The sequence below is a fragment of the Dipteris shenzhenensis genome, chromosome 15 (genome assembly GCF_047967505.1).
Source record: "Dipteris shenzhenensis isolate YYH24624 ecotype China chromosome 15, Dip_SZ_1.0, whole genome shotgun sequence".
Taxonomy (NCBI): Eukaryota; Viridiplantae; Streptophyta; class Polypodiopsida; order Gleicheniales; family Dipteridaceae; genus Dipteris; species Dipteris shenzhenensis.
Window position 1 is genome coordinate 38,633,461 of NC_141610.1, and position 144,179 is coordinate 38,777,639.

The window sequence follows — 144,179 nt, forward strand, 5'->3', positions numbered from 1 at the left end:
TTTCTTGCAAGCGTTGACTGTGCAGTTCAACTCACTCACAGGCAGCATCCCGCCCCAGCTCGGCTCATTGCAACGTTTGTCCACCTTCTCTCTGGCTTATAATCACTTCTCCGGCACCATCCCACCCACGCTTGCCAACTGTTCCGCCCTCAGTATACTGGCATTATATGACAATGAGCTCGCAGGAAGCATCCCGCCCGAGCTCGGTGGGCTCACCAACTTAACCTTTTTGGGTTTAAGAAGCAATCCGTTGCTGTCCGGACCCATTCCGTCGTCTCTGGCAAACTGCAGCGCCTTGCTCCAATTCGGCATCGATGGAAGCATCAACGTCTCCGGCGTCATCCCGCCGGAGCTCGGCAAGTTGCACAATCTGCAGCTCCTGCACATCGCCGGGACTAGCTTGAAAGGAACGCTACCGGATTCGCTCAGCAACTGCACGCAGCTGTCCATGTTCGCTCTATACGAAAATCGTCTCAGCGGCGAGATACCTCCACAGTATGGTAGGCTGCAGCTTCTTACCGTCTTCAACGTGGCTTCCAACAGCCTCACCGGAAACCTTCCTCCGAGTCTCTTCAATTGCTCCGCCCTTCAAAGGATCTCTCTCTATGGGAATCAGCTTTCCGGCCAGCTCCCTCCTGATATCGGATCCACCCTTCCCCTTCTGCAGGACTTCAGGACCTTCAACAACTGGATTTCTGGCACCATACCTGCTTCCATCGCCAACTGCTCCTTCCTAAGCGTGCTTCATTTGGGTGAGAACAACCTGACCGGCAATATACCTCCACAATTCGGGTCCTTATCTGGTCTCGCTGTGTTATCTCTGTCCACTAACGATCTTTCCGGTCCGATCCCTTCCACACTAGGAAATTGCACAAGTCTGTACTTTCTCGAACTTTCCGCGAATAACTTCAGCGGTGCCATCCCCAGGAGCCTAGGCCAACTTTATCAGTTGACGTATCTGAGCCTGGGCGAGAATTCTCTGGCTGGCAATATGCCGAACGAGATGTATGCTCTTAGCCTCCTGACAGAGCTGAACCTTGAATACAATGCATTATCTGGACCCATCGAGCCCATGGTCGGGAATTTAAGCAGCATCCAGCTCGTTGACCTCGGTAATAATGCTTTTTCAGGGAGCCTTCCTTCGGAGCTTTTCCTGCTTCCTAGCCTTGTGTATTGCTACCTTAGTTTTAATCGCTTGTCTTCAACCATTCCGGATGCGGTCGGGATGTCTAAGAGGTTAGTCGTCCTAGCTCTATACCAAAATAATCTGATAGGCAGCATTCCAGAAAGCCTGGGTAACTGCTCTGCGCTTGCCAACGTCTGGCTGAGTTCTAACAATCTCAGTGGAGAGATCCCTGCATCCTTAGGCAAGCTAAAGAACCTGAATCTGGACCTAAACCTGGCTCAAAATCTTCTGAGTGGACGCATTCCAGACGAGCTAGGAGCACTTGACCTCTTGTCAGCCTTAAGGCTTAATGACAATCAGCTATCCGGAACGATTCCTTCTAGTCTTGCAGGATGCGTCTCACTCTTTCACCTTGACCTTTCCAATAATCAACTCAACGGAACGATCCCTCGAGCGGTGATCTCCAGTTTGAAAAACTTGCAGAACCTGAGTTTTTCTCACAATTTTTTAACGGGTTCTATCCCAAAGGAATTGGGTTCGCTGGCGTTGCTTGTTGACCTTGACCTTTCGTTCAACAGACTTTCCGGGATGATACCTGTCTCGCTTACGAATTTATCCAGCCTGCAGCTTCTCAACCTTTCTTATAACATCTTGGAGGGACCAATTCCGGACTTCAAAAACCTCTCGAAAGCTTCCTTTCTAGGTAATCCTGGTCTCTGTGGTGCAGTAGTGGACAGAGTTTGCCCACAGATTAATGAGTCGGCAGTCGCGTCGGACCGAACGCACACGAGGAAGGTACGAATGATCGCTCTTGGCATTATTGGAGCTTTACTTGTGGCCATCGTCGCCTCGACATTCGCAGTGTTCCGTTGGCATCGTCGGTCCGAAAAAAAGGGCGAAGATTTTAATGACATCGAGCAGGAATACCTGCGCTTAACACAACAGGAGCTTCTTGCCCTCACTAGAAATTTCAGTGACGATAACATCATTGGAGCAGGGGGTCTGAGTACAGTTTACAGGGCTGTGTTTGTGGCCGATGGACGAGAGGTTGCTGTTAAAAGGTTGAAGTTGGATGACGGCCCTACCGCAAGGAGGGCGTTTGTGACGGAGCTCAAAGTGCTTTCCCGAGTGAGACACAGGAATTTGGTGAAGATTGTAGGCTACACGTGGGCATCAGATGTCAAGGCTCTCATATTGGATCTCATGCCCAACGGAAGCCTCGACAAGCATCTGCATGAGATTCAGCCTAGCCGTCTAAATTGGAAAATGCGCATGAGGATAGCTGTAGGGGTTGCAGAGGCGCTGGCTTATCTACACAACGACCTGTTAGATTTTGCAATTGTTCATTGCGATGTGAAACCCAGCAACATATTACTGGACTCGGACATGGAGGCCAAGCTCAGTGATTTGGGCATTGCAAGGATGATCATGAATAACGAGAACATTGCCTGCATGACCGAGATCTCTGTGACCACAGCTGCGCTCCGAGGTTCGGTGGGTTATATTGCACCAGGTATATTACATAATTGCAACGACTTTGTCTGCCAGGAGTCTTTGCTTCTCAATCCATTCATAGCTTTTTCTTCCACCATCATAACAGAGCTATCTTGGTTTCTTCGTGCAAATCAGAGCAGTGAGAACGCAGTTTCATGAATGCTGACTCAGATATAATCGTTGGTTGACAGAATACGCATTTGCGACGAAGCCGGCACCGCAAGCAGATGTATTCAGTTTTGGGGTGGTGCTTCTGGAGCTGATAACAGGGCGCAGGCCAACAGACGAACATTTTGCATCAATGCCAACGTCGGGCACCATTCGCAGTTGGGTGGAATCCGACATGACGTTGGAGAGGGTAGTGGATCCAGCTCTGGCGAGTTCCATGGAGGAAGACTCAGCAGAGATGATGAGGTTATTGGGTGTGGCTCTGCGGTGCACCAAGGAGAACCCAGCAGATCGCCCAGTCATGAAAGAGGTGAGCAAAATGTTGACAACGTGGGTGCAAGACCAATTTCTTCCAAGGTCAGATATCACAACACTTGCGGCGGCAATTTCAAGGTCAGATATTACAACATATGACTGATTGAAGGGGCAAAATTATTGCACCAGCCCTCAAATTTGAAGGGGAGTTATTCTTCTGGTAAGTTTGAAGGGTGAGGTGGCATTTCCTTTGTAATTTTTTCCAAAGCGGTCCTTCTTTTGAAGGTTCATCTCTCTATTTGCCCCTCTCGGAAGGGGAAAACCCCTTTGAAGGATGTTGCAGCCTTCAAATTTAAGGGCTGTTAAATAATAATAATAACAAATAATTGCACCAAGGTAAAAACCTACAACGATATCAAGGCCACATATTACAACATTTTGAGACAATCACATGTATTTAAGGGTCTATCCACCATGCATGGTAAAAAATGTGCATGTCCCATCGTACAAGTGCGTAATACTCGTGAAAGGCCTTTTCAAAGTTTCATCAATGTTGGATACATAGATAGAGAGTATAAGCATACCATTCAAGCAATGTCTCATTAAATACATGAACACGGACATGGGTATCCATGAATTGGTAACTTGACCTTTCTACGACGAGCTAGCGACCCGCTCCGTCGAGTCTAAAGGTTGGGATCCTAGGCTCCCTTTCATTTCAACAAGTGCAATTCAAGATTTTATCTATAAATCTCAATATCTAAATGCTTCTTATGAATTTTAAACATTTTTGGAGACTATCCTTTGGACTCTAGGACTCGCGCAGTTGCCTCTAGCCTGCTTGTTAGTTCTGCGATCATTGATTAGCTGCACAGATCTCTGAGTGTGCCAACTTTCTTAGAGTAGTAGTAGTAAGATATATATATATATATATATATGCTCGTTTATTTTATATATTATATAATTTTATAATTTTATTTATTATTTGAGAAATTATTTATAAATTAATAATAAGATATATATACTTTGTGTGTGTGTGTACAATAATGAATACATAATATGTATTATATATATGATGATATGATATTATAATATATAATACTCTCTCTCTCTCTCTCTCTCTCTCTCTCTCTAACTCTGTGTGTGTGTGTGTGTGTGTTGGGTTTTCACCTCTTCTGAGGTTTCCCACAAAGAAATATAAGATTTCACTATTAAAAAAAAAAGTATGTGTGTGTAAAAAGTCGAGATGGAGCTCGATGCTCCATCTCCTTCGTTGCCCACGTCCTTTCCGCTGTCTTCTGTTTTGCTCCAGTCCACCTCCGTTACTTTGCAGCTTTCTGCTCAGCCTTCAGATGTTTCGTTGTTGTCTTCCACCTGTCCTTTGCAAGCTTCTAATGTTTTGGTGAACAAATCATCAATCGCCTCGGACTCCATAGCTATTCCGTTAGGTCTCCACGCTCCTTTTGTTTTCCAGTCGCATCACGCTACCTCTGTTTTACGAAAGAAACGGGTCTCCTTCTCCTTATCTCCTCCACCTGACAAAGCTATTAAGCTTGATAACGTCGGTTTTGCTCCATCCTTCCAATGTGATTTGCTTCAACGGCTGTGTGAAGAATCCGTTGCAAAGACAAATAATTCAAGTCTAATGCTAAGTCGGGCTCTCTCTCCAGATTTGCTTTATGAGAGTCTCTCTCAAGTGCAGCAATATACAATTTGTCTCTACTTCCATTACAAAAATTTTGGCGGGCCCTTTGGAGAATTACTAAAATATTAGAGGCTTGATAAGGGAATATGGTATCCATGAAGGAGATTATGCCATGTGGACTTCTCTATAACAGAGAATCCCCAAATCCAAGGGAAATTTCAGATTTTTTTCAAAATACCCCAAAAAACGTCATTGGTGGTTCACAATAAAAAAGTATCTTTGTCAAGCCTCCTTGTTTTCCTCCCAGGGCAAACTATCCCCTAGCTAAAACTATGCTCATGTTTTCCATTTGGTTCAACCATTTGGCCAAACTTTGACTTCCTAACTAGCTCTCCACCTATTCTCTCTCTTCCAAAATGTTTCAAACATTCATTCCCACCACTTTCTAGCAGCTGGTTCCAAAATATCTTCTTTCCACTCTTGCTTAGTCATTCTCTCTCCTCTTTGCTCACGTTTTTCTTCCACATTCGAAAATCTCTTAGAGGAACTTTTGTCAAAGCTCTGTTCATCCCTCTTCTCTAGAAATTCATTCTCCACTTATTTCACTCTCTCTTAGAAACCAAAGTTACGACCTAAATCTGCTTGGAAGGAGTGAGAAAAATGGGTGTTCTCTCATTTTTTGTTCTTTCCTCACCTTTTTGGAGTATAGAGAGTCACCTCCTAAAGTTGCGACCTAAATCTGCTTGGAAGGAGTGAGAAAAGCGGGTAATCTATCATTTTCAGCTCTTTCTCTACCTTTTTGGAGTATATAGAGTTAACTCCAGAAGAAGAAACACATACTTTCCAGGTAATGAAGTGATTTCATCTTGAAAGTTTTGATTGTATTAAGTAGATATGTTTTTGTATCACACTTTGTCTATATGTTTGTTACAAGAGACAGGGAAGAGGGAGAGATTGAGGTAGATGATATATAAAACTACAAGACAATTTTCGACATTTTTTTCTTCACTAGTATAGGAGGGATAGATAGAGGAAGGAAGAGAGAGAGAGAGAGAGAGAGAGATTATTTCGAATTGCTATGTTGTTTTCTAGTTGAGGGGATGAATGAGGGAGAGAGAAACATAAAATAGTCGTTTTTTTCTTCAGTAGTATCTAGGAGCGATAGATATAGGAAGGGAAAGAGAGAAAGAGAGAGAGAGAGAGAGAGAGAGAGAGAGAGAGAGAGATTGAGATTAAATTGTGTTTTTTTATCTGTTTGAGGGGATGAGTGAGGGAGAAAGATAGAAAATAGTCATTTTCTTCTTTGCTAGTATAAGAGGGGTAGATAGAGGAAGGGAAAAGAGAGACAGAGATTATATCTCAAACTGCTATGTTTTCTTTTGTTGAGGGGATGATTGAGGGAGAGAGATAGAGATTCTATTTCAAACTGCTAGGTTTTAGAAGTATTTGAGAAAGAAGGAAGGAAAAGAGATCCTAATCAAAGAGTTTTGGGAGGGAGAGAGAGAATGATATGATATTGATAATGTTTTCTTTGTTTGTGGAGAAACAGAGCAGGAAGAGAGCATATCGTAACTAAGTATTTCAAAAAAAGTTGATGTTTGTTTGTGTGAGGGGTACCTTGGAATACAGATTGAGAAAAATAAGTATTCTATGTTTTTTGTAATTATATTTTGCTTGTTTTTGTGAGAGGTTTAGTTAAAGGAGAGAGGGAAGGAGGGGGAGAGAGAGAGAGAGAGAGAGAGAGAGAGAGAGAGACTTACAAAGAAAGAGAAAGAGAGGGGATGAGATCTTCTCTTTAGTTGTGAATATGACCACACTTAGATGCATACTTGGACTTGTAGCAGTAGCAGATATGGAGCTTATGCAAATGCATGTCAAGACTTAGGGACGTTGACACTACTATCTTATGCCTTGTATTTGTTTTACAGACTTATATCCATCTACTTACAAAGAGTGGGAGCCTGCAGCATGCGTAACTGGGGTGTTGCATGTCCTCCATGTTGAGATCGGGAGTCTTCATTATGAAGGTCGCACATCATCAAAATTAAAAAAGGACAGGATCTTCTTCTATGACTCAATTTTCATTATTCCAGATGAAGAAGGACAGTATGGTAGATTAGAATCTCTTCCCTTGCCTCTTTTGATAGTCCAGAATGGCCGCTTCCAAGCATGGAAATAAGTGAATCATATAGAAATAGAATGTTTAATGATGTGAGAAATGCTATGAGCCAACTACTGGTGGAAGAAATGCTAGGTTGAGCTGGTTTCTTCCATTTCCATGCTTTTTTGATCTCTTTGCAAGTTGTAGGCAATTAAGGAAAACAAAGATTACTTACACTTGCAAGAGCTTAGAAATGGACTGGCTATCTGAGCTATTTGACAATGGATGGACAACAAGAACATGTCATGCCGAAGATTTAGTACAATGTCAATTGAACACTTCAGATGTGACATTTCGGTGAGCAAATCTTACAATTCTTGTTTGTGTAAAAAATGATCAGGATACTATGTATTAGTAGATCCCAAATTTTGTAGGTATTTCATTGGAAGGCAAAATATATGCATGACTTTCACATATAGAAGGTTTAGATGGAAGAACCTTCAATGGGAAGCAATGGATGATGATCTACGTGATAGGACTCGTAGTCCTATTGTCAAGATATCAATTTATTGGCAAGGACATCCTGATCTAATGTTGAAATTGGAAGAGGAGTGGACCATGCGATTTATGAGAGGGAAGAATTACAGTTGGCAATAGCAAGCCCTCCCCAAGACTATTATTTTAGACTTGATGATCGCAAAGTTAAATATAGGGATGAGACAAGTATCCTTTGTAAGAATTGTTGCCCCCCCCATACTCTACAGATAGTAGAGACATGATGGTAGGTATTTCGTGCTCATCAAACATCTTGCATCCCGTCTGCTTTCTATAGATGTCCTTGTTATTTGGAGAAACTCTCGAGAGATGCACGAAGAGTGGAAGCAATGCCTGATCATCCTGATCCGAGTAGTCTATGGGCTTCAACAAAATGCAAAAAGGAGAGACAACCTAAGTGCAAAAATCATTGCAATAGTGGTGACGTTTTGGCACGAAAATACAAGGTGTTGCTAGGGTTGTCACTCTATGAACTTGAGGGCGTAGGCTAAAGCTTGTGAAGACTCGAGAATGGTATTAACCTGAATGGCCCAATGTTGCTTCCTTGAATGCTACCACCAATCGTCATGACATCATAGCTCTTTTTCTTTGCTCTGATGGCAATGATCGAATGCGTGCATCTGCAATAACGACTTCCTGTTGCTGCTCTACAAGGAGTCTTTTGTTCCTTGTGCCCTAACCAAGATTTTTAGCTTTCTATCTTGCAGCCTCTGTTTGCTTCTCTTGTAAGCCATGGCGAGCTGCATGTTGCCATGGTGACAATCAATGAAAGACACAATGCCAAACCAAAATGGAGACAAGCTAGCTTGTGAGGAAAGAAAAGAATAGAAGACAACTTACTTAAATAAGACAATGGCAAACCAAAGTCTACACAAGGTCACGTTGAGGTGCGTGCAGGTTGCAAGGCATTTGCAGGGCGAGGGCAAGTTGCAGGTACTTAATCTTCCAAGATTTGATGGGCGGAAGGTGTGAAAATTCAAAATTTGTGGGAGTTGCAAAATTTCATTCATCGATTTTTCCCCCTCCGATTATACACGTTAGCAGAATTGGATATCCCAAACAAGTGCAATGTGGCCTAAAATGCTTCAAAACACAAATAGGCCAAAGGACACGCTATCGTGTTTGATGCTGTGTATTATTAAATGCAATGACCTTTGGCATGCTTATGAGCCATATAGAAAGCAAGTGCATGGAAAAAGAAACAATTCAAAATTGTAAATAGTGTTGGATTTATTAAAATATCTTTTCACATGCACAAATTGCACTTTTCCCACTTCTTTCATTTTAGGGTGAATCTAGATACCAATAGCAACAACTATCAATGTTTTAAGACCACCATGCACTAGTCCCAATAGTTTGGATTCCAAATTTTCCGTTTTGGTTTTCAACAAATCAAAAAAAAGTTATGGAGTGTGCCCTCAAATGGGTATGCATCACTTTAGCACAATATTGGAGGCCCATTAACCCATGCATAATGATCTTATTTAGGTGTGTCCTTGGGTTGACAAGAAGCTCATGTAGTATAGTTTTGAATGATTACTTGGTTGCATGTATGTATAGAATAAAATTTTGATGTTTTTGAATAAATTGCTATATCCTATAGTCTTTAGGATGCATGCTTCGCATGCAACATAGCACTTGTAATGCTTTAACAGTCTCATTCCAAATCATTATTCCATAATTTTTTGCTCTCATGTTGAATTTTGTAATGTATACTACAACTTGAAGACAAAGTTTGCCAAATTCTGTTGAGCAATGCATAAGTTATGGATCATGCAAGATACCTATATACAAAAAAGTCCCTGAACCTCACCAAACATGGCTACACCCAAGCAAACAATGACCCCCACAACCTAGGAGTCTAGCAAGACGCAAAACTTTTATGGTTCATAATTTTGGATGCTTATATGCACAATAAATCATTCCTAAGTAGGCCTCAAATTTCATCACATAAGTAATACAATAGCAAAAACCTTAGTTCAATATACATGCTAGACTATGACTTGTTAAGAATTTTCAAGATGTAGAGCAGAGGTCTCGAGCACTACAAGTGTGCAAGAGAGAGCTTATTGTGTTTCATTTGTATTCATTGGCTGATGGTTTGTTTGAACTCCTCTTCGATGCATCTCTTGATCAAGTGCTTGTAACACCAATTATGGGTGCTTCTAAGGTCCCTCTAATGACTACATGTCTACATTGAATCAATCCATTTCACATATCAGTAAAGACCAAGGTTTAATGTCAAGTGAATGGCAACTTTTGACAATTGACTTTGAAAAATAAACAAGAAGGTCTTAAAATTTAAGATATGCAATTTTCTCGAGGAGCGCGGGGGGGGGGGGCAGTATGTAAAAACCACATATAGGACGTGTGATTAAGGGGTATTAAAAAAACCCCCTATTTTTAGATTTCTATAACCTATATACAACCCTTCTATAAGTTTTGAGATGATTACAGTATCCCTTATGTATGAAAACTTTCACTTTTTGAATTGAAAAACCCCTTATGTATGTATATTTTTGTAACTCCATAAAAATATAAAACCACTTCCATTGACTACACGTGCTATCTTACATATTTCTTAGTGACCCACAATGTCAAGATTTAAAAGCGAAAAACAATATGTTAAAGAAAAAAAACAATGTTTATCCTTCTTAACATCCCATCATCTAAACATTCTTTCTTTTTGGGGGGGAGCAAAAAAGAGAGTTTTCATATTAACTTTGAAGAACCTTTGTACATCATCAGAGTTTATCCATGAAAGATTAGTTGTCCTTCGAGAGGCCTACAACCTTACAAAAAGCTAAGAGCAATAGATAGACAAGATACGTATCATCTTTAGTTATTCCTGTATAAATATAAACAAGAGGGGATAATATGAAAGGAAAAAATGGTAGCCTCTTCATTGAATCTTGCATTTTGAGCAGGAGTTGCAATAGTAGTAGTAGGGACACCCTATATATGATCGAAAGACATCTCCTCAAAAATATGAGACCAAGGTTGAGTTGAAGGGCCAGTAGCTCCTTTGCTTTGGGCAGATGGGTGCTTTGTGGAGGAGCCAGCAGCCACTATGCTAGGGTCAGTAGTTGAGAAAGACCTCTTGTGGAGAAAATGGGGCAACTTGTCATGTTCATCAGAGATAAAACATTTGTTCTTGTGCTTTGATATAGTTGCATTCAACCTTGTGAGTTCCAGGTTGTAAGCTCTATCTAAAATTCAAGTCTTTTTTTCCTAGTCCCACCATGCAGCAAACAAGGCATCAATACACATTTCTTTATCATTAAACTAAAACTTCTCTAAAGATCTAGATAAACCATAGAGCTTGTGCCTTATTTGGAACCAAGTCACATGCTTGGTTTTGCTTGCATCCCCCAAAAATATAGCTTTCCACTTAACTAGCTCTCCACACTCAATCTGGATGAATTTCCAAACTCTTCTGGCATGAGGACAAGCTACAAACAAATGAAAAAAATCTGTACCAAGGTATCTTTTACACTTCCCATCTCCCTTTCCTACTTTAAGCCCTCTGACATTTGTCCACATTGCATTATGAAGAATGAGCTAGAAAAGGCAAGACAACTTCTTAGGGACCTATTTAATCCATTGTTTGTCAAATATTTCATAGCATTTATCCCTAGTGTCCTATAGATTCCATCTAGAATTAAGAGTTCTAAAGAGATCATCCATATAAGCAGTTGAAGTGGGAATAGGAAGGACTGAAGAGCTTCCTAACTAGCTGAACTCTTTGTGAAAGATTAAAATATAACCCCCCTTCCATCTGATATCTCACTGCCATAGCTCCAACTGGCTTAAAACAAAACCATGGCTTTGGTTAGATAAAGCAAATTTTCTCCTAATATCATGCCATGTCTTCCATCCGAACTAATTTCTATGCCACAACTAGCTCTAGGTTTTCAAGCCTTTCTTAAACAGAATATTTGTAAAAAAAGTCTATTCATCAGTTAATTGATTGGGCTAGACAAGTTTATAAGAAATTGCAGATCCTTTCTATGGGGAGGTAGATCCAAGATATCTAAGGTAAGATGTGCTTACTATACTAAGCCTAGAAAAGAAGGAGGGTTGGAGTTATAGATATCTCTATTGTAGCCAAAAAGCTATGTATTACTTGGGTCATTAAAGCCATAGTGTGACTGGACTCAGCTTTTGTTGAGAAATATGAAACACATTAGACCAGTTGGGGCTCCCAATTGGAATAATTATGCCCTAGTATCTGTTGTTTGTAATCCTAAACCCTTCAAGGCTAAAGGTAGCTCTTCACTCTCAACTCACTGTGGTGATCCACTTGGAGAGCTTTTGAGGATATAAAAATGTTTTTACAATTCTCTAGCAAAGGAGCTTTTATGGCTAATGACTCTATTTGGGTCTCAGTAATCTCAAGAGAGGTAGAAAATAGAGATGGGATAAATGCAATGGTTAAGAACTAATCCTCCTTGCCAAATTGGCCTGATATCCCCTCCACTTGTCAATCCTTGTTTAAAATATGCCCATAAACCACTCCCACCTTTGCTTCATGGTTATTTCAAAGCCCATTGGAATCCCTAAAAGACTAAACATTGTGCCCTTTTTTATTCTGAGACATCCCAGATTTTTCATAACTACTTGCTCCTTGCCACTTAGAATATCATAGCCTATTTTTGAGTGATTAACTCTAGAGCCTGAAGCTTTACAAAAGGTGTCAAGACATTCCATAACACATCTAACATTCTGCAGGGGTCAGCATGATGTCATCGTAAATTGTTGGTGCACTAGACGCTTGCCAGACATGAGTTCAACCCCCTTAAAATTACCTTCCTGGATTTGACTTCTGAGAAGCCACCCAAGAGCATGAACTTCTATAGCAAAGAGGAGGGGAGCTAAAGGGAAGCCTTATCTGATTGACCTTTTCAAGAGAAAAGGAGCACTCATAACTCCATTGACACTTACCTTGGCTAAAGAATTAGTGAGTAGGAGTTTAACATAAGAAATAAAAGAAAGGCCAAGGCCCATGTCCTACAAAGATTATAATAGGAAATCCCATTCCAGCTTATCATAGGCTTTATCAAAGTCAATCTAAAGGAAGCATCTTGTTTAATCTCCTTGGCATATTCACATACTTCCCAAATATTTATAATGGCCTCAAGAAGGTGACGACCCTTTATAAAACCCTTCTGTTTAGGAAGTATCCCGTCCATCTTACTTTGGATTCTGAGGACTAAAGACTTTGCAAAAATCTTGTAGCACAATTGAGCATTGTCAAAGGCCTCCAATTCTTCAACTCATCTTTGGGGCCTTCCTTGGGGATGAGTTTAATTATTCCCCCATTGACATGAGGGGGGAGAGCACCCTTCACATTACTTTCTTGCCAATCAATGGCAAGTAAGGTCCTACCAAGTTCCATAAAACCTTATAGAATTCAATGGGAAGACCATCCTCTCCCGGTGTTTTGCCATCTGCCATCACTATGAATGCCTCCTTCAGCTCTTCAATGGAAAACGGCCTCTCTAAATAAGCCAAATCATATTTTTCTATAACTTTCTCTCTAACAATTTGACACAACTATCTAGCTCTCTGAGTCTCTTCATCTAGTATGACTGCAAAGGATAAGAGTGTATGGAAATGCTTTTGTATCAGTTGGATATTCTGCTCTGTGGATGAAACACAAGTGCCATAAGCCTTTTTTAAAAGGGGCATATCTTCATTAACTCTTTCTTCTGATCAGTTTAAAGGTCTCTTTGGTAGCTCTATCTATTTTTCCTACCCACCAATCTCTGAAGTAAATCTTGGAGTCATTCAACATGATTTGTTCTTATTTTCTGAGCTCTTTTTTGGCAGTAAAAGCTCCCCTTGTGAGTCTATATCCCCTGCTCATCAAGCCTGCTACTCTAAGTTCATAATTCTTCTATGAATTAGATCCATTCTTTGAGCCCTTACCTTAGCTCTATTTTTTCTAGCTGTTATAAGAAATTTTTGGGTATCCTCAACAGCTAAAGCCCAAGCATTTGCAACAAACATGCCTTTGCCAAAAGCATTTTCCCAGGCTTTCTTTATCAAGGATTGGACACTCTTCAAAGCAAAGAGTTTTGGGTCTACTTTGAACCATGAAGTACCCCTATGACCAGACCCAAAATCATAGCATAAAAAGACAGGTTTGTGGTATGAAAGAGTTAGGGAGGAGAAATACTTAGTCTTTAAGGTGAGAAGGTTATTCACAAGAGACCTTGTCAGACATAAAACCTGTCCAATCTTGCTTCTCTCTTGTGCTCTCCCAATTGATTGTTGCACCAAGTAAACTCACCATCTATACATGCATCTACCATTTTCTAGTTCTCTTTGAATTCCTCCCAAGCAACCAACTTAGAACCTCCAATGACAGTCCCTTTTTCCAACCATCTGTCCCTCTTCATCTCTACCATATTAAAATCCCCCATAGCAAAACAATTTCCATCTGCACTCAATAAATATTCCCATAATAACTTTCTATCTGTTGTTGAATTGGGAGCATACAAAGAAATTATTTGACATTGTTTTGTTGCCCCTTCTTATCCCTGGGGTTCAGGCAATTTACTTGCATAGTTGCAACTTTAGATTGTCTTCTTTTATGTTGGACCATAGTGAAGGCTTTACCTTGCTTGGAGTCTCGTTAGTTTCCTAGTGTACCCTTGGTTTGTTCTTCTCCTGAATACTCTTCACTGATCTCCTCCCCATCCATGGCATCCTCTCTATTAACATCTTCCTCAAACTCTTTTGACCATCTAGTTTAATAATCATGTGATCATCTTGACTCACTCTATTGCTACCTTTCGTGACCTCCTCCTTGTCTTTGAGAGGTTCAAAGGGATTCTTATTTGTTGTAGGTGTCACTATAATTTCCTTACCTTTTTCAATGTTTTTATTGGAGGTTTGTTCCTCCTATTGAGTACTTAGAGGTATTGAAGGAGGCTTGGGACTCCCTTTCTCTAAAGGAACAGCTTGTTTAGGAGTAGAAGGTTTAGCCTCCTTGAGCTTACCTCCCTTAAGAGTGTGGAGAGTCGACACAAAAAGCAAGAGTTGGGTAGATTCTTGTAATCAAGGGTTGCTCCCTAAATGTGCTACCATTTCTATTTACTATTTAGTATTATGAGGGACTTGGGCATTTCCTCTACAATGTCCATCTTAATACAAACTTGGGGATTACCTCTGGGGTTGATGAAGATTTCCTCCTCCACACTAGGACCTCACCTAGCCCACAACATAGGAAGGGTAACTGATTACATAGATAGAGAGGTAAGTCAAATAGCTCTACCCAGATAGGAATTCTGGTGGATTTAGGGGTATCACCATTCTAAGTACAGAGGTTGGTTTCTAATGGTCTAGAAACCATGCTGCAAGGATCTTGTAGCCATCTCAAGCTTCTCAAATAAGAAAACAAAAAAGCATTTTTTCAAGAATCATACATTAAGAACATTCATACCCTTCCTTACCCAATCAGTCCTAATCCAAGTCTCAATGAAAGCCATTAGAGGAGATAAGAGGTCTGACACCAGGGAGGAAGCCTACCAAAGCATAAGTGTGCATGCATAGGACTGAGTCATGTAGCAAATTGCCATCTAAGAAGGCAAGAAGTGACTTACCTAGGCTAGTTTATTCACTCTCTCCCTTAGTGTTGTGTTCCTCGAACATTTGGTTGCACAGGAGCTCCTAACTCCTAATTTCCTTAAGGCACCGAGTCTTTCATTTTCTCCTGGCTGGATGCAAGAAACCTCAGCTCATTCGAAGTCATCCCAGTGGACTCAAGATGTGTTCTTCTTCCTCTTGCATGCTCCTCATTGGGCGTAGCTCCAATTGTTGCATTTCGTCTAGTTCCATCTTGGTAGAGGCACCTCCTCCAGTTTTGTTTTTAAGCTACTCGCTAGGCACTCTATGTCATTGATCGCTATCATCTCCTCCTTCACTTGTACCATGCATGGAGCCTGCAAAACTGAAGGTAGCTATAAAAACTCCGTCTCAAGAGGAAGCTAAACAAACACGGGCTTACCTCCTCTAACATAATGTCACACAAAATTCTAAAGGCTTTAGCTATTTTGAAACTACACATGTGGCACACCCTACACACCTAAATAAGGAGGAATTTGATATAGCCATATCTATATTTAACTCCACTACACATCTCAACATTAACTTAAAGAAGGGGGGCATGTTGACTGCACCTTTAAAAGTCTGTCAAAACCCAAATATATCTCTCTAAATGGGCCATCAAAAGGCCTCCCATACCCACGTTGTAGTATCTGCAACGGTAGAAGCTACATGATTATCGAAGAAACTGCACCCTGAAGGCACTCCTATCCTCAAGAACTATCCAAACCAAAGTTGTGGGGTCCAAATAGTGCTCAGTCCCTTGCACCATAAATCCAAAATCACTTACATTAGAAAAAACAGAGCTCATTTTGGGTCCTTTTAGCCCAGAAGGAAAATGGCCCTCCACCAATCAAAGGAAGGGCAACGTAATGTTGGAAATTTCTCCATCATTTTAATTGTGTTAATTTAATAAATTTCTAGCCAATTTAGTATCATTTTCACCAATTCTAGGTATTAAGAGTTCATTTCTGTCAAATCCTGAAGGAATTTCACCGTCGCACAGAAGGGAAAAGTGTTCGGCACGTTGCCAGGACCCCAAAAAATTTGGGCATTCTGGCAAGTCCAGAATGCCCAAATTCGAACCGGAGCGGGTTTTGGGCTTTCTAGGGTCCTAGCGACGTGCCGGACACTTTTTCCTTCTGCGCGACAGTGAAATTCCTTCAGGATTTGACAGAATTCAAAACTTAACTTAAAATGATCATTTACTGCAAGCATTGAAATGGAAAATATACAACAATGCGAGAGTGTAGAGAATGTCGATATATTTTATTTAAAAAAATCGACCCTTGGGCCTTAGATACAAGATAGTGCCTTCAAGGGCAGGGGGTGGTCTAAGTCCTAAGAGTGTGCTGCAAGAGAATCTAGGGCTTCAAACTTGCGTCACTCTGTAGCCGCTTCGCCAGAGCCATGTCCTTGTCCATGACCATGACGCGCTTTGCATGGGTGGCATACAAGTTGGCGTCCTCGAACAGAGCGGTGGTCACTTGCTCTACAGCCTCCTAGAGCACCCCCATAGCTCCTGTGCTGAAGCACACGTCATCCTTGTATCCCTATGGGATCTCCCATACCACACGTTGGAAGGGAGCACGCGGGATTAAGTTGTCGGTGGTCTTCTGCATTTGCCTAATCTCCCTCAGGACTCACGCTCCTTGTTTTGCTCGATACGGCTTCCTAACTCTTGGTGGGGGCCTTACAGGTACCCGAACACCTTCCCACGGCCTCCTGTCTTCCTTGAACTTCTTTCGTTGCTCCTATCTGTGTTGGTCCTCCTCCAAGTCCTCCTCTCCTTGACGTTTGGAGATTTGGCCTTATTTGGGATGGGGCTTCCTCAGAGTCTACTTTACCCTCCTCATGGGCATAAGGGTCATCTCTGCCATGGGATGTATCTCCGGGAGAGGAAAGATGGTGCTCTTCCTGGCAGTCTGTTGACCCTCAGGAAGCCTCTCTATACTCGAGAGGTTATCGAACACGTTTTGTTCGATCAGGAGAGGGATCTCATGGGGAGGGGAATGCCAAGGGAAAGGCTTAGGGGAAGATTGAGGAGAAGGCTGAGGGTCAGGCTGAGGCTGAGGCTGAGGGGCAGACTGAGGCTGAGGGGAAGGCTGAGGGTCATGCTAAGGCTGAGGGGCGGGGAGGCTAAGGGAAAGGCTGAGGCTAAGGGTGAGGGGAAGGCTGATGAGGGGAAGACTAGGGAGAAGGCTGAGGGGAAGGCTCATGCTCTTGGGGCTAGGAAGTGGGCTCGCGCGACTTGGGGGAGTTGGGGGAGGGCTCATGAGAGTCAGGGGAGGCACCATCGAACCCGGATAGGTTCGTGTGCGTGGATGCCATGGAGGTGATGGAGCTAGGGGAGGAAGGGTGGAGGTGGCATCTAGTGGGTCTAGCAGTGTTCTTCACTCTTGCCATTGAATAATGAGAGTTAGGGTTCTTTTTAACTTTTTATAAGGGCCCATCATGTTTTGACATCCCTTTTAATTACATTTAGGGTTTCATCGTGCCCCCTGTCCCCGCCCTAACCCCTCCAACCCCCCCCCACACTCGTCACCCTCCCCCCCCTTGCCCTCCTCTTACTTGCCCTGCCCACACCCGTCGCCCTCCCCCATACCCCCATACCCCCCTCCCCCCACCCTTGCTACCACTCCACCCCTCCCCTTGCCCTGCCCCATGCCCCTTCCTTCTCTCCCCCCTCCTTCACCATGTCCCCACTTTTCCCAATGTTGTGTGAGTACAAAAATTGTGGTCAAAATAGGCAATATATTAAACAGTAAGTGCACAAATTGTGGTTAAAATAAGCAATATATTTATTTCATATTTGTATGCAATTAGACCATAGCTTCTGTTGGTGGTTGGACCCATCTACTCCCTTCTCTCACTCTAGCTTGCAACCAACGTGCGACTCCTTGACTCCCTATGGATGCTTTCCAAGCACTATGCCTTCTATTCTTTGATATAATTTGAACTACTTTTGCAAGTTCTGATGCCTTTGCATTTTCAGACTCCAAAGTCCTTCCTAGTAAACATCTAAAAAACCAGTCGAACATCTCATGCAATGCATTGCTGCAAGTGACACCACCACCATGCCTTGAGTTCTTAAAGTAGGCTACCTTGGCTCTATAGTGTGACTTCTCCATGCCTTGTGTATTCTAAATTGACAAAGGACCCCAATTTTGTACAAACCATGGTCTATGTGCACAGAGAATATGCTGCAAACAGGATGAGAATCAAATCAACAACAAAAACTATTTATAAAGCAAGTGCTAAATATTACGATGGTGCCAAGATTACCATGTAATGCGTAATGTGCGACTCCCCCCATGCTTTCACCATTAATTGCATAAACTCTTTGACAGCCATCCTGAACCTTTCATAATACATCTCATCGATTTGAACCTGGCGAAGCAATTTTATCAATGCATCTACCTTTGTCCATACTTTAGCTCTCAAAGTTGCTACTTGAGGATGAGAAGCCTTATTGGTCGTGCATTCACACAATGCTTTCCAGTATTCCCAACCCAAACTACTTTGAGACAATGTATGTTTGTCTTTGTCGAGATTGTGGTTCGATAGGAATCTCCTTGCCTTCCCTCCACCCATGGACACTTTTGCAGGAAGATTCTGTGTTGCCCCAGGCATTTTCTTATCCTCCTTAAGTTTGACATGTCCTCCATGGAATCCCATCTCTGACAACAACTTCTCAACTTTTGCAATGCACCGTGTGGATACTTCTTGCGGAATTAAATTCCAAGCATAAACAAGATGCAAATACAACAACTTATCAAGTACGCGCAGTTCTACATGTAAAGTACATATGTGTGATCTCTCAAGTGGGATGGGCAAGATGGGATCCCACTTTGGATCCTTCTTGTCATGATTCGGAGCTTGCGTTTAGCTGCAAGATAGAATGTCATTCTCCCATTGTAAGCCAGCCTTTTGCTTGCATTGCGAACACATGCAATAAAGGCATGTGTTCATTGCATTTGCCCCTGTATCACAACCATGCAAGCACTTGAGGGTTTTCAAATCACCAGCAAGATGCCATTCACCTTGAAAGGTTCCATGGCCATCGACTGTTAATGTTTGCCCTTCCTCTTGTCTTCAGATGGTCGATGGGATTCCTGTTCTATCTAGAAGCCACTTCAATGTCTCATGGCACTCTTTCAGAGTCTCAAATGCTGCAAGCCACCATATATCTTTCTCTAATTGCACTGAGAAATCTTGCTCTACTTCTTCATCCCCTTGAACAAAGGCTAAGGCTTTATTCATAATGTAGATGCTGACTCTCTCTAACTTGTGTTCTTTCACAATTGAGCTTCATCCATTTTGATGACAAATATGAGCTTTCCATTGCAATCTATACAACAAAAGAGAAAAATCATTAGGATAAACATGATATAGGAAATGAACTAAGTAAAGTGCAATGCTATAATGGATTTCCTCTTACCATCTTCTCTCATGCCATAGAATTTGACCATTGCTTGTTGCAGTTTCTCAACATCTAAGTAGACATTGTTGAAAGCATGCATCTCAAAGGTTTACAAGCCAGATTTCTTTTTACTCTTCCAAGTCATTGTGCCCCTTACGCAATGGTACACTCCAAGCATTTCTCTTGCACATTGGTTTGTTTCTCGCCGTGCACATCTCACAGACCAAGGTGTGGGTAGGGGCAGACTTCTTATACTTTCCCAAAATAGCAAAGTTGAAAATTTTGAAAACAGATGTGTAAGCTTCACAACCTACACCGGCAGTATCACAAGCTGCAAGAATCTCCTTTGCATCCACAATATCCTTGAAGTCCTTCATCACCTCCTCAGCAACTTGCACACGTAGGTGCTTGTGTCTTGGGTCCCTTAGTATCCCAATGACATCGCTTGGCTTCAATAAACTAGCTAGAGCATATGAATAGTCAATATCATCCCTGTGTGTTCTTCCCATCACATCTTCCATGAAGTTCCTAAAGAAGAACACAATAAAAACTTAGTCACAAACAGTGTAGCACAAAAGAGCGTAATCTCATTGGAACATTTGATAACCAATCTTGTAGCCCGGACTCTCCTCTTTCTAGCACCACCAATGGGTTCCAATGCATCCATGTTATGTAAGTACCTTCTTTTCCTCTCCTTCAATCCCAAAGGTGATTCTTTCATCTTTTGCACTCATTCTTTTGCCTTCTCTCGTTCCTTCTCTATGGCTCGTCGTACTTAATTGTATATAGATCTTTCCAAGCCTTTTTTGGACTCAGCTAACTTATAGAGTGGCTCTTCTAATTTATGTCGCTCCAAGTCCAATGCATTTCACTCTAAGTCCAATGCTTTGGCTTTATCATAAAGATCCTGGTTCTCCCTTTGAAGATCCTGCATAGAGTTATGCATTGCAACAATGGTACTATTTCCTAAATATGCTAGCATCTCTGCTTGGGCTTTACGCATCTCACTTGCTTGCATAGCCATTGACTGAGCATTGTTTAACCAATTGCAATAACCAAGAACCCCGCATGTCCATTTCCAACAAACCGAACTAGCTCATGCATTGTATGGAAAGGAGGGCTCTTTTGGTTGGCAAGGTCTAAAGGATACAAGGATCTTTCTACCCAAAGGTCGAGATGCTTCTTTCCTTGCAAACGAAGACTATGGATTTTAGAAGCTCCCCTCCATCCTAGACTACGTGTGCTTGCATATTCAGTCTCCAACTCTAAGGGAACCTGGTACTTGTTGGAGACGTCCTCGAATGGTGGTGCCATGACTAAAGGAGTGTAGAGAAGGAGAAGGTGTGGAGATGCAGGCTTGAAGGAGCAGCATGCAAGAAGAGGGAGGGCGAGGAGGAGGAGGGATGGGGGAGGGAGGACCAGTAGTTGAAGACGAGGAAAGGGGGGCAGACCAGCAGGTGTGGAGGGTGAGAAGGAGTAGGTGTGGAGGAGGAAAGAGGGAGGAGGGAGGAGCAGGAGCAAGGGGGGAGGAGGAACAGAAGTGGAGGAGGAGGGAGGGGGAGGGCAGGAGGAGCAGGCGTGGGGGAGGGAGGGAGGGGGAGGGCATAAGGAGCAGGTGTCAAGGAGGGAGGGAGGGAGGGGGAGGAGGAGGAAGGGGGAGAAGGGAGTGAGGAGGGGGAGGGGAGGAGAGGGGATGGGGAGGAGGGAGGGAGGGAGGGGGAGGAGGAGGGAGGGGGAGGAGGGAGTGAGGAGGGGGAGTGAGGGAGGGGGAGGGAGGGAGGGAGGAGAGAGAAGGAGGGAGGGAGGAGAGAGAAGGAGGGAGGGAATTCAAATTTTGAATTTTTGAATTTTGAAATTTTTGGTTCCCACCTAGGAGTAAGAGTTGTGTAAGAGGTGTAAGAGGTGGGGTCACTTGTGGGCTTAACCCACCTAGGTGAGGGGGGTTAGGACTTTTTGGGACCTACCTTGGCCCTTTCATTAGGACTAATCCATTTCTTAATCCATTCCTTATGAGGCCTTTTGAGACCCCAATCCTCCCCTAATGGATACGTGAGTTACTTTATTATAGCTAATATATGGTACCATGGCATTCGGTGTGGGCCAAAATCCCCCAATAGAATGGCCTTCCAATTTATAGGCTCCCCAATTCTTATTTGCACATATTTCCATACTTTTCTTGCTCTTGGGCAAGCAATGAAGAGATGAAAGATGTCTTCTCTACTCATCACATAGTATTTGCATGCACCATCCCCCTTGCCAATACTGAGACTTCTACCATTAGTCCAGACTGCCTTATGTAAAGTTAGCCATAAAAGAGTAGACATTTTCTCAAGGATTTCTTTGTTCCATATCAACTCAAATCTGAGTGTCTATTTTCTTTCATTATCAGAGCAGTTCCATGTATTGTTTAGCTTAACTACAATCTCCTCTATACCTTTAGAAGGTGTGGGTATAGGTAAGAGGGATGAGTTGCCAACCCATCCAAACTCTCTGGTGTAATTAAGCACTCTGCCCCCCTTCCAAGTGATGTCCCCATCCCACAATTGTATTCTTCCCATGATCAGCTCTTGGTCTAAATTTTGCAATCTGAACTCTCTTCTTATCTCCAGCCAGTTTTTCCATCTAATATTATTATTGTCCCATTGGTGTAGCTTTGCTACTATCAAATGCCTCTGCAAAGGTATGTGTGAATGGTGAGATGTCTCAAAGTTTTATGTTGAAAAGATCCATTAGACAAGGTTGCCCTCTAGTCCCCCTCCTATTTGCAATTGCTACTGATGCCTTGGGATGGCTAATTAAAGAACAATTAGCTACAGGAGAAATCAATGGCATAGAACTCCCTTCAGGAAACTAGTTGGTCAATTAGCAATTTGTAGATGACACTACTCTTACAATCAAAAACACGGATGTGGTGAATCAGCTTGGATGCAAGAAGATACCCCATGGACAAATATTCAGGCTTCTAGGTATCCCTATGGGATTCAATGTCAAGATGAAAGACACATGGGAGTGGTTCCTTGAAAAGTTCAAAAAGAAATTAATCAGGATCAAGGGGCTGCAGGCAAACTTGGCAGGGAGAGGGTCAACCACTGTATTTATCCAATTGCCATCTTTTATCTCTCTTGTTGGTGTCCATCCAAAACAGGATTAGAAAAATTCATAAGGATCTGTAGATCCTTCTTATGGGGTGGGAATGACACCAGAAGAAGGATAGCCAAAGTTAAATGGGCTTTTTGCAAGGTATGAAGGGGTAATGTAGAGAAGATCAATCAACTCCACACTCAAATCTAGGAGTGTCTGGCCGTTGAGGACAAACTCGCCAATGAAGAGACGGTTCTGTTGGATCAAGCTCTGGCTTTGGCAGAGCTACTCGTAGCAAAAAAAGAAGAATTTTTTCACTACCAGTTTCTTCTTTGGGCGCTGCCACTGCCCACCAACACTCAGCTCCTATGGTCAAGTGGTTAGCCCTGCTTAGGGGCTTAGCACATGGGAAGAAATAGGATGGGAATGGGAAAAGGTGGTCCCAATTGATCCCATGCATATTTCTATCGTATTCCCATCCCACCATGTGCTAACAAAAAAAGAACCATGGATGGGTCTAGGAGGAAGAGGACACATGGCATCATTTCATGTGTTTAAGAGGTAGGGACCTTGTGGGGACAAGGACACATGTCATCCTTCCATGTTTTTGAATCCCTAAAAAAGGGAAACCCATTCTGGCTGCCAAGGTCTAGAGGCCATGGTCCAAGATGGGAGAAACAGTGGCTACTCCCATTCTAAATCCATCCTAGACCACTTGGTGTAGGATGGGAGTAATGATGACAAAAATATTCCCATCCTAAACCCATGCTAGTCCCATCCATGTGCTAAGGCCCTTACGCCTGCCCCTTCAAGCGACTGGTGTCACAAGCGAACCCGTCCAGTGTCTCATTTAAAGTTTGTCGGGAGACTGTGTCAACAGAAAACTTTTTAGAACATCTGCGCAAACCATTTGCTCCTCTTCCAGTGCCTATTGTTCCCATTCCTGTTGTGGTTGTTAAAGACGAAGCCTTGTGATCTAATGTTCCTGCACCTAATGTTCCTATTCCTGTTGGTCCTGTTCCTAATGTTTCAGATCTTGTTGTTCCTATTCTTGTTCTTGCAGTTTCCGTTTCTGCTGATCGGTTGTTATTTTTGCATATCTATAATGATCTTTTCCTGAGCAGTTGTTCTTGTTAAATGCTCTTCAAGACAGTTGTATATATTTGACCCTTTAATATAAACTCTCCTTTTTTTTTTAAAAAATCATAACCACTACCATCCATATCGTCATCTCATTAATAGTTTGTGGGTACCTTTTTGTACAATTGTCATTGTTCATTCAATTGAATCTTTGATTAATTGCATAATATTGTACAATCATAGCAAGTGTGCTATTACATGAGGAAAACTTGGATTAAAAGAAGATTACAAAATCGAAGGCCACTTCTTTGAAATTCTATTTTGCAAAAATCTGTGATTTCACAATTTCCTAAAGAAATTCATTGTATAATATGATGCATCAAGCTCACTAAACCATAACATCACACATGCAACATTACTTTTAAAACCAAGCTAACATATAATCAAACAAATGGCAACCATATTTTAAAATGACTCTCTATGCAGAATGTCTTTGTTTAAGCGCATTCACACACTGCACATTGACAAACAACATTTGCCAAAAAAACATCCATTAATGATAATTTGATTAACAAACACATATACAAAATCTTAATTGTATGAAATCTCTTTATATTTGGACAAAAAGACATTGATATAAGACTTGGATGTTTCAAATTCATGGGCATTAGAGACAATAGAAAAGACTTTATCTTATCCAAGTGTAGGAAACATAATTGAAAAATGGGAACTTAGCTTATTGTTAATTGGTCATGGCATTCCAACTAAGGATCGTGTACTCAAAATCCTTCTACAAGGGAATGTGTAGACTTTGGCTCCCTTATCATGTTGTGTCAACACTTTGAACACTGGCGGTGAATTTGTTATTACAACATTTTCCGGATCAAGATTGTCTTCTTGTGAAATTATTGTACAGCATAACATTAGTGTTTTGACACTATATGTAAACCAATGCACTAATTTGATTGATATTTTTCTTCTTTTTAGGGAAGCAGTTGAGGTTTGAAAACTTCTACGTTCCGTCACATTTTATCAAACTACCCTTCTTGGAGACCTATAACATGTCCAGATGAATCCAAAACATGAGCAGTTTAGCTTGATGACAATCACCCATAAGTTTGGAACCTATAAATTCCACCATAGCGGGAAGTAGCTACTAACTATGGCATCCCCAACAACATTATCAGCACCCAAAAGTGAATGTCCACCATGCCAGCATCATAAGTGCCAGACATTCACAGGTCATCGTCCAAATATAAACAATGCTGAATTTCCTATGATGAAAGGCACGCAATTATGCTGATTAAGCAGTAGCCCACCTTCCCTTCATCTAAGCTACGACTGCTTATGAAGATGAGAGAATTTCAAGGATTTGAAAGGTGCTTGCACCACAAATAGAAACAATGATTGCATTATCAGCAGACTGCAGCTTGGACAAAGTCTTCACCATGTCAAATTTGGATGTATGCTAATATGGAGAAACTATATGAACCTTGGAATATGCCCAAACTCATCCTCCAAAAAAAAATTTAACCGTGCAGTTATCAAATCCTCTCAAGACAACTTTAACTAGTATGGACATTGAAAATGAAATGAGATTTTCTCAACCATCAGAAGTACTTCAAAGAACTTTCCTTGACAGCTAAATCAGCGGGTACTTTGGTCTGATTGCTCAACTCTGAAAGGCATTCTCTTGGCCGCCTCCCCTCACTGCTGCATCCCATGAAGACATCTTGCACGATTATTACTTCTGGTTATTACAGGTTACCTTACATCAACAGGCACCTGAAAATCTTCCCGAAGATAGTTTTCTGTCAAATTTTGGTAATGCGTCCTTGTGCAAACCCTGTTCAACCCTCTTCTGACATCTACATGCATTCCACATAGAATCCATGGCCTTTTGCTGCTCTGCCTCAATGTTGGATATTATAAGACAATTGAAAACCATGAGCACCATTCAAACCCCGCAAGAGCAACAATTTAAAGAAGGGAGGAGCAGCTATTAAAAACTGGATCCCTGTGGCAATGAAAATTACTGAGTTCCTTCATGGCACTGCATCATCGATCACAACACCCAGGAGTTGAACTTTCTATATTCACGACTTGGTTGCCCATCTGGATCAACAATTAAGTGTCGTTCTACCACTGCACGCCAGTACTTCTCTTCATATTCCTTTGGAGTCTTGACCTATCACAAGCCATAACAAGTAACTTAGCATTAGAATTACAGAATTCATGTGCTCAGTCAGGGAAACCTACATAAAATCATCCAGTATAGTGTGAAATGAGAGTGCATGTACAATACTTTACAATACCAATATGCTTACATACACAGACTTTTGAGCATGACACTCATCCACAGCAACAAATTTCCCTATGGACAGGACCAAAGGACTGTATGCATGCCATGGTTCAAGCACCCCAATCCAACACGAGTAGCTTCAATTGTCAAAGACTTTGATAAGTCTGTATCTCACCACAAGCATGTCCTTCTGAGAAAGAACAAGAAATCATGAGAAAGAACAAGAAATCCCTCTTATTTAGAAGCCTAAAACTGTCAGGTCTCTCATAATGGGCATATAGTGCCTTTTCCCACAACTGTAAACATGTTCCAGATTCATGAGAATTACTAGTTGTGATTGACCAGTATAACACGATTCTATGTACTCACATGACCTAGCAAATGAAGAACTCTTCTTAACAAGGTAGATGTAAGATTATAAAGGCTGAAAGAACACCAAGTGTAGCATAGTCATGATTGACCACTACGACAGCGTCCTACGTACTTAAAGTCGCCAGGCAGGGGAAGACTCCCTGCTCAAAAGGTATATGATAGAATATCCAGGCTGAAATAGCCAGGTATAACTTTTTGGTAATTTTCTCATGAGGTAGACATCCCTTGTCCAAGGGTGTCCACTGTCCACCAGCATGAGGAAGACATGGCAGAAGTCTCAAATGCAACTTAAAGCAACACACTTCAACATCCAGGAGCTCATTTGGAGAGCAGACCTCAGTTTTTGGTACCTGCTTTGCAATAGAGACACTCCAGGGTAGAGCAGAAAGCTACTTTTTAAAGATTCAGCAACAGCAACCTGCTTTGCAATAGGCAGAGAATCCCCCAGCAGTGCCAACAATGCCTGGTTATGCTTGCTTCTTGTTTCTACACTTTCTGCTCTTTTGGCCAATTTTGCACTTTCTCTTGGGAAGCCCACAACAGGTCGATGACGGTCTATGTTTGCTGCATATTCCTGATCTTTTGGTCTATACAAAGAATGGAAACGGATAGGGAGCAGTCTCACAGGAGGGCTCACTCATGTCGCCATACCATGCCTCCGTAATACGTATACAATCACTCTACTGCTAGAAACCACTTTTAGCTGAGTGGAATACCTCCAAAAGGTTAAATATTGTCCTTCAAAAAACTTCTATCGCAAAAAAAACACAGGCGATGTTTGGCATGACAGGATTCATGCCAGTTGCTAGGGCTCTACACAAGACAAAGAAGTGTGATAAGTCTCGAATTTCCCAATAAGGAACTATCACTCACATTAGGATGAGGGTGTAAAGCAGGGAAAAGTAGATCCTTGCTTAAAGACTCCACAAAGTCTTTTGACGTGAACAGCCAGATGTTCCACTGGTGCTAGATCTGAAGTCAGAAAGTGTTGCTCAATCTGTTACTCACTCCTTGTCCTGCATGCCTCCAAGTGAGGTCTTCAGTGGCTTAGAGGGGAGCCCCAAAACCCCTTCTTCAGCACCCTTTCTTTTTCTCCTTCAAGAGCTCTACACATGTGCTAAGGGCTGCTTGATATGCTCCTTTTTTGCTGGTGACTTTGCTGCAACCTTCTTCTGCCAACACCCTCTGCAACACCCTACAAATGGCTGGATTGACACCTCAAACTATCTGTTTCTTCCCACTACTAGACTGTGCCCCGCTGTGGCTATATATTGTACACCTTTGTCCCCCTAGAGGGCCTATTTAAAGGGCTGAAAGCTCTCCAATCTGGCCGACCTGGCAGACAGACTGTCGACCAAGTCCATAGCAGTCCACAGACTGCCCTGACTGGCCAACCAGACAAGATCTAGGGGCCTATAAATGGGGGCCCTTTGCAGTGCCTCTACCTTCCCTTATGCAGGCCTGACTGCAGCCCCATGTGCACCTCTTCCAGGATCATGAACTGGCTCTATCCACACTTAAAACAGATCCCATCTGTGGCCGAAAAGATGGCCTACACCATGGCTGTCTGAAACAAACCAGATCTGTCCTGAAGGGTGGATCTAAATAGAAACTAAGATGGAAGTGTATGTGCTGCCCATTGAGCAGCCCTTTTTCCCTCCTCATTCCGCCTATGCATTTGTAGGTATCACTCCCTCATTTCTTTCCTAACAAGGGGGCTTACTTGTGGGCTATTTCTAACCAACCCCCCCTCTCAACAAGTCAATGTGAGCTGCAACCCACTTCTCCAAGAACGTGCTCCACATGCCCCTTGGAAGAGTGCTGAGGAACACATCGAAGGGCCCATATTTTGTTCTCCAGCTCTTCCAAGATCTACTCTCTAATGACGTTGGCTTAAAAATGTAAAAGGCTTTTGTGCATTGCATGTATATAGGGGTTAGACACTTGGATGTACAGAGCTAGTGTAGTAATTTAGTGGGTGCTCTTTTGCAAGTATTTATGAACTGATGTAAATATTCCAAGTTATGATAATATGTTTTGCAGGGATTCCTATCGGAGATGATGAGTTGCCGTGTGGGTGAACCAAGCACTCCACAGCATCAAGGTATCCAATGTGACATGGTGTTGGTTTTGGGATGACATGTGTCTATCATTGTTATTCGTGTCATGTGTGGGTTCCATCCTGTTGTGAGTCAGGTGAACATCAAATAATTGAATTGGGTTGATTTTAGTGTGGTCATATTTGGGCATTCATGCATGAATTTTGCCCTGCATGAAGTTTGTGTGTGGGGTGGTGCCTAAGGTCTAAAAAGCAAGGTTAAATTGTCTTGGTCTAAGATTTTGAGAAGGGAATGGAAGAGTAGTAAAATCGATCTGATTACGCGGCTGGAAATCTGGAAAATGAAGCATGACGTGTCTGTTGTATGCAAGGTGGCTATGTGACTCTGATGGATGGCAAGTTTGTGATGGCACGTGGAGATTGCAATTGCTGGAGAGTTCTAGGGAATGGATCGTGCACGCAGGAGAGCAATCAACAGAGCTAGAGAGAATTGGCTAGAATCTTTGGCTGTTGGCGTGGGCATGTCGCAAGCAATCTAGAGGAGGATGCCAATTTGATTTCGCAAGAGCTCAGCCATAAGGGAGCTTTTGTTGTTTCCAAGAGAGAGGGACTGGAGATCAAACGTGGTTGTTTTGAGGGTTGCGCCATCAGCCACGAGGTCATAGGACCTGTGAGAAGGGTGTGTGGTTGCGCTATCAGTTCGAAGAGGCTAGTTTCATGGATTTCTATGAGATGGGAAAGTGTCTGTCAGATCTTATGTGATTGCTTTCCAGTCAAATTGTGTGAGAGATTGCCTTGATGTCCACGTGCTCTGGACACTGGTGCATATGCTCTATCTACATGGGCGCCACACTATGTTAGTGATCCAATTGGTGTCCCTTTTCATTTTCAAATTTGAAATTTTAGTTGGAAATTCTGAGAATTGTTTAAGTTGGAAAGAGGATGAAGGTTGCCTGGCATGTCTATGGGCTTGTTAGTGTGATGATTGAAGGAGAGCACACCATTTGAGTGAAGAAGTTTGGTCAAACTAGGGCCATGTTATGATTGCTTGAGGGCAGTCTAGTCATTCCCCTCTTTTTTTGTTATCAAAGTTGTACCTTGTAACATGCAACAGTTAATGATCGTGTAACCACAACGAGACCACCTTTAAACCTTAATGCAAGTTGTCTTTGCTTATGCACCACATAGAGGGGAGAGGGAGATAAGGGTTTACAGATAAAGAGTTGACAACCAATTGGGTCCCTGTACCCACCACTAAGGGTCCCCTCCCACAATATGGGGGAGAACTCAAATATAAGCTGAAAGACACTCTTCAAGAGAGCACAGGATGCAACTCTGAAGGGACATTGTTGTTAGCACTTAGCCCTAGTATGGCCTTGTTGACTAGTTAGAATCAGTCAACCCTCAAGTTGACTTTATTTGGTCAAAACTTGTGGTTGACTTTGTGGCCTATATTCGGTACTACTTGTAGTTTCTCACTATCCATGTGCAAGTACTCCTATTCTCTTAGTTGTTGTCTCCACACACCCATTTGCATTTCCATTGCTCCCCGTACCCAAGTACAAGTGACATTTTGGGCTTTTGAGTCACATTTGCTCAAATTTGCAGTGACATTGGGCTTATTTGGTAACATTTGAGGATTTTTCAGATTTGCCCTCTTTTTGGCACATTTGCCCTCTTCAGAAATTGGGGCTTTTGCCAAAATTTCCTTTTTCAGCTCTCAAATGCCCTGGTAAGACATTGTCCTCTCAATTTCACACACAAAACTCGCAAGAATTTGGGTCCTTTTTTTTGCAACATGGACCTCTCGAGGGAGCGACATTGGCTAGAGCAAGACGTTCCCAAGGAGGTGGTCACCTGCTTTTGGCCACAACTATGGTCCAGCCTGAGACCACGGATGATCTCTTACTTCTTCTAGATGGTGGCTAATGGGGGCCTACCTATCGGTCCCTGACTGAGCAAGTGAGCGTTGACGGCAGATGTTTCCGATGTACAAAGGGGGAGCTAGAGACAATCCCACACTGCATATGGAGCTGTTCTATGGCACATAGCATTTGGACAACAATGTTCCGGATTGTGGCCAAGACATAGAGGATGTGGAAAAACTTCAAGTGGAGAATGGTGGCGTGGCTCACAGAGGGACGCCACGCTTTCTCTATTGATCCGAACTCACTCGCGTACAGAATTCATGGTGAGCAGGTCTTCCAAATTAAGTTCCTTGATACCGTACCGCCATCCTACACTCGCCCGCAACCTTTGCCAGAGGATAGTGTGTGGGAGACAATGGCCAGCATCACTGCCAGGAACCTCTGGGTCGCCCGTTGCAGTCAGGAGATGGGAGGGCAACAAGTTCCACCGGTGGCTACCCTAGCAACCATATGGCAAGACATCATCCTCACACTGCGTCCTAGCTGGGAGCGTGGCGTTCCAGGCTCACATGGAATCGCCGAGCGACAAGAACGTTTCTGCAAGGCTTGGCCTGCAGGCATATTCTACACATTCTCCGCCGGAGATATCCGCTGGATGTATAGGCCACCATTCTGGCTGCTAGCCCCGTTCTGGACAGCAAGCTGGGATTGCCGACAGGCTGGTGAGCAGCCGATTTTTCTCATTGTATGTACCATCGTCAGCCCTATTTGGTAGCTGATTTGTGTGAATAGAAAGTTCTCCTCTTTGCACAAAAAAAAAAAAGAGAATTTGGGATTTTTCTCCTGTTACCTTGCATTGGCTCCCGTGCTTTGGGAACATCAATTTCAGGTCCATTGGAGCAGATTTGTGCATACATTAGGGCAGATTTGTGTAGCCCTTTTGCAGGATAGGCCTTTGCAGGGGGGTGTTTTCTTGGACAGATTCTTGCAGCAGATTTTGGGGACAGCTTTTTGCATGTCGCTCAGTGTTTGAGCAGCCACTTCTGGCATTCACATTTGCAGACATTGCTGTCATTTTTTACTTGACATTTGCAGCTGGCAGTCAAATACTTTGACAGCCAGCTCCTTGCAATGATAGCCTTGAGGCTTTGACATTTGCAAGGCATTCTTCTTTTTGGGGATTTTGATTTGCAATGACTAGACCTGTCTCTTCACCACAGGCACCTACTGCCTCTTATGGTTCATCTTCCACTACTACCACAGTGTCTGCCGCAGACCCTCCAATACTCGAATAGATGGATTTCACCGCTTGGTAGATAATTCAGTTATCGATTTCCGTTCATATCCACGAAGAAGAAAGAAATTTCTAATCACTCGAATAGATTCGATGGGATCAGAGAGATGCATAGGTACATGCAGTGATTGCTTTCAATAACAACAAGGAGGTTATACCTCACATTCGGTGTTGCAAGACAGCCAAGGATCCATTGGATACTTTGGCCAATCTTTATCAAATTTGCAATGAGGCCAAGGTTTTGCCTATTTACGCAGACAGCTGGATTATCTCACACGTAGAGTCTATGACTCATTTAATGGGCTCCCTAACTCATACCAGGGATTGGCTATGAAACTGAGGCTAGTGGCCATGGGTAACCCCAACCATTATAGCTTCAATCAGCTTGTGTCCTACGCTTGCAGGACGAGCAGAGTCATCAAAACAAGACTGCTTCTATTCATGCAGATCAGGCCTTTGCCACCGATCACCGGGGCAAAGGCAAAGGGGAGGAAATTTACAGCAAGCCCAAACTCTCATCTAGTACCTCATCATCTTCTTCTCCTGCTGATGGAAAGAAGAACAAGCGCTGTAATTATTGCTTCGGAAAAGGAAAAACAGCAGCAAGGTCTTGCACAAGCGCATTGCTTCGGAAAGGAAAAATAGCAGCAAGGTGTTGCAGTTGCAAATGCTCCTGCTGCCCATGATCATCCTCATGAGGCAGCAAACTTGACTCAAGATGAGTGGGCATTTGTTGTGACCTGACACTACTATCTATAGGTGCATACTTTAGCTTTGTCTATTTCAGATTCAAAGTCAGCCCGGTCTTTTGATAGTGGTACTTATAAGCACATTATCTCTATTTCAGTCCTTGAGTGATGCTCCACATGGGGGCATTGTGACTTGTGCAAACAATGCAGCTTATCCCGTGAAAGGGATTGGTGAGGTGCTGGTCACATCAATGTCAGCTGATACAGTGACCCTTTTGCAAGTTTTGTATGTTCCAGGGATCAAGAAGAATTTCATTTCTATTTCATCCATCTCCACAAATGGCTTCAGAGTTCTTTTTGACGGTCATTATTGTGCCGTGTATGATAACTGATAAGACAACTATATTGTACTTACTGGGACACTTGACAGCAAACTGTATCACCTTGATACCTTTACAAAACAGGCTGGTATAGAAGCTAATGCCATTGCTAAATCTGTGATTTCCTATACTCACTTATGGCATGAGAGATAGGGGCATTTAAACTTTAATAGTTTGGTGAAAATGCATTAAAATGACATGCTGGTAGATCTCCCACCCATGCATGCAATTACAAAACATATACCTTTGTAAGACTAGAATAAGTCCAATCATACAAATTTAGATTTTTTTGTTGTTCTAAAGATCAAAAATCTACACAGAAAATAAAAGAGAAAATGAAAGAGAAGAAAAAAAGAGGTAAACAAAAACTTTTATGAAAAACAAAAGGAAGAAATGCATGCAATTACAAAACATGTCTATGAGGGCTGCTTGTTGGGAAAAATGCATCAGTTTCCATTTCCAAGAGATGGGACCCTTGGTACTTCAAGGAGGTTGCACCTCATACATAGTGATGTATGTGGGCCGATACAGACAGCATCAATTGGAGGATACTACTACTTATATGCTTTTGTGGATGACTTCACCAGGTTCACTTGGACTTATCCCATGAAATTGAATTCAGATGTCCTCTCTAGCTTCAAGCATTTTCTTGCCTTAGCAGAAAATGAGAGTGGGGAAACACTCGTGACCTCTAGGGTGAGTACTTATCCCAGAAATTTTCTGATTTTTTAGCAGCCCGGGTTATCATACATCAATGCAGTGCCATACACTCCGCAATGAAATGGACTTGCAAAGCAGAAAAATCGAACAGAAATTATGGCTGGACGCCGTCATGTGTTCCAACTATGTGTTCAACAAAGCACCCGTTAGGGCATTGAAGACTATGACCCCTTATGAAGCATGGACAGGCCGTACGCCTTTAATTTCTCACATGCGAGTGTTTGGATCTCTTGCATATGCACATGTACCATCTCAGCTAAGGTACGAGCTTGATGATAAGGCCATCATATGCATTTTCATTGGCTACAACTCATAGAGCAAAGGATATAGGTTGTTTCAGCCTAGCACAAGCAAGGTAATTGTCAGCAAAGATGTGGTTTTTAATAAGCATGCCCCTTTACCTTGGCTGGACTGTAAAAAACAACCACCAGTAGAAGCCTCTGATGTATTTGATGCCATACTTCCCTTCACAGATTCAGATGACACTTTACAAAGTTTGGCTCCAAATGCTTCTAGCAGCTCATAGGCTCCTCCTATTGCCCAGGTTTGGCCTAATTTGCAGCCACATGATGATCATGCTATTGAACAGGCAGTTACAAGGAACGAGCTTTCATTAGACAACAAAAACTAGCACAAGCAAGGTAATTGTCAACAAAGATGTGGTTTTTAATAAGCATGCCCCCTTTACCTTGGCTGGACTGTAAAAAACAACCACCAGTAGAAGCCTCTAGTGTATTTGATGCCATACTTCCCTTCACAGATTCAGATGACACTTTACAAAGTTTGGCTCCAAATGCTTCTAGCAGCTCATAGGCTCCTCCTATTGCCCAGGTTTGGCCTAATTTGCAGCCACATGATGATCATGCTATTGAACAGGTAGTTACAAGGAACGAGCTGTCATTAGACAACAAAAACAGGAGTTCCAAGGTGGCTCTTGGATACTCTACAAGACAGCAAGCAAGCTGAGCCCTTGGCTGCACGCACCAAAGGTGGTCAAAAACAAATGGATGCCGATTTGCTTCATGTTGCTTTGATTGCTACAGCCTGCAATGAGAAACCTCTTTGTCATGAGGAGAGAATGGATGGATGCCATGAAAGCTGAACTTGATTCCATTCATGCAAATGGCACATAGGAGTTGTGTGACTTGCTAGTAGGCAAGCATGCCATAGGCACAGTGGAAAGCTCATGGCATTGTTGACTGCTACAAAGCCCGCCTTGTTGCAAAAGGCTATGCCCAGCAACATGGCATTGACTTTGAGGAGACATTCGCTCCCACTTCATGTATCACGACCATTCAATGTGTCATTGCTCTTGCATCCCACAGACATTGGGAGGTCCACCAACCGGATATTAAGACCACTTTCCTTCATGGGGATTTACTAGAACAGGTCTATGTCACCCAACCTCCAGGCTTTGAGGTTGAAGGTTTTGAAAATCAAGTATGCAGGCTGAAAAGGGCCCTCTATGGTTTGAAGTAGGCGCCGCAGGCATGGTATGCGAATATTCATTCCTTTTTGCTATGCCCTGGATTTTGAAATAGCCCTACAAAGGCCACTCCCTATGTCCGGAAGAGTGAATCAGAATTTCTGATTTTAATTCTCTATTTGGATGACATGCTTATCACGGGTCCAAACACTCAGAAAATTGCAGATTTCAAGGCAGATTCGCAAAACTCATTTGCAATGTCAGATATGGGCTGATTGCTAATGCTGAGGGGGTGATGAGTCAATCCAAATATATTGGACAGCTCTTGGAACGGTTCCAATTCAAGGATTGTAAGCCGGTTTCTACTCCATTGGAACCTGGCTTCTGTTTCTCCTCTGAAGATGGGAGTGCCCCATTTGATGCCACTATTTATCAGCAGGCTATGGGCTGCCTTGTTTGCTTATGTCATACCCAGCCTGATTTGCAATATGCCATTTCCCAATTAAGAAGGTACATGCACAAGCCCAGCACACAGCATTGGCAAGCAGTGAAGCGAGTCTTCTGTTACTTGGAGGCCACACAGCATTTGGGACCGCTCTATAGTAATCATTCTTCACTGGATTTGCATGCATTTATGGTCAGTGATTGGGCAAGTTATTATGACACCCGCATGTCACACAATAGCAATTGTTTCATGCTTGGTTGCTCATGCATCTCTTAGTTCAACAAGAACCAACCTACAGTTGCCACTTCTAGTTGTGAAGCTGAGTACAAGGCAGCCTCAAGATGTATACAAGATACTTCATACATACCATGGAGGGGGGTTTGTTAGCACTTAGCCTTGGTATAACCTTGTAGGCTAGTTAGGATCAGTCAACCCTTAAGCTTGACTTCATTGGTCAACACTTTTGGTTGACTTTGGGGCCTATATTGGTCACCACTCGTACTTTCTCATTATCCATTTGCAAGTACTCCTATTCTCTTAGCTGTTGTCTGCTCCCTAGCATTTCCATTGCTCCCTGCACCCAACAACTGTGAGCACTAGAACAAACCAAAAGACCTGAGAAACAGCCCTAGCCGATAACCAAGACCTCAATGCTGCCCATACTGTTGTAGACCACCTAGTGCCCACAGGCATGCAAGGTTACTTCATGAGTGAGAGATGTGAATTGCAAGATGTAAGTACTGAGAGAGCTGAGATATGGAGCTGAGAAACTGAGAGAAAGCTGAGAGCTGAGAGCTGAAATATCAACTGAAAAGAGCTGCTGAAACAGACTACTCAAAGCTCCCCGCACCCAACAACTGTGAACACTAGAACAAACCCAAAGAACTGAGGAACAGCCCCAGCCGACAACCAAGACCTCGATGCTGCCCACACTATCATTGTAGACCACTCTGCAAGGCTAGTGATGTCCACGGGCATGCAAGGTTACTGCATGAGTGAGAGAGGTGAATTGCGGGATGTGAGGACAGAGAGAGTTGAGAGATCGAGCTGAGAAACTGAGAGAAAGCTGAGTAAAAGCTGAGAGATGAGAGCTGAAATATCACTGAAAAGAGCTGCTGAAACAGACTACTCAAAGCTCCACCCTATTTGCTGTCCAAACCTGGCTGAGTGCTGTGTGGACTAGCTGCCGTCCATCACTATTGCATGGCTGCTGTACAGCTGTCCTTGGAGCAGATATGGTGTGGCATAGAAGGCTGGAGCAGGACTGAGGATCAATGGTGTGCTTCCCTTAGAGGCAAGTGAATATCCCAAAAAATGGCCAAACTGCATAATGCCATAAGTTTTGATTGCCAAACCAAATATGGTCATGGAATTTATCAAATCAAATGCCAAAAGCTGATCTATACTAACGCTCTATGAATCATCCAATATTTCCATAACTTGCATCAAATCATATAAATGCATTAACTTTTGGAAATCCAACATTTTAATATAACACTAGACATTAAGAGACCTACTTAAATGTACCCAAATTTGCAAACATACATATAGCCATATGAAAAGTTTAAGAATTTTTTTATTTGGCCTTACGAAACTTTTTTATTACCTAGTAAAAGGTAGAAGTTCTGAAGGAGGGCTTCCGTAATTTTTCCTTGGTAAACATACATATGTTCTCAAGGAAAGAACAGTATTATTTGGGTCTTCATACCTTACTCAATGCCATGAAAGTTGCCTTCACAGTATTATGAGGATTCGCAGATCCAATCAACTGCCACAAAGGTGACTTTTTTAGTATGAAGATTATAAAGTTATGCAGTAATTTGTATAGCTTAGACATACAAAAGTATACAAGAAAATGATTAGCCTTCATATTTGTTTCGTCAGGCTTACCTTTGACTTGATATTTTGAATTCCAGCTAGTCTCAAAATGCCTCTCACTATGCCTGCAGCTCGGAACACACCAAGTGTGCATTCTGGCCACAAACGGACCTACAAGAGCATAGGCCAGTGAAAAAATTAAAGCTTAAAGCATCCATTAGAGCCAAAGGTCTCCTTGGGTTGAGGACATTCAGGAGAAAACATAATCCCATTTATTTCAACTTGCTTCACCTTAGTCTTCTCATATTTAGCTTCCACATAATGGTAGATCGTCTGTCCCTTGAACCTCTCAAAATGATACAGATTATTCAGAGCTTTAGCACTGGCCTGGAAAGCCAAAGAAAGAAATATTTTAGCAGGCACGTGTAACCAACAATTCTTTTAAAAGCATGTTCAGGTGATAGGCCTCTTTCTTTAAGTAGTTTGTTCCCTGTATACCTCTCTGATAGCTCGGGTTGCTTTGGGACCTTTTCCCTTTGCATAGCCAGCAACTCCATCTCCATTTCCACAAATAACTAAAGCAGTGAAGTTTATCTCTCCCCCACCCTGAATATATCATGAGGGGAACATAATATTAGGTCTGTGGAGTTGCATACAAACTACGTCACTTGCAAGTACAGTAAATCACAACTGCAAATGCAAATCAAAAGCATACCTTGGTAACTTTGAATGTACGATTGACATCAATTACTTGTGTCTTGAATTTCTGCAAAGAGAGAAAAAGAATTAATTGAGACCTTTACTAATCAAACTATGTTACTGAAATGTTGTTATAGAAATTATGGATTGGCACATTGTGCTTAATAATTGGCATAAGATCCTATAATATGATCTCACTCTCAATAAGACAGCCCTTTCTCTATTCTTCAAATCCAGCATTCTCTCCTCTGCTGTCTCTGGCTTTTCCTCTTCCTCGTCATCAAAGTCCATCTTCCTGAACATGCTATCACGCCCCCCCCCATCAAAACCTCCACCAAGCTCATCCTTGCCCTCGACTTCTGAGCCTGCTCTTGCCCTTCCGGCAAACCCTTCCGAGGCTTTTCGTTCTCCAGGTTGTCCAAATTCTCTATCAAAATCATGAAAAGTGCGTCCTCGACCCCTTCCACCGCCGCCTCCTCCTCCTCGGTAAAATCGTAATCCAAGGTCTGCAAAAAGTGTCCCTGTTCATCACCTTCCAAACATACTTCATTCCTAAGATTCTATGTTGACAGCAGTATACGAAAACATGTTTTTGAGTATAACAAGAAATTGTGACAGAAAACCAACAATTTGACATATAACCTCCTATCTAGGTTTGAGTGCAAGTCCTTCAATCTTGATTGCAGCACATACAAGGTTGCTTGCCTATTGAAGCACCTATTTAAGCATGACAAAATTACCCTCGGGCAACATTCAAGGACTTCAAAAATTATTTCAGCATTCGCAACTTCAGGACAAAATCCTCGAAGTCATCTGAATAAGCAATTAAAGAAACACCATTACATTAAAAACATCTCACGTGATAATCAGTTATACACTTCGTGATAATAGCGAGTGCCGAAGTTAATTTCTGTAAAATCAATCCTCAATTCAATAGGAAAAACCTTAAACCTGAGGCTCAACAAAATTGCACCTGCAGCATCATAACAAGCTGCTATAACTTTTCTGTAATTTAGAAAAAAACACGGTACTCTAACTGCAGTTTTTGAATAAACATGAAACTTATTAATCTAGTTCCAAATGCAGATCGGGCAGCCCGAAGTTTCAAATAAGTAATACAGGATGTCTATACCAATTCAAGTAGAATTCCAAGACATATGATGCTTTCAAACCGTGTACACAGTGTCAACTGTTCAGCACCAGTTGTATATCAATATAAAACACAGACCACATGTCCGAAGCTCCAGCCAGCCCGCCTAAAACCTGAGCCTCCAGGGCCCATTCTCCATTACATCACCATTTTCCCTTCAGATTCATGACCATTTCCCCCATTTATTTGGCCTACTTGATGGTTTGTTTCACCCATGAGAAGTTTGAAGCTTAGCCTCCCAATAAAACCCTCTCTTAAGCTGTGATACTCAAATCAACTAGTACTTCCCTAACAATAGGTAATAGGTTCACTGCCAACAATTGCTCGAATTTGCTGGAAAAATGATTTCTTGTGGTGTTATTATCTCTTCCTCATATTACATCTCTAGACAAGATGAACTTTCTCTTGGCTGGATTGCACAACCTATAGGATTTACTTTGTTCACTATAGCCACCATGACGAACTTTCTAGGTTTCTTCTATGATCATGATGAATATGTGTATATGCATCCAAATGTTCTAAGACGTCAATCTTTGGTTTGGATCAAGTAAATGCTTTGCAAGGTGGTAAACCTTGTCCTAGTTGCCTTGGTAATATATTCAACATATGATTGGCAGCATTTATAGCTTTTGCTTAGTATTTGTAGCAAAAGCCAAAATAAGGCCAAGGTAGTTGGGGTTGGGACTGGCCTAGAGAGGGCTAAAATGATCATAGTGGAGGGGACTATTCAATACCACCTTCCACTCAGTGTACCTTGGTTTGATGGGACATCTATATGCATTCCCTAATCTATACACCTCTCTCTTGCTTTGTTCTTCATGTGCCCCCTTCTTGCCTCACGAGGCCCATGGGTGAGATTCACAAAACAAGCGCGGGGACAACAGAGACAGATTTTGGACATTTCTGAAGACATCAAGACTCAAACTAGCTTTCTTGCAAAAAAAAACTAGAACCTTAGCCAAACCCATATATATCCTCAATCATTGATAGAAATCCTAGGCAAGCCTACTCAATTCACGACCAAATTACCTTTACCTTAGCCTGAGGCACGATGTCACCAATTATACCTGCCTGGCATGGATAAAAAAGTAATTTAGTATTGTCTTCTAGTTGTTTCATTTATGATAAACTTCAGCACCTATACTTTGAACTCATCACCATTTAGCGTTCTATAGGACTGAACAAAATGCTTAGACTCAAATAGTCCCAAGTATAGGTTCTAACCAAGAGAAGATTCAAACTATCCATGTTGTCATGCTACAAGTTTGAGTTCCCTTAATATTTTTGCAATTTTAGCTAGATGGGGTGTATTAGACACCTCCGATTCCCCTACATGGAGTGCATGGCATTATGTTTTTCAGACGTTAAAAGACGTGGAAATTTAGGAGGCAGATAGAGGAAACAAAGTAGGCACTTGTCTAGGAATGGAATAAAGCAACTCATACAAGCACAAATATGAACTGGAAAAGTAAAGGAGATTATGTCAAAAGGGAGGCATATAAACAGAATTGGATGAGCAGCTATCTGGAATGCTGACCAAGACAGCTTACAAAGCGTCAAAAAAGGCAACAGGAGAAGTAAAAAGAAACAAAGATACAACCAGTGACGCTTAGGAAAAAAAAGTTGTTTTAATAAAGAGCAACAGAATGAGCAATGGGAGGGCATTTATCAAGGAGCTCTACAAAAGAGGAGGAACAGAAAACATAGGGCAATAACCATATACAAGCAGAGGATGAAGTAAAAATAAAAAACACATTAAGATGGGTTTAGAGAAGCTATCCAATGGAAAAGCACCAGGCTAATGGAAAAATTGTTCGAATGGGGAGGCCAAAAGACAAGGAAATCTTCATATTGCATAATTAACAACGCACTATAAGAAAGATTCCCACAAGAATTGCAGACATATAAAATAATACCCATCTTCCAAGGAGGGGACAAAACGATGCAAAAAATATAGAACAGCAATGGTGAGCAGCCTAATGGCCGAGCTTTACAAGACATTTCTAGAGCAAAAAGTTAGTAAATGGGTCGAAGAAAATGGAACCAGATACCCAGCACAAGCTGGTCCAGACCAAAACCCTCGGCAGTCGGAGCCAAACCCAAAAATAATGCATTGGACTGTTGCTTTGTTGATTTCAAAAATCCCTTCACACAGCCCCAAGGGAAAAGTTTTGAGAAAGAATAACAAAACTGAACATTCCATAGGAACTGAGAGAAGCCAATATGAGAAAGTGATCGCTGAATTTGGTAGGCCAGTCTGAGCTGGCTGGGAGGATCAAAATAAGCATTTATACAGGGGGGAAGAATTGGAAGCAGTAAAATCCCACAGGCACCTGGAGGCTGGGATTGGATTTCGAAGTTGACTACAACTGGAAGACACATGCAGAGCAAAGAGTACCGGGAGGAATGTATTTGAAACAAATGTAAGAAGGGCAATCTTTGGAATTGGGAGATGAGAAGAATCATTTACACCACACTCGTTCACACAATAGTTTTGAATAAACATCAAGCTTGGGCTCCAAGTCTCAGAAGGAATTGGAAAAGAATAGAGTTGATACAAAACGGATATAACATTGAGGAGCTAGGGGTCAAGACCTAAACCCCCTAAATACTTAGACTCAAACAGTCCAAGTACCAAGAGAACCAACATCCAAGTCAGGCTATTCCATGTTGCGATGCTACAAGTTTGAGACATCCTGATAATGCGGTTTCCTAAATATTTTGCACTCTTCTTACGGGATATTTCTAGAACAAAAATATCAGCCAATGGGCAGAAGAAAATGGAACTGTACCCGCAAAAGCTGGTTCTGCCCAAAGCACTCCACAGTAGACCATCTTGTTACAATAAGGGCAATCTCAAAAGGACCCAACGCATTGGAGTGTTGCTTTGTTGATTTCGAAAAAAGCCTTTGACACAGTCCCAAGCAAAAAATTTCTGGAAAGAATGACAAAACTGAACATCCCATAGGAACTGAGAGAAGCCACTTTCCGGCTATATGAGAAATTGATAGCTGAATCAGCAAATCCTTCGGTAGACCGTTCTGAGCTGGATGAGAGGATCAAAATAAGCAGTGATATAGGGGGGAAGAATTGGAGGCAGTTAATCCTACAAACAACTGGGATTGGATTTAAAGAAAACTACAGATGGAACACATGTGTGGAACAACTAACATGTGTGGTGTTGAAATATGTGCAGTCCTGAAGTGCATGAGGTGCAACCATGAGATCCTCAAGGTTGAAATATGTGCAGTCATGAGGTGCAAGCATGAGATCCTCAAGGTGACAATGCCAAGTGGGGGTCACCCTTGTAGAGAAGCCAAGGCTATATATATAATGCCTTGGAGAGAGGAGACCTCAATACCCCGGAAGGGGATGAGGCTCCAAGGAGTGGCTATGCAACTAAGGGATAGGTTCGCTCAGAACACAGCTCCTGACACGTAGCACCATAGAGGTGGCCACATCAAAAACTCAACATAGTATCAGAGCTCTGATTGTCCATGAGGAGGCGCATCCACCATGTGGCAGCAAGGGAGAATCTGGGCTACAATACATGGCATGAAATTGACGGCACAAGCGCAAAATGTGGCGACTATCATGGAGGAGCTCCACAAACCCAAGCAATGTAGCGGCCAACAGGACAGATAGACTACTGAAGACATCCAGAAAGTTGATAGAGAAGGCTGGCAAACTTACAGGCGTACTACAACTGTATAGGCAGACAGACAGCTAACAGCAACAGCAAAGAACTAATGCAAGACTTGGGACCAATGCAAGGGACCAGACCTAACTGATGCGGACAGCCAAAACACAACTGAAGCAGACAACAAAGGTGACTGACGCACTGGCAGAGACTGATTGCATTCTAAAAATGCACACCCAGCATAAGAGTTCACATCCAGGGACCAGGATAGACAGGTGACGCACGTGAAAAACTATAGAGCTGAGCGGACTGACTAGACTAATGCAGCTGACATGGGGGACTAATAGGGGCCAAAAGCAGGAGACAGGAACCAGACCAAACTGGTCACCTGAAGCAAACCAGACTGGTCACCTGGACTGTGTGAACCAACTGCAGCAACGCGGACAACCAAGCAAAGCCACCAAACACGTGGACGACACATGCAAGGAACCAAAGATGCAACCAAGGAGATTCATACAGGTTGAAGTTGGAGAATCAAGAAACCGCACCTCCTAAAAAAAAGACCACGTGCAAGCATGAGCCGCAGCATGAAGCCAATGACAAATTGAAGGACGAAGTCAACGGCAAGTTAGAACCTGATTCATAATTAAGGGGGCTGTTGAAATATGTGCAATCATGAGAGTGCATGAGGTGAAAGCATGTGTGCGTCAAGGTGACAGTAACATGTGGTTGTCACCCTTGTAGAGAAATCTCACATGGAATTGTGAGGATGATAAGCCAAGGCATATAACGCCTTGGAGAGAGCAGAGAATTCTACGGATGAGGCTCCAAGGAGTGACTATGCGACTAAGGGTGAGGCTCTATCAAGATGCAGCTCGACATGTGGCACCATAGAAGGTGACCACGTCAAAACAAAAGGAGCTGATTCTCAGCACTGTTTTTGTCCATATTTCAGTTTGTTGGGTGCTGTTTTTGAGTTCTGGAACCCAAGCTTGACTTCCATACAAAACTATTGTGCGAACAAGTGTGGTGTAAACCAAGTGCTCTTTGTTCCACACACGTGTTGCATTTGTAGTTGTCTTTGAAATCCAATCTCAAGTAAGGTGAAGTGTCCAAACCCCCTACCCCATAAGATTGGATGAAACATGATAATTGTTTAACAAGATTCGAGACAATCCATAGGAGAAAATGCCATTCTCAAGAGAGAAACACATGCTAACCTACAAGTAGCAAGAGTAACGCAATGAAGACATCTCCAATTCAAAAGACAGCTCATATGCAGGGTGACCACAAGCTCACACGACCTTGAAGTGGAAAGAGATAATCCAGAGGCCGTACTTACCAACACATCACAAAGAAATACAATAAACAGTCTAACACCTCAAAATATCCACAGCCCAAAAGGTGGGACTTGTTTCGAAACTGTACTTGAGAACTTTACCACAACAGCCTCAGTACTCTCTAGCAATGGAGTCCCAAAGATGCATCTGGTCCTGGATGACCAGAATACCCTACCAAAGATGGTACTTCTAGAGAAGGTGTTCTCAAGCAATAGGACAAGGGCCACCTAGCCAAGCCTTGCCCACATTCCATGAGCCACTTGTCCCCTCACCCATAGCTCCCTCTAGATGTTCAAATAGAAGGGCAGGACCTGACCTGACCCCAGGTGGAGGCACAACCAAGGCAGCCACAAATCCCATGGGTCACCCCATCAGAAGGGGTTTGGATTAGAAAGGAGGAAATTTTATTACAATCTTCGCACGACCAAAGGGTCTATGAGACTGAAGAAAACCAAATACAATAAAAGCTAGGGGATGGAGCCAGCACCCAAGCCTAGCATAATTTTCCACATGAGAGCCAAGGAGGGGCTCCCTGTCAATGGGGCAATCGAACAACTGCCCATTGTCCCAACTCTGTTTGTTGTCTGGGGGCCTAGACCCGCCGGTCGGCTAAGGATAGAGTATATGATCTCCATCCGAGTCGGTCGACAGTGACTCTAGTGAGGGCTAGCGTCATCCAAAAATAAAGTCTGTGATACGACGCTACTCGTCTAGACCCCTCTCTCTATGGTCTCCAAGAGGTAGCTTGTCGTCTGGCAAGCACCACCATCACTCCAAATGGTCTCTCTCCCCAAGTTGAAAAGAAAAGAGGAGATATCCGCAATCCTCATATGTGGGTCAACGCAAGGGCGATTCTTTCTATCACGCTCTCGCAATCCTGCTTGCATCGTGTTCCCTATGGCCTCTGGTCTGGATCTCCTAGGTGACTAGTCCGTGATTGTCCTTTGGCTAGACTCCGACGGGTCCTAATTATGCCTCTGCAATTGGAGTCGATCTCTATGTTGTTGGGCCTCGAGTAAGATCGCCACACACTACTAATTGAGATGGACCAACAAATCTATAAGTAGTTCAAATCTACTCCGAAATACGCAGTGGTGCCATCCACGTATCTCATAGTACACAAGGCATCTGCATGCAAGGTGCTCCTTTGACTAAGCCTCCTGCATGTCACATAAAGTGCAAATCCGTCCCTCGCATGGGATGCCCTCTGCTTGCCTAGTCTCAACGTGTAGTCTGCCAGAGTAAATCAGTACTTTCCAATCAAGATCCTTCAATGAATGTGTGAGATGAATCCGAGATAGCTAGGGGGATCGATAAAACTCTCCTCCGAGATCTACAGATAGTAATCTCTATAGAAATGGAGCTCGTATGGTGCTAGCCAAGTTTTGTACATATATAACTATAGGAGATCCTCTCAAAGATAGTGAGCAGCTTGGACAGGTTCTAAAGGCTATACTGAAACGATGGTAGTCTATCTTGAGTCCCAGACCTACGAACCATTTGCATATCAGAGCATACAAACTCCTCGGATCTCTATCTATTGCTATTGCCGTAGACGATGTCAGGGCCAACCAAGAAAGCCTGCACAATCCTCATGTCATGGTGCCAAAGTCCCTGACTTTATGAAGGTATGTGACCACCTAAAAGGATGTATCAAGTAGCAGAGGAGTAGAACCAAACTCTGGTAGCAAGATATGGTGTGGGACCAATGCTTACTACTACGAATCTTCCATGCAAGCAATAGAACCTGTAGTCTCTCCACTAAGGACCAATCAGTCTCAGTCTCTCGACTCAAGACCATTCAATCTCAGTATATGGGCCAAAATGGGGCAGCCATACATTCCAATTGGGTGAACAAGAGAGTCAAAGAGGAGATATTCGAGACTTAGTCTTGGGATCCAAAAAATGAGACTGGAAGCTTTGACACTTTAGCAAGTGCAGCATACCCTCTGCTTAATTGAGCCTCCATAGCTAGCCTCATCGGCCTAAAAAGCTCCCAAGTACATATAATACCAATCTCCACTGCTGTTCCAATGAAGGTAAATTGTTCTAATGGGCGGCTGCCCGAGACATTGAAGATCATAGCCTTGGTTTTTTGGAGGTTGACCTTCAAATCACATGTCTCACAGAAAGTCTAAATTGCGTCCAAATGTTACTAGAGACCCAAAGCTGAAAAGGAGAGTAAAGCCATGTCATCTATATATAGAAGAATTGATCAAATACCCGGCTAAGTGTGAGCATGCTCCATCTTGTGTCATGATGAATGACTCGAGCTCACCAATTGTAGCCCAAAGAAGATTAATGATAAAGGGAAACCCTGTTTGACCCCAATTGTTACTCATGATCTCTTATGTCCATCGGGCAATCGCCGCCCTAACTCTGCCTAATACCCATGCACCCCTACCTGACCCACAGCTTAAAGGAGAGTAAAGCCACATCATCTATATATAGTAGAAGAGAGCAGACTAAGTGTGAGCGTGCTCCATCTTGTGTTGCGATGAATCAATTATAGCCCAAACAAGATTAATGATAAAGGGCAACTCTATTTGACCCCAATTGGTGGTCATGATCTCTTATGTCTACCCAGCGACCGCCTTGACTCCGCTTGATACCCGCTCACTCCTACCTAGGCTCGCCCTCCTCCTCCAACAACGGGCACTTAAGATGTAAAAGTTTGCAGCATTGCTTGGGCATAGAATTTGTGCAGTCAGTTGAAGGCATAGTGTTACATATAGGAGCTCTACACAAGTTTGGTTTTCACGATTGCAATATACCTAGATGAATCCAGGAACATTCCCAAACTCATCCTCTAAAAACACAACAATTGCAAGCCCATTTCTACTCCAGTGCAACATGGGCTGAAGATGAGTCTTTATGATGTAGGACAGCCTATAATATGCGTATGTGCAGCCAGGTAATTGATTGTCTTATCTATCTATGCAACACTAGACCAAATATCCCATTTGTGGACAGCCCATGCCCAATCATCCTGAAGAGCATGTGCATGTGAAGCATCTGTTGGCTCATGGGATTCAATAGCATGTGAGGCATTAACTGTCAATCCTGCTTTCTTTTTCTCCGAAGCAATGCGCTCCCTGCATTCTGAAATGTCATGTCCAGGCTTGCGACAATAGTTGCATCTTTTCTTCTTTGACTTATCTGCTGTATTTTTAGATACATGGGAGGAATTGCAGCTGCTATGCGCAGATTTTGGCTTACCCATAGGCTTGGAAACCTTGCCTCTTCCTGTCTGCTGTGAAGCAAATGCATGATCAGGAATAATGGCTTGTCTATTAGCTCTACTTTGCTCTTCCTGCAAAAGCAAAGTAACTAGCTAATCAAAAGATTAGTGGTCTAGATTACCCATGGCCACTAATCGAAGGGTTGTAGCAAACCCTTGATATGTATCTGGCAGTCCATTCAATGTGGTACTAACAAGCTGTGAATTTGGCACCACCTCATCAATGTTGGCAAGTTGTTCCATGAGGTCCTTGACCTTTGTCAGGTATGCATCCATAGAGTCACCTTCATTCATACTGACTTCCTGTAATTGCCTTCTCAAATATGCAACACGTGCTTCATTGCGAATCTGATAGAGAGAAGCCAATTTGTCCCAAGCATCCTTTGCTGTCCTGCAAGACCGGATGTGTGGAATAATGATTCTCTTGCATGACAAAGCAATACATGAATGTGCATTTGCATCTCTTGCATCCCATCTTGTCTGTTCCTGAGTTGGAAGAGTAGTAGCAGGAGTGTGCTAGAGGATGAGGCATCAAGAGGAGTACCCCCTGCAAAGGGACCAGCAGTAGAGGCAACCACTGTAGCATTGGCTGGCCTCAAATCAACCCCAAAAACAATATTCCACAAATGCTTTGCAACAAGAATATGTTTCATGAGATAAGACCACATCGGATAGTTAGTGCCATCCAACTTATCATCTTCACGAAGAACGCCAAATAGATCTTGATTGTTCCCAGCCATAGCAAATGTGATACCCTGAAAAAGACCTGAAAACCCAAAAGCCTCAAGGCTATCACTGCAAAAAATCTGGCTGTCGAAAAATGACAGCAAATATCTGCAAATTTTCGACCCAAATCAAAGGACAAATGTAGATCTGACCCAGATGTGACTGTGGCAGGCAATGTTCACTGCAAAAACAACAAATCTGGCAAAAGCCCCAAATTTAATGAGGGCAAATAGGCCAAAAAGAGGGCAAATGCAGAAAAGCCCCAAATTTTGCTGAATTTTTTGCAACACTCAAGGTTCCAGAAAGGGTGGAGGAAGAGGAACACCTCAGCTTGGCTGTCAGAAGCACCCAATGTATGATAATCTGACCCAATGTATAGCTATGGCTTTCAGTTGTCAACCTTGTCCAAAGTATTGTATTGACAGGTTGAAGGTCCAGATGTCAAAAAGCCCTAAATTTTATGTTGGAAATTAGGGTTTGACAGTAAAAACTGTCAAAAAACAGTAAAAAATCAGCAAAGAAGCGATAGTTGAGTCTGCTGGAACAAGTTCTCAAATGCAAGTACACTCTTCCACGAGATGGGAGCAGCCAATAGAAGCTTCAAGGAAGTAGCTGGAGAGGAGACGCCTTCTGGAGAAAGTAAGTCGCCACCTTCTAGTGCCACTGAAGGTTGAAGCTCAAATCTGGTGGGAAATGGATCCCAAGTTAGTCGCCCAGTTGAGAGGGCCACCTGTAAGTGTAATGGAGCTGGATAAAGGGCTGTAGCAGCAGCTCGAGATGAAAAGGTAGCAGCAGCAGGGCTGAAAATGCCTCAAATCAGCCTCGAACGGAGTGTAGAGCTGCAAGGCACCCTTGGAACAGCCTCTAGACAAGTCGCGACTGGTAGGCACCTAGTGTAGAAGCAGTTCGAAGTAATTTCCAGCAATGAAAGGCCTTGAACTAACCACGAAGAGCTGATATGGTCCACGAAAAACTAGAGCAAGGTCCTAGAGCAGTCGCCTCAGCTTGGAACCAGCAATGAGGCACATTTTGGCGACGAAAGAGCGCTGGAAGCCTGGGACAGCAGCTGGAGTAAGCGTACGAAATCCGTACATATCTGTACGGACAGTACGCAAAGGTGGCGCAGGAAGCAAATCTGGGCTCTGATACCACTAAAGGGTCACGTAGACAAAAAGGAGCATGTACAAGGTACAAGGGTTGATGAGAAACACCGTCACGTCAACTAGGATAATAGAAAAGAAAGAGTACAAAGTACTTGTACCTAGACCTAGGACTAAGTGTCCTAGGTTTCACATAGGACTAAGTGTCCTATGTGGCCTAAAAGGCACTAACACTACAAGTGCCTATATTTATGCCTACAAGGCACATAACATGGCCTATAGCGCATCACTAGAACCACCAAGAGATGGCCTACAAGGAAGACCACCATGCACCATCATCCAAAAAAAGTAGGAGATCTTCCGCGGTCGAATACTGAACCAGAGGCGTGTCCAAAACCTGGATCTCACCTCTCGAGGCACCTGCTACGCTGCCCAATGCCTCTCTCTCGACGGAGTCCAAGGTACCGCATCCAACTGCAAGCGGCGTCCTATGCGTGTAGTATAAGAGAAGAAGGGCACCTCCACTCTCTCTGAGTGGCCTACTCTGGACGGCCAGAAGCACTCGCCTAGGTCCCATTGTACCTCACTGAGGGGACGACCCTCCCTTAACTATAAAAGCCAACAAGCTGCATCCAGATCTGAGATGCAAGAGGGGTCGATCAACCACTCCTTGCCCAAACGGCACACTACTCTCACCCTCTGCCACCCTAACTGATCCAAGGCTCCATCCATCTCCGGATCTCCATCTGTCAGAGACTGTAATAGTCCACCTGGACCCACACTGTAGAACCAGGCTCAAGTGAGAATGGAAGGGAGGGGGCATAGCTGAATCCGAAGAGGTACCCCTGTCCCTAAGAACTAGCCCAACCACTGTGCTAGTGTGAAACGCTTTAAGACCCGCCCACCAAGACTCTGGGATAACTGCCTCAATCTCTAGCATCCTCAGGCCTACGCCACGAAGATGTGAGAGGGTCTCTAATCGTACCTCTGCATCAACCGGGAGTCTCGCCCATGTCCTACAAGATCAAGCTGGACTGCTGTCCCACTGTGCCCAACCAATGTATAACCTCTGTCCCAGCATGTGACCATCCTGATCCCGAACCTCTAGGTGCCAGATCACAAGCTGTCGTGCAAACTGTTCCGAAAACTGAGGACTAGCCCAGATAAGATCCCCTGCCAATCACTGCCAAACTCTGAAGAGACTCCACATCAAGGGAGAGCCCTTCCCTATAAGGGGGCCCTCCGAGAAGAGCCATATGTGTGACTGTTGCCACTGACCACCCATGCGGGGGGTGTTTCGAAGGTGACCGCACTGCAAAAGAAGCTTCCAGGACTCTGTACCTGATGTGAGGCCCCTCACTACCAACTTGCCCAATAGGGCTCTGCTCTGCATCTCCAGATCAATGATGCCCAATCCTCCCTGGGCCTGGGGCAAAATCACTCTGCCAAGCTACCCTGGCTCAGGTGTTACGCGTGCCATCCAATCCTGCCCAAAGGAAATTGCACACCAAGTGCCTCAGTTGTCCCGTTCATCCCCTGTGTCTCCTGAAAAGTATGACGGCGGTGCATAGCATGGGTGCAAAGCTCCTCACTGCTCCGCTGAATCACCTCAGCTGCCCACACGGCCCAACCGCCCTGCGGGGGGGACTCAGGCTGCTGCCAAATAGTTGTAATGCTCTACTGTACCTCCTCCTCCAAGAGCAAAGCATCTGGAATGCAGACCCCTCTCTGCGGTAGGCCACGACAGGGCTGCTCTAGGTGAAGAACGATAGGGGAGTGGTCCGAGAGGGTAGTCCCTGCCAGAATACCAGTGGTTCCACCCCTATACATGGCCCAATCCCCGACATAGAATCTATCTAGTCTCTCAAATAGAGCATCCTGCCAACGCTGTGTGGGAGTCCACTGCTCCTCTCCGGACGCCGCGAAGAGAAACCCCCAGAATCAAGACAGACACCTCTAGAGCCATTGGGTATCTATCAGGGATCTCAAGATAGTTCCACAGTCCTAGCCACTAGAACTCTCTAGGAAGAGGCTGTCTTGGGTGAGGCTTGGGACCTGGAAGCTACGAAAACAGACCACCTGAGCTCTGCTGTGTGGAGGACGCACCAAGACTTGGCTGCGCCTGGGAATAGGGACCCGGGGCCTGCTGCAAGGGAGAGGACTCTAGCACTCGTTTGCCTAAAGGAAAGGATCTAGAAAGAGAAGGGGGAACGGGTAGCACAAGGGGCGAAGGGGGATGCAGTCTTGAAGGCAGGGAGGGGGGGCAAGCAAGGAGAAGGGGAGGGGCGAGCAGGGAGAAGGGGGGGACGGGTGGTACGGGTGACTACAGGTTCAAGGGGGGGGGGACCGAATGGGAGGGGGGCAGCCCCGATGGAGGGTCCACCGAGACCTACACAACAGTGGCTCCAGGCTCTTGTTGCAAAGGGCCCTAGGTGCTCTGCTCTGCTGGCGCCTGTAGCTCAATCGGGGGATCGAAGGTCTCCTCCTCCTGCTCCATAGGGGCAACCTCTGCCAGCCAGCTTGAGCTACGTAGTTCAATTCAACTCTCGGGAGGTGGGCTGGTAGCTGGAATGGAGCTCAGCTGCCAGCCAACTTGAGCCTTTCTCCGAAGGCACGAAGGGGATTTCTGCGAACTGATGCGAGCAGGAGCATGCTGCTTGGTACTATACGGGCTGGAGAAAGTCGCACAAAGAGACCGACGTTGTGAACGGTAACTTGGGGGAGAACTCCTCGTGGAGAGTACCTTGATCGAGGTGACCGACAGGAGCTGCGTGGAGGAGGGCTCCTTGAACGAGACCTTCCAGAAGTTACTCGGCCCAACCTTCTTGGAGGGGATCTTGGATAAGAACATTCGCGTCGTCTTCTTGCAATGTCTCTCGGTGATACAGTGTACTCCCATTCGCGGCGTCTTCTCCCAAATTCTGTTGGTGGCGAAGATCTCCTCCGTGGCGATCGAGATCGACCTCCTAAGCCATAGGACCTGCATTATAGGAGCTTCCAATCTGCTTCAACCAATAACCCTCAGCTAGGCGAATGAGGCTGTTGATAGGGGTCGCAATCTGTTGATCTGTTTACCAAGGTACTACCAAGAGAAAAGTTTGAATGATTCCACAATGTTTAGGCTTCACATTGCCACTACACGGGGGATTTGTTGGATTATGTGTAGTGTGGCATGAACACAACCTTGGGGCAATTTTTCCTTCAATTAGGACATTCTTCGTCCCATAGGGTTGGTATCGGGGTTAGCTTCAGTTGTAGAGGACATATTCTCATTTTGTTTATTCTTTATATCACAACTCTTGCATTCTCAATACAACTCCACACCTCTGTTGTTTTACCCGACTTCAATAGGGAAGAAGAAGAAGAAGTAGCATAAATGAAACAAGTGAAGTATCTGAGGTATAATCTGAAATGCTGGAAACACTGAAGATACTGAGAATACAGTGAAGAAGAAAGAGGCGGCGGCTTTAGTCAAACACAAACACATTGAGCTTGTATGCGGTTGGATTGTCATGAATTCGAAGTGGATGAAATCGGTAGATTGAAACTTTTAAAATGCCAAAGTAGGGCTCCAACATTATTACTTGCACATAGAATTATGGTTAGAAGAACACAGCATACTAAAGTAGGCATGCCATGAAACCTTTGAAAAGGTTAGATATGGTTTATTGCAAAACCATAGTTCTTGCTTTGTATACCATATTAAAATTCAGCAAGCACGACACTTGAAACTTTATTGAATGTGATTGCATATTTCTACCGATAGCTTGGAGCACTGTAATATATCTTATTCTTTTACTTATTGATATTACACATGCGAATGGAGTGGTAAGTCATTTCATCCAAGAGACCCAAGGAGATCTCACTAAAGGAAAAGATACCATCATTCGACCATGACTAGAAATGGCATTGCTTTATTACAAGGCTCTAGATTGGACATAAGAGCAACGCCATGTAACATCCTTATTAGGCAGAACCATTGTTGCTCGATAAAGTTAGCAACAATCCACAATTCATTTATCATCCATTGAATCTGAGTGCAGGGGGCTATGTCCTAATGATCAGTGTGTATTAAGCTACAAGAGCGTTGGAAGATTTAGATGAACCATCAATTGTCCACAAGGATTTCCTATGACACAAAGAGTTATAACAATTTCGCCAACGATCTTGTGTTTCATGCGTGGATAACCTAGAGCAAAAATTTTCATCCTTTGGTTCATGAAATTGCAAGAAGGAAATTATATTTGTGAAATCGAAGGATTAAACCACAAACATTTTCATAAAGCCATGTAGAGAGACTAGTTATCCCAACTAGAGCCATTGCAATTCTAACTACGCATTAAGGAGTGTCAAAAATTAATGCCTGATATTCACAACAAAACGTGTTTCATTGAAAGAGAAACAAAATGTTTTTCAATTCATTGAACACCTATAATATTCTTTACACAACAAGCAATAGTACATGTCTTTTCTACTTCTATGCATTGCTACATAATTGAGAATATGCAGCATCATTTGAATATACCATATATATGCAGAACATGTTATACACATGTTTGAGGCCAAAAAGTACAAATTCGATTAACGAAACTTATTTAGTTTTTTTTAATGTTTCACAATTCTACATTTCGAACTTTTCTAGTGACAATGGCCATGCGTGTTTAATTGTTTGTATTATATGTGCATATAGAGTAGTAAACTGCTGCAAAACATTAATTCAATTAATTTGTGATTGGTGTGGGTTACATAAACATTCATACTTCATAACACATTTAGAGTAGGTTGCACATATGTGATTGTTTGTAACATGTGGGGACTTGGTATGTGGAAATGGATGAAATGCAAAAGGAGAAATCAAGCATGAGAGACACCAGAGATCTTCCTAACTATAATACACTGCTTTATTAATAATGCTGGCATAAATGTACATGAGTGCCAAATCGGCATACAAAACTGAGCTGAGAAAACTCCCCTAACTGTGAGTGCGGGAGATGAGCTATGCTGCTGAAATAGACTGTCCAACCTCAACCATATGATGTCCATCCCGGGCTGTGTGCAGCGTGGAACCCTAGCCTTCAATTTTGATCTGTTGCTGTGCAGCAGCTGTTCGTCGGCTGTTTCTGGAGCAGGCAGAGGTGCAGCGCAAGGGCAGGAAATGTGGCGGGAGGCTGCAGGACAGAATGCCAAACCGAGGGCCAAATAGCCCCTTACATAGGGCTGGAAGGCAGTATTGACTAACATGACCAGGCGTTGACCAACCTGCTTGGTCGGGTCAGTCGACCCAAACTTGGTCAGCTGTGAGACTGACCCCGGGCGACCGATGGGCCTGCCAATGGGCTCCTAGAAGGCCCCAAAAACCTTGTGAATATGCTTCGTTGGAATGCTGTGAGATGGTCACTGTGCAGCCAGTTGTCACTGCCACCGGTGCATGTGACTTTGTTATCTCCTCCCCATTTTCTTTGCATCTGTTAATAGGGACTGTGTTCCCCACGATGAGTTCAGAATGAGTCCAACAATCATATTGCTTGGCTCGGCTATATTTGGAGTTGTGACCAAATTTCTGAAACAATCCCTTCAACCAGTGTCCCAATTTTGGTGTTCATGACAATCTATACCTCGACATTATCTAATGTATCTAGACCGCACATGTTGCTACCTCATGTCTCAACTCACATTGATGCATTTTAAGCTTAGACCAAGCTTATTTCTTAGCAAGGACATTCAAAATAACATTTGCCAACTTTATGATTGAAAAATATATAGATGCCACTAGCACAAGCACGCATTGCATGGGCAACAGTGGCATGCTGGTGATTTGTTGGGGGCAGATGGTAATCAAGAGAATAGTATGTGTCTGAAGGTTGCTTATGTACTAATAAATTTAAAATGAGCATCATGAAAATCTGAAGAAATAACGTACAAAGCATAAATAACAAAGAGCTTACTTGATCGATGTCGCTTCCAATAATCCGAGCATGTCACGATCGTTGTTGGCATGCCTGAGGAGACCACGATTTGCCACAGAAAGATGTACATGACCGAACTGACAATACATAGTGTGCGTGCGGAGTTGTGCACTTGTGTGTGTGCGCGCATGAACACGTCTTTTCCCAGCACGCACATGTGTGCGCATGTGTCTGTGTGTGGGAACTAATCTATCCATATACATTCATAGAATTGGCCTAGGAGACTGCTCCATAGCTTTTGACAGTTCAAAGAATATTTTTCATTTGAGCTCACACATTACAGCATTCAAACACATACATTAAACTTTAATCCAAAATGGGCAAGACCTTTATTAAATGAAGGTGCTTCAGTGCTGATCTCGTTCCTATGGCACAATCCATGCATCATTCTCGTTGCTATTGGAAACACCAAACTCTGGAACACATGCCGACAAAAAAAAAGCACAACTTAATGATATGATCTACATATAAAACAGCTGATAAGTAAGCATTCCTTCCAAAAAGATAACCATGACCTTATATTTAATTATACTTTTTACATAAAGAATAGAAGAACGGGCCAAGTCTGGTCACATTTTGTCCAAGAAAATCGATAAGCCATGTCATGCCATTGTGAATCAAAAAAAGGCAAATCCCACACTTTAAGAACCTTCCTTCAATGGCAGGCTCAGAATCTCTTGAAAATGTGCCCCCTAGATCCACAAAGTATTTAGGATATATCTAAGATCTTGAGCAAATCTAGGACAAAATCTCACCGTTATGTGGCTTATCATCTCCAAACGATTACCTACAATAAGCACACCAAATCTTTGGCATGATAAAAATTTTCCTACAAACGAGCCTTCTACATGGAAACAACGGAAGATTTTGTTGGAATGATACATGACCTCAAAACGGAGATAACTCAGTTGTCAATTTATGGTGACTGAAGGCACATGGTGGAGAGGGAGAGAGAGAGAGAGAGAGGGTAGGCTAGGGAGAGAGGAAGTGATACTCAAAGAGAGACATAATGAAATGGAAATGAAATGACTAGAGCAATGAACCAAAATGAAAGTACTCACATGTAGACCAAAGAGCTTGTAGCTTGATACTTGATTGATTTGACACTAGACAAGTACAACTCTTATATAGAGTGTTGGGGTAAAGGCACATTGCCACCCTTTTGTTAAAGTTATGACACCTATGACTGTCTTAAGACAGTCATAGGGTGAAAGCCTAATCCTAATAAAACCTATGAGTTTGTGGTGTGGCTCAACACTTTTTGACACACCCACACATTTTGTGTCTCTCTCTCTCTGTCTCCTTAGTTCCACTCCCTCTCCCTTTCCCTCACAACTGGTATCAGAGCACCCTCTACCTCTCCCTCTCCACTCCGGTCTACCCCTCCCTCTACCCCTTCCTCTGCCCTCGGGCATCGCACCCTACAGCAGCGAACAGCGGCAGCAGGAGCAGGCAGCGCGCGCGGGCAGAGCGGGGCGGCGCGAGGCAGCGCGTGCGAGCAGAGCGGGACAGCGCGGGACAGCGCGTGCGAGCGGGCGCAGCAACCGCGCGCAGGTCGCGCGCGAGCAGCCGCAACAGCAGCAGCTAGCTACTGCTAGCTGCTACCCGCTACCAAGCGGGCGCAGCCAACGCGCAGAGCCGGCGCGCACCCAGGCTGCACACGAGCAGCCGTACAAGAGCGACCTGTACAACCAGCCGTACCGGCTGTACGAAATCGGTACATGCCGTCGTACCGGCTGTACGGTCGCGTGACCAGCAAGGCAGCCGTACCGTACGGACGCGGCCGTACGGACGCTGCGACAGGAGGCCAAAGTACAGGGTTCAGGTCAAAAAAAAATTTTGGGATTTCGTGCCCTTGCAGGTACAGGGTACAGCAAGTACCCTGCGCAGGTACAGGAGGTACAGCAGGCACAGTTTTTTTTTTTTTTTGGAAGAAGGAAAAGAGAGCACTCTGCTCTTCATTCCCAGAATTTGTTCAGTTCTCAAAAGTGTGTGTTTGAGGTACAGCAAGTACCCTCGTGTCCCTCGTGCTTGAGGTGACTAGTGCCACAGTGTGTGGTGGTTGCACAGTTATTTTGTTTCGGGAAGGTCAGATGCCTTGATTTTGTAGAGGGCTTTTATGCTTTTGCTGAGTGCAAATCTCAGCTTTCGGGTGACAATTTTAAAGGGCTTTTGCCTGGAAGAGTATGCAGTGTATGCCTTGAGGCAGTGTGGAGCCAGGGTGCCCACATTGGTCTTATTTCCGCAGTGTATTCAGTGACATTTCTTGCAGGTCACATTCTGTGTACGACACTTTGAAAATCTCAGTTGAGCCACGCTTGGCCAGGGCGCATCGAGTTTACTCGGTCCCTAACTGTCCATCGTTGACAGTGCTCAACAGATTTTCTCTTCAGTGTTTGTACGTTGGGATCTGTGTTGTTACTGTGTACACAGGGCCGCTTATGCATTACATTGTCAGGTGAAAGTGCCAGGAGAGCACTGTATTTTGTATGCTACCTCAGTGTTGAGGTGTTTTTCACTTGGTACAGGTGTCTAATCAAGGGGCTTTTGTCCAGATTTTGCTTGTGAGCACTTGAGTTACTGTTTAAGAACTTCAGATGCCTTTTATCCCCTTGGCAAAAGGGTGATTGTTTGGGATTTGTCCCATACTTTGTTGCAGTTTTGTGAAAGGCTGAGGTGTTTGGAGCCTTTTTCAGTGGACAAAACAGTGTATGACAAGTGGTTTATGCATATAAAATCAGTGCAATACCTCATCTGAGGTGGGAGAAGTGTCCAAGACAGCAGTGTTTTGTGCTTCGTCAACTGATGATGCACTGATAAAGCACTTGTGGAACAGCTGCAGCATTCTGAAGTTACTGTTTTATGCCTATTTGAGCACGGTATAGTGTGTCAGAAGGTACAGTGACTGGAGGGAAAATTTTCTGTTTTGCTGCAGATTTTTTGACAGTAAAAAGCAGCACTATTGTGAGTGCTCCTGGCTCTTGATAGAGCAGGTTTTCTGAGAAATCAGAATTTTATTTAGTCATTTTTTGACTTACAGGGAGTCAGATACTTTCCTTATCTGATATGGCATCAGGGGGAAGTGAATCTTCAATTCTGAACATAAAGAAATTGGAAGGGGCACACAATTATGCATTATGGGCAGAACGGTGTTTGAATGTACTTCTGCTAAAGAAGATTTCTAAGCCCATAAGGGTGAAGGGTGTCAAGCCATCTGGGATGTCAGATGATGAGTGGGAGGAGCTTGATTTGTCCGCTAGGGCTGCTATCATGCTTACTCTCCGTGATTCTCTTGTGTTCAATGTTCAGGCTGAAAAGACCTCTTATGGTCTATGGCAGAGGCTAGAAAAGTTGTATGCCCAAAAGAGTTCAGCCAGTAAGGTTTATTGGTTGAAAAAGCTTGTAGACCTTCGCATGAAGGAAGGTACAGCTATGACCTCACACTTGAGTGAGTTCAATGCCATCTTTACACAGCTTATTGCACATGGATTGAACCTTGATGAGGAGTTCAAGGCTACTTTCTTGTTGTGTACCCTCCCTGAGAGTTGGGACACTTTCAAGACGACCCTGTCTAATTCAAATGTCACTCTTATGTATGCTGATGTGGAGAGCTCTCTCCTTAAGGAGGAGATGAGCAGGAAGAATAATATGGGCAGCAAGTCTTCCAATGCTTTGCAGGTACAGGAAAGAGGTAGGACTCAACAGAGGGGGAGATCTGCTGGAAAGTCCAAATCCCGCAGTCAGTCCCGTGGCAAAAAGGATATTGAATGCTTTTACTGTGGCAAGAAGGGACATGTGAAGTCTAAGTGCTTCAAGTTTATACGGGATCAGAAAGCCAAGAAGGCTGAGACAAAGGATGCAGGCAGTGGAAGCAAAGGCAAAGGCAAGGCCAAGGCAGATGACTTGGATGCAGTGAATGTTGCAGCAGAGGACAGTGAAAGTGACAGGCATGATGTTTTATGCTCTTCTGCTGTAATTGCACATACATTGGTTATTGATGGCCATGACATGCACACCTAGCTCTTGGATTCAGGTGCTTCTTTTCATGTTACTCCTCATAGGGAGTGGTTTACTTCCTACACAGGTACTCATGGAGTTGTTCACCTTGGGAACAACTATGCATGTCAGATTGCAGGGATTGGCAGTATACAAATAGTATTCCCTGATGGACGCATATTTATGCTTGATGGTGTTCGCCATGTGGCGCAAATCAAGAAAAATCTGATTAGCACTGGCTTGTTGGATGACAGTGGTTACCACACCCACATTTGGGGATTCCAAATGGGTGATTACTGATGGCCAGGTTGTAGTGGATGAGGGTTATAAGAGTGATACCTTGTACCCTCTTTATGTTTCCAGTGTAGGTAATCATGTTGTTGCCATAACCGAGCTGCCAAAGGTTTCATTGTGGCATAGCCGGTTGGGACACATGTCCGTTAAAGGAATGCAAGAACTGTCACGTTTGGGTTATCTGCCGTCTCTTTCATTTTCAGATTTGCCTACTTGTGATCATTGCATATTTGGCAAGCATTCTATGACTCCTCATAACAGGAGAACTCCCCAAAATAGAGCACCGCTTGATCTAGTGCACACTGATTTGTGTGAGATGCCACAGCTATCACTAGGGGGTGCAAAGTATTTCATTACTTTTATTGATGATGCCACACAAAAGTGTGGGTCTATTTCTTGAAGCATAAAAGCGATGCCTTAGATGCTTTCAAGAAGTTTGTCGCTCAGGCTGAGAATCGGACAGGTCGCAAGCTGAAATGCCTCAGATCCGATAATGGGGGTGAGTATGTGTCACATGCTTTTGTACAGTTTTGCGAAGCTAAGGGCATTAAACAGGAACTCACAGCCCCTCATAATGCATCTCAAAATGGTGTGAGTGAGCGGATGAATCGAACTATTCAGGAGAAGGTTCGATGTATGTTGTCTTATGCTGCATTGCCCCATGGCTTTTGGGCAGAAGCCGTGCAAACAGCAGTTCACATAATTAACAGGTCGCCGAACAAGGCTTTGGAGTTGAAAGTGCCAGAGGAGGTGTGGTCTGGCAAGCCACCTTCATATAAGCACTTACGTGTGTTTGGCTGCGAGTGCTTTGCTCATGTACGCAAAGAACTGTGCACCAAATTGGAGCCAAAGTCTTTCAGATGCATCTTCATGGGTTATGGTGACGAAGGTGAAATGGGGTACAGGTTATGGGATCCCGTCAAACGGAAGATTATACGTAGCAATGATGTCATCTTTAAAGAGGATAGTGTACACAAAGAACCCGTGCAACCTGTGGAATACAGGAGGGTTGTTTATGATGATGTCGGACAGCAAAGAATGCCCATTAATATGCAGCAGCAGGCTGCTGTAGATAACCCTGTTCAAGAGGGTATACAGGCTGAAAATCAGCCAGACAATTTTGCCAATGATGCACCACTGGATATGCCAGCAAATGGGGCTGTAGAACAGCCAAATATGGTGGTACAGCCACCCGTCATGCATGACGAACAGGCTAGACAGCAGCCGAATCCGGAACATTTTGTTAGGAGGAGCACCCGTGTACAACGGCCTCCTGACAGGTTTGTTCCAGGAGCCAATAATGTGGCTGATTTTATCATGCTGACAGATTGTGGTGAGCCTTCTAGCTTCAAGGAAGGTATGGGAAGAACAGAGAAAAGGAAGTGGGAGAAAGCCATGCAGTCAGAAATGGACTCCCTACTTCAAAATGATACATGGGACTTGGTGCAGCTACCTACAGGCAGAAAGGTTTTGCCATGCAAGTGGGTTTACAAAGTCAAAGTGGATTCAAATGCTTTACCGAGGTATAAGGCCAGATTGGTTGCCAAGGGATTTAAGTAGGAGAAGGGCATTGACTTTGATGAGATCTTTTCCCCTGTAGTCAAAATGACTACTTTGAGAGCAGTGTTAGCTCTTGTTGCTCATGAGGACATGGATTTATGTCAGATGGATGTGAAGACTGCTTTTCTTCACGGAGATCTCCATGATGAGATCTACATGAGTCAGCCAGAGGGATATGCTGTTAAAGGGAAAGAGCAGCTTGTGTGTAAGCTCAAGAGGAGCTTGTATGGACTCAAGCAGGCGCCAAGAGAATGGTACAAGAAGTTTGATGCCTTCATGCAGTCCCAAGGGTATCATAGGTGTGAGACCGATCACTGCTTGTACACCAAACGGGCAAAGGATGGCAGCTTGATGCTACTCATTCTATATGTGGATGACATGCTGATTGCCAGCAAATCTCAGCAGGAGATTAGTGCTTTGAAGAAGCAACTGCATAAGTCTTTTGACATGAAAGACTTGGGTGATGCAAACCATATTCTTGGTATGCGGATTATACGTGACAGGTCCAAGGGACTTTTGTTTCTGTCACAGAAGAAGTAAATTGACAAAGTACTGCAGAGGTTTAAAATGGAGGGGGGGAAAGTCTATTAGTACCCCGTTGCCTCCACATTTAAAACTCAGCAGTAAGGACAGCCCCAGATCAGATGATGATAAGGCTGAAATGGCCAAGGTTCCGTATGCATCTGCAGTTGGTTCTTTGATGTATGCCATGGTTGCCACTCGTCCGGATATTGCTTTTGCGGTGGGAGTCATCAGCAGGTATATGGCAAATCCAGGCAAGCGGCACTGGGAAGCAGTGAAAGGTGTCTTGAGGTATCTCAAGGGTACCAAAGACTTGTGCATATGCTATGGTAGGCAGGATGCATTGGTGCATGGTTTTACAGACTCAGACTATGCAGGGAATGCAGATAACCGGAAGTCTACTACCGGTTATATTTTCACATTTGCAGGAGGTGCTATATCATGGGTGTCTCGGTTGCAGAAATGCGCTGCACTGTCAACCACTGAAGCTGAATATGTTGCAGCCACTGAGGCTTGCAAGGAAGCAATATGGCTTACTCGACTGGTGGGAGATTTGGGCATTACAGGAGATATGCCAGTTTTGCATTGTGATAGTCAGAGTGCTATCATGTTGGCAAAGAATCCGGTCTTTCATCAAAAGACCAAGCACATAGATGTGAAATACCATTTCATCAGGGAGGTACTGGAAGACAAGCGACTTGAGCTTGTGAAGGTGCATACTGATGATAATCTTGCAGATTTGCTCACTAAGAGCTTGCCTACAGAGCGGTTTGCACATTGCCGCCACATCATGGGATTAGGATGAGACCATTCTTATTTTATGGTCTTGTATACAGTAACTGTATATTGCTGTAATTTTTATTCTTTTCTCCCCTTTAGGCACATTGGCCTTTAGGTGGGAGGTTGTTGGGGTAAAGGCACATTGCCACCCTTTTGTTAAAGTTATGACACCTATGACTGTCTTAAGACAGTCATAGGGTGAAAGCCTAATCCTAATAAAACCTATGAGTTTGTGGTGTGGCTCAACACTTTTTGACACACCCACACATTTTGTGTCTCTCTCTCTCTGTCTCCTTAGTTCCACTCCCTCTCCCTTTCCCTCACATAGAGCGCGCACACACATATGAACACCTATCCATATGGGATAACTCCCAATGTGACACGTGGCATCCATAGGACATACTAGACTGAACTCACACTAGAACACACCAAACAGACTCGACTTAGCTTCATATTCTAACATCCCCCCATGAAGGCAAGGTGAGAGACTACTGGAATGGAACCAAGGACAAAACATGACAGTGACAGAACTACGAAATTGTGCAATGTATGAACTAGAGATGGCTCCCATGCCAACTCAAAGGTTGAAGTCTGGGCATGGTTCAGAGGTCGGGCTGAGCACTAACATGGCTTTACATCCCAAACATGACTCAGAGGCTTATGCCTCAACATGGATGCATGAACAACTCAGAGGTCTAGAAGACCAACGCACCAACATCCTAGAACTCATATGCCAAGCCTAATAAGCCAAGCCTAATAACTAGACCCTATCACTACCAATCCATGGCTCTCATAGTACATCCGCCTCTTGACTCCAGAGACTAACTAGGAACATGGAGTCACACACCAAATATATAAGAGAAAATACATCATTTTAGGAGGACTATCCAAGGCAGAGGACCTTTATTAACTCTTCAAACATTCTTTTTAGAGAGACTACTCAAGGCAGAGAACCTTTAACTCAAACATATAAAAAAATATAAAAGATTTCATTCATTTTATGCATAGCAAGGGCAGAGAACCCATGAGCCCGAAGTAGCTAATGCACAAGAGTGTGCACATCCTGATGCAAAGAGGTATGTCGGTGAAGAACCAAGCGAGAATGCCCTCGAATGATGTGTCAATAAAGGCCACAGGAGCAACTACCAAGGGAGATCATGTCATGACTCTCAATGTGCTGATCGGAGAGTCACCAAATGCTCAAGGGAGCATCCCAGTTGAAGACGCGAATCGTGGGCCACTCAAATCAGATCCGTGAGCACCAACGGGAAGCTCGAATGAAGGCGGTAAGAGAGGCAATCTATGGCGGAATCATTAGCAAGTTTTGGTGTGGATTTCAAGGGCAAGAGCTGCAGCAGTAGACGGCATTAAATGGCGCAGCAATCGAGGCGGTCTTCGAAGTGTACCGAGATCAGAGAAATGATATTTGACTCTTCGGGAGAGTCAAACACCGCAATGTCGCAATGTCAGAGATGACGAGGTGTGAAAAGAGTATTTCCCACTGTCGGAAGCCTCAAGTCAATGTACCGGAGTATCGGTACAGTCAAAATGACTTGTGGGTAAGCTCGGGAAGCTCAAATCACTGCTGGAGGTCACGGTAGTCCAAATCTGAGCAAAAAATGCCAAAAAATAGCCTAAAACTGCTCGGAAGCGCCTTCTAACAAGTTGTACGAAGTCCTAGCACTGTCGTGCATCCACCTGCAGAGGTCCGTACAGGCGTACGGACAAAAAATTTGAAATTTGTTTTTCCTCGAAATGGTACGCGACAGGGTCATTTATGTTTGGGCAGTGCCACAATGTCAAAAAACGTCGAAATCGGACCTCAAAAGGTCAAAAAACAGCCGCTGGACTACTCCAAAACAAGTTTCTGGCGACCAACTGACGAGGAATGTCTGCCAATTCTAAGACGAACTGATGCGGGAGTGAGCTGAACTCACAAACGAGGACTAGGAGCAATAGCTTCCATTTGCGGGCTTCTCTCATCCTCTAGATAGAGCAAGAAGAAGGTAGGAAGGGAGGCTCTGATACCACATGAAGGCACGTGGTGGAGAGGGAGAGAGAGACAGGGTAGGCTAGGGAGAGAGGAAGTGATACTCAAAGAGAGACAGTAAGACATAATGAAATGGAAATGAAACCAAAATGAAAGTACTCACATGTAGACCAAAGAGCTTGTAGCTTGATACTAGATTGATTTGACACTAGACAAGTACAACTCTTATATAGAGCACACACACACATATGAACACCTATGCATATGGGATAACTCCCAATGTGACACATGGCATCCATAGGACATATTAGACTAGAACTCACACTAGAACACACCAAACTGACTCAACTTGGCTTCATATTCTAACATGGACCCTGTCAGGTATAAGATCAATCACACAGCTCGCCTTGTAAAGTAAAGAATTTGAACCAATGGAGCACCATAGTGCATGATGGCATCGTGACTACCATGTCATTACATGCATAGAGAATGAATACTCCGTCATCACATCAAGAAACTCCACAAAGAAGCTTCTCGTTATATTTCATTTGAAAGTATGAGTTTGTAGTTTTGCAAGGGTAAATTTAGGTTTTTCATGATTGAAACTCCCCCTCTATCGCACAATACATTGTTCTTTTGGAGGTTGAACCATGATTTCAATTCAATAAAATTTCCAAAAAACATTAAATCTACCACTTGGTTATCCCAAGACACAACGCTTTGCTTGATTCATGCTGGAACCAAATCTATATTTCCATCAATGAGGCAGCAAAATTTAAAAGTCCATCAAATGGTAGTGACTTGTAAGTCCAACGAGCTTGTCCAACCATGTGCAACGTTTGCCTTAGTCAAACACTCTAGAACATCATGCAAGGGGGATCTAAACATTGTTGTGGTTAATGTTGATGAAGTCATTCAAGAAGAAGATATAAATCCCAGCTTCCAAGTATTTTCATTGCAAGAAAATTTTCAAATAGAGCTCAAAGCATGCTTGATGATTTTACTTTGTTACAACTAAAGTTGGCCATGGATCTCAATGAGGCCACATGTCCTCCTACACCAGCTTTGTAATATTGTGGCACTCGGTAATTGTCTACGATGAGCATTCGCTAGGAAAAACAAGAATATGATTGCCTTTTCTATCTTATTATAGAAGCTACATTATTGGATGATGATGATAGGCATGACTACAGTGGTATTTAGTGGGTCCTTGGATCATTACCAACTAACTGTCAAAGTCACCGCCAACAACAATCATGTCTTTGGTTGTCTCCTTGCCAAGCTTTATCGACAAATTTTGAACGTGGTTTGAGGGGAACAATGCGCAATTCTTTACACGAACGAACCATGCAAACAAAGGACATCTTCGTTTGTATGGACGTTGCAAGAATTTAAAAAAGGAAGAAAGAACACCGCCACACAAAAAAACATGTGTATTTATCCATAGCAGACATCTATACAGGCAAATTTAGATTGTTTCTGCATAAATCATTGCACCACTTGGCTTACATAAATCATTGATTGAGAAAACAATTCTGCTCCATTGAGAGCTTAATCATATGGCAAATTTCTCAAAGTGTCTTTCTTGTAACCACGTTTGTTTTTTAATCAAGAATAACAATGCCCCTTTCTTGTAACCACATTTGTTTTCGAATCAAGAATAACAATGATCGTAGGAAATAACACACATCCATAAATTGATCAGAGAAAAAAAGGAAGATGACCATACATGTGCTGATGACACATTTGGGGATTGGTGCTTGAGGTAATTAACTAGCGTAGCTTTAATTAGAGAGCCAAAAACTTTAAAAGAACATAGGATTAAGATTCAAGAATGCCAATAAAGGATCTTTTTCCCTTGCCCATTTCTCCTTTCCTTGCTGCCTTTTCCTCTTGATAAGCACTAAAGCAATGCATGTGCCAAGTTCAAACTTACCAGACTCTACTCTGATCTAAAAAGGCACTGTATGGGGTCAACCATTATGCAGCAGACCAAAACTTTTGGCCTTCAAGTGAGCCAATGTACAACAATCTCTACTTCACTACCCTATTCAAATGCCTACCATGTCTAGGACTTTCACAATTTGTAGATTTACTTCCTAAGGATAGATTGACTGTCCGCTTGTAATTCTACTGGAGGGTCTTTCATTATGTGAGACCCTTCCCCTTTGTACAGAAACGTATGCAACACATTCCATGTCTATTAATCTCTCCTCAATACATATGAGCCTCTCCTCCATTACATATGATAAATTTCAAATCTCTCCTCCATTAAATATGTGAAGTGTTCTACTAAGAAAGCAGATGTTTGCATAGGGTTTGTATAAATTTACATGGGTCATGAAGTTTGTTTACTAGTGCTACCGAAGTACCTTCTGTGATACTTTATGATTTTGTCAATAAATCATGATTTCCATGATGAGACTTCTCTAAAAGTCTACGTGGACCTCTTCCGAATGGCTGAACCTTGCAAGGCTATGTTCTTGAAATCTAATCAGCTCATGCCATACGCCTTCCACTTTGTGTGCTACAATCCTGCATGTGCTCATCCCATGGACCTTCTACTTGTTATTGTGTTTCCGTGATGATACTCTTGAAATTCTTCTCATTGCGCCACTTAGCTAACATAAATGATCTGTCGGAAAATATCTAATCATGTACACCTACCTTCTGGTAACATATTCGAATACACAGCAGAAATGAATCCTGTTCACAAGATCACACCTAAGAATCTAGATCCTACTCGGGATGTGCACACAATCATGTAAATGGGAACCATGCACAGATTTGGAGTAGACAAAAATTTTTATAGAACCGATAACTTTATCTCAAAACACCTCCAAGAGGACCCAAAGCAGGTACAAAAAGGTGCACTCACGCACTTTACTACGTGGTCAGCAGATACTGCCTATTAGTGTTAGTACTAAGGCCACGTCTTGTTGCCCACACTCCTGCTCTCTCCCGCTGAGCAGCTCTCGTTGAGGTATTCAGTGGGAGGAGGCAAAACTGTCAGCTTCCTTTCCACACTTCTTATGATCTGCTCACTACCAAAGCCCTTCACTTGCGTTAGGGTTTGCTGGAGCTTTGCTGGTGCCTTTGCTACAACCTTGTGAGGCCTTTGATCCTCCTCCTCTTGTGCCTTGATGCACATCTGCCTGCAATGCTGCTCTGCAAGTGCCTATGCCCCCCCACAATAGGGGCTATATAGGGGCTGGAAGCCTCCTGTTCTGGCCTACCCTCAGCCGACCTAGAGCTAGGGTCTGTTGCCCATTGGCCTTTATGGGCTGGTCTCCTGGCCGCAGCATCAAATGGTTCACTAGCATCATGAATATGAATGGACAGCTTAAGCCCTAGCTCCACGAGTGGAAATGTGCATTGCAAATCCTAAATATGGAAACCCTCCCCCCCCCTTCCCTTTTTTTAATCTATATAAACTTAAATATTTCTCATATACAAACATTTTTTATTTACTTCCCCCTTTGTTTCTAATACTTATAGACCCCCCTACTAATGAGTTATCCATTTTATGAACTATTCTTAATTAAGACACACGAAACTTCCCCTGCATACTGTCAAAAGAATTAATGGAACACAGCATACTAAATATCTGGCCGTGTATTACACAATTAAATGAAGCGCCCTACACCCTGGCTATAAACAGCAGCATCAAATGGTTCACAGTTGGCCGTGATTACACAATTAAATAAAGCGTCCTACACCCTAGCTATAAACAGCACATCAAATGGTTCACTAACATCACGAATGGACAGCTTAAGCCCTAGCTCCACAAGAGTGGAAATGTGCCTTGCAATTCCTAAATATAAACCGTTGCAAGAGTTTTCTAATATATTTGGACTGCAATGTAGGCCATTCTATGGGCTATCCATAGGTGCCACTCATTCCTTGGTATGTGCATTGTAGGCCTAGTTATAGGCAGTTAGGACACTTGGTACACTTAGTCCAGCTAGGGCACCCTGTCTTAGGGTTTTGTTATATTGGGTGTACTCTGTACTCATTCATTGATTGTAGCAATACACTTCAGCATCTCGCTTTTTCTTCCATTGCCTCTCTTCTTGAGCCTCCATTGCTTGCCCTAGCCTACAGTGGTATCAGAGCAGGTCAGGGTTTCACCCTACAGCCATTTCCTGCCACCCAAAGTCCCTTGTGAGCCATTGGGAGCTGTTTGGCAGCTCATTCTTCTGCTGGTTAGCATGTATCTGAGGCGGCTGCTGCACGTGTGGTCACCTGATGCCATCTGGAGGACTTCCGTCGTCGGAAATCACCTCCATTGGAGCTGTTGCAGCATTTTGGAGTGTTTTGGTGCTGCATTTCTGCCCTGAATCAGCATTTCGGAGCTATTAAGTCATCCCCGAGCTGTTTTCTACTAGCCGCCTCCACACGCGGACTAGAACGGACAGATTTCAGAGCCCTTTTCTTGCTGTGCGGGTGCATTTAATGCTGCAACAAACCTGTACGGACAGTTCCAAACCTATACGGAGACCTGTGTGGACTGTACAGCGCATTTCTGATCATTTCGGAGCTGTTTGGAGCTGCCTCATCCAGCGTTTGGAGCCTTGTTTCATCACATTTGCTCATGTGGTGGCTCGTATTTGACAATGGAAGCTTGCTGCTGCCATCCGGAGACCTCTCCTTGAGCCCATTTGCTCTCATATTCCATCCCCTTGCCTCGGGCTGCAAGATTATCTCCTTTAGTTCCTACTGCACTCATTTCGAGGTGCTCTCCTCCTTCTGGGAGCACATTCCCAATTTCCAAACCTTCTCTTGGCACCCTTCATTGCCATTTGCTGTCCATGTCACCTCTCCAACAAGGGTGACTACCTGTGGTTGCATTTGGAGCATTTTTCTTGCTGCATTTTTTATCTGCATCGCTTGGTAACCCTCCATTGCATTGATTCTTTTCATTTCCAGCAAAATAGTCCTTTCTTTGCTTCATTGGCATTGTCAAAAGGGACCGTGTTGCCTTGGAAGGCCGCGTGCTGCCTTTTGGGAATCTTTTTGCAGCAGGTACACCTTGTGACAGCCACGCATTTGCAATGAAAAGCTTTGAAGCTTGAGCAGTAATTCGCCTTTTGAATTTGGGAAATTGCCCTCCTCTCATTTGCATTGTCAGTTGGTGCCTTTGCGTCACACTTCTGCACTATGGCTGGCAGTAAGAATGATTTGTTTGGGATGCTTGGGACTGAGGACAAACTTGATGGCACAAATTACCCCATGTGGGCCTATATGATGGGGCATGTTTTGGTTTCCAAGAATCTTTGGAATATTGTTTCAGGCATTGAGGCCAAACCTCCTCGATCTACTGCTTCTGGTAATGCCTCTGGTAAATCTGATACTGCCTAAGGCCCATCTGCAAATGGGTCTAATGCTACTTCTGGTACAGCTGCATCTTCCACTACAAGTACTTTGCCTCCTACTCGGGAGCTGATTCAGTGGGATGGATGTGATGCCAAAGCACATGCCTTGATTGCTCTTTCAGTGAAAAGGGTCATTACCCCTCATATCCGGTCATGCAAGACAATTAAATAAGCATGGGATCAGCTTGCATCCTTACATCAAATGCGGAATGAGGATTTTGTACAAGGTACCTAGTAAGGTAATCGGTCTCCACTGAGACACTAAATTCTTGCAACCCCCTTTCGGAATCAAATGAATGAGGCCCTCCGTAAGTGAGTCTGGCATCTCACCCGAGTCCCATACACCCTACAGGGCTGAGGTAATGTGATCCCCAATCTGATCCCAAAAAGTAATAAAAAATAAGAGGGTAAGTCCATCTGAACCAGGACACTTGCCCTTGTGAAGGGCAGAGAAAGCAGTCATGAACTCTACGTTGGTGAAGGGTGCATCAAGTGAAACAGTCATATCCCTTGTCACCAACCCAGGTAAGTGTCACTAAATAACCACTCTAGCATCATTTGTGGCCTGAGTGTCTGGATCTGCTGTAAGAAGGGAGGCATAGAAATCGGTGGCAACCTGCAAGACGGCATCTGGATGTGTTTGAAGAACTCCACCTGAGTCAACAAGCTGTGAGACGCTCTCCCTACTATGTCTGGGGCCAAGAGTAGAGAAGAATTGCTTGTTGAACCTACCTCCCTTCTGTGTCTAAAATGACTCTCTGAATTGAAAGCCATACTCTGCTCTCTGATCTAAAATTGATTGCTGCTGAGCCCTTGCTGCAGCAAGGCGCTCCTGAATCCAAGCATCTGTAGGCCTCTTCTGCTCCTCCCTCTGGAGGACAGCCAACTGCTAGCGGATACCTATCTCACGCATGAGGATCTCACGCCTAAGGATCTCACCCCTTCTGAGACGAGCAACTAAAAGATAAAAGTAATTGATATCACAGAGGGTTGCGGCTAAGTCTAAAGGAGAAAGCTGCCCATCCTACAAATGAGATACCCAGGTCCTAAACACTGTCTCTGTAAAGCCCAGCCCTCCTCTACATAGAAAGAATCTGGAATCCTAACACTGGCAGAGCGGCGAGATCTGAGACCATCAAAACCACTGGAAAATTATCCGAAGTGGACACCCCAACTGCAATACAAACAGTACCACCTCTATCCAGAGCCCAATCCACATAAAATCTGTCAATCCGTGCATGTATAGGCATCTGCAATCTCTTGTTCGACCAAGAAAACACGAGAGAATGTGGCTAAGTGTGAAAAGCATCATCATACCAAGCATCCCTGCCACTATACTGAAAAAGAAAGGCATCCCACGCTGCTCTCTCTAGGGAGTGAATGCCACCTTCCCTACCACCCCTTTTCTCTGAGGGCATTTCAACCATGTTAAAATTGCCCCCTATAATCCAAGCATCTGCAATATGTGACCAAGAGAGCAGTTCCTTCCAAAAAAGAACACGATCCCCTCTAGAATTGGATGCATAAAGGTTTAAGAGACCAACCTTATGCCCCCATCAATCAAAAGTATAATCCACTGAGCTCTAGAAGGGACTATGATCTTTCTACCATATCTTATCCATGATACGCAGATGGGTTTTGTGCATGGCAGGAGCATCTTTGATAACATCTTCTCATTTTGGGAGGCTTCGGATTGGGCCATGCATAATGGCCACAGGCTGGCCATTCTACTCTTGGACTTTGAGAAAGCTTATGACAAGGTAGATTGGGGCTTTCTGGAGGGCACACTTACTCGTTTTGGCTTCTTAGATGCATGGATCAGAGGGGTGTCAGCCCTCTACAGATCAGCCCACAGCTAGGTTCTTATTGGTGGATTCAGGGGAGACAGGTTTGAGATTACCAAATCAGTCCGTTAGGGATGCCCCCTAGCCCCCTTTTTATTCCTTTTTGTGGCTAAGGCTATGAGCGATTACATTAGAGCTCAAGCTGGAATCGTAGGGCTCACGCTTCCTCTGAGGCAGGAGGATGAGCCCTTAGACAGTGAGTTGGCAGATGACACGGCTGTATTTTTGGATGCCACTCCATAGACACTGAATTCATTTAGGACAGCATTGGATTTGCTTTGCATTGCGGCAGGTGCACACATTAATTGGAACAAATCCAATGGCTTTTGGATCAATGATGAGGACACTCCACTCTGGGGGATTGACATAGGGTTCACTTGGATTCAGAGGGGAGTCTCCATCAGATATCTGGGATGCTAGGTTGGGTTGGGGCATCTCTCCGACACAGCAGTCCCGTGTTGGAGAGTATCAGGAGGAAACTCATCTTTTGGAGTTCAGCCAGACTTTGCCACTACTTGGTTTGTTTGCTCATGTTGGTGCAGATCTAGAGGTTGTATTGCTCAGCTCATGAGACCTATCAGGAACTTCCTATGGAGCGGTTTAGATGGCACCTCACATGTTGTAGCCAAGGTGGCTTGGGAGACCCTCATTCTCCCCACAGGAGAAGGGGGTCTCAATATTATTGACCCGAGCTTGCAGTGTATGGCCTTGCTCTGCAAGTTTGTAGTACGTGGATTGATGCCTGGACAGGAGCCCTGGAAGGATTTTTTCTCACGCAGCATTCAGTCTTGCACCCCTTCTCATGGGGGAGATTGGTTGGACAGCAGCAGATGGATCTTTACTTCAGCCCATCTCAAATCCCCCCCTTCCCCTCTCATGGCTGCTATTCTGAAAGCTTGAGGCCGCTTCAGAAACGTACTTTGCAAAGTTCCACCCACTTCTCGTGAAGAGATTCAAAGATAGCCAGTCATGTGGAATGACTCGATTTTGGATCATCATGGCAGGCCACTTGGAGTGTCACATTATATGCAGTGGTCTACATGGGAGAGGGGACCTGCCTCTATTGTAGGCGCTTGGCAGGCCTTTATGAGACTTCCAAAGGATCAGAGACTTTTAGCAATTGGCCACCTCAGAGGGAGTGCACTCAGGATACAGCAGATACAGGCAGCCATTCCGCCAGAGTGGATTGACACAAATGACATGCCGCTTACAGAGTCCACTTGGTGGGGAGCGTTCTCAGGGACGGGCATTCCGTTACAGATCATTGCATTGCAGGATGCACATGAGGATACCCTTGTCTTTGATGTTCAGTCAGGAGGCAGAGTTATAAGATCTTCTGCTGATATTCTTTTGGAGGTTGCATTTCAGCCTGTCAAGATTGCAGGATTCGTGGAGTGGGACAGGGATTCACAGTGGTATCTTGACCCTGATCCTATTCTCCTTGCACTGGGGTCTTGGAGACTCTGGATGTATGGTGGTTCCCCTATTAGGTTCTTGCAATGGGACCCAGGGGAGTGGGAATGGATTGATGAGGGGCACCAAGAGAAGAGCTTTCCCTTCTTTCACTACACAATTAGAAATGCCCAGAGGTTTCAACTTAGCAACAGAGGTTGGAGGCCCTCCAGCGCGCCACATTGAGATAGTTTTCAGATTTCCGCAGTTGTGCGGAAGAACTTTTGGCGTAGGCTCTGGAAATCCCTCAAGAATAGAAAGATCACTCTTGTCTTTTGGCTTTCTATTCATGGAGGGATTGCAGTGAACCTGTGGAGATCCAAGTTCAAGGCTGACCCTACTTGTCCTCGTTGTCACATGGCAGTTGAGTCAGTACAGTATTGCCTTTGCGAGTGCAGACAGGCGAGGACGATCTGGAAAGGCGTTGCTAGGATTTTCAGCATCTTTCATACAGCACCTTTCTATATGACCTGGGGTTCAGTGGCTTGGTTCTCTCTTACTGGCCCACAAGTGTTTTTCGAGGGACATGATCCAAATCTAGCTTTCATTGTCCGGCGACACTTAGTGGAGTCTTGTTCCCTCCAGGATGTTCCCCTCACTCCTTTCAAAGCTGCTCATGCCTCAATAGACACGTCTTGGGAGATTTTGGCTAGCATTGCAACTTGGCATATTTGGAGAGCCAGGTGTACAGAGGCGATGGAGGGTATCCAGGTTCACCCTTCCCACACTATGGCCAGTATTTGGACTAACACAGTACACACTCTGATGGCCATTTGGGCGAGCATGCAGGGATCCTCCAAAGCAACCACTAGGAGAGTTACTTTTTTCAGAGTTTGGAGGGGATCTCCTTTCTTCTCTGAGTTTCCTTTAGGTTAAGAGCCTCCGCCTTGGTTCTTTATTAGCTCACTTTGAGCTGTTTTTTCCTCATGCATTGCATGATGTGCTCCCGCATTTAAGCTTGCTCTTGCGGTTTTCATTGATACTTAATGAAGTGATTTTCTTGAAAAAAAAAATTGTGGAATGAGGCGAGGGTTGCCTATCTCCGCAAGCAGTTGAAGAGCTCAAAGATTGAAGAGCGTCATAATATGGATGCCTATCTTATCAGTGTGAAGGATTTGAAAGAGCAGTTGGCCAACATTGATGAGGTGGTTCATGATTCCCAGCTTGTTTCTCTGACCCTTGATGGGTTGCCTGACTCCTACCAGGGCTTTGCTACTACTTTGAGGTTGGTTGCAGGTGGCAATGCCAACCATTACTCCTTTGACCAACTAGTTGCCCTCTTACTCCAGGAGGAACAAAGACGTGAAAATAGAAATGCTTCTATGGCTAGTAATCAAGCCTTTGCTGCACAACATTAAAACAAGGGCAAAGGCAAAGTTTCAGCTAGTAAGCCCCCTCATACACATGCTGTTCACTCCATGATGCATCTTCTTCTGGGGAGAAGAAGAAGCAAAAGAGATGTAGCTATTGCACGAAACCTAGGCATGATATTTCCGAGTGCAGGAAGAGAATTCCATCTGAAAAGAAGAAGTCGGGTCTTACAATGTCTGGTACTCCTAGTCCAGATGATCGACATGACTCAGCTAATTTTGCACATGATTAGCATTGGGCTTTTCTTGTTACTTGTTAGTATAATCCTGACATTCATGATGCCTGCATGACAGTTTCTAAAGTTTCTGATGCCCGCTTCTTTAATAGTGGAGCTAGCAAGCACATCACTTCCTGCCGGAAGTTATTCAGCTCACTTGAACATGCATCAAAGGGGGGGACACTTACATGTGCCAATAATGCATCTTATTTTTTCATGACAAAGACTTCTATTAAGTAAGAAAAAAAAACTCGCGTGAGCGAGCTTGCTGCGGAAATACATCATGCATAATGCATCTTATTCAGTCAAAGGCATTAGGCAATTGCCATTACTTCTATTTTTGATGGTCTAGTCACTCTAGACAATGTACTTTATGTACCAAGCATCCCCAAAAACCTCATATCCATTTCAGCCATAGCTACTTGTGGATATCAGGTTCTCTTTGATGGTGTTAGGTGTGCTGTCTATAATGGATGGTGTTGATGCATATGACAGATGCTTGGATGATGCTGGACTTGCAGATGCAAATGCTTATGCTGTTGCTGCTTCTACAATGGCACATACTCATTTGTGGCATGAGGGGTTTGGACACCTCAACTTTGGGGCTTTACATGAAGATGCTATGGTTGTTGATCTTCCTAAAATGCATATGCCTTCAAAGCATGCCTGTGAAGCATGCTTGCTTGGAAAAATGCATTGCTTTGCATTTCCCAAGGATGGGAGAGTTGGTGCATCTCGCAAATTGTATTTGATTCACAGTGATGTTTGTGGTCCCATGCATGTTGCAGCTCTTGGGGGATTTTACTATTTTGTCACCTTCATTGGTGACTTTACCAGATATACTTGGATTTTTGCCTTGAAATCCAAATCTGAAGTTTTTGCATGTTTCAGACATTTCATTGCCTTGGTAGAGAATGAAAGCAGGCTGAAAATTGCCCACATCAATATAGATAGGGGGGTGAATATATGTCAAAGGAATTTGCTGATTTTTTGGCCTCCCGTGGCATACATCATCAATGCATTGTACCTTATACTCCTCAACAGAAAGGAGGAACCTCAGATGTAACATCATCATGGGAGTCTGATGGAAACAAAGGCATCAAGCTGTCAAAGAGATCTAGGGAATGAACAATGGGCTGTTTTTTATAGTCCAGCAAAGGCATAGAAGGGTCCATTCTAGCTATGACTACCCAAGTGTAATCTCTCATAATGTGTTGCTAAATTCTCGTTACAGCTTGCTCCTGCTTCGCGTTCTTTCCAACCCTCGCTTCATTTTCCAGCCAGCGACATTGATTACCTAGATCAGATATGCATTCCACAAGGTTACCGGACTCAAGTCTAGATTCATGAGGCAGACCCACAAAATTCTTCTCCACAGGCGAAGATGTAGTTGGGAGACATCGCGACTGGGACCAAGCCCAGGACCCGGACTTTGAAATATGCCAGGCCAGCAAGAGACTAGACACAGACCCCACGAGCCCCATTCGAGGACAAACAACATGACATGATAGGATCCATTCCCAACACTAGTTTTTTTCCCCGCACTTTTTACAGTAGCTCATTGGAGGCGTGACAGAAACCTCTAGTTCCCCATGGTATTGATTTCAGTTCTTCTTGGTCTCATTGGCTTTTTTGGCTGCAGATGTTAATAGGCATTTCTTCCTTTCTACCAGATAGTGTTGGCATTCTCCCTCTTAACTAGGTTTGTCCTGAACTCACCTTAACAGAACTAATTGCTCCTGTCTCAGTGCAATGACAGGGCTGGCTCCTTTTAAATGAGAGGCTTGACAGCTTACCGTGTCTTCCACACCCTCGTCCTGTAGCTGTCATTCTATTTGGTTCGTGGTAACTAGTCTAACTAATCAGTTCTCCTTGCTTGGCCCTTTCACCTTAGTCAGCCAGCTGTTAGGTGCCCAGTTACTGTAGCCAGCCGATAGTCCAAGCTTAAGGCCAAGCTTAGCTTATCTGTTCTCTGCTCAACTATCGTTAGCCAAGTATAGCCTTCCCTGTTAGAAAGTCACTACGCCACCTGTGAGCCCCCCATTGGAGGGGGACAAGGGGGCAGGAAACAATAGGGGGTAGGGGAAGGAAAAACAGCACACCTACCTGGCCGGGAACCCGCACAGCAGGAAGATGATGGCACGGCATCCTAGGCGCCTCCCAGAGCAGCAGGCGGGTGGCATTGGGGACTGCAGCAGCAGCCTATGTGCTGGGCACATGGGCCCTCATATAGGCCTCGCCCAAGCCGGCCAGATCAGCCAAAGAATGGCCAACCCAGTTGGCCGGTCGGGCGCCCTACCAGGTCGGTGCCTAGATCAGGGAGCTGACTCCCTGGTCGGCCACTTTGAGAGGGCCTGGCCCTCCTATAAAAGCCCCCCACTCTCCCCTCATTCCTCATCACCAGCACTGACAGCCAGCACCTGGGCAAGCGTGCAGGGAGAGGAGTAGACTCAGAGTTTGGTTCAGCATCTCTTTGCTGTTTGTTGTCACCTCTTGAGCTTTTGTTAGCCCACTGTTGTGGAAGAATATTTCTGAGTTTTGTCTCTATCTCTCTCTCTCTCTTTGAGTGTTGTTTGAGCTGCGATCGGGACTGTGAGGAGTGAGTGATTCTATCCTCTACTTTCCAACATTCCCACTTGTCCCTAATAAGGTATCCATCCAGGAAGCAAGTCTGCACACCAAGCATCTTGCATGCTTTTTAAAGAAGTAACCAACCTAACAAAAGATCACAATTGAGATTCAAAAACAGTTCTTTCCACATACCTTCCTACGTTAATCACTAAGTCTTCCCCCAAAGTTGCCTATCAAATGTCAGACAGAATTACCACACACACACACACACAAAAAAGGTCTTCTCTATGCTAAACCCAATCGACAAAAGAAAGTGCACCTACGCACACTACCATTAAAGAAATCACAACTAATGTCCACTTCTTGGTCCAAAAAATGGTTGATGGCTGACCATGGCCACATGTTGTTCAAGAGAGTAAAAACTACAAACGATGAAGCATTACGTACTTGTTTAAATACGTTTGGATGTGTGGGGATACAGCATGTCAACATGCACAATGTTGACACAGTTCATTTAGGAGCTTGTTTTTACAAAGCACAAGCTGAGAGTTATTGCAACGAGGACCATGATAGCATCTAACATACATGCTTCACTATATCTGACCTCCATGGAGAACATCTTACCTCAGGAATAGGCCCCGTGAGTGTAGATTTTCCATGATTGTGTACAATGGTCCCAGTTTTCATATGTAGCTTTCTGTAATGAGTTTCACAATATCAGTGCACACCGAAAGAAGATGCAAGTTATTTATGCATGATTAAAGAGAACTGCAAATACTAAAAAATGATAGTATAACTTACACAAACACAAAATTAACAATTTCAGTCCACAAAATCACCATTATCGGCACAAGAGAATGCTTCCCAATTATCTTCAGGATCTCTACAGGCTTAATCTCACAATGCCATAATTTCAGTTGTGCCATCTCCCATGGGCTACCCACATGAGATAAAATAGCAATTGCCGTCATTTGTTATTTTTGCAGAGAGGACCATCGGAAACTGCAAGAGAGGATGGAGGGGGTCGAGGGCCATATGGTGCTATTGCTCTTCATGATGTGGTTCTGATGGCAATCTGCAAAGAACACCTAGAAACCCTCAGGAAAGATCTAGAGTCTGTCATTGAAACAGGGCAGCAAATATTAAGAGTATATGGCATCTCACAGTTAGACCTAGAGAGAGAGGGCTTATTTGTGGGTGTGCCCACCCCTCTCAGGCTAGGATAGGGAAAGTCAGATGCCCCTTTAGAGGGATGGTATGAGGTCATTTTAGGCCCAAAACAGTGGGCTGATAGGGCCAGCCTTGGGGCAGACCCTAGGCGCCTGGCAGGCCCTTATATAGGGCTGGGCCTGGCCTGGGGCAGCCGACCAACAGGTCGGCCCTAGATCGGCCAGCACCTACTGCCTGGGTCGGCCAGATCAGGCACCCAGGTCAGTGTACATGCTGCCCTATATAGGGCCAGCCTCCTCCCTTTTCTGGCATCCACTGGAGCTGTTTCTCTTGTATCATTGGGGGTTTCCCCTGCTATATACACAGTTATCGTTGCCTCTATCAGTCTCGACTGAGAAAATGTACACACTCTGATGTTGACTTAAAAATAACTTCCCACCACCAACTCAAGCACAGTTTTACCCCATCATGCCACAACTTGAAGTGATTTGCCTAATCTTGAAATAGCAAATCTGTGACCTTATACAACTCTCCTATGAAGTTCAGCCCTACCCATCCATGGGTTATACAAGTGAGAGCTGCACTCTCACTCTATTGCATTCACAAGTGACTCTTCCCACTTCATCACTTAAAGAGAGCAAGAGTGTTCTGGTATTGTGCATTTCAGCGCATTGTTCCTTCACCTTCCATCTCAAGAGTTGTACAAAAGAGGCTATTGACATCCAGAAGAGGAGAGCATCGTTTCCAGCTATTGTACCTGTGGTGGAGCTTTCGTTTTCAGCCTAATCGGGCTGTGTTTATACAAATCTATGTTGTCTCTTCTATCTCTCTCCCATTTGTGAGCTATTCCTGGTTAAAGATTGCTCTTACCGATGTTCATTACATGCATGGTGAATTCCTTTCAAAGATTGTAATATGTATATCACAAGAAAGAATTCTTGGGCTACACCTAGACTTGCATTTTTTGACGACTTCTTCTAATATGTTTTCTCTTTCTACAATCCCACGCAAAGTGACTAGGCTTGTCACAATAGAAACCCTAATTTTTTCTTTATCTCCATTGCTGGAAGGCTTCAAACCATTTGAGGAATCTCTATCATTTTTGGGTTCCCTTTGTAGGGCTTACCCTTGCCTTTACCTTTGCTTCGTGCATAGAAGGCTTCTCATCCTCTCCATTGTTCAGCTTCACCCTTGCTTCTTCTTACAACAACAATTCGGAAAACACACATAAACAGAACTGTATATGTATAGAAGCACCAAAACAGTGAACCTGTAGACAGTGATCTACTGTAGCCTGTAGGACCCCCACAAAGTGTAGGAAACACTTGCTGCACCAGGACTCATGCTTGATGCAGCTCAGGGAGAGATCTCAATAGGCAGAGGTAGGCAGGAAGACAAGAAAATAGACACTAGAGGTGGGGGGCGAAGTGGCAGGAGGGGCCGAAGTAGAGCCTATTTATAGGGGCTCAAAGAGCCCCTAAAGAGGCCAAGTTCCAACTGAACCTGCTTCAGGCCAATCCAGTTAGGGTTGGGATAACCTGTCCAGCCAACCAAAAGTCAGTCAACCAGTCTGCTGCTGGTCAATCACATCTCTGCCCTATAAAGGGCCTACATCGGGTCAGTTCCCTGCCAGTGGGGGCTGTTGTACTGCAGCCATAATAATACAATACAAAATTTCCAGTCAGGCCTAATGTGCCCTAATGGGGCTCACAGGCAGGTGCTGCCTTTCTTTACACCCCCCCTCGGTGCCTGGCTGTGGGCCTATACACACATGCTGAAGAAGATACTCCAGCTGCTCCCAAGAAAGTGCCTTTGTAAGACCATTGGTCAATTCTTCTTCGATGAACAACGAGCAAGCTCCACCACGCCATCCTCTATCAGCTTCCGAATGAAATGACAAATCACCTCAATATGATTCATGTGATTGTGGAACACTGGATTGTGTGCTACAGCGATACAACTCTTGCGATCACACTGGACCAATGAGGGATCATCCTTGTGTGCCCCAAGCTTGCCAAGAATTGTCTGATCCAGATAGCCTCAAGGTCCATGAGAGAGCCACCGTCTCTTGCTTCTTGCTTGACCAACAAAAGAGTCCTAATCCAAGCAAAGCTCGTAACCCCATTGTCCAATGTGATTGATGAGGTGATCCGGAGAACGAAGTCGACACTGCAGAGTGCAGTTTCAATCTCATGATAGTCACTCATAAGGTTGAAACCCATGTACTCCATCACACATAGCAAGGACTAGCTACTATGACATCCCCACCGATATCATTAGCACCCAACGATGGGTGTAAACCATAGTATAAATATATGCTCCCACACAGCCTTGAGCATCCATTTATACAAAGGTCTGTTTGTATCAGCACTTGGAGGCAAAGGGCAGACTCAACCATGACAAAGAATAGCACTAAAGGAGAAGACTAAACAAAAAGTAGTCCACATCCTCTTCGTTCAAGCTATAGCTGCTTGTGAAGATTATACGATTTCATTTTAGTCTCTCCAAAACAGGAATCTAAGCAAAAAAATGCTTAAACAATCTAGCTGATAGGGCAACGCACCACTTAACATAGAAAGAATTTATCGCAATATCAGCAAGCCGCAACATGGACAAAAACTTCACAAGGTGAGATTTGCATGTCCGCTAATACAGCGGGAACACATGTCTAGATGAATCTGGGAACATGCCCAAACTAATCCTCTGAAAATACACTATGTGTATATCTTATCACACTATGGTCATTCCCAAAGATGACAAGGTCGTCAAAATACAATACAATGGGCATGGTGAGACCATCTCATACAATGTATAGAGGTTGGCATCTAAAGAACTTTGATTGAGTGGAATAAAGGTGAAAAACAATCCTATGAAAACAAGCTCTCAAGGCCTGTTTTAGTCTGGAACACCTTCTTCAACTTGCTGCTATGTCCACGTATGAACATAACATGCCTAGTGTTATGGTCTCACTTGCACCATTCGGAGTGGAGCCTTCCAAGAATACCCAGCTAGGTTGAGCCCATCCCAAGCCCATGTCTCCCTAACGACATTTGTGCGCAGATGGGGCTAGTTGGTGCAAGACGCGTGGTCTTACATGGGATGAACTATGGTCGCAGGTTGCCTAATCTCTAGCTCAAGGGTGATCCTGAGGGATCTACGGTTGGGTGGTGATGCATTAACTTACATCTAGATGAATCCAGGAACATGCCCAAACTCATTCTCTAAAAACACAACACAGTGTGCAGTTTCAATCTCTTGATAGTCAGTCACAAGGTTGTAAACCATAAACTCATGTTGCTGAATTCCCTTGTATCATGATGCCTTGTAGGCTAGATCAAGACAGGTAGTACAGTTAGTACTGATCCTATCTAGGGTTAGTACCTTAGAACATTTAGTCCTAGGTTGGGCCTATATGGCCACACTTGTGCTTTCATTTCTTATCCATTCTTGCAAGTACACTTGAGCTTTCTCCTTCCATTGCACTCCACTCTACAGTAGTATCAGAGCCTAGTTTGCTTGATCCCACCAGCTTGTGTGCACATTAGTTGTTCCCTTGCTTCAGCTGCCCCCCCCTACCCTTTCCTGGCTTTGCTTTAACTGCCACTTGTGACCAGCTCCTTTAAACTTGACTAACAGCTCTAATTTACCCTCGACCTGCTCAACTTCAGCTTTTAGCTACTGTTGCACCGCCACTCCATCACTTCAGTATCAGAGCCTAGTTTGCTTGATCCCACCAGCTTGAGTGCAAAATATTGTTCCCTTGCTTCAGCTGCCCCCCCCTACCCTCTCGTGGCTTTGCTTTAACTGCCACTTGTGACCAGCTCCTTTAAACTTGACTAACAGTTCTAATTTACCCTCGACCTGCTCAACTTCAGCTTTTAGCTACTGTTGCACCGCCACTCCATCACTTCAGCCCATGCTCCCACACCCCGTTGGGACTGCCTCATCCATTCCACTGTCATCTCCGTTCCTCACCCAGTTCACCTAGTCACTGTTCAGTTTCCGGACTCAGTCCCACACTTTCATGCCACAATCATCACAGTTTCAGAATAGACATGGGTGAGGCTTCTGAGACCTTGCTCATGGAGATACATAGTTTCCGTGAGCATGAGATGGAGCTGACTCGCTTCGCACGGGAGCAGGTCCACTTCAACCAAGAGCAGAGCCGCATCATACAGGAGTAGGCTAGGGCCATTCAGGAGTAGGCTAGGGCCATTCAGGAGCATGCGGGTCTTATTCAAGGACTCAGACAATGCAATCTACTATTGAGGAGACTTCCAAATGGGTTGACGTGGCCAAACGGGAGCCCGCAAGGGTAACCGTTTCGGCTACCCTCATGGAGCAGCAACAGAGAGCCAGTAAGGCTCTCAACATCACAGTACGCAGGATCCCATGCATTGAGGCTACACCGATGGTAGATGTGACTGCATTCGTGGCTCCTACCCTGGGTGTAGCTGAGCACAGGATAGAGAGGGCATGGCGGGTGGAGAGAGATCCCAACCGAAAGCAACCCCTGATCATACGGTTCCATGACACTCAGGCACGACTTTCAGCTCTACGACGCAAGTCAGTCCTTCGAGATCAGCCAGCGATCTCTATGGATGAGGACCTTACACCTCTACAGGTTGAGGAGAGGCACTCTTTGCTGCAGAAGCGGGATCAGGCCCGAAAGGAGGGGAAGTGGACAGTGGTACGAGAGGGACGACTTCTTACAGACCCCCATAGGGCACATGCCCCCTCCCCTACACAGGGAAGTGGGGTCTATGAGACTCAGATATCCGAGACCCTGTCCTGCACCATTTCGAACTATAATGGTACCTTATGGTCAGAGCCAGGGAACTTCTCGGAATCCTATACAGGCCACGACATAGTCTTTTATATAGAAACACATCAAAGTCTAGAGCGCCCTCTTCCAATAGTCAACGGATATACATGGGAGTCTGCCTACACAGATAAGATGAGGGGTACAGGAGGAGTTCGAGGGTCAGGTGGAGTTGCAGTCCTTTTCAGATCCAAACTTCGGGGGACCATTTCAATAGAGCAAAGAGATACACATTCCAGGTTTCTTTGGATCCGGATTCGACACATGGACAGCCGGGAACTGTTTGTTGCAGTTTGCTACTTCCCCCCTGAGACCTCCCACTTTGCCAGAGGTATCCGAGGTGATGATGAGACATCCCCATTTGGAGCTCTTTATCAGTCCATCGTTGACTTCTCTAGCTGCAGAGAAGTCCTCCTTGTGGGGGACTTCAACGCCAGGACAAGGGCCCGTCATCTTGACTTCAAAGATGATTCCATTCTATTGCTAGATATTGACCTTGAGGAGGCAGGTATGCTACGGGTTTCGACTAACAGGTGAGGTCCATTCTCATCTTATGGGCAGGCCCTATTAGACCTCGGCAGGATGCATGATCTCATTATCTATAATGGTATTGACAAATAGCCCGCTTCAGGTGGTTTCACATGCTTTCCACATGAGGGGGGCTCCAGTGTTGTTGATTACATCATGGGATCCCGTCTTCACATCTCGCATTACTAACTTCATTGTAGCACCTCTACCCCCAGGGGCTGATCATACATACCTTTTCTTTAGCATCTCCACCTCCCTTCGCATAGCACCTTCCACCCCACTCAATGCTTACTCCACTTACCACGATATACGCTTTGATCGGGATCACTCACCTTCTTACTCTGGCCGTCTGTACATACTTCTTGCTTATATTGACTTCATACCTCTTTTAGAGGATTGCACTGCCCTTGTCACCCGCTCACTACATGAGGCTGCCATTCACGCTTTCCCCCACACCACCCACCCACCACCCCCTGGAACCATACCCTGTAATAGTTGGTACGATGATGAGTGTAAGGTGGCTTTACGCCATCAACTCAAATTCGAAACCAAAAACAGTCTTCCGAACACACCAAACACGCTACGCGAATACCGTAGACTAGTACGGAGGAAGAAACTAGACTTCATTCGTCGGAACGAGAAGGAGCTATTGAACGTGTTGTTAAGTAACTCTAAGGACTTCTGGCGAAGATTTCTAGAAGGACGGTCCCCTCCACCACTCACTGACACTCAAATCTGGTTTGATTATGCACGCACACTTTATGACATCCCAAATCAGCCAATCCCTAATCTCTCACACATGCCTCGACCCACATCCTGCACCCTCTTCACTAGAGGAGGGGTAAAGGATGCAGTAATGAAACTTCATAATGGCCGAGCGAAGGATCATGAGGGGCTATGCACTGAGTTCATTGCATATGGGATTAACCTCCTAGCCTCGATCTTAGCAAAGCTTTTTAATGAAGCTATTTGTTTGGGGTTTCCACACACTTGGACCATTAACACTATCTCACCCATCCACAAGGCAGGGGATCCCATGAACCCGGAGAACTACAGGACCATTATGATTGGACATATCATGTCCAAGATTTATGCATCAGTACTTGACTCTGAGGTTAGCAGACTTGCAAAGTGTCGAGGACTTCGAGCAGCAGGACAAGCCAGATTCCGGCATGATCATGGAACCATGGACCACATTCTCACGCTCAGATGTATCATGGAGGAGACGAGGTCACGGAAACAGAGGGTTTATTGTTGCTTTGTGGATTTCCGCAAGACATTTGACACGGTTCCGAGAGCCCACCTCATACGGCGCCTACAAGACTTGGGTTATGACCAAGAGATCATTTGGGCTATCATGGCACTTTACGAGAGAGTTTCAAGCAGAGTTCGGGCAGGATCCGTGTGGACAGATGAGATCATGAGCACCATCAGGATCAAACAAGTGTGTCCTTTGTCGCCTACCTTGTTTGGCATGTACATTGACAAGCTTGAGACAGTGATGCAAACACATGAGGGTGTAGGTTGCTCTCTTGCGGACACACTGATCCAGATATTCCTCTACGCAAATGACATGGCTCTCTTGTTTTCCTCAGCAAAGGGGCTTCGGAGACACCTAGACACACTACAGTCCTTTTGTGAGTCTCATGATTTGAAGGTCGACCTAGGTAAAACCAAGGTCGTTCCATCTGCAACATCTCGAGCCATCATGCGTCAGGAGCAGTTCACATTTGAGGGGTCATCTGTTGAGATAGTTTCATCATACACTTATCTTGGGGTTATCTTCTCCAGACCTAGCTTCACTATGAGACCCGCGATGCAGGCACGCTTGAGTAGAGGGTATGCTTCATTGGCCAGACTAGAGAGGCAGTGCATCCGCTCGCACTTTCAGGATCCACGCACCAAGGGGTTGCTTTTTTACTCCTTGGTTCGTCCAGCGGGGATGGACGACAGCCCTTTTTTGGAGCCAGACTTATCGGATACAAAGTGGGCCCGTGTGGAGCGGCTACATGTTCTCATGTTATCACAGATGATTCGTGGTAAGTCATCCGTTCCTCACCAGATCATTCAGGCTGAGTTTGGGTACAACTAGATGCTGCATTTCAGGTCATCATGTATCTGTACCAAGTTAGGGAATATGGGGATTATACCTCGGGGTGTAGCAGGCTACCATGGATAGCTCTATCCACTTCTATGGCACTTGCAGCAGGAGGAGACCAGAGGTGCTAGTATGCACGTACAGAAAGATGGTTTGAGTGACTGGGGCTCCACATGGATAGACTACCTCCCTTCCAGTACAGCATGGATGCTCTGTTCTCCCCCCTCCTATCACACGAGGTCAACCAGGTTATCTGTGAGAATCTACTACAGCTACACACATTTCGGACCTGGTTGGGACCGAGTGAACTCCCAGTGAAGCTTAGCTTCTATAGAGATCACTTCTTACATATCACAGCGGAGGGTTTCATTGACCCACCAGGATACGCGCAGATTCACCTACCCCTCGCTGAGGATCTCTCTTGGGCAGTTATGGGTCTCTTCACACAGACTTCGCATCGAGAGCGGCAGAGCAGAGTGACTACCAAGGGAGAGGCGCATATGCACACTGTGTGACATGCAGGACGTTGAGACAGAGGAGCATTTCATCTTCAAGTGTCCTGTGTACTATGAGATCCGAGGGCGTTTCCACTACCTCTTCAAGGATAGTTATGGGATTTTGGCCCGTTTCCTCTCCGACCCAGACCAGCGGTGTTTGGCAGGTTTCATTCATGAGGCACTTAGACACCGCAAGAGGATACTCCGAGCACGGAGACAAGAGCAGACTTCTTCCTTGGCTGATCCCTCTCAAAGATCTATCACGGAGTTCTCTCAGCTAGATCACATGGACCCCCACAAGACGAGGCCTCGACATGACCGTGACCTAGAGCTTGTGACCCAACAGCTCAGACAAAGGGTTGACACACAGATCACACTTGGGGACATCCCCTCCTTGTTTAGAGTCGGAGCCCGACCGACGGGTCACAGTAGCCCTGGTCAGACGCAGAGCTACGACCAAGAGACATGCCAGGACCGCACCTCTGAGTGGCCGACAGCACTCCACTGCCTCATCCATCCTTATATCTTGCTGCTGCCGATGATGATGATGATATTGATGACCATGCTGAGATTGATATATAGTCGACCATCGACATGACTATGTTGTACTTAGGACTTAGTACTACCATTCTGCATTTTTGCATTTTGCATTAGTATGGATGCTCATTTAGTAGCTCCAATACCACATCTTGTTGTATCAGGATTTTCACAGTCTCATAGACCCATCAGTCTTCCAAAGACTTTAATAAACTTTCTTTCTTTCTTTCCTTCTTTCTCTGGGCAGCTTTAGCTTGCTAGAATTGCACCACCATCCAGCTTTCGCTTGCAGAGTCGCGCCCCTGGTTCTACTTTTGTGTACCACATAACGTGTTACAGGTCAAAACCAGCTCCAAACTGCAGCACCATGTGGTCGTACATGGTGCGATACCTATTAATTGCTAGAAATCTTTGGGGTATTGTTGCAGGAAAGGAGGCGAGACTTGTGTCTCAAGCACCCCCTGCCACTGCACCTGTTGCCATGGGTGGTGGTACTATTGCTACATCTAGATCATCTACCATTGCTGCCGCAGTCCTACACAAAACCAGATCCAATGGGATGCACAAGCGCGTGCTTTGAGTGCCTTGTCCGTGAAGACATTTATTGTCCCCAATATTTGGACTTGCAAGAAAGCAAGGCTGCATGGGATCGATTGGCTGCTCTTTATCAGGTCAGGAACAAGGCCAAAGTTGCCTTTATGCACAAGCAGTTAGATGGGGACAGCATGATGCCTATTTGACCAAGGTCAAGGATTCACAGAGCAGCTCATTAATATTGATGAGATTTTGCCAGATCCTCAGGTTGTGTCCACGACATTGAGTTACCTTATCGATTCTTATAAGGACTTAACTACAACATTGAGATTGTTGGCCATGGGTAACCCCAACTACTATACTATTAATCAGTCACTTTGCAAAAATACAGGCTGCCTCCATGACTGCAAATCAATTCCCTGCCACTGACCATAAAGGCAAAAGAAAGGGGAGCAAGAATTTCTGCAAGCGTAAGACTAATGCCGGTACCTCATCTCCTTCTAGCCAGGGTGCTGGTAAGAAGAAAAAAATATGCAATTATTGCAAGAAGCCTGAACATGACATTTCAGAATGCAAAAAGCGTATTGCTTCAAAGAAGAACAAGAAGTAGCAAGGACTTGCAGTTTCAGATACTTCTTCTGCAGGTGAGCACAGCCATGAGGCAGCAAATATTGCTCTCAATGATTGGGCATTTGTTGTCACATGCCATTATGATCCTTCCAAGCATGATGCAGCTCCATCGCACAGCACCTCATGTAGAAGCTATTTCTGTCCTTGGATGATGCACCTAAGGGAGGCATAGTTATATGTGCCAATAATGCACTTATCCAGTGAGAGGCGTAGGTCAAGTGAAAGTCACTTCAGTCTCAAGTGATACAATCGCTCTTTTGAAGTGTCATATGTACTTATATGTACCAGCTATCAAGGAAAATCTGATTTCTATTTCAGCATTGCTACAAATGTGATCTTGATGTGCTGTTAATGACTTCCGGCACGAGAACAGCATTGTACTCATTGGAACAATTACCAAAGGGCTGTATAATCTTGACTCTTACAAGAGAGGGGCAGTTAATGAGGCAAACACAGCAGCTGATTCAGTTATTGCTGATACTCACCTCTGGCACCTCAACTCCCTTGACTTTGAGAAAACTTTTGCCCCCACATCACGCATCACGATTGCAGCTCTCAAGCATTGGGAAGTGCATCAGCTCGATATCAAGACTGCCTTTCTTCATGGTGACTTGCTAGGGGAAGTCAACATCAGCCAACCTCCTGGTTTTGAGGTTGAAAGATCTGAAAATAAGGTATGCCAGCCAAGTAAGGCCTTATATGGATTGAAGAAGGCACCCCGAGCATGGTATGCCAAGATTCATACACATTTGATGTGCCTTGGTTTTCAGAATAGCCCTACAGAAACAGCACTTTATGTCTGGATGTGTGGAGCAGATTTCCTCATTTTGATTCCTTATGTAGATGTCCTGGTTATCACTGGGCCATCTACGGAGCAAATTGTAGCCTTTAAGGCTGATTTGCAGAAATCTTTGCTGTGACACATATGGGTCAGTTGCATTATTATCTTAGCACCCAGTTTGCTCATTTTGAGGGGGGCATTATCATGAGCTAGTCCAAGTATATTTGACAATTCTTGAATCGCTTTCAGTTCAAGGATTGTAAGGCGTTTGGCCACCTTTGGAGCCTGGCTTCCGTTTCCCCTCAGAGGATGGGAGTGATCCTTTTGATGTCACTCTAGCTGTTGGTTGCCTAATTTATTTCGGCCTTATCTGCAGTATGTGGTTTTCCAATTAAGCAGGTTCATGCACAAACCCAGTACACAGCTTTGGCAAGCAGTGTTCCGTAATTTGAAAGGCACACAACATTTGGGGCTTCTCTATGATAATAAGTCTTCAGTGGTCATGCATGCTTTTACGAAAAGTGACTGGCCTGGTTGTTACGATAAAAGGGTGTCCAACAGTGGCAACCTATCGCATGTGAGATCCCCATGTCCCTCGTCTAGTAGTGGTGTCATGTCGACTCCCTCTCCTGACCCATCTATCTCTCATGTCAACTAGCTCCTCCTCCTCTACTCCCGAGTGCCCTAGAGCTCACTCAAATGCATAGAAGTTGGTGACCTGCCTCTGCGCTCGATCCACCTCAGTGTCCTGTGACACGGTGGTCGCATCCTGTTGCTCTCTAATCCGTCGCAGTAGTGTCTCTCTGTGTCTCCGCATCTCCGTCAGGTAGAGCCCAATACAGACCTGGTCTTGGAAGTGGATCAGTCGTGAGAGTGGGCCAAACCCGTGTCCCTCCTGAAAAAGGCAATGGTAGCGCCCTCGGATCTCATAGTAGGCGGGACACATACAAAGAAAGTACTCCTCGGTCTTGACCTGACCCATCGTGCATAGCATACAAGTCCACTGCTCTCTAGGTATGCCTGCAGCTCTCCCTGCCTCAATCCTCAACTGATGGGAGGAGACTTGCATCTATCCAATAGCAATCCTCAGTGCATGTGAGACTCCTCTTTCCTCAAGATATTGGGGTCTGATGATGAGGCCATCCTCCGATACTCTCAAAAAATGGTCATAGTAGAGCTAGGTCTTGGTGGGGAACTCCTGCCCCCCCCCCCCAAAGTCCGAAATGTGTGAAGGTGGAGGAGGTCTAACCATATGATGCGGTTAATCTCATCTCGTGGAATCAGCTCGGGGGGTGCATCCATGCTGTATTGAAAAGGGGGGAGCATGTCCATCTGAATGCCATGAATGGCGAACCAAGCAGAGACGCATGCATACCATGCTGTATCAAACCCACTCTCTACCAATTGGATAGAGGATTCCAATGCCAGTCTCGGTAGCCTCTCACGAGGTAGGTCCCTGACTCTATGGAGGAAGGTCACTGTTTGAAAGGTGGCATCGATCTGAAGAGGAGTCATAGCAAACTCTGCCTGTACTATCTGATGGGGGACTGAGGGCTTACTACGAATCATCCTGGATCCCATGATTCTCTGTAGCCGCTCAAATCTCTTCCACTCTGCTGCTGAAATATCACCCCCCCAGAACGGTGCTGCATACATGGCAGTTGGTCTCACTAGAGTGTCAAAAAGCCAACACTTCGTCGGTGGGTCCTGGAAGTGCGCCTGGAAACACTATCGCTCTAGCCGCACCAAAGCACCATATCCTCGTGTGAGGTGTGCTCGAGCTGCATGGGTCATCATGAAAACTGGTCCAGTGAAAATTGCACTCAAGTATGTGTAGGAATGCACAATCTTTACTGGCTAACCTCGGTAAGTGAAGCTATGTCGATGGAGCACTGGGCATGAGGTGTTGAAGATCATAACCTTGGTCTTCCCAAGGTTAACTATCACATCTCTCTCTGTGCAGAACACCTCGAGGGCCTCCAGATGTCGCTGTAATCCCTCTGCTGAGGACGACAGGAGGACTATGTCATCCGCATACAGTAGTATCGGTACCAACAAATCAGCCAGCGGTGACCGCTCGCCTCCCAGGCGGTCTATGAAGGATGTGATCTCATCAATGTAGAGGCCGAAGAGAGTCAGTGAGAGGGGGCATCCCTACTTGACGCCAATCGTGCTCTCCACCCAGCCTGATAGGCCTCCTGGAGGCCGAACTCGTCCCCTGACGGACTCTCATATAGGCTCATCACCCCCCAAATCAGAACCTCTGAGATCTGCATCTCCTGGAGTCTCCTAATCATGCAGGATAGTGGGACAGTATCGAAAGCCTTCCGAAAGTCTACAAAGCGGGCATAGACTTTCTGACGCCTCGACCTCACCTCCTCAATGATAGCCCTCAGTGTGAAGATGTGGTCTAGGGTGGAGAGAGAAGCCAAGACTGAAGATTGCCCATACGGGTCCAACTCTGAGTCTCGTACTGATCTCGAAGATCTCCCACGCCTCCATCCACGGTTGTATAAGTGGTATGCACTGTCATCCCGAGGATAACCAGCTCCCAGTCTGACATCTTGTTGTCATCTTCATCTTTGTAGTCAAGGATCTCATCTTTGGAGTAACGGAAGTAGAGGGCGGAGCCTTCTCCTCACCTATCACCACCTTCCATAGCTTTTGGGCTATGAGCTGAGTCTTCACCTTGAACTTGCACAAAGGAGAGTACATTCCGCTTAGCTTGCTTGCCTCTGTGAAATTCAGACCTGCAAGAGACGATGCTATACCTACCACAGAAATATTCTATAGACTCACACAGAGTTCAGGAATAGAGAACAATAGAGAAGATAGGAGCCGGCTGTATGAAGCTGGCTCAACAGAGTGCTATATGTACACATTGGGCTCTGATACCATATAGTGTATATAGAGAGAGACATGCCCAGGACACAACATGCACTAATCAAGTCCGACTCAGCAATCAGCTCACAAAACACAGTACACAGAACTGTATATGTATTGTAGCAACAAAATAGTGAACCTCTAGACAGCAACCCAGCCACAAAGTGTAGGAACACTTGCTGCACCTCAACACACCTCAAGGAGATGTCTCAGTAGGCAGAAATAGGTAGGGTGACAAGAAAATGGGTGCTGGAAGTAGGGGGGAGAAGTGGCAGGAGAGGCTTGAGAGGCTAGAGTAAAGGCCAAATTATAGGGGATGAAAGAGCCCCTAAAATAGCCAAATGAACCTGTTGCACACTGACCCAGTTAGGGTTGGCCGACCTGTCCAGCCAACCAAAAGTCATCTGAACAGTCTGCTGCTGGCCAACCAGATCTCTGTGCCCTATAAAAAGGCCCTACAGCAGGGTTAGTTGCCTGCCAATGGGGTGCTGTACTGCAACCTTTGCTGTGCCTAGACACATGGCCTCACAGCCCTTAAAACAAATCCAAAAAGGATCACCTCGAGCCTCGGTGCCTGCCCCCAAATCATGGCATAATAATAGCATACCAACAATTCCCAGGCAGGCCTAATTTACCTGTAAATCTCCTTCTCTATTGCTCCCCAAAATATTCGTCATTTTGCTAGCCTCCCCCTCTGACAAACATCAAGTTGTTGCTGAAAACAAGAGAATTTATCCAGCAAAAGTGGCTGGGTAAAGATGTTTGCATCTTTTTCTTTAAATAAAATGATATCATTGTCATCTTGAGGGTGCATTGCGGGTATTGTAGAAAGCCCTAGACATAGAGCTCATATTAAGTCATACAGAACCACATGGCAGATATCAAGGGAAGTAAAAACTTCATCAGGGGTAAACTGGCAGTATGTTACATGTATGTACATGTACATGTATACTGCAAAATGTTATCACTGCACCATTCTATCGATGTGTCGTCGGCATAAAACATCCCGTGGCTATCCAATTGACCCCAAGGCAGCCTCACGGGCTGCCAATCCTCACCTAGGGTTAGATCACCAGCAGCAAAATTCCACATGGCAGCCACACAGGCTGCCACATCATCCACAGCAGTATGCAGTGGCAAAAAGCCTGATCAGCCTTCCCAAAAGGCTATGCAGGCAACAACTTTCATCGAAGGGTAAACCAGCAGTGTGCAAATGTGCATGTGCACTGCAAAATTTTATCAGTGCACCATCCTATAGATGTGTCATGGACATAAAACAGCCCATGGCCATCTGCTTGACCATAAGGCAACCTCAGGGACTGCCAAATCTCTCAGCTAGGGTTAGATCAATAGCAGCAAAAGGTCCATGTGGCGGCCACACAGATGTAGGTCAGCCTTCCAAAAAGGCCATACAGGCATGCAAGATTTGCGACACCTTTTTATGGCTGATACTTATGTCCTTCCTACTGCTTTTCTAAGGGAGCTTTTCTTAAGAGGCAAAAAATTTTGACTTTCTTCTTCCAAGGATACACTGCTTATTAAAGGCCAAGTTTCAAATTTTGCTATCCAAGTAGAAAAATCTTTAGAGGTCCAAGGTCAGTTATCATTTTGGAAATTGATAGTATTGAATCTAGTTGCTTCAGAACTAAGAGAAGTTCCCTTTGTTCGCACCTCTGATAGAGGTACCTCTAGTTCTCCCATGGGGGGTGTACTCTAATGTTGATTTTGGTTCTTCTTGATCTCATAGGCCTTTTCACCCTTCTATAGACGTTAACAAACCTTTCGTTCTTGCTTTCTTCAGAGGATGAGACATCCTTGCATAACTACTAGCAAAAGTTAGTAAGGAAAGACAAAGGATCAATAATTTTGCCTTCACTGGCAATTTGCAACATCTACTAGGAAAGGTTTGCAACAAAGGCATATGGTAGTTGATCCATACCTCAAAAGAATATGACTTTAAAAAAGATTTCTTTGCAACATCTGCTAGGAGGGGACAACTCTGCAATAAAGGCATAAGGTAGTTGTTCCATACCTCCAAAGAATATGATTTTGAAAAATCAAAGCTTTAGTAGTCTTTTGGGTATTTACAAGCCAAGTCTACAATTAGAAAACCTTGTTTCACAAGTTCTCAATTGTGAAGATATAGATGCAAAGTTTTAAGACTTGAAAATTCAGTCTTGCATTATGATTTTTTTTTAATGGAATCTAAAAAGCAAGACTTTGACTCGAAAAAGAAAAAGTGCACAAAATTTGTAGATGCTAAAGATGTCCTTTGCTCATTGAAATTTTCTCTAGATAATTTGTCTCTAGGAGACTCTTCCTAAAAACAAAGCATTGGTATTCAAATTGGCAATGGCACAAATTGTGTTATTTTCTCAACAAACTTATACCTTTTCACTTACAAATTTGAGTTTGTTCAACGTTTGATCGATTGTGAGACTTGTCCAATCATTCTTCATAAACTTGTCCCAAACGTTCCAAACTTTAAAGATTTTATTCATACGTGTACAAAGATCCGAATTCTTTTGATGGAGCACTTTATCCTCAAGAGTTTTGTTAACGTAACTGTACAACCAATGATTACTCAATGTTCTTCAGGCTTAGAAGTTGATATCTACGATAAACGATGATGCTGTGTTGAATGCCTCGCATTGACTAACATCAATGATAAATGGCTAAATATGGAGTGATTACTTCCCAATTCTATAAGTTCTCTCATCGCCGCACAAGTAAGCATGTCTTTGTCTCTCAATAGTAATTGAATCCAGTCTGTAAACTCACAAACCAAGTTGGGTCTGTGACTAAATTTCTGGAAATTGCAGTTTTAAAGCAGTATGTGAAATGGCAGTTAACAAGAGGTTTCAGGGCTTTAAAAGGAGGCCAAAGCCTCATTCTTCCAGCATCACCTAATGCTGCACTTCAGCCAGCAGCCTTACCAGCCATCAGCTGCTCCCCAGCAGCCCTTCAGAAACCATAGCCTCTCCATATAGTGCTTACGCGGGAGGAGATCTCAGCCACCAGCCATGGCCAAATTCAGCCATGAGCAAGGCTCTACAGTCAGATTCAGCCTTTCCCTGGCAGCCACACAAGCTGTCACATCATCCACAACGAGGTGTTCCATTGTTACAGTTCTGAATTCAGGACTATTTTGAAGTGTATTTGCTGCCCTAAATCAGAGATTTACATCTGGTAAGAATTCAATTTATACTTTGCTTGCATTTGGAGTTTTATCTCTCCTTTGCTCACATTTGTAGGCCCTTGTGCCACTGGGGTTTTCTTCTTTTCAGGTAGACACAATTTTCGGTGGGATAAAGATCATTTTTCAAGCATTGGCTATTTTGGGTAGAGATCTAAGTGTGCAATACACTTCCCAGCAAGGCATTTTGCTGCACAGCTTTTGTGCATTTGTTTGAGATGGCCTTGAAGCCAGGGGATGTTTTGGGTATGCTTGCCCAAAAGGATAAGTTTGGATGGCACCGACTATTCTCTCTTGAGCTTTATGGCTCGAAATCTTTTGGTTGCCACGAGACTTTGGGAATTTGTCACTGATAATGATGTCGGTCTCCCGCTCCAATCGCCCTAGGCACTATGTAGTAGCAAACATGCCAGGTCAGCCTTTCAGACAAGCAGGCAGTGCAACAACAAAATAAAGATAGTCGTTAGCACCTATGCATGTCCAATGCATATCTCTCTTTCTTCTCACTGAGGATTCACGGCACCCAGTAGTTAGTGTGGGTATTAAATTTTGCCACATTACCGCACTGGCAAATTTGATAAAAAAGAGTCTAAATATAGTCTCGTTCACGAACAAACGTCAAGCCTGATCTGATACAGAAGGACAGTATTTTGAGAGCACCGTAGGCGCTCTCATTTTCGAAAAGCCCTGTGATTTCTTTAAGAAGACAATGAAAGAATAAGAATCCCTTACATGCCAGAAAATGCTGCGATGGATCTTCTCCCGAGGGAATCCGCATTGCGCGAAGCTTTGAAGGCAGCAAAGATTGCCATAGCAGCTTGTCACAAGAATGGCAAATCGTCGCACTGCAGACACGAAAACCCTCAACTAATCATCATTAGCAAAATTAGTGGGCTAACTAAGAGCACACTCAGTAGTATTTGTATGGCCTATTCCCATGACCACTTAGGGAGCACTAGTTAAGGCTCTTAACAATGGAGTGTCCATTTTTTTCAAAATAAGTACTTTAAGGAATTTTAAGCATAGAAAGAAGTTGGAATGTGAAAATTTAATGGTTAACTTAAGGGTGAGTAGTGGGAATGATACTTAAAGCAAGATTCTTGTTAAGAATTTCATGTTCGGAACTATACAACATGGGTACTCATTTGAAAGGGCTTGAAAAGAAGAATCCATTGTGACCTTAATTTTAAAGAACTGACTTTGGATCGATGGGATAAACCATTTTGTTTAAAAAATACCCCAAAAGGTTTATTTAAGACAACTTAGTGCATAACATAAAGGGTTACCAATGGGAATGTAATTTTCATTGTAAGGTTAAACTTTAACTTAACAGAACTAGTTATGTTAAGCTCACTAACATAACCTAACTAGTGGGAAAAGGCCCTAAGGCACCTTTTGCTCACAATCTTCCTCTTATATCTTCCTTTCTTTTGTTTTCTCTTATATCTTCCTTTCTTTTGTTTTCTCTAGAAAAAAAAAAACATTTATGAAGGCAGGTTTTGAGGAGGGTGGTTGTTGGAAAGGCGGATTTGTGTGTGTGTGTGTGTGTGTGTGTGTGTGTGTTTTCACTTTTTTTTTAAAGTGTTTTCACCCAAAAAAAAGTGTGTGTGTGTGTGTGTGTTATACAAGATATTTGTAAAGTATACAATGGACCAATCAGCATTCTACCTCGGGACACTCGGCCTGCTTGGAACAAGTTGTGAAACTTAATTCAACCCTTCCTCCCCATTCCTCGTCTTCAAGTACTTGGAGGATTGGAGACTTGCAAGATCAAAGACTGGTTACCAAGCCATTCCCATGATGAAACTGACTGCAGCAACAACTTATCGGCTATTGATTCCCTCACTATGAATACAACATCATGCCAATCAGCTTTAGCATTTAGATCTAGATGCATGCTTTGCATATTGAAGAACGGTCATCCTCTGAAGCAAAAGGTTTTCATGTGGAGGTGTCTTTTGGCGGTCCTAATCGTTTGGTCCACATAGGCTAAACGACCTATTGCACTTGCGCATTGTTTGCATTGCTCTTGTCTTTGAGATATTATCTATATCTTGTGGAACTCTTTGGCCACAAGGCATCTCCTCGCCACAATGTCACCTAGCCTTTGGCTTTGCTTTCCTTCGCATTCTTTTTCCAAGCACTTCTAGCTATTTCAAAGATCTCACTCTTCTCTTACCCCTTTGGGAGATTTCACTCCTCTCTTGTTGAGTATTTGGCATAGAAGCTTAGAAATCTTCAAAAATTCTATCAGTATAACAGAGTTTGGGAAAGACACGCTAAGCTAATCTTAATCCAAGATACGCTGAATTATAACCTAGTGCATGTTAAATTAATTATCATGCTAGGTTAGCCATTGACACATTGGATTAGCCATTGATCGCGTTGGGTTAGCAATTGACACTTTGACACAGACTTATACTCTGCACCTGATAAGATCTGCTAGTTGGCATATTTAATGCACCAAATCTTATCCAAAATAGGAGTCAACCCTTAAGCCAGTGCATATTGAGTTATTAACCCAGTGTACGCTATGTTAGCAACCCCGTGTACACTACCTTAACCTTAACCTAGTGCATGTTGGGTTATCTGAGTATCACTACAAGGGTAAAAATTGAACTCAATTGTCTCATTCTAATCATTAAGTGATCCACTATCCACACAATATTCACTGACCCCCAGGATCACTGAAGTAAAGCTCCAAAATTTAATAAAAGGGGTAAATTTGTGAGTTGATTGAACTAAGGGAAAATTTTTATAAAAGTGGGCACCCCTACAGGATTGTGAATCCATATAATTTTCAAATCAGGCCAGAAGCACTAAAAATTTCCATTAGGATCCTAAAACTGCCAAAATTAGTCACACATTGAATTAAGTATAACCTAGTGCACACTGCGTTATAATGCAGCGCATGCTGAGTTATAAATCCAGTGTATGCTGGTTTAGTAACGCAGCACACATTGGCCTAGCCAGTTGATTGGCAAAGGCACTGTTTGATATGAATTGAGTTGGCTTGCTAGGTGTCCACCTACCCTGAGTCACCTGCATGCACATGAGGTCTAGAAGGGTGCTTACCTAAACCTAAAGCAGATGATAGTGCTTCCAATGATGACCTATCCAGCCAAGTACCCTGTTTAGCATCAGTCCAATCTAGGAATTTAGCACTGAGCTCACACTCTATACATGGGCCACGATATCTCAAGCTTAGAGGATTCCATGAGCTTTTGATGGAGAAATGGGTGAAAACCCAAATCTCGGGGCCTTTAGGACTCCCAACTCTAGTCCGGTCTCACCCCAATCCCCTACTCCATCTGAAATTAGGGAAACCTTCTCCAAAATAATGGGGAGTTTGGGCCGTCTGACCCCGACATGATCAAACCATTTGCTAGGCATAATCGAGTGTGGAGCTGTAGGGCCCACCAACATTGATTGTGCCAAAAGCCATGCGGAATACACAAGTTCCCACCATACTAGAGAGTTCTACAACACTGCATGTGCACTTCTATGAGGAAGGACCCTTGTTTAGTGACACCTATGAGCCAAAAAAACAAGGTATATTGCTTCCCAGCCATGCAAACCATATCCAATGGACAGTATGCTTTACACCAGCCTTCAGGTGGGTGATCTTGAGGTGTGTGCAAATTATTGTGGCTAATGGAGACTCACACATTTAAATAAGCCACCCCGAACCATGTTTTTTACCCTTGTGCAAGACGGGTGATTAAAAAACAATGTATAATGCTTCCCGAACCATGAAACCATATCTGATGGGCATGATACTTTGCATTGAATTTTTTAGACCCATTACTCCTATAGCTAGGCACACACAAGTCCATTATGTTATTGTCACAAAATAGACTATTGCACAAAGTGGGTCAAAGATTGGGCCACAAAGAATGCCAATATTCATTCTACAACCAAATTGTTATATGGACAAGTGCTATCTAGATTTGGGTATCCCCAAAGCTTATTAGCAATCGTGGATCACATTCGTTAATGAATTGATAGCCATGTTACTAGAAAAATTATTAGTTATACACTCCAAATCCATTCCATACTACCCACAAGGAGGCCACAAGTCAAAGCCATGGGCACAAACAAGATATTATGTAACAACCTCACAAGAACCATAGATGCTAGTAGGTCTAGACTAGGAGCACACATTGGCAGCATCTCTTTGGGCCTACTAAATAGCCTACAAGTTTGCCATGAACAACATCCCATTTATCTTGGCTTATGGGCTATAGGTAGTCATGCTCATGGAATTCCTAGTGCCCAACCTATGAGGTGTAGTAAGAGAGAGGATAACTAGAAATGCCCTCTCCAAATGGCTCGTCAAACTAGAAAAGTTGGATGAATCCCGCCTAAATTCATTAATTCAGAAACTAGTGGTTTGATAACAATCTGAAATTCAAAGACCTAAGCAAAGGGGTCTTATCTCTTCTCTTCAATATATGCAATACCAAGTGAAAACCAAAGCTCTAAGGGTGAGGGCCCTACCGAGTTACAGAGATCACTCCTCAAGCGATACACCATATCAAAATACAAGATGGTATTGAGATGGTGAGCTACATCAATAGTAGCAAAATTAAGAGATACTACAGGCCGCTCATAGAAGAAAGCTTAAGAGCATTGCATTGTAATATAGAAAAGAAGAAGAAGATCAAGCTATAGAAACAATAATCTTGGCAAGAAGTTGACACAAGAAACTTCAAGCTGTGAGCCAAAGGCTCCATAGCCGTAAACATGGACAACCGCAGAGATGTGGGAGAGGATGAAATGGTAGGATTGTAGATACACTCAGCCATCTTGAACTTACTACAATTTATATTCCAAGATCTTTTTCTCGACCCTTGCACACTTAATGATATCCTTGGCCCCTTGAGAATATGGCTAGATTTAGTGCTATGGCAAGCAAAAGAAGGCAAAATAGCATCGCCAGCCCTTGCGCTAGTGTAAGACTCCTAGGGCCCCTTTTTTTTTGCCTTCTTTTTCTTGCATAACCTTATATTTCAATTCTTTTTTTGAGTTCTCAGTTTTGCAAGGAGTTGCAAATCCTCATTAGATAGCTAATTCGTTCCAGTTAGTGATGTGGCATTTGGCCGGTAAGTCCCCTCCCTTGATAGTCATGTATGTCCCTAGCCTACAACAAGGAGGCAAAAGATATAGCTACTAGGAGCTCACCTAGAGGCTATCCAAGCTCCTATATCTTTGGCCTTGAGAATCCCACTTTATCTAAGGATAGACTCACAAGGGTAAGACAAGGTATATACTACAATAAAGAGTTTAAAATTCAATGCACATCAAATAAGATTTTTTCGTCATAGATTGTGATTGCACTATATTCACTTCCAAGACAATGTAGAGAAATAGAATTCTAGCAGTCAAAGGAGAGGTTCATTTGTTAGCACACAGAAGATGAGTATTGCTCATGATTTTTGGTATCTTGGGAAAAATGAGAAGAAAGGTTAGAGGTAGGTATGTGGCGTACAAAAGAGGCTTTGGTTTGTCTGAAAGACCTTATTGTGTAGAAGTTTAGCTGGGGTGGTATCAACAAGTGAAGGGACAAAGAATGTTTTTCGTATGATTTAACAGATCTTGATATGATAGAAATTGAGACAATTATTGTATTAGCAAACTTGACATATAACCCAAAAATAGATCAGGTGGATGCAAATGACTACAAGGTTTTGAATGATTTTGTTAGAGGTAGCTGAACATCAAAGAGACATGGAAGACGTTCTATGTAAGTACAAAAAGGACATCATCCACTCTCTAGCACCTATAGGAAATTCATCAATATGTGTTTTCTTTATGTATATTGTTGTGTTGTCAACATGTTTCTTTTGAAAGAAATTAGATGTGATTCTTGTGAAACTAAAAATGATGAATAATCAAGTTTAGATTTTGTCTCCATTTTGTAGGGGACTCTTAGCTTGCGGATTGAGCTACTTTAAGTTGGCACTTGCAGTGGTAGGGATATCTTTTATATGTTTTTGAGGCTTGTATGGGAATTTTACTTGAAGGCAAACAAACAAATGCACAATAGAGGCTTTTTGATGATCTATCTTGGCAGAGAAGTGTCTACTTTCTCTATTTTATATGCTTGGATATAGTATTTTCAAAGACCTCCTTTTCTTTAACCATTTACAACTACAATAGCAGTTTGCTATTTGGAAATGGTTGCTTCTTTGATTGGAGTATCTCTCAAATTTGTAAAGGATTTTTCACAAGTTTAGAACTATTTACAGTTTTGGTTAAGACAAAGGTGTCTTTCCTTGTACAAGCTGAAGTGTGATTTAAATGAGTGTTATTGTTATTATCCTTAAGATTTAGCTTTGGTCTATAGGGATGGTTTTCCGCGTGCAATTTCATAAATTTATAATCGCTTATAACTTTGGAGATAATATGAGTGGTGGTTTTGTTGGTTAAGATTATTAGCCCTTAAGGTTCAATTATGGTCTACAAGAGATCAATGTCTTGTAGATTTGGATAAGGTTAGTTTGATATTTAGAACTGGTTGATATTCTTTAGTTCGAGTGTCTCTCAATTTCATAAAGGATTTTTCATAATTTGTAGATTCATGGATCTTAATTGATGATTTTAGGATCTAATATGCTCTTCTAGGAGGTGACCTATGATGTCATTTCTACTTTTGGGCTCACTTCGAAACTCATTTCTTATTGAACTAGTGAAATTCTACTTTGGGTCATCCCTACCAATGGGTTGTTGGGAGCTTCAATGACTATCTTTATAAGGTTGTTTTTGTGCTTGAAAGCTCACTTTTACTACTCTCAGAGCTGGTTTCCCTCTCCCTCACCTTAGGAGACTTCTCCAAGCTGGGAAAAATCATTGTCCCTATTTTGGAGCCTATTGTTGCTGTCCACAAGCTTCTTGTAGTAGTCTACTCTATTATGGGGACTCTCCTAGGTAGATACACCCATTTTTTAAGTTGCTTAGCCTTCATTTGCTGTCCAGCTTTCTGTTTTGAGCTCATGGGGACCATAATATGATGTTTTTAACTATATGGGAGTTGTTTTTAGGCCGCATCTCCTTCAAAAAGACCCATGACCCGTTCTTGAGTGTTCAAGGCTGCTACTATGGATGCACTTTATTCCTTGAACTGGAAAGTCTCTCTTTCTTACTTGAGGGTTTAGGTCTACTCGTGTGGATGCCCTTTCTTAAATTGTTCTACTTTAAGAGCCAATCGTGGTTTGACATTTTTATCTAATTTGTTTAGGTGCTTGGTGCTCAATACGCTCAATATGATTGTATAATTAGTATTTTATTCATTGTTGTGTCCAACTCAATCTTATTTGCTTTTGTATCTTTGTCTAAAGTTTGCTATTCCGAGCTAGACTTCTTTGTTTGTTGACTTCATTATTTTTTTGTTTGCTTCAACAAGCAAAGGTTTATGCATGTATCTATTCATTTCATGGTGTGGTTTTTGCAAATTAGCTTGTTGTGATTGCTTTTTCTTCTTGATGACACTTAAACATTTCAGTAAGTTATTGAATATGATTCTAGCTTCTACTCACTAGTGCAGCACCAAAGGTGGAAGATGTATTGAGTACATAGTTACTTTCCATGATTTGAGTAAGTAAACTATGTCTAATCCCCACAAGCTATATTTGGGGATATTGAGGTCTAAACAATGTTGTCCTTTTAGTGAACAATTTATCCAAACATAGGTTGCTTTGATGTTTGAATGTAGACATGGCTCAGCTATATATGAGACTAGCTCATGGTTACAAGGGTTGGTTGTGTAAAAATCTATGATTGAGTGTCATGATGTGGCTATTCATTCTCATCTAAAACATCAGTAGTGTATCAATGGAGAATGGCACTTGACTACCACATGCCTCCTACATGTGACTAGAGTATGATTGAGCTAATTACTTCAAATGTGAACTCAACATTGGTTACCACACAAAATCAGGTACATTTGTTATCATGTATCCACAATGTAGATGTAATGAGACCCCAAGGCAGCATCTCGACCAACCAACCCCTTTTCATCTTGGTTGGTGAGAAGGTATGCCACCCTATTATTTTCTTAAAGATCTACCACTCCAGAAGTACTCACTTCCATTCATCGGCTATGTAGCCTTAGGTGAGTGTCTATGTGTTAGGGAACTAGCCACATATTCACAAAACATAAAGCATTGTTAGTTCAACATGCACTATGAGAGTAGGGTAGCTACAATCAAGAAGCAACATAGGTACTGCATCCCACTCACATTTTTAGGCATGGAGGCATGAGTTAGGAGTTTTCCCTTCATAGCTTCATGTTCAAGGTGAACCCCTCTTCTTAACCACCTCAACAATTGCACTTCAAAAAGTCAAATTATCCAAGTTAGAGTCTTTTGCAATGTCAAAAAATGTCAAGAAAGTCAAGCAATGACGAAGTCCCCTCAAAAAGTCAAAACAACCCAACTACACTGAATTAAGGCTATCTAATGCATGCTGCATTGGCTATTTAGTGCACATTGGGTTAGGTAATTCAACATGTGTGACATTAATATTAACCTAGGGCCACATAGGGATAATAATTCAATGCAGCATTGCATTGCCAATTCAATGCCCAATGAGTTATTAACCTAGCATTCAGGCTAATTCAACGTGCACTGAATTAGCTAATTCAATGCATGTTAAATTAATTTTCCATAAGAAGGGACCCCCTAGAAAAAATCCGTTGCATTAATAGTTGTAACAAAACTATGTTAAAAACTTTCCAGGATTTTACACAGCTTCTCGACATTTCTAACCTCTCTAGCTTCCTTAAATTGTATGCATTCCACTTCCTAGAGTTTGGATGACTCCCTTAGCGATCTATTCCAAATCTATAATTCATTTGACCAAATGGATTCCACTACTTCTCAAGAAGAAACTGGCAGTCTCACTAGCTCGCCTACAAGCCTCACCACCCCCTCCAACACTCTATCTACTATTGTAGCCCCTCCCCCTTCCACCGCTCCCACTCCCTCCGTAAATCCTTCTATTTCTCTTCTGTTGCTTCACTGGATTACCAAAGAAGAGCTCAGTGTTGAGCTGGAACCCCAATCGTAGCCTCAAGAGTTTAGACAACAATCTACAACCAGACCAACCAAAAGACTGAAAGTCATTCCAGCTACACCTCTTTACAAGGAACACTTTGTGACTATAGCGAATACGTCCCCTCTCAGACAACAATGGCTAGAGACCCTCAATGGTGTAGTCATCCACTCCTCCTTTTGGTACAAGACCAATCTTGACTTTAGGATGTTCTACCATAACTACCAATGCTACCAGGCCTGCCAGAACCTTGAAGTCTAGCCCTATCTTGGATCAATTGGGCTCATGCACTTGGTGGACCACGTGTCTTGCTATCTCCATCTCAAACTGGTCACTCAGTTCATGGATTGCTATAACCACATGGGCAGAGTAACATTCTCTACATATGACTTGGGCGAGACCCACCATCACTTTCAGCTTAGTATTGATGCCACCATGGCTGTGTTCAATTTCCCATGGTGGTCAAACCATTTGTAATGGTGTGCAATTTGGAGACAAAGATCACACCATAGTCAATTGGGATGGCCATATGCACAAGGCCAAGAATCCCCTTTGATGATATTTAGGTTTCAACATTAATTAAGCCAGCAAATTCTTAACAAAAGTGGATATAGCAGACCACCATAAGGTAATTGTGCCCAACTTACTACTCTGACTATTGGATCCAATGCAATACTACCCCAACTGAGCTGATTATGTTTACAAGGATTTACACAAACCAATGCAGAAGATTGGCAACACTATGATCTTCATGCTAATCATAAAGCACACCTTGGACACAAAGTGGCGAACCAACCAATACGGAGCCATGGACTGCAACCCACACCACCTCAGCTTGCTCCACTCATAATTTTGCCCCTCTCCACAACAAAAGAACAAGAAAAGTACCAGTGGCAACAAGAGGTCCAAAGCTGCCGAATGGGCTAAACACATGGTGGAAAGGGCTAAAGAGAAACCAGCAGCATGGAAACTAGAAAGGGATTGATCATCTCTCTCATTAAAAGCAACTTTATAATGACATTTTTTTCTCTTTTGATGACCTTGCTGGCCCTAGTAAAACCAAACTCCACTTCTCGACATCTCAAAGCAACCAGAGTCGCTAGTTTCCTATTCAAGGGCAAGGCTCCCATTCTTGAGCCCACAAGTCCCTCTAGGGCAAGTTGGACTAATGTCAGAGTTGAACGAATTCTACATAAATGCTGAGAAAGCCCATGCCACTTAGCAAAAGCAAATCAAGGCCCTTGACGTAGATCTCCATGCCCACATGGAAAAGTACAACCAGCCTTATCACCAGCTAGAAGCAACAAAGTATCGGCCACAGGACAAAGCAACCAGTTGGGAATTGAGATCTAGCAAGACAAAGAATATGATATAGTCCTGTAGCCCTCTATTGACATGAGCACACATGACCTTAAACCTCACGGGAAGACACCTTCCACTTCCACTTCAAAATTTTGAGAATCGCTTATGTATAATACCACTTAGACCTCACTAACCCCTTTCACCTAGTTACATATTAGATGTCATGCATCAAAATTCTCTCCACACACATCCAATTTTGTCCATGTCTTTCTTAGTGGTGACTTACGATGTTTAGAGGACCTAGGCATCTGACACCTCCCTCTTCATCCCATAATTCTCAAATTTTGGAGTCAGTGTAGGTGTATCCAAGATTTTTCTCTTTTTCCCACTGACATAGAGATCCTCGAGTTATCTAAGCCCCACAACCTTCCGATGTGGGCTTGCAGTCCACATTTTGTGGCCGAAGGCCTTGGTGGCTACAAGAACATGGCCACAAGGAAGTAGAAAAGAGCCCACAATTACCTTTTGAACAATAATGTCTCTCAATATCACCCCTCCATATTATTGTCCTGTGCAATAAAGTTTTAGAGGCCATGTAGTGCAGAAGGCTTCAACCATTTTGAAAGTGAGCATGTCATAACCCCAAGCAACTAATGGAAGAGGAATTTGACCTTGCCATTGCCATCTTTAACTCCATCGTGTATCCTAATACCGCCCACTTGCCCCATCCCTCTACCTATATTAATCCCTCACCATCTTCCCCCCTTAATACTTACCTCAATCCCTCCACTTCTTCTACCTCCACATATCCTTCATCCTCACAGCCCCCCACAAGCACACACATAGGGTTGAAGGAGCCCTCCCACAGGACAATCTCAGGATCAACCTATTGAGTCCCCCCTCGGCTTGGTCTAGAACATACTTCACCTAGCCTTTGTTTCAACTGAGATGGCCAACCAGAGGGAAGGACCAGATTGAACACCAAAGACAACACCAACCTCAATCTATGGAAAGGAAAGCTACAAATATTTGATTTTGATGGTTGTAGACATAATGGAACTCCATGCCCTGACCACTTTTATTGAGAACAATTTTTGGACGTGGCAAGCAATCAATAAGAAAGAGTCCAAAGGCAGCTATGTGGATCCTGATCCCCAAGTTGTGCCAATCAATGACAAAGATGTTGGAGTGTAGTTAGCTTGGAGGATTCCTTCTTAAAGTAGCAAAAATATTGGCTAATGAATTGTAATGCATGTCAGGAATGCCATATTCATCTGATCTATATGCCTCTCCTACTAACCCTGGAAATGGTGTCTCTTTCAAAAGATCCAAGCGAGTGATCCCAATGTCACCTATAATTTTCCTCGCTTTGACTTTCCAAAGGTGGTTACCACATACGTTCTCACTTACTAGATGCAAAATTTTATTGATACATATGCCAAAGTTCTAGATCCAAGCAATTGTGGCATCCATTCAATTTTTATGAGTATTGAAGATTTTGCTCACAGAGATCTGTGAAAGAGCTCTGAAGGTGGAAGAACTACATTTAAATGAGGGCTCCTCCTATGGGCAAGTAATCTACATGTACCTTAGAGTCTACAACCTTCATGCGCATCACATAAGCACCTTTGAGGACATGAGCAAAAATCATTTCTAGGAGCCCCATTTTCCATTTTTTTGGATCTCGCAATGACTCCTTGATAGGAATTCCCTCATTAGGTGGTACAATCTTCAAGCTTCTACATGTGACGATGGGGTCTAGGATGATTTGGAGTAAGCCCTTAGCCCCACATGAGATAGTACAAGTAGAGTTTGCCATGACCCCTCTCCAGGTCGATGCCATCTTTCAGACATTGACATTCATCCATAGAGTCTAGGACTTACCTTATTGGAGACTACTGAGGCTAGCCTTACAGTCCTCCAAGTGACTAGCAAAGAGTGGGGTAGACACATGGTATGCACGAATATCCACATGGTTTTTTAGGCACATTATTTAGCTTTCAGCACAACATGGATGCACAACCTGAGTCGATCCCACAAGATGAGATTAATCGTATCATATGGCCAGATCTCCTCCATCTCAATACATCTTGGACTTGGGGGGGCACTAGGACCCCCTACCAAGATCTAATTGTATCTTAACCAATACTTGAGAGTATCAAATCAAGGACTCATCATCAAACCCCAACATTTCAAGGGAAAAGGAGTCTCACATGCACTAAGGATCACCATTGGATAGATGTAGATTTGTCCCATCAATTGAGGATCAAAATAGGGAGAGAAAATGGTATACCCAGAGAGCAGCAAATTTGTATGCTATGCACATTGGGGGTGGTTGAGATAGAGGAACATTTTCTTTGTGCCTAGCTAGCCTACTAGGAGATTTGAGGATGATACCAATGTCTCTACTAGGAGGGGAGTGGCTCTGGTCCACTCTCATTGGGCTCTAGTTAGTTGAGATGCACCGACATAGGGAGACACTAGTACGCATATCAGAGAGTAGCAAGAGGTGATCAAACCACATGATATAGAGGCTGATTAAGAAAGACACATCATAGAGAAAGACACATCATAGACTATGCATTTGAGTTATCCCCAACACATAATGGAGTGGAGGGGGAGGAGCTAGCTGATATGAAGGCAATACGGAGAGAGCCAACATGGTGTTATTGAGAGAGGGGCATAGAGACCACTTGTGACTTGAATAGCAACTAGAGCACACTCTATTAAAGTTCGATCTATCATAGATTTCCTCAGAGGAGAATGCCAGAGATAAGGTATCACTCTGGACATAGCTCAATGGGTTCAGAGATCGAGATGACCATGCCCCCACCATACCAAGACACAACCCAACAAACACATATATGAGATATTTTCATAGCTCATTGGAGAGCCACCAAGATGCCAAGCTTTGGCTTTTGAGTCTCATCTCTTAGTTTGCTTTAGTTTGTATTTGTTTTTGTTTGAGCTCTTGAGCTCAATAGATCAGCATAGTTTAGTATTGAGCAAGAGCCCTAGTGTGCCCTTTGCTCCAACCAAGCGAGGCTTGTATGAGATTTCTTTTGGTGTAATTTGTCCCATAGGCCCGCTAGGCCTCCCGTAGATGTTAAAACATCTCTCTCTCTCTCTCTCTCTATCTTTCTCGTTCCTTTTCTATCTTAATTCAATTTTATAGATCCCATACATTCCATCTAGCTTGTGATCCTTGAATAAGTATATGTTGGCAAAATTATACAATTTGAGTACATTTGACAACATATGATTGCTTGATTAACTATAAAGTTGTTATATATCCACCTTGCATTGAAAGTTTATCTAATATGTAATAATATAAGAGAGAACATGAGATGAATTAAGATGACTTAGAAACCAACATAAAAGAAGAACATTTCACCATTTATGCAATAGAAGTAAGTAAAACAAGGAATGATATACAATTCTATACTTGGAAAGTGAACAACTAATGTCTATTAATTCAAACTTTGTGCTTTGGTATAATGTTGCCAATTATAACTAGCAAAAAGGGCCTATCCATTTTGCTTGCCTATGACATCTACATGTAAAAATCTAAGCTGTCGGTGCTTTTGCCATAGTTTGCCTTCTCTAAGGGGGGCCTATTGTAAAGGCTCATTTTTATCCCACCAGATGAAGAAAGCAATGTGGTCACTTTAGGACAAGGCAGTGGTCAACCCATCAATGAGCCAAGTGTGTGATTAGATTTAGGCAACCTTATCATTAAAGAGTGACCACATATAGGAGCTTACTATTTATGGGAGAGGGTTCTTCCTTCTCCATTTGAGCTTCCCGATCACGACTTAACCATTTGTGGAATAGAGACCTCTCCTCCTGGGCCAGCATCTTGTTAATATCATTTCCTGGTACCATAGGTTTCTGGTTGGTGACATGGATTCGACACACCATGGGCCTAACTTCCTAGTGATTCTTCAATTTTTGGGGCTCCCAAAGGAGCATAGGTTTCACTCCATTGGGAGAGGTTTTAACATAGCTATTGTAGTAGCAAAAACATTGAAAATGGAGGGAGAGAACAATTGGACCAGAATAGAGAAGAAGAGAAAGAGGTGGTAGACCTACAATAGAGAAGAAGAGAAAGAGGTGGTAGGCCTACAATATGCTAGAGGAAAAAAGAAATTTGATCCAAAAGGGCCCACAATGGAGGGAGAGGATAGTTGGACCAAAGCAAAGGAGCAAAGAAAGAGGGCGTAGACCTATGGTAGACTAGAGGTGAAGAGCAACAAAATGGCCCACAAATCCTTGAATGGGGTTGTAGGTGCACATGGGAGGAGGGTCAAGCATGGGTTAAGGGGGGGAGGGATGGTTTGGGTGGTCCCCAATGTAAGAGGAATAGCTAATAGGGGCTCTCCACATGCCTCTCATCCCTCCACCTCAACATACCATTGCCCCACACAAAGGAGCACTCTCATTGCTACACCTCAAATCCCTCTTTAATCCCTTGAAATTAGAAAACACTAATTTGAGGCCCTTTTGAGACCCCATTTCTCCCCTAATGTTTGTGATGTGCTCTCTCTAGGCAAGCAAGCCTCTGCTCCTAGTGAGGTTGTAAGGGATCCCTACCCAAACCTCTTCTATAGTCATGCATCTGCTTGCACCATAAGCACTAGCTTGGTAGAACCAAAATCTCAATGCACTACCTAAACTCTCCACCATCAAGAGTCTTAAGAAAGATACCCTTTGGAAGAGTCTTTGGGCACTCAATCATTAGCTTGAGTTGAGAAACTGCATCATCTACTACCACTATCATTGTTGTTGAGGTGGTGACTCCACCACTCCTATAGCTCTATTCCCTCTGCTCTACCTCCGCCTACTTTTTCCTCTCTCTCTGCCCCCTCTTGCTCTATGCCCTCTTGCTCTGCCCACTCCTACAACTTCTCTTTCTTGTGATGGAATGGAGGAAAGAAGAGGAATGGAAGAAGGGAAAGAATAGGGATGGAAGGAGAAAAAGAACAATAATGGAAGGACCTATAGTTGCTCTTCCTGTACTAGAGCTTCTCTCTCCCTCAAAGATGAACTCTATCCACCCACCTTGTATTGGAGGTCCGTTCTTGCTATGGTGACCTCTTTTCCTTTATCTCCTCCTTATTACAAGCTCTTCATTACCCTATAAGCATGGTGAGGAACAAAGTGGCACAAGCAAGAAATATTGTGAGCTCTAGTGTGTTCTAGAACTTTGAGGAGTGGGATTTAGTGGGATCTTTGATAGATAAGTCCATTGCTACTCATTAGGATTTAGATAATACTAATAATGGACTCTGTCTAGATACCATTTAGTCATGGAGAATGGTATGTTATAATCCTTTTGTTTTAATTGAAATGGTGAAAAGGTAGTCAAGCATCTAGGAACAATGCCAATTTCATCCCTCATGCAACATTAAACAATGTGTTTGACTAGTGTAGGCTCTGCATAAATTCTAGGTTGTGCATTTTGGCATTTGAATAGCTTTGATTCATGACTTGGAGGACATAAAAATAGTGGTGTGATTTCTTTTGATGGTTTTACTGTGTGGTTTCATGTCTAAAGTTTTTAGATAATATGTCAATGTGCTTTCTAGGTCTTCTAATGTAATGTTTGTTGAATTTTTTGGAAGGCATTTGAGGTTGATGAGTTATCTCCTTAGTAGGCCAACTTTCATATCACATTTGGTTGAGATCACTCATTGGTGCACTACATTAGTCGAGCAAGAGGACACATTTTGATCTTCTACATCAAATTTTCACAAGGACCTACTTAACTATTGAATTGCATCAAAATATTGACAAGATCCATTTAATCCATCACATGGCTTCCCTTAATGCATTTGTGTCCAATTGGCAATGATGGAATAAAATTTGTGCTTGGTTGCCAACAAAGAGGAGAGCATTAGTGGTATTTGTTCTAGCAACTTACTTAGGGATTTCAAAAACCTCTATTTTTGATATATTAGAGGTAGGAAAGAAGACATCCAGGCTATAAAGTCTCTTCGTATTTGAATCGAGAAATTATAATACAAATATGTATTTTAATCACATTCTCATCCTTGCAAGATACCATGTCATCGGTAATTTTTTATCCTTGCAAGATACAATGTCATTAGCAATTTTTTATCCTTGCAAGATACCTTTTTTTGGCTCATCCTTGCAAGATATTATGTCATATGTAAATTTTTTCTCTTATCAATGGCTAAAAATTTGAATATCTTGTTAATGAAATATAAGGTAACTTTGATTTGAAATATAGAGTATTAAATACACCACAACCAAGTTTGTTGTGTAAGAGGTGAACCTTTGTATGAAAACATGTACCTTTTCCTTAATTTCCAAAGTACTTGCAAAATTATAACCACCTAAACTTTTGACTGATTTTTGAATTTGAAGATTTGGGAAAAGACACTATTTTTAGGTCATCTTGCTAAAATCCCTGCAATTGGAGTCAAACGATACCTGCAAAGGCAAGATAAACAAAGAAAATGACATTTCACTTTGGTACTGTGACTTCAATTGTAGGGAATTTAGTTCAAAATCTATGCCTACAAAGGTAAGATAAACAAAGAAAATGACATTTGGCAAGTTGATGTAGTGGTAGATCAAAATTTTTTAGATTAAATAAAAAATTACATTGAAATAGCCAATACAAGGTGACTCCAAGGGCAAGAAGTATGGAAAATCTATTGCTTAAGGGGTCTTATTAGAGCTGCTTTGCAAGGCACGCAAGTTGGCATCTTGACCAGCAGTCATTTGCTAAATCAATTTGTAAATCTTTCCTTTTCTATGTCCATCTATGTTGAAATTGATGCATCCCATGATTTTCTATGAAGAAATATAGAATTTTAAGGGATAGATAAACGAATTTGACAATTTTGGCAATCCTATGACCACTTCTAGCGAATCTAGAAGGAATTTCACAATGGCTCAGAAGGCAAAGTTGATTAGGATGGCAGGGAATGTCCAAAAACACCTAAACCCACCACAACACGAATTCAACCATTTGGACAAGATAAACTTTGCCTTCTATGCCATGGTGAAATCCCTTCTAGATTTGCTAGAAATGGTAATTGAAATGGCCTAAGGTGTCAATTTACTTCATCTATCCCTTAAAATCTATTTTTCTTAATAGAGAACATGAAATGCATCAATATGGAAGCTCAAATTTTAAATAAAAAATTCACTCTGTGGAGGGTTTTGGTGTTTTTTAATAGTCCATGTTGTCCTAATCAACTTTGCCTTTTGCATTTGTCAGAAATGGTCATTAAAATGACTAAACTTGGTAGATGAGATTTTATTGACTTGTAATTTACATCAAAATTCCCTAAGTTGAATTTAAAGTTCTAGATCTAATATCAACAACAATTAATTTCATGCAATGTGATATAACTTTTGTGTGGAATATGATATAACAATAGATGCAATATTGACAACACCAAATAATTAAAATAGCCATAACTTTTGCAATAGCTTGGTAACTGCTATGGTTAATAGTCCATGCAAGCATCGGGTGTTTTGTAAGATAGAGTGGAGAAGTAGGATAGGATGGGATGTAGACAATATGAGATCTCCCTTGGAGCCAAATGGGCCCCAGCATTTGTAAAAGAGAGAGAGAGAGAGAAAGGTGAGAAAGAAAGAACAAGGTTGGCAATCCCTTTAAAAGGTGGAATGTATAAAAGGCCAAATGTTTGACTTTGGTCTTCATTGTGTATTGCAACTTTTGGGAATACAAGTGAGTCTCTCATTCTCTCTATCTTCTTGTTGAGTTAAGACTTCTTGATTTTCCATTGTGTATTACCTTGTGATTGGGGCTTCCCTTCCTTCTCTTCCCTTCCTCTTCCCCTCCTCCATATTCACTCTCTTTCCTTGTGATTGCCACTTCACTCCCTTCACTCTCCCCCTACCTTGCCCCTCCCTTCCTCTTCCCCTCCTCCATCTTCACTCTTGTCGAATCACATTGTCACAATCTAGTAGGCCTTTGCGTGACACAAGTGATAGGTTTGTGCCTTGAAAATCTCTTACAAGAAGTTGTTTTGGAGAGGAGTTTCAGTCAGCATTCCTCTAAGATCCCCATGACACGTGGAGTCACTGCTACCAGACTACACATTTTGGGCATCGCTGTCGAGGAATTAGAGGTATACTTTTGTTGCATAAACCTTATTCTATTAGCCACCCATTGCTCATTGTTTCTAGCTTAGCTAGGAGCTCTGATAGTGGACTATAGGTGAAGTGTGAGTGGATATTGAGTGAGGGAAAGATAGGTAGTATAGGTGATTGCTAAGGGTTGTATGTAGCTAATGTAGAAGTGGCATGAGTGTGTTGCCAACCCCCCAGGGCTCACAAACCTTGCATAGAAACTCAAAAATTTATAAAAAACAACTAGTTATAGATCCAGATTGTGTGTCACTATGTTAAGATTAATGCAGTGACTATAGGAAGTTGTTGCGCTAATAATGCAGTGACTCCCTACTTTAAACTACCTGACACATGGCATTAATTGAACTCAGAGATGCTATTAAATCAAAGATCAACCCGCTACATTAGGGACCCGTCACATTAACGTAGTGACCACTGAGTCACTGTGATAGAAGTTGCTACCATATCCAACCCACTAAGTTACGGACCCACCACATTAAGAAGTCACCGCTATAAATTAGTCACCACTTTAGAGAAGTCACTGCCATATTGAAGTCATTGCGATATTGAAGTCATTTCGTTAGGAATATCACTACTATGAGGTTAACGCAATGCAACAACCTGATAATGCAATGACCTATGAAGTCATTGCTTTAAGGCTAATGTAGCGACTTGCTGCTTTAAAGCTAGAAATGCATAGTGAGTGAATCTGACTGGAGCAGCCTAACAAAGTGATCAACACATGCACTTGAGGTCTGGTAGAGTTCTAGGATTTGACCACGAGTTGAAGGACAATGCCTCTTATAATATTCTACCTAGCCCATCAAATACCATAGTGACAGTTCCTTAGCAATCTGGACCTTAAGCTCATATTCAGTCTACAGTCCCGAAAACATGAACTCCTTGAGCTCAAAGGATGCCATGAGCTTTGATGCAGAGGCGGGTGAAAACCTGAATCTAGAGGCCTCCATGGCTCCTAAGTTTAGCTGAATCACATCCCAATCTCTTATGTTATCAACTGCAACCTTGCGGTAGCTGAGGGAATCACTCTACCTTCATGGGGAGCTTTGGTCTATCTGACCCTGATCTAGTCAATCTCTTTGCAAGGAAAACCAGATTGCTTAAGGAGCCGTATGGCCCTCCTCCAACATGCGCATTAGGAAGCTGACAAAGTAATCCAATGTCCATGTGAACAATGAATCCTACATGGCCCTATGTTCAATTTTATGAGGGACAACCATCCTTCACTAGAACTTTTAAGCCTAGAATAATTAGATTTTGGCCGCCAGTCTTGAGATGTAGGGAAACAAACAAATGGACTTCGGGGGGAATATGATTCCGCATACAATGGCTCCTCGCCCCCCTCTATACCCAGCTTGAGTGGGAGCCCATTCCTTACCCTATGACTGCACCTTATAGGCCGATGCCTAACATGAATATGCCCATGCCCAAGCCCTTGCTAGTGTAGGTAGTAGGGCCAACAAGCTTGTGATGTATGTCGGCTCTAGGGCCTATGGGTCTATAACTAGCTAATGCAATGCCTACACTACCCATGGCCTTTTATAACCCACCTCTAGTGCCACCCAACTATGGCACTGTGCCAACCCCACTACTAACTCCTCCTGCACTGCAGACTATACTTATAGATGAGGCTACGAGCATTAAGGATCCTAGCGTAAGCACTAGGAAGGGGGTTCGTGTCACCATCCTTTGTTGGGAGGGATACTAGTGCCTCAAGGAGTAGAGACTAGTCACCATCTCCAAGCTCATTACTAAATTTCTAGGAGAGGGAGATCTGGTGTACCATGTAGAGAGGTTCAATAAATTTGTGAGATCTTCAGGAACATAGGTGACTTGGAGAAGGTCAATGCATTTGGGCTGAGCCCCACTGAGCCTTGATGGTTAAGTAGGCCAATGGTATAAGGTCATAAGCATTGAAGAGAAAATCAATTGGGAAATGCTTAGAAAGGTATTTATAGTGGGGCTTTCCCCCACTGGTCTTAGATGGAGCCCTATCAACCAACCGTATGAGGTAAAGTAGAAGGACCATGAGACATTATGGGAATATATTGCAAGGATCAAACATTTAAACTCCCGTTGCTGCAAGACTCATGAGAGGATGAGTGATGAATGATTATGTCCATCCTTCCTTATCAGGCTAAGGGATTCCAAGCTTCATGATAATCTCTTTACCCTAAACCCCACATTGTTTGAGGTGTGCAACTAGATTGTTGTGCCCTTGGATGACAATATGCAGGAGAAGGCTCAAACAAAAAAGTTGCAAGTAGCTTCTATCAATGTGTCTCACATGCAAAACCATTAGTACAAGTGAAGCCAATGAGGCAACTCCACTTGCCAAGGGAGGAAACAAAGATGAGGTAGTCATTGATCTCTTGAACTGAGTGGCCCAACACCTCAAGGGGGGATTGACAAGAGAAGGCCTAAGAAATCCTGTCTTGTTTCCTAGATGAGACAATGTGTGGCATGGTCTTTGCATGGGCAACCACCTAACGAATGAGTGGCCTTGCCCCTTCTAGCACACATGCTGCTCCCATTCGAATGTAGACTTTCTTCTTAAATCTTGGCAATGACAAGGTATTGAGCTCCCAATCTTGCCAGACTCTAGCCTGTTGCCACATCTAAGGCCGACCCAACCAAAAGCTATACTCTAGACTGGGTGCCTCCATTTCAAGGGAGTCCTTGCTCCCTAATTTTTCTCCATCATCTATTGACAAATCTCATGTACGATGTGCTATATAGAACTTGATGCATAACCACTAATCTATTCTTGGTGACCACACACCTAAAATGATCTCCCTTTTGAATTCTCCTAATATCCAAACCTAATCATAAAATTGCTGCATCAAATTCTTGCATATCCACATAGTCTTTGTTTTGTGGATGGAAAATGACATAAAGAAAAAAGATGGACATCTCATGACCATATATTTTGAAACAAAAGTTAAGGTCATATAGATCATGCTTGAAAGTCTAATTATGTATTCATCATAAATGCATCCATTGTGAATGGCTCTAGGAGGGGCCACTACCCAACAAAGGTTCTCCATCAATGGAGGCCAATATGGTTCCTCCAAATTTGTAGTTCCCCTGCTTTTCTATTGGATGGTTTTCTAATTCTTGCTTAGGGGCATGTTAACCTACTAATGATATATGGATCTTTTTGAATCCAAATCTCCAACAATGAGTATCGTAATAGGATTCAATTTAAGAAGATAATAGTCATGGAGAGCATCAATAATCAAGAAAAGCTACAATATGTACGCATTGCATGCTCTATACTACATTAGAAGTTGGCATGGCCCCGTAACAATTTTATGTAATTGATTGTATTAACATACCTACTATGAGTATCATAATATGATTCAATTTAAGAAGATAATAGTCATGGAGAGCATAAATGATCAAGCAAAGCTACAATATATACGCAATGCATGCTCTATACTACATTAGAATTTGCCATGGCCCCATAACAAATTTATGTAATTGGCTGTATTAACATACCTACTATATATGCACATGAGATCTAAGGTGATTCCTAGTGGGATAGGTCGCTGCTTAGATGTATGGCTATAAAATTGACATTGTTCGTTGCACATGTTATATGCTTCAATAACTTTGATATGCTTTTTGTTTTAAGGCTTTCATCAGGTTTACCATGTGAATAAACTTCTTCAAAAAATGAGGCATATTATACCAAGCTAAAGCAATAATGACTTATGAGAGCAATTGTCTTGTTCTCTTAATGTTTAAAGAAATTACATGTGTCGTAACAAATGAGCATGCCAAACTTGTAACAAATTAGCATCCAATAGAATTTTGAACTAAAAAGACAAATTTCATTCCCCAATCAATAGTAGGTGGCAACTATTATACATTTGTAATTTCATGATTTTTTAAAACATAATTTATTACCAATTTAAGATGTGATTAACATAGCATGTATGTTAATGGGATTGTTCTCGATTGCTATCTGCACAAAAGCTCACTTCCTTGTCTTGCAGGATCAAAGTAGAAGCCTATGCTTCAAGTATGCTATTAATCTTGTTAGAATTAGCTACTATTCTTGATACTTTCTCACCCTACCATACATTATCGTCTGTATCTTATCATAGGCCGAAACATTGATTATGGCAGGACTAATTCAATTGCCCTAAATATAATCTAAAGACTAGATACAATTGACTAATTCGATTGACTTAGATATCATCTACAGACTAGCAATTAATATAAACAATTGTATAATTATTCACAATTCTACATTAGAATTATTGATCGTTTAGCACACATGAGAGCAAATTTCTTTAAATTTAATTGATGTTTGATAACTTTGCTGCAAATTAGGATTGGCTCCCAAATCAATATGTTCTTAAAGGTCTTTTTAATGATCTCACTCTAAATGCTCAAAAGGTTCTTCTTCTTTCCATATGCACAACATCTACGACATCATGCAAAGAGTACCATACAAAGACAAAGGACCAAAAATGTTAAGCTCATTTTCACAAACATCTTCACAAAAAAGTTTTATAGACTATGCGAGCTTTTGTGCACCCTTATAGCGCAATTCTTTCCTTTCCCAACCAAGGCCACAATTATAGTAGGAGAAAATAAAGCCAAAAGGGGAAATAAGTAAAAGTGACCAAGTATGCCTCCCTATCCAACAAAAATAGAATATCAATCAACAATATAAGTTGGGAGGGTTGTTAAGGAGATAAATTAACTAGCAAGATTTGGGAGGAGAATCATTAGAAGGGGAGAGCTCACATTAGTAGGTAATAACTAGACCCTTTCCAATGGTGGTGCCATAAGAGGAGTCCACCAAAATATGGGTTTATATAAGCACATGGATGTTATACATATGCTATTGGTTGGAGTATGCATGCATTAGAAAGGTGTTCTTAGGTTAAAGTTTTAAAGCACTAGTCAACATGCACCTCAAGACCATTTGTAAATGTGACGTCTCCACTATGAGGCCTTCACCTTAGCTTAAGGGAGGGAAGTCATAAATTGAGAAAATTTGGCAACCCTTAGGTTGCTCAAAATGTGTAAGTGAGACGAGATATATGGTATTAAAGAAGAGCTAGTATTTATAGTCCCCTTCTCTACTAAAAAATAAGGTACTCCAAGAAATAGGCAACATAAGAAACACACATTTCTCTAAATGCAAAGAAAATTGGCACATATGTACTCAAGAAAGCAAATCAAGTTGCTTGTAAACTATGGTTAAATTTCTTCTTTCTATCCACCTTAGGAACCTCCTTAGCATCTTTCAACCTTTGTTGAACAACTACCTCCCAAACCCAGGGGGCACCTAAACCGAGGCGTAGGCCATAGGCACTATGCTCTTCAAATGTCGGTATATTGGTCTCTTCTTTTTTCTAGGTGTGACCGGGACTGTTCATAAAAGCTGGCACTAAAAAAAAGGTAAAATCTCTAGTTCTTAAACTCTAGCATAAGAAATGACAAATGGTGTGGCTCTTCATCTTAGGTGACTGTTTCATAATTCTTTTCTCTTTTGTTTCACATCGTCGTCTCCGTAGCCATGCACGTATGGTGGACTCCAGAGCTGGCTCCGCCATAGCCAACAGGCACTATGCTCTTCAAATGTTGGTATATTGGTCTCTTCTTTTAATCTCGCACTTAAAAACAAGGTTGAAGAAATGACAAATGGTGTGGCTCTTCATCTTAGGTGACTGTTTCATATTTCTTTTCTCTTTTGTCTCATTTCGTTGTCTCCATAGCCATGCACATATGGTGGCCTCCATGCATAGCTGGCTCCGCCATACCCAGCAGCTCCTTATCTCCTTGCCATATATTATTCTCTGGTGCTTCGGCGGTTGGGCTCTCAAATTCCCCGCTGCTACCTCAACTTTCTCCTCAAACCTTATAGAATGGCCGAAACCGCACCTGCTGCCCCAATGCCTGAGAAGAGCATCCATGAATTCACGGTCAAGGTACAAAGATTAACGAAAGAGCCAATATTATCTTACCAAAAACGCCGCTTGAGATTTTGAGCCAGAGGATGTATTACAGCAAACGCTCTGAATACGTATTTCTTTTTCCCTACTGTTAAGCGTTTGGAAGCAGAATAAATTGCCTTTCTTCGTGCAGGATATCGATGGTAAGGACATCAGTTTGAGTGATTACAGAGGGAAGGCGCTTCTGATCGTGAACGTGGCCTCCAGATGGTAATTAAGGCTTTTTCTGCCATAAGTTTTTCCTTGAATCATGGTCCATGTTGGCCAACTAAGCCGTCAAGAAGTCCGTGCAGTGGTCTTACGACGTCGAACTACACGGAATTAGCTCAATTGTACAGCAGCCTGAAGAGTCAAGGTGAACCTTGCGTGACGTCCTTGCAACTGAACAAAGATAATGGTCTTCAATATTCTAGGCTATTCAGGCTTCCACTACGTGTACTCAGCGTGTCGTAAAATATTCATCTTATGACGTCCATAGACTTCGAAATATTGGCGTTCCCGTGCAATCAATTTGGAGGACAGGAGCCTGGTACCAATCAGGAGATTAAAGAGTTTGCGTGCTCGAAGTTTAAGGCAGAGTATCCTATTTTCGATAAGGTACACTATCTCAGGTTACTAATGCTAGGATAATAGCTCTGTGGCGATGCGATATAATGTTCGTCAAGTCATTAGAAGTGTGAGGAGTAGAACAAAACAGCGGCTCAAACGTCCTTGTCATGCTGAGATTGACGAAGGTATCTGGATGGGTTTCGTTTACGGACGTCCATTGTTTGCAGATAGATGTAAATGGCCAAACTGCAGCACCCCTCTACAAATTTCTTAAAGCAAGCTACGTCGGGCCGCTCGGAGAAGATATAGAATGGAACTTTGAAAAGTTTTTAGTTGACAAAAATGGACGGCTTGCTCAGCGATATGATCCCGAAAAGACACCCCTGCAGATTGAGGTTATATTTCCTCCTTCCTTAGATATTCAAAACAAGTGTTGTTTCATGTTCATTTTAATCTACGTCGAATACTGGTATCCATTAACAAAGGTACTAGATTATTGGGTAGAAATTAAGAACTAATAGGCTCGTAGCGATTTCTTCAATCTCTAAACTAACCGGTATTTGTGCTTGAATTACCTCTGCAGAAAGATATCTTGGAGCTCCTTAATGCGTGATGGGTGCAAAGTATTCTCAAGAAAGATATCTTGGAGATCCTCAATGCGTGATGGGCAAAATAATGTGCAAATTCTTCAGATTCTATGTTCCTACCCATTGAATGGAATGTGAACTTCACAACATTTGATAAGTACTTTTAATTAGTTGTGCATATATAAATAAGTGCAATGAAAAGTTTCCTACAAAGACATGCCATGAATGACCATGATATGACACATCATGTTATGATAAATGTGATAACTCCTACCCATGCATGACATAGATGATACATGATGGAATAATCCCATCAATAATAGACACTATTGCATACAAACAAAAGCAATAGGGAAGCCAACTTGAGGTGCAAAGAAGAGGAAACATTTCCTTTAGATGTTGACAATATCTCAAATAGATTGGTTTAGGCATATGTTCTATAAAGTACATGGTTAAGAGATGGTTAAACAATTGATTATGTCTTTATCACAAATGGAACATACATGAATCCTAACTCACATGCTCAATTTTGGTCTCATTTTGGTAAATTAAACCAAGTCAAACTTTGTAGTAGGTATATTGAAGTAAGTGATGAAATTTGCAAAGATGGAGCACTGGATAAACCATGCCTCTCATGCTTACAAATTCAATGAGATATCCTTATCATTATGTTCAAGCTAAAAAGTAGATTGTCTTATTGTACCATATGATGGAACAATTAGTGAACTAGATGGAAAAAACACCATGTTGCTTAAATATATTAAAATGGAGTCTTTCTCTACTTGAAAGAAATAGCATTATCCCAATCTATATGCCTTTATTTCTCTTATTGAGTAATAAGTGCTATACTGTTAAAAATAATATAAGTTTTAGTTTATGGTGAATTTTTTGACTATAGAGTCGTAGCCTATTTCTTTAAGTATTGCATATCTTATATCATTAAATTGGATAATAGGTGATTAAATATATAAAAATACAATAAATTTTGTATTGAAATATTTCAACTTGTTACATAGTCATGAATCATTCAAGAGGGGGGAACTTGTTTTCCTTTGCAAAATAAGTGTGGCAAGTTAATTGGTAGTTGGATGGGTGACCTTCCAGTTGGCCTTTAAAGAAAAGTAGGGTAGTCCTTCAAATATGAGGGCTAAGGACAAGGCAAGGGTGATTCTCTTGGGGGTCCATCTTGTTTAAACCATGTGTACAATGTGCATTCAAAAGGTATTTGAAAAACCCCTTTGTAACATCTTTTGCCATATTTTATACACCCCTACTATGATTTTTTAGTTATATCCCTTTTATAAATGTGAACTTTACAAAGCTTGTATTTTTTTCTATCCTTTTGTGCATATTTGAGTAAGTTATAGATGTTACATATGAGAAGCCACATTGTACAACCAAATAAAATAACTTAAATTTTTATGTCGTAGGGATGTACCCTTTGCACACATACTAGTGCCAAAGTAGAACGTATTTCCAATGACTTGATTCTCATGAGTGTTCTATTATGGGAATTGCAAATTGTGGTGCTCTAAGGCTCTACTGCTTAGAGATTATGCATTAGACAACTTGATTTGCTAGCTATCAAGGAATTGCAAACCATGTCAAGAGATTAGAGTGCTCTTGGGCCTAGATTGCTTATAGATGATGCATAAGACAACTTGAATCTTATGAACATTCTACTAGATAGATTCTAGGCCATGTAAGAGATTGGATTGCTCCTCATAGTAGATTTCTCAAATATTGTGCATTATTTTATCAAGGGATTCATAGACTATGTCAACATATAGAGCTCTTGAGGCTAAATTTCTTAGAGACTATGCATTAAACAACTTGACTCTTGTGAGCATTCTGCAAAGGGAATCAAACCATGTTAATAAAGAGTGATCTTGAGGCTATATTACTTGGAGATGAGGTATTAGAGGACTTGATTCTCATGAGTATTCATTCGAGGGAATCACAAACTATGTTAAGATATCAAAGCACTCCTAAGACTATATATTACTTAGATACTACACATTACAACTTGATTCTAGTAAGCATTAGATAGCAAAGGAATCACAAATCATGTCAACAATGTAGAGTGCATTTGAGGCTAGATTACTTACACACTATGCATTACATAACTTCACTCTTATGAACAATCTACCAAGGAAATCACAAACCATGTCCATAAACTCGAGTGCTCTTGAGGCTAGATTTCTTAGAGACTATGCATTATATGATTCAATTCTTGTGGGCATTTTGACCAACAAAATCACAAACCATATTAAGATCGAAGTGCTCCTTAAGCTAGATTGCTTGTATACTATGCATTAGACAATTTGATTCTGATATAAGCAGTACTGTTAGGGGAATCACAAACCATGGCAATAGATTGGAAGGACATTGGATTTCTCTTGAGGCTAGATTACTTACAAACTATGCATTAAATGGGTTGGCTCTTAGGAACATTTTGTTGAGGGATACACAACGTGTTTCAAAAAATGTTGTAATTGTTGGAGTTTCTTTGAGTAGGGAACATCCTCATGGGGTTTGATGTGAGGTTACTAGCCACTAATTGACTCATGCAAGGAAGAGGTTATTGATTGGTTCATGGGCTCGACTTGTTGGTGGATCGATTACATGGAAGGCACGTGGTGTTATGCAAGAGCGATCTTGCAACTCCTAGCTTGAGGGCATACATGCAGCCTACCATGGTTGGTTCATGCATTGGTCTATAGAGGTGATTGTGTGATCAACGTTAAGTGATAGGCTAGTGCATGCAAGTGTTGTGGTGGTTTCCACTTGGCAATCTAGAGGATTTGTTTAGGTGGCAATGAGGCATCAACCATGCTAGTTTATATGGTACGATAGAGCACTCCCTTGATTTTTTTGCCCAAGCCCTCGAGGCTCCTCCTGAGAGTCTGTGTTTGTGTCTTTATGCAGCTATGATATGGTCCTTTAGTAGAGTTGATAATAATTGTAATAGGCAACAAGCTCAATAGGGATGAGCCATAGTTGATTGTCCTCAATGTTGAGCACAATAAAGAAATTTTCAGCTATCTCTTCTGCAATTTGTGGTTCTTTTGATAAACTGAAATAATTGGTTTGTCTTGAGCTTTCATTGCATAATTGTTTGGATTAATTATTGCATGCATATCATGAATTTGATACACAAGCTCTAAATCCCAATAGAGGTATCGAAGCACATTGATCGGGATTCTTGTGAGTTCTTGTGTGAGGTCATGGATTTGTTACAATTCAATGGAGAAGCTTGTAAACAGCAGGTTGTCGAGACATTGCATGGGAATTAGCTTTGGTTCTATATGTCAAAAAACTCTTTCACATGAATATTATAAGAAGCTAGTCTTTCTACAAGGTCTAAGGAAGCCGATGAGAAAAGTTTGTCATAGGAGAATAGTATCTCTTGGCGTACTAGCTGAGGCTTGCTTCAAAGAGTTGATAAAGTCATACTAAGAATTAGAAGTTGTTTTTAAGGAGTGAAGATGGATCTCTTGAAGAAGGAGAAGGTAGAAAACTCCCTTATGAAGTTTACAGGTTGAAACTTATCCTCATGGTAGTTATCTCCTCACCTTTACTTGTTGCAAAAAGGTCTCTCGGGTCTAGTTGATAGGTCTGAGAAGAAACTAGATTCTTGTGGGGGTTAAAGGTCACTGTGCCTTAACCCCAGTTATGTACAATACTCAAACACATATATAAATGAATGAAAAAGAAGATTAGGGTGGTTCTGCACCCACCAAAACTTGTGTGGCTCTCTGTCTCTCTCTCGCTCTCTCTCCCTCTTCCGTTCTTGCTTCCGTTGAGAGCACTCTCAACTGGTATCAGAGCCCGGGTGATCTAGCTGAGCGTGCGTGAATGCTTGGAAGCTCAGCAGCTCTGTGGGAGGAAGGAGAAGCTTTGTGGGAAGCTTTGTGGGTGACTTTACTTGCATCCGAGTGTGCAGAGACCTTGGAGGAACCTTTGGAAAAGTCACTTTGGCTTTACGAAGTGGTTTTGAGAGCCTGTTAAGAGCTTTCAAAGAAAAAGTCGTTTTTTGAGCTTTTCCCTGTTCCGTTCGATGACAGAGACTCCCTATTGACTTGTGGAGGCAATTATTGCTTGCTTTTGGTGTCCACATTACTTCAGGAGCTTGGAAACACCTTCATTCTTGAATCTGAGATCATTTCAGTGGATTTCTGACTCACTGTGTCAATTCCTGCGTTTTTTGCCCGGGTGTTGGAACTCAAGTTTGGAGCAACCATTTGCAGATCTGTCAGTTCCGGTGGACTCAGGAGGTCCTAAAACTTCTATGTTGCTCATCATTTGCACTCCGGTGGAGTTTACAGATAGCTCTGTTTCCAAAAACGTTTTTCAGTCCGTGTGTTGGACCCAGTGATTGAGACCACGGTTTCCAAAACCGTCTGTCCCATTGCGTTCCGGACGCCAAAAACCCCTACCTATCAGTTCTTGCATGATTCGGTGGAGGATTTTCAGAGTTATAAATCTCTGTGTATTCGATTTCGTCTCTCTGCTATGCATTTTTCATGCTAAGGTTTTGAAACCTTAGATTTATGCCACATGGCAGTGGATAAGTGTTGACTCCCATTTCTCATTCATCGGTTGGGATTTTGGAGTTCTGGCAGAAGAGAGATATTTGCAGATTTTCTTGCTGAGTCCGATTATGCAATGGCGCCCATGTTTTGAAGCATCTCAGGTTCTATTTTCAGTAGCGCTCATTACCGTGGGACTATGATTTCTTGAGCATACCTTATGCAGATCACTTTGGTTGCAGTTTGAGCAGTGTGCGCTCATTCGTGGTATGCATTGGGTTGCAGTGGATGATTTATAGGCCATTTGGATGCATTGCGGTCCTTGTTGGATGCGCTGATAGGCCCAAATTGCCTTGTGGGATGCTATTTTTATGGACGCTTTGCACATGGATGCTATTTTATGCTGAGGGATAGCTTTGAAACATTGCAGGTGATGCACTGATAGTGCTATGCTCTCTTGGATGAGACATTATTGATGCATATGCCAGTGGACAGTGTTTATGCTTGAGTCATTTGGCACTTATTGGCATTTTCTTTTGGGCCAGATTTGCTCATATGGATGCATAGTATATGCACATGAGTCAGATGCTTTGAGCTTTGAGTTTTGGTGATATTTCACTCTATTGTGGCATACACATTTGGGTGCACTTGGTATTTGGTGTGATTCTCTCTTGCAGGTACTAGCATTTGGGATTTTGCTTTATTTGCATTATGGCATCCTCTTCCATGTCTGAAAAGGAGTTTTTCAGCATTAAAAAGTTTGATGGGACAAACTTTTCTTTGTGGAAAGAACAAATAAGGGATGTGCTTATTCAAAAGAAGCAGATTAAACCCTTGGCAGGTATTGAAGCTAAGCCTGCGGATATGTCTGAGGATGATTGGAATGAGTTGGATGCATTAGCAAAGTCTACTATTAGACTTCATCTTGCAGAGTCAGTTTATTTCACAGTAGTAAATGAGCAGACTACGGAAGATTTGTGGAAGAAACTGTGTGCTACTTATGAAAAGGAAACTGCCTCTAATAAAGTTTACCTCATGAAGAGGTTGTTTGAGCTGCAAATGAAGGAAGGGGTCTCCATTGCTTCTCACTTGAATGAATTCAATATTATTTTCAGCCAGCTTCAGGCTCAAAAGATGAATTTTGATGCGGAGACTAAGGCAATATTTCTTTTATGTTCATTGCCATCCTCATGGGATACCTTCCGTACAGTTGTCAGTAACTCTGCACCTGGTGGAGTACTGAAATTTGATGATGTTGTGGGTAGCTTGTTGGCCGAGGAGATTAGATGGAAGTCTATGGATGGCAACAAGCAGGATGCAGCCTTAAATGTGCAAAGGGGCAGATCACAGTTCAGGGGGAAGTCCCAAGAAAGAGGGAAGTCTCGTAGCAAATCCAGGGCACGGAACATTGAGTGTTACCATTGTGGCAAGAAGGGCCATATGAAAAAGGATTGCTACAAGCTGAAAAGAGAGCAAAAGGATAAGAAAAAGAATGCAAATTGGGGTGCAAATCAAAAGGAAGAGAGTCCAAGGGAGGACAAAGGAAAAGTGAAGATCGAGGAGATCAATGCAGTCACACATGATAGTGACAATGATGTTCTCTTCATGTCTAGTTTATCTACAGAGTTGCTTACCACTTCAGATGATGCATATTCCCAGGATTGGATTTTGGATTCTGGTGCTTCATTCCATGTTACTCCCCATAGGGAATGGTTCTCCACTTATGATAGTGGAAAGACAGGTTGTGTGCATCTTGGAAATGACTATGCATGTGACATAGTGGGAGCAGGTGACATAAAGTTTTCTTTTGCAAATGGGTCTGCATTTGTTTTGAAACATGTGAGACATGTGCCTAAGCTGACCAAGAGTCTTATTTCAGTGGGTCAGCTAGATGATGCTGGTTTTCACACCACTTTTGGCTTTCAGAGTTGGAAAATTCAGAAGGGCTCTATGCTTTTGGCTAGGGGTGCCAAGTGTGGGACTTTGTATCCCTTACATGTATCAGGGGTATTTGATCATGTTGTTGCAATAACTGAGCAGCCAAGCACTTCTTTGTGGCATTGCAGGTTGGGGCGCATGAGCCAGAATGGAATGAAACTCTTATGCCGTTTGGGTTATGTACCGCATTTGAGTTTCTCTGATTTTGAATTTTGTGAGCATTGTCTCTATGGGAAGCAGACTAAATCAGCCCATAAAAGAAGGGGAAAGAAAGAGTTTGAAATGCTTGATTTGGTGCATTCAGACGTATGTGGTCCCATGCCTACACGGTCATTAGGCGGGGCTGAATACTATGTGACATTCATTGATGATGCAACTAGGAAAGTGTGGGCTTATGCTATAGCTCGGAAGAGTGATGTGTTCCAGGTATTTCAGAAATGGCTGGCCTTGGTTGAGAATCAGTCAGGTAGATTGCTTAAATGCCTACGGACTGACAATGGTGGAGAGTATCTCTCTCATGACTTTCAGCATTTCTGTGATACACGTGGGATTAAGAGGGAGCTCACATCCCCTCGTACTCCGGAGCAAAATCCAGTTGCAGAAAAGATGAACCGTACCATTCAAGAAAGGTTGCAATGCATGCTTTCCAATGCAAGTCTTTCTGGTGGTTTTTGGGCTGAGGCAATGAAGACTACAGTGCATGTGATCAATAGATCACCTAGCAAGAGTTTGGATGGTGGTATTCCTGAAGAGGCATGGAGTGGAAAGAAGCCCTCTTACTCTCATTTACGTATATTTGGGTGTGAGGCATATGCACATGTGCCAAAAGAGCTTCGAAAGAAGCTAGATCCTAAGTCTAGGAAATGCATCTTTCTAGGTTATGGTGAAAGTGGAGAGATGGGCTATCGTCTCTGGGATCCAGAAGCAAAGAAGATCATACGCAGCCATGATGTGGTCTTCAATGAGAAGAAGATGCATAAGGCACCCATGAGGGATGTGGAAATGAGGAGAATCACTTTCCAGGATGTGAATCCACCTGCATATGTTGATAGACAGCAAGCTGTCCATGCACCAAATGTGCAAGAAATGGTACAACCAAGTACTCTGACAGGTATACAATCAAGGGTAGATGATGGATCATCTATTGGTGGAAATGATGAGCCAAATGTGGCTGATATGCAAGTGGGACAGCAAGCTGAAATGCCATTGAGAAGATCATCTAGAGTGTCTAGACCGCCTGATAGGTTTGTTCCAGGGGTAGACTATGTGATGCTTACTGATTGCGGGGAGCCTTCTTGCTACAGAGAGGCTATGATGCGTGAGGATCAACGCAAGTGGGAGTATGCTATGCAATCAGAGATGAGTTCACTTATGAAGAATAAGACTTGGGACTTGGTTTCTTTGCCACATGGAAAGAAAGCATTGCCATGTAAATGGGTCTACAAAATGAAGGTCACAAGTGATGATGTGCCTAGATACAAGGCCCGTTTGGTTGCTAAAGGGTTCAAGCAAGAGAAGGGTGTGGACTTTGATGAGATATTCTCTCCGGTTGTGAAGATGACCACACTTAGATGCATGCTTGGACTAGTGGCAGTAGAGGATATGGAGCTTATGCAAATGGATGTCAAGACAGCTTTCTTGCATGGGGATTTGCATGAGGAAATTTACATGGTGCAGCCGGAAGGCTTTGAAGAAAAGGGCAAAGAGCATTTAGTTTGCAAGCTGAAAAAGAGTCTCTATGGTCTTAAGCAAGCACCTAGAGAATGGTATCAGAAGTTTGATGCTTTCATTCGGTCCCAGGGTTTTAGAAGGAGTGAAATTGATCACTGCCTCTACACTAAAAGGGCTAAGGATAGTAGCGTGATAATCCTAGCACTATATGTGGATGATATGCTATTGGCTAGCAAGAATACTTATGAGCTAGATGCATTAAAGGCCAAGTTGCATGAGGCCTTTGATATGAAGGATTTGGGATTTGCAGGTCATATTCTTGGTATGCGCATCACGCGTGATCGGAGTAGGAAACTCCTTTGGCTTTCACAAAAAGAGTATGTTACAAAAGTATTACAGCGTTTCAATATGGAGGCGGGGAAGGCAGTGAGTACTCCATTGCCTCCATATGTGAAACTGAGTCATACAGATAGTCCCAAATCAAATGAGGAGAGGGCCATGATGGCCAAGGTTCCTTATGCATCAGCAGTTGGGAGTCTTATGTATGCTATGATAGCTACTAGACCAGACATTGCATTTGCAGTGGGAGTTGTTAGCCGGTATATGGCTAATCCAGGAAAGAGGCATTGGGAGGCAGTTAAGTGCATCATGAGGTACATGAAGGGTACCAAGGAGATGTGCATTTGCTTTGGTAAAGGAGACATGCGTGTACTTGGGTACACAGATTCAGACTATGCAGGGCATGTGGATAGTAGGAGATCCACTTCCGGTTATGTGTTCACCTTTGCAGGTGGTGCAGTGTCGTGGATGTCTCGTGCACAGAAGTGCATTGCTTTGTCTACCACAGAGGCTGAGTATGTTGCAGCCACAGAGGGTTGCAAGGAGGCTATATGGCTTGATCGGCTAGTGGGAGATTTGGGGATTCATACAGGTGTACCGACATTGCATAGTGATTCCATGAGTGCTATTCAGCTAGCACGGAATCCGGTCTTTCATGCAAAGACCAAACACATTGAGGTCAGGTACCATTTCATCAGGGAGGTACTTGAGGACAAGCGCATAGAGCTTGTCAAGGTTCATACAGATGATAACCCTGCAGATATGCTGACGAAGAGTCTACCTAGTCAGCGGTTTGAGTATTGTCGTGTATTGATGGGCATTGGATAGTATGCTCACTGGTTGTTCTCCCTTAAAGGCACATTGTCCTTTAAGTGGGAGGTTGTGGGGGTTAAAGGTCACTGTGCCTTAACCCCAGTTATGTACAATACTCAAACACATATATAAATGAATGAAAAAGAAGATTAGGGTGGTTCTGCACCCACCAAAACTTGTGTGGCTCTCTGTCTCTCTCTCGCTCTCTCTCCCTCTTCCGTTCTTGCTTCCGTTGAGAGCACTCTCAATTCTAATAGAGAGTTAGCAGCATGGAATCAAAAGAATGACAAGGCAATCAGGCTAGTTGGAAGAGCGCTTGGATCGGACTACTTCCACCATGTCGACATGAAGAAGTCAGTGATAGAGAGCTAGAGAATCTTAGAAGCACTATCAAGTTGCACATGAAGCGGCGATTTTGAAGTAGGAGCTGTTCAACTTGAAGATAAGAGACAATGAGAATCTGGGAACCTTCCTCAATAGGATGCAATCCCTTCTCAAGCAGTTGCATGACCTAGGGTCCAGTGTAGAGGTAGAGAGGAGGCAGATGACAAAAATGCCATTCTCTTGAAGGCTTTACCTTTAAAGTACAGTGAGACTGAGAGAATCTTGGGATTGGACAAAAGTGCAAACTTCCTCAATTGTGTGGTGCTACTCTTGAGCAAAGAAAGACATGATAATGTGCTACAACCATTTGAAGATATAGCTTACATGGAAAGAGTATCTAAAAAATATGTTCATGTATGCCTCTACTATAGTCGTGAAGGTCATATTGCGAAATGTTGTTACAAGAAACAAAAAGATGAGCTTCTGAAGGACACTTCCAAGGAGAAGGCATGTGTAATTAAGGGTTCTACATCTAAGGAAGAAGTTGCTAGTTTGGTAGAAATGACTATCAATGATCATGACTGGACCTTTTAGCAATTGAACAAAGTTTTCGAACTGCTTGGGATTTTAGTAAGCATGCATGTGTTTGTAGACGATCTGAGCTCTTAATGAGTGAACCATGTTTTAAACTATTCAAATGGCCTTGTTTTTGCTCAATTCATGGGTTTTGTCTCTTCATGAAGAGTAAACCTTGCAATAGCTAGTCAATGAAGTAGCCGGTGCAAATTTTCATCTTGGTTCACTTCTCCCTATTCAACTTGAGGGGGGATTGTTGGAGTTTCTTTGAATAAGGAATATCCTCATGGGTTTGTCATGACATTACTAGCAATTGATTGGCTCATGCAAGGAAGAGGCTATTGATTGGTTCGTGGGCTCAACTTGTTGGTGGACTAATTACATGAAAGGCATGCGGTATAATGCAAGGGTGATCTAGCAACTCCTAACTCGATGGCATATGTGGATAGCATACCACGATTGGTTCATGCATTGGTCTACAATTGGGTGATGAACATCGAGTGGTTGGCCAATGCATGCAAGTGTTATGGCAATTTCTACCTAGCAATCTGGAGGATTCATTGAGGTGGCAATGAGATGGCAAACATGCTTGTATGGCACTATAGCGCACTCCCTTGTTATTTTTGTCTGAGCCCTTGAGGCTCCTCCTCAGAGTCTGTATCTATCTCTTCATGCAGCTATGATAAGGTGTGTCTATGTCTTCACGTAGCTATGATAAGACGTCCTTTAGTAGAGTCAGTAATAATTATAATAGGCGACAAGCCCAATAGGGATGAGACATAGTTGATTGTCCTCAATGTTAAGCATAATAAAGAATTTCAACTATCTCTTCTACAATTTGTGGTTCTTTTGATAAACTAAAAATAGTTGGCTTGTCTTGAGCTTTCACTACGTAATTGTTTGGATCAACTATTACATGCATATCATGAATTTGATACACAAGCTCTAAATCCCAACAATAATATGAAATTTAGTAGTGGATTAAAATTACGAAGTGAAAGCACAATGGGTTTTTAAAATATTACACTAAGTCACTCCAAGATTTATTCAAGCATTACAAAAGTCCAATTTCAATGTAAAAATTCAAGGGCTTCCCTTAAGTATATATGTATAGTTTTCAAGACATGCAATCAACCAATAAAACTTAAAATTTTTATCTCTTTATTTCTCAAGAATCACATCACTTTTCCTTTGCAAAATATAGATATAGATATGAAACTCTCATTAACACCTCTCCATAGCCATAACCAAGAACCCTACACTTTGAGATAAACCAAAGCACATAGAGGTCTAGTTAAGAGATATATAGCAAAGACATCAAATCTTCTATATCATCGTCTGCATATCTTCACACATGCTGTACCTTTTTAGTATGCACTACTTCAATCCAAAGATTAGAGATTGATGAGGGGTATTAGGTATCCAAATTTCTAGGTTTAGATTTGAAGGCCCATCCTTAGTTTCTCAATCTACAAGGTCCATGCGAGAAGTCAATTCCCATCATCTCTCAACGTGATCTAGAGAACTTGGAGGATCTAGAGTTCTAAGAGCATGTTGGACATTGCAACAAACATGGAATAGATCTAGAGTCCCCATCTCTCTCTCTCTCTCTCTCTCTCTCTCTCTCTCTCTCTCTCTCTTTTCTCATGTTGTAAAAGAGAAGGTAATGCTACCATGTCTCCCACATGATTAGAAACCATAGCATTGTAGCTCTAAGCTTCCAAATCTCCAACCCACTCACATTAACAACTTTAGCAAAAGCACTACTATATCTCCCACCAACCCATCTTAACGGCATTTAGCAAAGGTAAATTTCACAAAGGCACACTCATTTAAGAAAGGCTTGCATCTTGCAAATAGAATGCAAGCCCATGGAGAGCCCTTTTAACGCTCACTTTAATGGAAAAGGGCAAATGGCAAGCCTGTTGAGAGCCCTCTAAATGCTCATGGCAATGACAAAAGCCCATTGAGAGCCCTCTCAATGTTCACAGGAATTAAAAAGGAGAAAGGGAAAAGGGAAAATAGTGAAGGGCAACCGGTGAATGGCAAACGACAAAGGGAAAAATATTAGCATAATATGCACAAGTCCAAGACAAACTAGAATAGTGGCAAGGAAGCCAGGGTACATGTCTTACATCAGAATCTGTAAGTTGCCTTTCGTCTTCATGAAAAAGCTTCCCACCATCTTAGGCAAGACTTCCTTACAAACGGTGATATCCCCATTTATTTGTGGCATTTCTTCTTTTTGTGGAACAAGAAAGATTTATACAAGAAAAAGAGGAAAACAACTTATTAAGCTACAACAGCCTCCAATATTTAGAAGACAAGCTTTGAAGATTTTCGGCCAAAATAGTTAAGCAAGTTGAGCAAATCTGCTTGCACTAAATGAACAAAGACATCCAGCAACACATGAGCCAAGATGCTAAAAAAAGCTATGATACTGAACGATACATGGTTTAAATGACTTATTTAAGGCAAAACATGACTATTGAGGAAGAAACGATCGCCAAAAACCCCAAAGAAATGGTGCATAGGTAGTACCAGTTGCATTTGCCAAGTTCGATAGAAAAGTATTCACAAAACAAGGAACATGCTCATTATGCACCAAGCCCTAAAAGATAGCAAAGATTACATCTCGCAACCTCTAAGGAAGTTGAAATAATAGCTATAAGAAAATTTATGGTCCCAAGGCTTTGATGCCTTGAGAGCTATTTTGCCATGCTACTATAGTCCAATTCTTGTGCGTAAATAGCATGATGGTGATGTGAGACGATGCCAATGAGACAATGAGTACTGATCTTTACCCCTAAAACCAAGCACTAACCTTGTCAAAAGAGCAACTCATCATGAACCATGCAATTTAAACAAGGTAGTAGCTAAAGAAGGGTAGCAAGGCAAAAGTAGAAAGGAGGCAGTGAAGAGACAAGAGGCTACACAGAGAACCTAGGTGCAAGAAAGAAAAAATAGAAAGGAGGTGGTGAAGAGAGAAACAGGCTATGGAGAGAAGCTATGAAGAGAGGTTGTTGAGGGTAGGTAGAAAAGAGGCGGTGAAGAGAGGATCTTTTACAAAATTACAGAAGGCAAGAAGCTTTCAAAAATTAGGGTCACAATTTAAACTTTTCTAAAATACATAGGAATTCAAAATTCTGCTCGGATTTCCCATAGAACCTTTCTTGTACATAGCAAAACATAATGGTAGGTTCATTGTTTGCTTGGGTGTAGCCACTTTTGGTGAGGTACAGGGACTTTTTTTGTATGTAGGTATCTTGCATGACCCATAACTTATGCATTGCTCAATGGAATTCGGCAAACTTTGTCTTCAAGTTGTAGTACACATTTCAAACTTGAACATGAGAGCAAAAAATTATGGAATAAGGATTTGGAATGCGACCGTTAAAGCATTACAAGTCGTATATTGCATGTGGAGCATGCATCCTAAAGACTATAGGATATAGTAATTTATTCAAAAACATCAAAAATTTTCTCTATACATACATGCAACCAAGCAATCATTAAAAAGTACACTACATGAGCTTCTCCTCAACCCAAGGACATACCTAAATGAGAACATTAGGCATGGGTTAATGGGCTTCCAATGTTGTGCTAAAGTGATGCATACCCATTTGAGGGCACACTCCATAACTTTTTTTTGATTTGTTGAAAACCAAAACGGGTTGAAAATTTGGAATCCAAACTAGTGGGACTACTGCATGGTGGTCTTATAACATTGATAGTTGTTGGTATTGGTATCTAGATTCACCCTAAAATGGAAGAAGTTGGAAAAGTGCAAATGGTGCGTGTGAAAATATATTTTAATAAATCCATTATTTACAATTTTGAATTGTTTATTTTTTCATGCACTGGCACGATATCAAATCGGCAACAAAAGACATTTTGCAGCATCTGTGAAGGGAGAAACAAGGAGAAGAAAGAAGACTTCTTGCAGAGCAGCAGCAAGAAGTAGTTACAGATGCATGCATTCAATCATTACCATCGGAGCGAACAACATGAGCTGTGGTGTCACGATTGGTGGGAGCATTCGAGGCAGCAACATCAGGCCATTCAAGTGATTACCACAGTCTTGAGTCTTCACAAGCTTTAGCCTACACCCTAAAGTTCGTAAAGGAACAACCCTACCAACACCTCGCGAGATGCATGCCCAATAGACAATGCTCTCTAACCTGAGAAATGGCCTACAAAAAGTGAGAGGGGTGCGCAACTTAGATCAACTAGTTTGGGATATCCAATTACACTTGTTTGGGATATCCAATTCTACTAATGTGTATCATCGGAGGGGAAAAAATCAGAGGCTATAATTTTGCTACTCCCACAAATTTTGAATTTTCACTCCTCTCGCCCATCAAATCTTGGAAGATTAAGTACTTGCAACCTACCCCTGCCCTGTAAATGCCCTGTAACCCGAACGTACCTCGACGTGACCTTACACAGACTTTGGTTTGCCATTGTCTTCTTTCGGGTAAGTTGTCTTCTATTCTTTGCTTGCCTCACCAGCTAGCTTCTCTGGGTCTACTCTGGATTAATCTTGGCCATGGCGTCAATGGCAACATGCAACTCACCATGGCTTGCAAGAGAAGCAGACAGAGGCTATGAGATAGGAAAGCCAAAAAGCCAAGTCAAGACACAAGGAATAGAGTGTGGGTCAAGGAAAGCACTGGCACGAATCGACAAATGGAAGACACTTTTGCAACATCTGTGAAGGGAGAAACAACAAGAACAAAGAAGACTCCTTGCAGAGCAGCAGCAGCAAGAAGCGGTTTTGCAGATGCACACATTCGATCATTGCCATCGGAGCAAAGAACACGAGTTGTGGTGTCACGATTGGTGGGAGCATTCGAGGCAGCAACATCAGGCTACACAAGCTTGATGTTTGTAGAGTAACATCAGGGTTTCAAGTCTTCACAAGCTTTAGCCTCTGCACCCTAAAGTTCATAGAGTAACAACCCTACCAACACCTCGAGAGATGCATGCCCAATAGGCGATGCTCTCTAACCTGAGAAATGGCCTACAGAAAGTGAAAGGGCTGCACAGCTTAGATCAACTAGCTACAAATAGGGTGATATTAACTATGTTAGTGTCCCCTGAATTAAAGGAGAAATGGCTTGGGCACACAATGTCAAAGATGTTGTCAATTAGAAAGACCAGTGTGGCTCCAGCAGTTGAACGTAGAGTAGAAGTAATGCAGCATCATCCTGATCCGAGAAGTCTGTGGGCTTCAATAGAACAAAAGAAAAGGAGAGATAGCCTAAGTGCAGAAGTCATTGCCATAGTGACGATGTTTTGGCACAAAACTATGAGAGTTTCTCCAAATAGAAAGGACATCTGTAAGAAGTGGACAAGACACAAGGTGTTTGAGGAGGAGCACATCATACACATGCTAGATACAATGCAGGTCAATGATGCCTAAACCAGCCTAGCGGTTGTTTGTGATTGAGCTTTGGGATAGTTTACTTGTTTTATTTCTAAAACCAAGCTTGGACTAAATGTGATTATCCTAAACTAGTCGGGTGGTTGGAATATCATGCAACTGTAGGCTGGTTTAGCTTAATCTCCAATTATGTGATTGTCTTGAACCAGCGTGGTTGAACAGACATTAGTTGTTGTCCAGCTCGGTGGCATGGTTGAGTAGAATTTAATAGCAATATATTGTTATTTTACTAAACCAGCCCGGTGGTTGGAACATCATGCAACTGTGACTACTTCAGCTCAATCACCAGTTGCTTGGAGTAAATGTGATTGCCTTGTGGTTGGAACATCATGCAACTGTAGGTTGGTTCTGCTCAATCGCCAGTTATGTGATTGTCTTGAACTAGCATGGTTGAACATATATTAGTTGTTGTCCAGCTCGGTGGCGTGGTTGAGCAAAAATTAATAGCAATATATTTTGTAATATATTGTTATTTTACTAAACTAGCCCGATGGTTGGAACATCATGCAACTGTGGCTGCTTCAGTTCAATCATTAGTTATGTGATTGTCCTGAACCATCGTGGTTGAACAGACATTAGTTATTGACCTACCCAGTTGTTGAAATTATTGTGTTTCTTAGTACTTAAATTTGTTAAATTTAATTTCTGCTATTTAGGTCATATACCATTGTTAAATTGTGAAATTCAAAAATGAAAAGCAATAAATTGTTATTTTCTAATGGTGAAATTCAAAAATGAAAAGCAATATACTCGTTGTGAAGTTGAGACCGTCAGGCTAAACCAGCTCGATGGTTGAAATTGTGATAGTGTCCTAAACCATCCCGGTGATTGAAATTGTGATTGTCCTAAATGTGTCCTAAACAAGCTTGGTGGTTGACTGTCTTGAACGTGTGCTAAACCAGCCCGATGGTTGACTGCCCTTAACATGTCCTAAACCAGCCCGGTGATTGAAATTGTGATTGTCCTAAACCAGTGCGGTGGTTGAAAATTGTTTTTCTTCATTATATACTTTAATTAGACTGTGTTTTGTCTTCTTTAGTAGTAGCAAAAAGGAGGCTCATTGTTCTATTGTTTTCGTATGTTGGTCAACATATAGAGTTGTATCTTAAGTTTATGGATCAGAATCCAAACATTTAAATTGGGCAGAGGAGCTTTGAGCATTGTAAGCCCTGGTAGATCAGGATACTCAAAGATAGAAGTGTTTATTGTTGCAAAACATGCATAGACTTTGACCTAGCCCATAGCAAGCTATGAATGGCTTGAGATCTGGTCATGTTGGACCACTTCTCCATGGGGATCGATGCCCATGCCTCCTCGATGAAGGCATACCAACTGGATCCTCATCGTGTGTTGCAAGGGAGGGCAGGTTTTGTAGCCTAAGGCCTCTGTAGGAGCCAGGAGTTTGTCCAAAGGGAGACTGAGTGGCAAAGGATTGAATGCATTCATAGCACATGCAAGCATTGCAATTTGAAGCTGAAGAAGAAGACATTCAATGTCTGTTTAAATGAAACAAGGGAAGATAACCATGTCACTCTAAAATGGAGGAGACTTGAAAATGTCAATGTTGAAGGATCTGATAAAAAGAGATGGCTACTGTCATATAAGAGCACCCAGCCAAGGGAGCTTGTAGGTGATGTGGTTCAATCCATCCCAAAATATGTGCTTCATAATTTCACGGCCAGCTAGAAAAGCAATTCAGGATGTGCCTTGCCAATTTTCCCTGTGACACTATTGTATCCGTCATAGATTTTGCTAAAAATTATTCATTTTAAGAACAAGATGAGATACAAAGTGCTCACTGGTACAACAAGCGGATAACAATTCTTGTGCATATCACATATAGTCATTTGCTTGATTCTTCATGCTTGATGCCAATCTCCTTGTGTTGACTCACAAGAGTCTAGGTCATTGCAACACACATACCATTTCTACATTTCAGATGATAGGAAACATGACACCTTATTTGTGTAACATGCTTTTCTAATGCATTGGGAATGGCTAAAAAAGAAAAATCCCCATGCAAAAAATATAAAACAACATTGGGTGTAGTTAGATGGTGTTGCCTCTCAATTTAAATCAGCCCATGGATTCTACTTCATCTCAAGGTTCAAATCCCTTATTAGTATAAACATGATGTGGAATTTCTTTGGGTCTAGCCATGGCAAGGGTGAACATGATGGATGCGGTGCTGTTATTAAGCAAGCTCTATTTAAACACCAATTAGCATGCCCTCAAGAAAAACTCAATGATGCCCATGATGCTGTAACATGGCTTACAGCCAGCCTCTCCATAGGTGTGCATTCAACATACAATAAACAAAGCCTTAAGAATACTATAGTACACAGAGTGTTCCATGAAGTGAAAGTGGATGAAGTGCAAAGGAGAAGATGGCATGATTGCGAGAAAATTAAAGGAGTTCGTGGTCTGCATAGCATATGGGGATTTTCAAACAACCAATTGATTAAAACGAGAAAACTTTCTTGTTTCTGCAGTGCGTGCATCATAGGGGTCATGACGATTGTGAGAACATTGCAACTATGAAGACATGGGAGCAAGTTCAAGTTTTCCCTCTACATTCCATTCTGCTACAACAAAGAGTATTGTAGGTCTTTTTTAGATGTGCAGTGTCTGGCATTATGTGAGCTCTCCCTCTTGTATAGCTAGACTTTTTGAGGTCCACATTCATTAGTCTTCCCTTTAGTCTCTCCTCAATAGATGAGATTGAATTCCGCTTCCCCTTTTGTGATAGCCGAGACAGTCATTGAGATCCATCTGGATTAGATGTCCCTTGTAAGAAATAATTTCTAGCTTCAAAAACAAAACAAAGAGAGCCATTGAATGAACTTAGACATGGACCACATACTTGATAACACTTGTTGACCTCTCGTGCTTGCTTCGACATCTATTATTTCATTCTCTTCAATGGGAATATCAGGTCCATGGATTTGAGTACCTGGGCTTCTATGTCCACCATCATGCTTAGGTGAAGGAGTAGGAGACACATCCAAGGTGGCAAAATAGGTCCCACCACTAGTACAAGATACATCCAATGTAGTAAAGGAAGCGCCCTTGGAGCTATGAGAAGAAGAAATTGAGATAGACGTAGCGCCAAACGAACCTTCCATGGAGAATTTTGGCAAACTTCAAAGGGGATGCCCGAAAAGTGCCATGCAACAATGAAAGGTGGAAATTATATGCCTGACCACAAAAGTCAAGGTTAGGTTTAGGGTTTTGAGCATAGAGACATTTCTAAAAATAGAAAATTTTCTTTATAAACATGAGATTCCACATTTGTTTCTCATTATTTCCAAAGCATGCCCAAGAGTTCATCACCAGGCCCTGTGCAATTTTCTTATGGTTAAGTGTTTTGTATTTTTAATTCGGTCATGAAATCAAATTTTACGACGTGCTTCAATATAATTTACCATATTTTGAAAATAGGGGTGGTGTGCTTGAATATGATTTAAAGTACTTTATGTTTGCTTTTTTGAAAACACATTGCTTTGATTGCTAGTCTATCCTATTTACTAAAGATAGCAAGAAACATTTCTAAAAATAAATTACTCTATATTCTACCCCAATCCCTTCTTGTTTAGTTCCTCTAACCTCTCCATCTCTCCCTCTACCATCTACCCCTCTCAGCTCTCCAACTTTGCCAGGTAAGCTCTCCATCTCCTCATGCATTTGTTTAATATTTTTTGGACTGAAGGGAGCCTCACCATCTTTTTCTTTTGTTTAATTTTTTTGGGACTGAAGGGAGCCTCGCCAACTTTGTCTTCCCCATGCTCCCCCGCTGATTCGCCTCGCCATCTTCTTTTTCCCCGCACGCTCCCCCACTGATTTGCCTCACCTTCCACCACACATGCTGCCCAATCAACATCCAAGCAACCGGATCGATGATATCATCGTCGACAGGGTGCTTGCCCAGTCGATGATATCATCAACGTGCTAGTAACCCATCGATGATATCATTGACAAGGCGCTTGCCTAGTCAATGATATCATCGATTAGGCACTTGCCTGGTCGATGCTATCATTGATGGGCTTCTAGCCTATCAATGATATCATCGACCGGGCGATTTCCCAGTCGATGATATCATCGACGGGCTTTAGCCAAGGGAGAGGAGAGAGAATTAGCAGGAGGAGAGGGAGAGATAGGGAGAGAAGGAGTGAGAGAGTTAGGGAGAGAGGGAGAGGGAGAGATAGGGAGAGAGGGAGAGAAGGAGAGAGAGAGTTAGGGAGAGAAGGAGAGAGAGAGTTAGAGAGAAATAGGGAGAAAGAGAAAGAGAGGGAGAGAGAGAGAGAGAGAGAGAGAGAGAGAGAGAGAGAGAGAGAGAGAAATATTGAGAGGGGAGAGAGAGAGATAGAGAGAAATAGGGAGAAAGAGAGAGAGAGTTTTGGAAAGCCCACATCGAAGGATGCTTCCAATAGGATCCAAAAGATAAGGGTGGAAAAGAAAGGCACCAAGGAACCAAAGAAAATGTTAGATATCAATGCTCCACTCTCGTGTAACTACGTGGGAACCAGCTAACTCTACTTGTAAGCCCCCCATATGAGGAGAAGGCATTTGAGTAGCTCAGTTATCCGGTAGGTCCTGGTTTAGACACCAGATGGGGGCCATGTGTGGCATGATGGCTGGATGGAGTTGGCACACTGCCAACTAGGCTACATGCAAGTGTGGGAAGGCATCCCATGACTGACCGCACTAAGGGTAGACAGAGCATTTCCTGGGGCAGCCCACTCTCGGGTTGCAGGGCCTGTTTGGAGTCCCAGATAATCCCGGATGGCTGTGGGCCGAACGGAGACCGTAGGGGAGTTGATCTATTTTGTGCACCGAGTCTATCGTATGGTCGGTGGCCTATTTCAGGCCGACCCCCAGTCGACCGTTTTGGGCAGACTGCGTCGGTCACCCAATTGAGCCTACCGACTACAACTGGTGGCTATATAAGAGCAAGCCCATGAAGCCCATTTCATCACTGGCTACAGCAACCCTGATTCCTTAGCATCCAGCCTCCGTCCTCTACTGTTTCCAGCTTGCCATCGAAGCTTCTTTCACAGGAGCGCACAGCTGGGAGGCAATGCCATCTATTGTATCAGTTCTACAGTAATCAAATTTTTGATTCTCCATACTATCTGTTTTTCTCTCTTGCATACAAGATCCTGTTATTTGTTGAGCACAGATGTTGTATTGTTTTCTTACATGGTATCAGAGCCTAGACTCTAGCAAGAAGATTTGGTAGTGTGTTTCTATTTGTGAGCAGATTGTGAGAGATGGCCCAGCCCACAAGACTGCGAATCCCATCGTTCGGCGAAAGCGGAAAGTTGGACGGCTCTAACTATCCACTCTGAAAGTTCAAGATGAAGACCATCCTAAGTGCATATGAGCTTTGGGACACTACTACTGGGGTGGATGTGAGGCCGGTTGCGAGACTAGATCCAGCCAATGCAGGACAATAGATAGTACCAACTGCGGATGAGATTCTTGTGTGGACAAGAAGAAATGCAGATGCGCTGTGTTCTATTGTCTGTAGTGTAAGTGATTCCATCATGGCATTAATTCAACATGTCACCACAGCGGAGGAGGCATGGACGGTCTTGAAAAATCAGTACGAGACCACGAATCAGACGCGGATTCAGAATCTGGAGACTCAACTCGCGAACGAAAAATTGTCAGAGTTTGAAGCGGCAGAGAAGTTCATCACTAGGGTGAAGAATCTGTGCGATCAGATGACTGCGATTGGCATCACCATCACCGGCGAGAATCTAGCACGAAGGTGCATACGGATTCTCCCACCAAAGTACGACGGTCTTGTTACGGCGCTGAATACGTAGAACAGAAATCCGCCCCTCAACTTTGAGGATTTTAGCGCAATGCTTCTAGAGGAGGAGATGCATCAAAAGATGAAGACTGGAGAAGATTCGGCTTTCTACGCTGGATCAAAGAAAGGTAAGGGTAAGGACTCTAGTAACCCATCTTCTTCTGATGATAAAAAGAGAAAGAAGAAGATCAAGTGCTTCTATTGCAACAAGGTAGGGCACAAGCAGAATGAGTGCCGAAAGAAGATTGCAGATGAGAAGAACAGAGTAAAGAAAGAGTCCAACAACAGCGTGCAGGCAGTACCAGTAGAGCTGTTCATAGCAATTGAGGAGATTTGCACGAAGGCAGTTCATGTACCTGCGGATGAACCTTGGATCATTGACAGTGGTGCATCGCACCACATGACCAGTCGGAAGGATTGGTATACCTCTCTATAGCTGCTAGGGAATACATCTTGGTAGCAGTCAGCAATGATACAAAATGTCCAGCAAAAGAAAAAGGTATGATTGCTCTCAAGTCAGATGGAGTTGTAAAATAGTTGTCCGATGTTCTTTATGTGCCAGATATCAAGAGGAACTTGTTGTCCGTTTTTGCAATCGCGGATCGAGACCTCAAAGTTCAATTCGATCAGAATGGTGCACAGATTCTGGATCTTCAAGGGAAGGTCGTTGGTAAAGGTACACAGCGCAACATCTACGAGCTCTCAGCTTTTAATGCTCGAGCCAATGTGAAGAACACTAAGCTATGGCATGAGAGGTTTGGTCATCTAAACCTTAGTTCTTTGAAGGAGATGCATAAAACTGGAATGATTGCAGACCTACCAGAAATTTTAGATCTGCCCGATGTATGTGAAGCTTGCATGATGGACAAGCAGCATCGGCATCCCTTTCCTAAAGAGGCCAGCAGGGCAAATGCTCCTCTAGAGCTCGTTCATATGGACCTCTGCGGAAAGATGGAGACAGAAGCTTTGGGTGGTTCCTACTACTTCATGATGCTGATCGACGACTACAGTAGAAGGATATGGATATACTTCCTGAAGACTAAAGACGAGGCTTTTAGTAGGTTCAAGGAATGGCATGTAATGGTCGAGAAAGAATCGGGGAGGAAGGTGAAGAAATTGAGATAAGACAAAGGTGGAGAGTTCACATCAACTGAATTCGAAAGTTACCGCAAAAGTCACGGGATCAAGAGGTAGAAACCCCCCCCACATACATCACAACAAAATGGAGTAGCAGAATGCAAGATGCACATCATCTGTGAAATGGGCCGGAGTATGATGAAAGGGAAAGATTTGCCAAAGACTTTCTAGGTTGAAGCATGTAATACTACAGTTTACATTCTGAATCGTAGCTACATGAAGGCTGTGAACAGGATGACTCCATTGCAGGCCTTTTCTGGTAAGAAACCTTCAGCTGCACATTTTAGAGTTTTTGGATGTGACTGTTTTGTCCATGTCCCTGATGCTAACATGACCAAATGGGAACCGAAGATCCGGAAGTGTATTTTCTTGGGCTACAGTGAAGAGGCAAAGGGTTACCGTCTCTATAACCCTCTTACCAAGAAGGTAATAGTAAGTTGCGATGTGGTCTTCTTAGAATAGCTGCATCAATTGGAGGAGGATGCTTCCTTCCTAGACAACCAGGACCAGGATATCCATCCAGTACGACCACCAACAGCAGACCGAACTCCCCCAACGGTGCTTGGGAGGATTCAAGATAAAGAAGATAAAGAAGAGCCTGCAGAACCACAACGGCAACGGCCATTCTCGAAGTGGGTAAAGCAGCTTTTGGACGGCAGAGAACCTCCAGTCATTGAGAAGGAACCATCCGAACACCGCCGGTCCAAGAGATTAGAGGAGCAAAGAAGTGCGCAGGAACACTTGGTCAACTACGCTTTGATGACAGAGGTGATCCATGCTGATGAACCCAAGTGTCTTGAAGAGGCACATGGTGATGATAGGTGGATGGAGGCTATGCAGTCGGAGTATGGCTCCATAATGAAGAACAACACTTGGGACCTTGCGGATCGTCCACCAAAACGCAAGGTAATCGGCACCAAGTGGGTGTACAAGACCAAGTACAAGTCCGACGGCACGTTGGATAAGTATAAGGCTCGGCTCATGGCAAAAGGATTCGCACAGGTACATGGTTTTGATTATCAAGATACTTTTGCTCCCACAGCTCGACTAACCATAATTCGTAGTGTTTTGGCTTTAGCTACCCAGGGAAGTTGGCCCGTGTTTCAGATGGATGTAAAATCCGCCTTTCTGAATGGAGATCTCAAGGAGGAGGTATACGTGGAACAACCACCAGGTTTTGTGATCCCTGGTTCAGAAGATAAAGTCTATAAACTGAAGAAGGCACTTTACGGGCTGAAACAGGTCCCAGGAGCATGGTACCAGTGAATTGATGCCTACTTTTTGCAAAATGGGTTCAGGAGGAGCCCATCTGATGCAAATTTATATATCTTCAAAGAAGGAGGCAGGTGTATGATCGTGGTCCTTTATGTGGACAACCTTGTCATAACAGGGAACCATGAAGAAAAGATCTCGCAGACAAAGCATTTGCTAGGAAGAGAGTTTGAAAGGACAGACCTCGGACTGATGCATTTCTATTTGGGGATTGAAGTTTGGCAAGACCCAAAACAGATCTTTATTTCACAGCTGAAGTATGCTGGAGAG

General features: G+C 43.0%; 3 protein-coding genes across 3 annotated transcripts in view; 2 read left to right on the forward strand and 1 right to left on the reverse strand.

Moving 5' to 3' along the window:
- LOC147893780 (uncharacterized) overlaps positions 1-3,206 on the forward strand; it is a 4,173-nt gene extending 967 nt beyond the window's left edge. Inside the window, exons 3-4 of the mRNA XM_087386357.1 lie at positions 1-2,639; positions 2,812-3,206. The exon at positions 1-2,639 is cut by the window's left edge and continues 184 nt beyond it. Coding sequence (XP_087242483.1) covers positions 1-2,639; positions 2,812-3,206 — 3,034 coding nt within the window. The remainder of the gene's footprint in view (positions 2,640-2,811) is intronic.
- Positions 3,207-24,703: 21,497 nt separating this feature from the next.
- Positions 24,704-95,380, reverse strand: LOC147893781 (Ribosomal protein S5 family protein). The gene is made up of 11 exons (XM_087386139.1): positions 95,155-95,380; positions 77,371-77,443; positions 55,102-55,189; positions 54,754-54,807; positions 37,810-38,117; positions 37,628-37,678; positions 37,411-37,518; positions 37,204-37,299; positions 36,985-37,083; positions 36,803-36,862; positions 24,704-25,727 (listed from the first exon to the last, which is right to left on the reverse strand). The coding sequence occupies exons 1-11, from the start codon at positions 95,232-95,234 to the stop codon at positions 25,605-25,607; spliced, it is 1,140 nt and encodes a 379-aa protein (XP_087242265.1). The 5' UTR covers positions 95,235-95,380; the 3' UTR covers positions 24,704-25,604.
- A 23,431-nt stretch (positions 95,381-118,811) lies between these two features.
- On the forward strand, positions 118,812-120,069 carry LOC147893782 (putative glutathione peroxidase 7, chloroplastic). Its single transcript, XM_087385606.1, has 6 exons — positions 118,812-118,883; positions 119,041-119,117; positions 119,201-119,262; positions 119,386-119,504; positions 119,684-119,851; positions 120,040-120,069. Exons 1-6 carry the CDS (start codon positions 118,821-118,823, stop codon positions 120,067-120,069), a joined length of 519 nt encoding a protein of 172 aa, XP_087241732.1. The 5' UTR covers positions 118,812-118,820.
- The last annotated feature ends 24,110 nt before the right edge of the window (positions 120,070-144,179 follow it).

Coding starts and splice junctions, on each gene's coding strand:
- LOC147893781 (XM_087386139.1), bottom strand. CDS start 95,234: ATGGCAATCTTTGCTGCCTTCAAAGCTTCGCGCAATGCGGATTCCCTC. Junction 54,808..55,101: donor AGCACCTTCATTTAATAAAG/GTCTTGCCCATT, acceptor TGGTCTCCTCAG/GCATGCCAACAACGATCGTG. Junction 36,863..36,984: donor TTCAAAATATCAAGTCAAAG/GTAAGCCTGACG, acceptor CCTTTGTGGCAG/TTGATTGGATCTGCGAATCC.
- LOC147893782 (XM_087385606.1), top strand. CDS start 118,821: ATGGCCGAAACCGCACCTGCTGCCCCAATGCCTGAGAAGAGCATCCAT. Junction 118,884..119,040: donor TCCATGAATTCACGGTCAAG/GTACAAAGATTA, acceptor TTCTTCGTGCAG/GATATCGATGGTAAGGACAT. Junction 119,505..119,683: donor AGTATCCTATTTTCGATAAG/GTACACTATCTC, acceptor CATTGTTTGCAG/ATAGATGTAAATGGCCAAAC.